This window comes from Phocoena sinus, chromosome 19, assembly GCF_008692025.1.
Source record: "Phocoena sinus isolate mPhoSin1 chromosome 19, mPhoSin1.pri, whole genome shotgun sequence".
Classification (NCBI taxonomy): domain Eukaryota; kingdom Metazoa; phylum Chordata; class Mammalia; order Artiodactyla; family Phocoenidae; genus Phocoena; species Phocoena sinus.
In genome coordinates this window covers 3762561-3904336 of record NC_045781.1, presented here as the reverse complement: position 1 = coordinate 3904336, position 141776 = coordinate 3762561, and the positions used below count along the sequence as shown (strand labels likewise).

Genomic DNA, 141776 nt, shown 5'->3' with positions numbered 1-141776 from the left:
CATTTTAGTTGCTTCCATACCTTTATTGCCACCCCTTCTTGAACCCCAAGAGTAATATGCCCTCAGTGACAACATGCATCCCAATTTTAGGAATGCAATAGTTGAAAAGAAAAAGGCCATGTACAGGAACTTCCTATGCATTTAGTTTTAGGAGAAATTCTACTCTTTAGAGTGAGTCCTTAGGACTCTTGGGAGCAGTGCTAGCACTTCCGGTAACTCTCTAATTCCCCACACATGAATGTAGTCAAGAGAGCTGATGAAAACGTGAGGGAATCTAGGCCTCAGCTTTTCCATTGCAACAGATGGAGGCTGAAGTTGCCTAGTTAATAGAACCTACAAACCAGAAAGAATTTTACATAATTGCCCAGCAGTCGATTAGCGCAAGAGAAATTTATTTGTTTTAATTTGGAGCTTCCTTGGATGGAGTAGTCCAGTTTTGAATTATTTTCCAAGGGGACCGTGAAAAGTGGCCCTGTTTTGAGTTTTAGAGAGGGACCTCTGACCTCGTCTCTGGGCGCCAGACCAGGACTGGCCCGAGACTTCAGGGGATTAGTATCACCACGAGAGGGCGCTCCAACACCACAGGAGCAGGCACAGCCAGCCTTGCAGCAGGAGGAAGGGAACCTAACCAAGGGTTGCCCCGTGTTCTTTCTTTGTTAAATGAAGTGTAGTTGCTATAAAATATGGTGATAGGTCCAGGTGTCAGCAGGGTACGTCACTTTTACATGCGTACATATGTACCTCCATATTCTTTCATTTTTATTCCTTTTCATTATAAGGTTATCGCAAGATATTGAATACAGGCCCCTGTGCTCTACAGTAAATCCTTCTTGTTTATCTTTTTTATATATGATAATAGCGTGTATCTGTGAAACCCAAAGTCTTAATTTGTCCCTCCTCCCTTTCCCCTTTGGTGACCATATGTTGTATGTTTGTAACTCTGTTTCGGTTTACTGTGTGGATTCATTTGCATTAGTTTTAGACCACACATTTCTGTGATATCATGGAATATTTGACATTCCCTGTCTGCCTTACTTCACATACTATAAAACTCTCTAGCTCCATCCATGTTGCTGCAAATGGCAATATTTTATTCCTTTTTATGACTGAGGAATATTCCATTGTATATATATATACGACACCACCTGTACCTATTCATCTATGAAGGACATTTTAGTTGCTTCCATAGCTTTATGGCCACTCCTTCTTAAACCCCAATAGTAATATGCTCTCAGTGACAACATGCATCCCAATTTTAGAAATGCAATAGTTGAAAATAAAAAGTGCATGTACAGGAACTTCCCATGCAGTTACTTTTAGGAGAAATTCTACAGTTTAGAGTGAGTACTTAGGACTCTTGGGACCAGTGCCAGCCCTCCTGATAACTCTCTAATTCCCCACATGTGAATGTAGTCAAGAGAGCTGATGAAAACACGAGAGAATCTAGGCTTCAGCTTTTCCATAGTAGCAGATGGAGGCTGAAGTTGCCTAGTTAATAGAACCTGCAAACCAGAAAGAATTTTACATAATTGCCCAGCAATAGATTAGGGCGAGAGAAATTTTTTTTAGTTTGGAGCTTCCTCGGATGGTGGTAATCCAATTTTGAATTATATTCCAAGGGGACTGTGAAAATGGTCCTATTTTGAGCTTTATAGAGGGACCTCTGACCTCTGTCTCAGAGCTCCCGGCCAGGACTGGCCCCAGCATGCAGAGGACTCGTGTCACCACGAGAGTGCGCCCCAACACCACAGGAGAGGACACAGTCAGCTTTGCACCATGAGGAAGGGAAACTACCCTAGTGTTTCCCATAATATTTGTGTTTTAATCGAAGTGTAGTTGATTTACAACCTTATGTTAGTTTCTGGTATACAGCAAAGTGATTCAACTATCTACATTCTTTTCCATTACAGGATTTTACAAGGTAGTAAACATTTCCCTGGGCTATCCAGTAAATCCTTGCTGTTTATCTATTTTATATATGAGTGGTTATCTACTAATCTCAAATTACTAATTTATCCCTCCTTCCTTCCCCTTTTGTACCATAAATTTATGTTCTATGTCTGGGAGGCTGTTTCTCTTTTGTATATACATTCATTTGTACAGTTTTTGTAGATTCCACAAGTAGGTGATATCATATATAATTTGTCTTTTGCTGTCTGTCTTTATGGAGTATGATAATGTGTTGGTCCATCCACGTTGCTGCAAATGGCAATGTTTCATTCCTTTTTATGTCTGAGGAATATTGCATTGTCCATATATACCACACCTCCTTTAACCATTCGTGCATCTATGCAGACATTCCAGTTGCTTCCCTGCCTTTCTGGCCACTCCTTCTTCCATCCCAGTACTAATATACCTTCAGTAACTAGATGCATCCCAATTGTAGAAATGCTGACATGTGAGGAAAATGTGCACGAAGAATAACTCTCCCATCCAGTTAGTTTTAGGAGAAATTCTGCTGGGCCAAGTTCATACTTACTCTTGTGGCCAGGGCTAGCTGTCCTGATAACTCTCTAATGACCCACACGTGAATGTACTCGAGAGTGTTGATGAAAACACGATGGAATCTAGGCCTCAGGTTTTCCATATGAGCAGATGGAGATCGAAGTTACCTAGTTAACAGAACCTGCAAATCAGAAAGAATTTATATTAATTGCCCAGCAGTCGAGTAGCGCAAGAGAAATTTTTTTGTTTTAATCTGGAGTTTCCTCGGATGGTCGTAATCCAGTTTTGAATTATTTACAAGGGGACCGTGAAAAGTCGCCCTATTTTGAGTTTTAGAGGGAGACCTCTGACCTCGTCTCAGGACGCCAAACCAGGACTGGCCCGAGACTGCAGGAGTTTAGTGTCACCACGAGAGGGCGCTCCAACACAAGAGGAGCAGGCACAGCCAGCCTTGCAGCAGGAGGAGGGGAACCTAACCAAGGGTTGCCCCATGTTCTTTCTTTGTTAAATGAAGTGTAGTTGCTATAAAATATGGTGATAGGTCCAGGTGTCAGCAGGGTACTTCACTTTTACATGCGTATATATACTCCTCTCTATTCTTTCATTTTTGTTTCCTTTTCATTACAAGGTTATCGCAAGATATTGAATACAGGCCCCTGTGCTCTACAGTAAACCCTTCTTGTTTATCTATTTTATATATGATAATTGCGTGTATGTGTGAAACCCAAACTCCTAATTCTTCCCTCCCTCTCTTTCCCCTTTGGTAACTATATATTGTATTGTATGTTTGTGACTCTGTTTCGGGTTTCTGTATAGATTCATTTGCATTAGTTTTAGACCACACATGTATGTGATATCATGTAGTATTTGACTTTCCCTGTCTGCCTTACTTCACATACTATAAAAATCTCCTGTTCCATCTATGTTGGTACAAATGGCAATATTATTTTTTTTGACTGAGGAATGTCCTATTGTACATGTATTCCACACTATCTGTATCTATTCGTCTATGGACAGTTTAGTTGTTTCCATACCTTTATGGCCACCCCTTCTTGAACCCCAATTATAATATGCCCTCAGTGACAACCTGAATCTCAATTTTGGAAATGCTCATGTTGAAAACAAATTGTGCACGTCGAAAATTTTTCCATCCACTTAGTTTTAGGAGAAATTCTGCTGGTCAAAGTGAGTAGTTAAGACTCTTGGGACCAGTGCCAGCCCTCCTGGTAACTCTCTAATTCCGCACACGTGAATGTAGTCAAGAGAGCTGATGAAAACGCGAGGGAATCTAGGCCTGAGCTTTTCCATAGGAGCCGATGGAGGCTGAAGTTGCCTAGTTAATAGAACCTGCAAACCAGAAAGTATTTTACATAATTGCCCAGCAATCGAGTACGGCAAGAGAAATTTTTGTTAGTTTGGAGCTTCCTGGGATGGTGGTAATCCAATTTTGAATTGTTTTCCAAGGGGACTGTAAAATGTAGCTCTATTTTGAGCTTTATAGAGGGACCGCTGACCTCCGTCTCAGAGCTCCAGGCCAGGACTGGCCCCAGCCTGCAGGGGATTTGTGTAACCACGAGAGTGCGCCCCAACACCACAGGAGAGGACACAGTCCGCTTTGCACCATGAGGAAGGGAAACTAATCAGGTGTTTCCTGTAATATTTGTTTTTTAATTGAATTGTAGTTGATTTACATTATGTTAGTTTCTGGTATACAGCAAAGTGATTCAACTATCTACATTCTTTTCCATTACAGGTTGTTATAAGATAGTAAACATTTCCCTGGGCTATACAGTAAATCCTTGCAGTTTATCTATTTTATATATGAGTGGTTATCTACTAATCCCAAATTACTAATTTGTCCCTCTCTCCTACCCCTTTTGTACCATAAATTTATGTTCTATGTCTGGGAGGCTGTTTCTCTTTTGTATATACATTCGTTTGTACTGTTTTTGTAGATTCCACAAGTATGTGATGTCATATTATTTGTCTTTTTCTGTCTGTCTTTATGGAGTATGATAATGTGTTGGTCCATCCACGTTGCTGCAAATGGCAATGTTTCATTCCTTTTTATGTCTGAGGAATATTCCATTGTACGTATATACCACACCTACTTTAACCATTCGTGCATCTATGCAGACATTTCAGTTGCTTCCCTGTCCATATGGCCACTCCTTCTTCAACCCCAGCACTAATATACCTTCAGTAACAAGATGCATCCCAATTGTAGAAATGCTGACGTGTGAGGAAAGTATGCACGTAGAATTCCTCTCCCATCCAGTTAGTTTTAGGAGAAATTCTGCTGGGCAAAGTTCTTACTTTGTCTTGGGGCCAGGGCTAGCTGTCTTGATAACTCCCTAATGACCCACAGGTGAATGTAGTCAAGAGAGTTGATGAAAACACGAGGGAATCTAGGCCTCAGCTTTTCCATGGGAGCAGATGGAAACTGAAGTTAGCTAGTTAACAGAACCTGCAAATCAGAAAGAATTTTATCTTAATTGTGCAACAGTCGATTAGCGCAAGAGAATTTTTTTTTTTATTTTGGAGCTTCCTCGGATGGTGGTAATCCAGTTTTGAATTATTTTCCAAGGGGACCGTGAAAATTGGCCCTATTTTGAGTTTTCCAGAGGGACCTCTGTCCTCCTCTCAGGGCGCCAAGGCAGGACTGGCCGGAGACTGCAGGCGATTAGTTTTACCACTAGAGGGCGCTCCAACACCACAGGAGCAGGCACAGCCAGCGCTGCTCCAGGTGGAAGGGAAGCAGTGTTGCCTGTAATGTTTTATTCATTTAGTTTTTCCTACTTGGTCAACAAGTTTATTGTTGTCTTTATCTGAAAAATCTTCACAGAAGTTGTCGTTTTGTTTATTAACTCTCAGCAGGCCTTTGCTGACATCTAAGGAAGCTTGCCTTCTTTTGAGCTACCGTATCTTTCTTCTGGGCAAGTAACATTTTTGGACGCTTCCACCTCCTTTCTTTAACTTCTTTCTCAGGCTTCCTCTCATTCACCGGATTCTCTCGTATTGCAACATGAGCTTTCTTATCAATCTCCTCCATCATGTCTGTAGTCGTGTTGTTCTTTATGTATTGAGAGAATTGTTTTCTGTAAGCGTCTTCGTCTCCTTCAATCAGTTAACACATATAATCTGCAACGTTCTGCCCCACGATGTGCTTTTGGTGTACGTCAGCACTGAATTCTTTGCTTTCTGAATCATAACCAGGGAACTCATTGGTACTGTGAGGGATAGACCAGCCTCCATTTACAGGTCCCCCAAAACTTTATCCCCAGTAGTAGTCCTGGGAAGCCCTGCATCCAAGTAACAAGTGAAGGCACCGGGTTGACCATCAATGCTTTCCACATTGTATTCATCTCCAGCCACCTGGACTTGGCCTTCATAAATTCTGTCCATACCCAACCTATTAAAGAGCCTGTGGGCCAGCAGCAGGCCAGTACAATATGGTGCCGCATAATTTGTCCGGCCAACCTTCGCGCCATACGTTGGGAGCTCGTGAGCATAAGCTGCATAGACTATCATATCTCCTTGTATACGGGCATAAGCCATCTGACAAATGATATCTCTATTGGTCACACGTACTATTGTTCTGTATTTGCGTGTGTTGTACTTATTTTTATCTTGGATTATCAATTGTTTCCAAGCAGAGTAGTCAGTTTTGCCCTCTTGCCGTCTTCTAAATGTCACTTGGTATCTCTTGAAGTGGGCCTTATTCTTGACAACTTTAACAAACTCCATCCTGTGGAACAGAGGCCCTGGCTGCCACGGAGCTGCAGAACCATCACGGCCTGGGTTGGGGGTGGGGGGGAGAGCGCCTGTAATCTTGTAAATGACTCACCCCTGAGTAAAGTTGAGTAATTGAGAGCAAGTGGAAATAATCTCAACAAACAATGGCATTCTAGCAGAGTAGAAAAGTGCGGATATCTTAGGAAAGCACTGAGAAATACAAGTTTTAAGGACTGCATTGTTCTCTTAGAGGGCAAAAAAACCCTTCTTAGTTGTTAAAACCCAGTGATTACCAGCAGAGTAAAGCAAGTTCACAAGGTCAGGTGGCAGTTTGGAAATCAAGGTGGTCACATGTTTAAGATCTTCAGCAGGGCTTCAATACCTCTTCAGCCAGCTTTTTGTGTAATTGATTCTGGTAAGTGGTTCAATGCTTTACTAAGGGAACTGATGTTTTCAATGCTACTGGATAGAATGTATATTTAAAGGCAGGGCAAGCAATTAACTTCTTAGTTTGGAAGGAGGAAGGGGGAGAAAGAAAACACCAGCTAAGGAAGTGTCCCTTCTTCCCTCCACTAGTTCATAGCTGTATCAAATAGTGCATTGTGGTACCTTGAGATTAACCCCACAGGTCTGAGTCTGGGGCAGAGAAAGGAATAGGTTTATGCTCCTCGCATGGTTTTCCTCAGAAAATCTCACTGTGTTATCGCTCGTTCCTCAAAGAATGCCTAAAAACTGTAAGTATGCAAAGAATATTTGGCCAATGAATGTGCTGAGTCGCTTAAAACTGAATTCCTTTCACCTGTTGGCTCTGTGATACCCCCCCCACCGCCCCCCGCCCCAGAACAATCTCAGGGCAGGTGAGTGAGATCTCATTAGATTTTCACACAGTGGAAAACACGTTCTCTGTGGTAAATAGCAGTGAAAATAGTGGGCATTCTTGTCCCTGATTGAAATTTAGACACTAGTGTTATTTGTATTACAGCCTCTAATATTTGCTCATTGAGATCCTGAATTTGGGGCTATCTGTCCATATTTTAAAGGACTATCACTTCATATTTAGTTGCATGTTGAAGTGAATAGTTATTCAATTTTGTCAAATGTCCTTTTAGCATACTGGGGGTGATCATGTGATGTTTTTTCTTCGCTCTGTTAAGATGATAAATTTGATTAATGATTTCCTAATTTTGGCCATCTTTGCATTGCTAGAATAAACCCCACTTGGTCAAGATCTTTTTTTTTAATATGCTGCTAACTATCATACAATTGCCAAACCACTCTCCTAGAACATCAGAAAATCTGTTGCGACCTTCGAAGTTAATGTGATCTATTGCTCAGATATGCAAGTAATTATTTTCCCCTTGAAAAAACCCCAATAAACTAGCAGTTCTCCTAGAGTGTGTCTTATGGATGACTCTTTTTGGCCAATTTCCTAGTTATATTCTTGGCCCTTCAATTTCAAATTCTTTCTTTCAGGAAAGTTTATTAGATTATGATTTTTATGACTTTGTGTGTGTGTGGTACACGGTCCTCTCACCGCTGTGGCCTCTCCCGTTGCGGAGCAGCACAGGCTCCGGACGCGCAGGCTCAGCGACCATGGCTCACGGGCCCAGCTGCTCCGCGGCATGTGGGATCTTCCCGGACCGGGGCACGAACCCGTGTCCCCTGCATCGGCAGGCGGACTCTCAACCACTGCGCCACCAGGGAAGCCCAGGATTTTTTTTTCTTCTTTCTGACATCAGTTTCACTTACTCTATTTTCTGTGCCTCTATTCATTCTCGTACTTCCTATAGTTTACGTGGCATTTTGTAAAATGTCTTTTTTAAAGTTTCTAGTCCTTTTCTGACCCTTGTCATCTCCTGTTTATGTCATTTTCCCCCCACCCATCTCCTTTCTGAGATTTCCTAATTTTACATATTTGTTTGCTCATAACTGCTATTATTTTATTTGTGATTTAGAATAAGAAATATGTATTTGGTTGAGCCCATCTGCTTGTATTCTAGGGTTCACTGGGGTTCACCTAGTTTTACCGAAAATGTTGTCTGTAGGTATTTTTACTTGCTGTGTTTGCTGGTTGTTTTTTTTTTGGGGTGGTGGTGGTGTTTTTTTTAAATTAAAAAAAAATTTTTTTATTATTATTATTTTTTTGCGGTATGCGGGCCTCTCACTGTTGTGTCCTCTCCCGTTGCGGAGCACAGGCTCCGGACGGGCAGGCTCAGCGGCCATGGCTCACCGGCCTAGCCGCTCCTCGGCATGTGGGATCTTCCGGGACCGGGGCATGAACCCGCGTACCCTGCATCGGCAGGCGGACTCCCAACCACTGCGCCACCAGGGAAGCCCCCTTTTTTTTTATTTTAATTTTTTAAAATCTTTATTGGAGTATAATTGCTTTACAATGGCGTGTTAGTTTCTGCGTTATAACAAAGTGAATCAGTTATACATATACATATGTTCCCATATCTCTTCCCTCTTGCTTCTCCCTCCCTTGGTGTTTGGTTTTTTTTTTTTTTTTTTTTTTTTTTTGTGGTACGCGGGCCTCTCACTGTTGTGGCCTCTCCCGTTGCGGAGCACAGGCTCCGGACGCGCAGGCCCAGCAGCCATGGCTCACGGGCCCAGCCGCTCCGCGGCACGTGGGATCCTCCCGGACCGGGGCACGAACCCGTGTCCCCTGCATTGGCAGGCGGACTCTCAACCACTGCGCCACCAGGGAAGCCCTGGTGTTTGGTTTTTAATGAAGGAATTAGGAAGATTCAAAAACAAGTCATCCTTATTTTTAAAATGTATTTTATTGAAGTATAGTTGATTTACAATATTGTATTAATTTATGCTGTATAGCAAAGTGATTGAGTTATACATTCTTTTTCATATTCTTTTCCATTATGGTTTCTCACAGGATATTGAATATAGTTCCCTGTGCTATCCAGTAGGATCCTGTTGTTTCTCCATCCTATATATGATAATTTGCATCTGCTAATCTCCCAGTCCATCCCTTCCCCACCCCCTCCCCCTTGGCAACCACAAGTCTGTTCTCTATGTCTGTGAGTCTGTTTCTGTTTCGTAGATAAGTTCATTTGTGTCATATTTTAGATTCCACATATACATGATATCGTGTGATATTTGTCTTTCTCTGTCTGACTTACTTAGTATGATCATCTCTAGGTCCATCCATGTTGCTGCAAATGGCATTAAAAAACAAATCATGGGCTTCCTTGATGGCGCAGTGGTTGGGAGTCCGCCTGCCGGTGCAGGGGACATGGGTTCATTCTCCGGTCTGGGAAGATTCCCACATGCCGCGGAGCGGCTGGGCCCGTGAGCCCTGGCCGCTGAGCCTGCGCATCCGGAGCCTGGGCTCCGCAGCGGGAGAGGCCACAACAGTGAGGGGCCCGCGTACCGCAAAAAAAAACAAAGAAAAACAAGTCATTCTTACCTCTCTTTAAATGTATTCATAATTCCTCGAAAATATATTCATGATTTCCATTCACTCATTCGTTTATTCATCAAATACTCATGCACCTACCGAATGCACAGTCATTCATACAGGCATATATGATTTGATCGACAAATGTGTACGGAATGCTCACAAGATCTAGGCAGGAGCTTGGAACATATAGCAGATGCCGCCTATGTGTTGCAGAGCAAAACAATTACTCATGTTTTCTCATCAAATCAGAGACCCAGGAAGAGGAATATAAACAGTTGGCATGTGGAACTCTCCCTCCATTCCGCTCTTTCTAGAGCCTTTCTCACAGTGCATTTTGAACATCTGGGTCTTGAGTCAGCCAGTTATATCAGATCATATGGCCCCCCCCCACGTCCATCCAATTTGCATTTGCCCCCGTGTTCCGTTGCAAGGTCTGGACCAAGAAAAGTCTACTGAATCAGGAAACTATTTAATTAATCAACTGTTAATTGGGGAAATAAGGCTTTGCATTTTGCTCTGAACCAAGATTTCTCAACCTCAGCACAATTTGACGTTCGGGGCTGGCTCATCCGCAGATGGGGGAGGGGGGCTGTCCTGGGCATTGTGGGATGTTGAGCAACATCCCTGGTTTCCACCCACTAGACACAAATAGCGCCCCTCGCCCGTCCTCTAAATGGTCCCAACCAAAAATGTCTCATGACATTGAACTTGTCTCCTGGTGGGGGGAGGATGTGTATTAATTCTCTCCTTTTTTCCTGTGATTTTGATGCTTTGACATGTTGGGGTCTTGCTGACCCTGGAGGGACTGCCCATGTCAGGACTAGCTAATTCCTAGAGATAGCAAACAACCTGCTTTTGTGCATGCCTTTTGTATGCAAACCATCCAATCCAGAGCCTAACCCCTCAACCGCCTCCTTTATTAGGCTATTATACCCTGGGCCACTATTTCCCTGTCCTAGTCACCCCAGGGCCAGGTACCAGACAGCTAAGGGCTGTCCCTATGCCGTAGAGTCTGCTGCAGTTATTCAAACTAAACAATTCTAAATCTATTTACCCTGACTCACCTGTTTCTTCCCATGGAAACCACAGTAAGGGCACTTGCCCTGTCTTCCCCTTGCTCCCCTCTGCCTCCTGGCGGACCCTGGGGCTGCCCCAGGGCATGGCGGGCCCCCTCCTCTTGGGATCTGTGACTATAACCCTACCTTTTTTTTAATATAAATTTGTTTATTTATTTATCTTGGTTGCATTGGGTTTTCGTTGCTGTGCACAGGCTTTCTCTAGTTGTGGCAAGATGGGCATACTCTCCCTTGCGGTGAGTGGGCTTCTCATTGTGGTGGCTTCTCTTGTTGCAGAGCATGCGCTCTAGGTGTGCGGGCTTCAGTAGTTGTGGCTCACAGGCTCAGTAGTTGTGGCACACAGGCTCAGTAGTTGTGGCACGTGGGCTCAGTAGTTGTGGTGCACGGGCTTAGTTGCTCCACGGCATGTGGGAATCTTCCTGGACCAGGGCTCGAACCCTTGTCCCCTGCATTGGTAGGCGGATTCTTAAGCACTGCGCCACCAGGGAAGTCCCCAAAAAGGCATTCTTATGACTCTGAAGAGTCCAGGGTTTTATGAGCTGTCTTGGACGAAGACCAAATATTAAAACAAATGATGCACTTTTCACCCCCATCACTCAGGACATTACAAGGGTTTTAGAAGTTATGTGTCAGGAACTGGGGACAAACATCAAATACATATTTCTTACTGTATCACCATAACAAACTATGTTTTCAATGACAGTGGTACCCTGATCTGTTGGCCTCACCGTACCTGGACAATAACAAAGCCTATATTTTTAAAACAGGGAGCAAAATTACCCCCAGTTGAGAACCATTGTTCTAAGCTTACCTGTCAGTCACTTATTTATTCTATGCACAGAATAACTTTGCAAGGAAGAATGACTTTATATTTGTTCCAAATGCTAAGATAATCTATGCAGTCTTTTATACTGGTTAAGATACTTAAAACTACATCAGCAATGTTCTAGAATGATAGCAGCCAGTGGTGCGTTATCACAAGTTTGTTTAGCAAACTTGCCTTCATTTCCCAAGCATGGTTCACAGCCTTTCATCAGCAGAATATTTCACAACAAACATCTTAACATATTTCATTACTAAAAGTCATAGTTTCAAGGTTTCAAGTTTCTAATCCTTGGGACTGTTAAAAAATCTATGAATGTTGTAAAAGTATTATCTTTTGTGATGGCAGCTATGGAAGAAATGTGTTTTGGACTCTGATTTTAAGACATTGGGTATATAAATATCTGCGAACATTTTTCTTTGCTATCTACATAAAGACGAATGACTAACCCAGTGTTCACTTGGGTCAGTGGTTTCTGTACTTAGAGGTTGTCTGCTATATGGGAAAATAATCTGAAAAAGAATGGATATATGTGTATGTATAACTAAATCACTTTTCTGTACACCTGAAACTAACACGACATTGTAAATCAACTATAATCCAATATAAAATAAAAATTAAATTAAAAAAATGTCTGAAGGTTTTCTTACTAACTGCAAGTTGAAACTTTTGGCATCTGGTTTCAATGATTATTTTGATAAATGATAGGTATGATCATCCTTTTTTTTTTTTTTTTTTACTTTATTTTTTGCTGCGTTGGGTCTTCGTTGCTGTGCATGGGATTTCTCTAGTTGCAGAGAGCAGGGGCTACTCTTAGTTGCAGTGCACAGGCTTCTCATTGCGGTGGTTTCTCTTGTTGAGGAGCATGGGCTTTAGGTGCGCGGGCTCAGTAGTTGTGGCACATGGACTCAGTAGTTGTGGCACGTGGTCTTCAGTAGTTGTGGCTCACAGGCTCTAGAGCACAGGCTCAGTAGTTGTGGCGCACGGGCTTAGTTGCTCCGTGGCATGTGGGATCTTCCCGGACCAGGGATCGAACCCGTGTCCCCTGCACTTGCAGGCGGATTCTTAACCACTTTGCCACCTGGGAAGCCCCAGACCTCATTTTTAAAATTCCTCTTGCCCTTTTTTACTTTCCTCCAACCACACTGTCCATTTCACTCTTTTTAGAACAAGCCAATCCCACTCCCACCTGCACACATCTGAACTTCCTAGTCCGTTTCCCAGGAATTCTCTTCCTCAAGGCATTCAGGGCCCAGGTCAAGCATCATGTCTAAAAAGGCCTTTTCTGATCACCTGGCCTGCAATTGCTGGTGACTTGGAATCCTAAGCCCCTCCTACTCTCCTAGGCTGCTTTATCTTTCTTCATTGCCTGTGTCACTGTCTGATGTCATGGGCTATGCCTACGTGCTTGTGTGGTTAATTATCAGCCTCCCCAGGACTTCCCTGGTGGTCCAGTGGTTAAGACTCTGCGCTCCCAATGCAAGGGGCCCAGGTTCGATCCCTGGTCAGGGAACTAGATCCCACATGCCACAACTAAGTCCCAGCACAGCTAGCTAGCTAGCTAGCTAAATGAATGAATAAAAAAAAAAATATATATCAGCCTCCCCTTGTAGAAGAGGAACCCCCAGGAGGACAGGGACTTTGTTCCCTTCATGGTTTTATCTGCAGTGCCTGTAACAGGGCACAATGGACTCTATAAATATTGGCCGAGTGAAAGAATCTTCCATTACCTCTCCGTCCCCTGCAATCACCCACTGTAGATCACCGATATCTTTCCCTTAAGACCCCAAAGACACTCCCAAGGTCTGCTCTGGCCTCTTCACCTGGCTTTCTGGCTTCACCGTCACCACTTTGCTGTCTTTTCTCCACCCAGCAAGACTCTCTCAAGCACAGAAATCAGATTATGTCATTTCCAGTTTAAAAAGCATCTAATCGCCTCCCCTTCCTCTCTGAACAAAAGCCAGAGTCTTTATCATGTTCTAAAAACTCCTTCTGTAATCTGGCTCCTGCTAACTGGGGCTGCTTCATTTCCTACATCCTGGCCCATTGTCTCTCTCCAGCGGTCCCGCTACAATAGCCTTGGGGCTGGTTTTCATCCACTTAGGTCGAATCCCTTTTATGTTGGGTCTTTATGCTAATTTTTCCCTGTGTCCAGACTCCCTTAGGATCTTTAGGGGACTGGTTCCTTCTTATCTTTCAGTTCTCAGCTCAGATTTACCTTCTCAGATGTGGCCAGTGCCTGCCAGGTCAGTCTAAAGTAGGATCCCCTCCCTCCCAGGACCCCCATACATACTTACGTTTATTGCACTTTTCACATTTGAAAGCATTTTATTCCTGTCTTTGCCTCCGTATTGCCTGTCTCCTTAGAATGTGGCCTTTGATGGACCGTGTCTATCTTTTTTTGTTTCTTGTTTTTTGGGGATTTTGTTTGTTTGTTGTTTGGGTTTTTTTTGGGGGGGTTGGGGTTTTATTGTTTGTTTGGCCATGCTGCGGGCTTGTGGGACCTTAGTTCCCTGACCAGGGATTGAACCCGTGCCCTCAGCAGTGAAAGTGTGGAATCCTAACCACTGGACCACCTGGGGATTCCCCCGTGTCTGTCTTTTTAAAAAAATTTTCTTCCAGTTTTATTGAGATATAATTACCACATGGCATAGTATAAGTTTAAGGTGTGCAGCCTCGTGATTTGGTTTACAAACATCATGAAGTGATGATTACAATAAGTTTAGTGAACATCTATCATCTCCTATAGATACAAAATTAAGGAAATAGAAAAAAATTTTTTCTTTGTGATGAAAACTCTTAGGATTTACCCAAAAATTTTCATATATAACGTACAGCAGGGTTAATTCTATTTACCATGTTGTACATGACACCCTAGTACTTATTTATCTTATAAATGGAAGTTTGTACGTTTAGACCCCCTTCATCCGGTTCCCCCCCACTCCCCCCCCCAATAACCGCAAACCTGAGCTCTTTTTCTGTGAGTCTGTTTGTTTCTGAAGTATAATTGACCCACAACACAATGTTAGTTCCTGTTACTAAACATAGTGATTCGATATTTCTATACATTTCAAAATGGTCACAAGTCTCGTCACAATATGGCACCATACAAAGATATTATATAGTTACTAACTATATTCCCCACATTTCACATTTCATACCCATGACTCTTTTATTTGCACCTGGAAGGTATTTTGTATCTTTTTTTTACGGTATTTGTCTTTCTCTGACTTATTTCACTTAGGACAGTACCCTCTAGGTCTATCCATGTTGTCACAACTGACAAGATTTCATTCTTTTTTTATGGCTGAGTAATATTCCATTGTATATAGGACTGTGTCTGTCTGATCCCCTGCCATATCCCTGTGCCTATGACCATTATGCACAGTCAACAAATAATTGCTGGAGGAAAGAATTATTACAACTTTATCGATGTCTGGGATACATGCATTTTTCCATCACAGCCCCCTAGAGGGAGATCTCAGCATACAAGAGCCCTCACGGGATGCAGATTTGCATGTAAAGCTTTGCCTTTCGGAATTTCCCTGGTGGCGCAGTGGTTGAGACTCCATGCTCCCAACGCAGGGGGCCCCGGTCAGGGGACTAGATCCCACATGCCGCAACTAAGAGTTTGCATGCCACGACTCAGGAGCCCAACAGCTACAACTAAGGAGCCCGCCTGCAGCAACTAAGACCCAGTGCAACCAAATAAATATTTAACAAACAAACAACAAGAACAAAAAACCTTCCCTTTCCTTCCTGTAAGTTTCTTTCCTGAAACAGCCTGCCCCAGACTCCTGCCCAGGAATATACAGAGAGTGACCACAGAGGTGAGAGACCCCAGGGCCAGCCCTGTCTCTCACTCTCCAGGCCTAAGTTTATCTGGGAAATGACACGTCATTCTGGAAACCTCCTAGGATCGCCATTCCAGGAGAGGAACTGGGTGTGGTGCCAGCCCTGAAGCAGCTCCCGGTCTGCTGCGGTGGACACAGTCTGGCCCGCAGAAACCGGATCCCAGTGATAGGTGCTGGGAGAGAGCCCAGATCTGGAGATGTGGACCCTTGGGTTCAAACTCTGGCCTTCCTTCCAGCTCTTCCTTTGCCACGTCAGCAATCACTTTGCTATCACTATTTCGGTCTTTGCGGTGAAGCTCGTGTTTTCTCCCCAGGGGTAAGCTCGCTAGGTCTCCTTCCAGACTCTGGGTGACAGAGAGGCATCTGCCCTCACTCCCAATCTTAAGGATCCCTGCTGGCCAGATGAAATTATGTACCCAGCTTCTGACTCGGTAATAATTTACATGGTAAAGGACAAAGGACAAAACGGTGGACAAATAAGAAAAAAGGTTACTAATTGGTACAAACTTCCAGTTATAAAATAAGTAAGTCCTGGGGGTGTAACATACAGCATGGTAACAATAGTTAATGATACTGTAGTGTATATTTGAAAGTTGCTAAGAGAGCAGATCTTAAAAGTTCTCATTACAGGAAAGAAAAGAAATTATAGGGAATTCCCTGGTGGTCCAGTGGTTAGGACTCAGCACTTTCACTGCTGTGGCCCAGGTTCAAGCCCTGGTGGGAGAAACTAAGATCCTGCATGCCGCCTGGTGCGGCCAGAAAAAGAAAAAAAAATTAAAAAATAATAAATTTAAAAACATTGTAACCATGCAGCGATGGATGTTAACTAGACATCGTAGTGATCATTTTGCTATATATACAGATATCAAATCATTATGTTGGAACCTGAAACTAACATAATGTAATAGGTCAACTATTCCTCAATAAAAGAAAAGAAAAAGAAAAAAGATTGTGACAACAGAGAGGGACCTTGCGGGTATTGTGCTAAGTGAGCTAAATCAGACAGAGAAAGACAAATACTATAGGATATCACTTATATATTGGAATCTAAAAAAGCTGGAAGTGATAAAAACAGAGTAGAATGGTGGTTACCAGGGCAGAGGGGTGGGGGAATTGGAGAGATGATGTTAAGGGTACAAACTCGGTACCAGTAGATAAATAAGCGCTGGAGATCTAATGCACAGCATAGTCAACAATACTGTACTGTAAACTCCAAAGTTGCTAAGAGACTAGATCTTAATTTTTCCCACCACGAAGAAGAAATGGTAATTATGCGACCTGGAAGAGGTGTTTGCTAACACTGCAGCATAATCATTTTGCAATAGATAAATGTATCAAATCGACACAAATGCTGGGCTTCCCTGGTGGCGCAGTGGTTGAGAGTCCGCCTGCCGATGCAGGGGACACGGGTTCATGCCCCGGTCTGGGAAGATCCCACATGCCGCGGAGCGGCTGGGCCCGTGAGCCGTGGCCGCTGAGCCTGCGCGTCCGGAGCCTGTGCTCCGCAGCGGGAGAGACCACAACAGTGAGAGGCCCGCGTACCGCAAAAACAAAAATACATATGCTATGGTGGCAATTTTATTGCAATATATCAATGTATCAATCAACACATTGTATACATTCGACTTACACAATGTTATATGCCAATTACATCTGAAAAAAAGTTTTAAGTCAAATAAGTCCACCCCCCACCATCCCAGTTTTCCAGTTTCTCAATCCCCATCCCTTTTTACCACCTTCCTCTATCTTTTTTCCAGAAATTCACTACATATACAAAAAATGGATTTAGTAGTTAACAGGTAGAAAGACGTCACAATTTTGAGGCACTGTTCTAAATGCTTTACTTGATCTGAGTCTCCTAATTAATATAGAACTGCTAAATGGGTAACACATCTAGGGGTTTAAGAAATCCCAAGAATATGAAAAGGTATACTTTTTAAAAGATCTCATCCCTGCTGCTACACCTAAATACTTGGTCTCCCTTTCTTCCTCAGATGCCATCATTTGATGGGTTTCTTATGCATTCTTCCAGTGTTTACACAAAACCCAGGAAATATATTCCTATTTTTCAACCCTTCCTCACACAAACGATGGCGCAATCCTAAGCCACTCTGCATCTCGTTGATTTTACTGGACAACAGATCCTGGATATTTTCCTACACTCTGGTCACACCTTTGTAAATAAAGTTAAAGTCTCCTCCAGTTACCCATTCAAGTCTGCTCTGTTTCCTGACTCAAAGGGTTATGGGACGTTGAGACATCTGAAAACCACACAACCTGTGTGGGATATACATAACCTGGAAGCCAGACCCATGTAGCCAAAACATATGTTCCCCCGGGAATGATAAGGCCAAGAAAATCTGTGCAGAGGATTTGGACATGAGAGGTCACTTTTTAAAAAAAATTTATTTATTTTTGGTTGCATTGGGTCTTCATTGTGCAGGCTTTCTCTAGTTGTAGTGAGCGGGTTTCTCATTGTGGTGGCTTCTCTTGTTGCGGAGCATGGGCTCTAGGTGCGCGGGCTTCAGTAGTTGTGGTGCGTGGGCTCAGTAGTTGTGGCTCACGGGCTTAGTTGCTCCGGGGCATGTGGGATCTTCGCGGACCAGGGCTGGAATCCAAGTCCCCTGCTTTGGCAGGCGGATTCTTAACGCCTGCATCACCAGGGAAACCCAAGAGGTGATTTTTAACTCACAGTTGCCACTCCCACATTCCTCTCAACAGTACCCTCAATCTCTACATTTCTCTGAAGCCTTCCAGATGCCCAGTGTCACTGTAACAGACTCTCCACATTTTCTCCTATTGGGAGAGACTCAGTTTCCTCACTGTCACAGCACCTGGGGATAAATCCCAATTCATGAGGAGGGTCCAGAGACAAAGTGGCTTCTTCTCTCCTTTTATAGCTTCTCACTTCTTCTTCAGCAGTTCCTTTGTGCCACAGTGATCTCCTGGCTCTCATCAAAAGTGACTTTTGGTGAAGAGATATCTCAGTCCATTCCGGCTGCTATAATAGAATACCACAGACCAGGTAACTTAAGACATTTATTTCTCGCAGTTCTGGAGGCTGGAAGTCCAAGATCAAAGCACCAGCAGATTTGCCGACTGGTGAGGGCCTGCTTCCTGGTTCATAGATGGTTTTTTTCCCCTGTGTCCTCACATAGTATAGGGTCTAGGGGGCGCTCTGAGGGGGGCCTTTTTTTATTTTAAATTTTTATTGGAGTATAGTTGCTTTACAATATTGTGTTAGTTTCTGCTGTACAGCAAAGTGAATCAGTTATACATATACATATATCCACTCTTTTTTAGATTCTTTTCCCTTATAGGCCATTACAGAGTATTAAGTAGAGTTCCCTGGTCCTTATCTATTTTATATATAGTAGTGTGAGGGGGTCTTTTATTTTTATTATTATTATTTTTTAATAGATTTATTTATTTATTTATTTATTTTTGGCTGCCTTGGGTCTTCGTTGCTGCCCCCGGGCTTTCTCCAGTTGCAGCAAGCGGGGGCTGCTCTTCATCTGCGGTGCGCGGGCTTCTCATTGCAGTGGCCTCTCTTGTTGCGGAGCACGGGCTCTAGGCGTGCGGGCTTCAGTAGTTGTGGCGCATGGGCTCAGTAGTTGTGGCTCGTGGGCTTAGTTGCTCCGTGGGATCTTTCCAGACCAGGGCTCGAACCCGTGTCCCCTGCATTACCAGGTGGATTCTTAACTGCGCCACCAGGGAAGCCCAGAGGGGGTCTTTTATAATGGCATCCATTCCATTCATAAGGGCTCCACCTTCATGATCTAATCACCTCCCAAAGCCCCCCACCTCTAAATACCATCACATTGGGGGTTAGGGTTTCAACATATGAATGGGTTGGGGGGGGACATAAACATTCAATCTATAGCAATAGAAGTTCTAGTTCAATTTACCGCTTTTCATTTCTACATGATGTTTCCATGTCCCGGTTAAGAAATCGTTGCCAATCTCAATATCCCAAAAATGTCTGATTCTTGAATATGTGCTGTTTTATCTTTCTCAGTTAGATCTAAAAACCATCTGGAAATTTATATGGGGATATGGTGTGGGGTAGGCGTCACTGGCTCAGCAGAACCCCCCACCAAAAAAAAAAAAAAAACAGAAAAAACAAGTTCATCCTTTCTCCACTGAAATGCTGCATGCATTTCTCCATAGATCAGGTGGCTTTCTATGTGCGTATGTGTCTCTGAAATCTGTATTGTTTCATCCGTTGGTGTATCTGTCTTTGTGACAATACCGCCTTATCTGCCTCATTTCCCACCACAGTTCTGCTGTCACTCTGGATCCATCCACATTGGCCTTCCTGCTGTTTCATAAACACACGGGTGGTGGTGGTGGGAGGGGCCCATCTCCCTCAAGGCATCTGCTCTTTCCTTTTGTCTGGAATGTTCAGCCTTCCTTGGACTCTGGTTTCTCCTCATCCTTGAGCTCTCAGCTCAAATGTCACACCCTCCGAAGGCACTTCCACTCAGCCTGAAAGAGACCCCTCCATATCCTTTTATTTCCCTACGCAAAAAAAATCAAACTAGTGTGGGTGTTTGCTTACTCACTGTCTCCTTGAATGTGTGGGCAGAGCAGCGAGCATCTTTTAGGTCTTGTCCACTTGCTCTACCACTGCCTGGAAAGGAAGACAAACGCCCCTTTTCCACTTCCAGGCTGAATGTGCTTAACCCTCACCGTCCGCTAGAGGGCGACCTAACACGGATGCGCTCCGCCCCTCAACCCAGGCAGGGCCCAGCTCTGCAGACCATCTTGAGTTGTTTATGTGTGTTTTTGGCTGGCCAACGCCTTTTAACTACAGATTTAGAAAGAGAGACCGCAAGTGGTGAAAACTTGGGTTCAGCCCTAGATGACCTGAAACGACGTATTTTTACGGAAGCCTCCTGTGTTCTGAGGTCCCACAGGGCCTGCAGAGGTTACCTGGGCCAGGTGGCCGTCCTGGAGGTGACCCCAGCCTCCTAGGGTCACAGAACTCTGTGGTTCACAGAACTCTGACACCCCACGATAGGTATGGGATAAATCCCATGCCTGAGGGTCATGGACACGGGGTTAAATCAATCTTGGCCTTCAAGCCTTCAAACTGTGGATGTCTGATCCCCACTATTTTTATCTGTGAGAGCGAACTGCTACATTTGTGGTGGGCTTCCTCCAGTCTCCTAGAAGCTCAGTAGAAAAAGGCATCTGTATTCATTTGTCATCTTAAGGCTCCTTGCCTGGCAGATTATAAATAGCTCGTTAAAATGCATTCATCGTTATGTGGTTTGACTTGGTAATATACTTACCATGGTAGAGGATTCAGAATATACACCAAAAAGGGTAGACAGTGTTCCAGTTGCCCAGTCCTCCTTTCCCTCTGGCCTGAACCCATTTCTTTTGTATCTTTCCAGAACCTCCCATGGCATGTTTTATATCATATTAATGTGTATTATATATTTATAATAATTACCATGTACTGACATGGAGCCATTGTTCTAAGTATTTTCCATGCCTCATATAATCTATATATAGATATAATTTTAAGTAAGTAATATGTTAATGTGTTTAAAATTTATACACACACAGGAAAAAGTTTCAGTTCCACACCTACACCCTACATCTCGGGTGGTTTTGTTTGTGCAAACACAATAAAATAGGAATACCTATTCTTATTTTTATATTTTCTCACACAGAAGGTTAAATCCTCATACATGGTTCTGTATCTTTGCCTTTTTTACTTAAGACTGTATCCTGGGAAATTCTCCATTTAGGTAAACTAGAGCTTCCTAATTCTTTTTTTTTTTTTTTTTTTTTTTTTAGATACGCATATTGTCACATTATCTGGAGGTACCATAGTTTATTTATCCAGTTCTTTATAGATGGAGACTTGATTTATTTCCATCTGATAAGTACATTTAGCAGGGGAGTTTTACAAATCAAATAGATTTCCTTCCTTCCTCATCCCCCCTCCCTCCCACCAAATGCAGCCTACGTCTTCAAAACAGAAGACTTCAGTCTATTTTGCTTAAGATATCACGATGAAAGTCACCATCTGTTAATCCAATCTGCATCAGGAGGAGAAAGAAAAAAATCGTCTCATGGGCGTGAAACCTCCTCTCAGGCCGCAGGGAGGGGAATTCCTGAGGGTCTCCTGCAGTGGTTCTGGTTTGCAAATGACAGGCCTTGCTTCCGGATCTAAGAAGCCAGGGAGGAATTTAACGGAAGGGCACTGAACTAAGAAAATCACAGAGTGCATGGATGGGAAGGCTGGAAATTGTAGGTTGGCAGGAAGCCAAGAATAGACAGCGGAGAGAATGTTCTTAAGTCCCACCCAGCCCACTGGTCACTCCCTCCACTCAACACTACAGCAGTGATTCCTTCGCCCCTTCAGCTGTGTTCTTAATTTCCAACGTCCTTGCCTCTTTCCTCCCAAATTCAAAGCCCCAGGAGGAAGCATTTGGTTGCCTACTCCATACCTTCCAGAGAGTGGGAAGTGCTCCCTTAGTTTTCCTAATAAATCAGACAATAGTGGGACTTCCCTGGAGGTCCAGTGGTTAAGACTCCGCTCTTCTGAGGCAGGGGGTGAGGGTTCGATCCCTGGTCTGGGAACTAAGATCCCACATGCCCCGCAGCCAAAAAAAAAAAAAAAAAAATCAGACAACAACCCCCACCAGTGTGCTTACAGTGGGGAATTAGCCCCCTGCAAATAAGCTGAGGGTTTAAATGCTGGAAAGTCCCCAAAACACCAGACCTGGACTATAGTGTTTATATATGCTGTAGTCTGCAGAGGGCACATTCTGACAAGTAGCAGCTATAAAATTTATTCCAAATATATATATATATATATATTTTTTTTTTTTTTTGCGGTATGCGGGCCTCCCACTGTCGTGGCCTCTCCCGTTGCGGATCACAGGCTCCGGACGCGCAGGCTCAGCGGCCATGGCTCACGGGCCCAGCCGCTCCGCGGCATGTGGGATCTTCCCGGACCGGGGCACAAACCCGTGTCCCCTGCATCGGCAGGCGGGCTCTCAACCACTGCGCCACCAGGGAAGCCCCCCAATTTTTTTTTTTAATTAAATTTTGTCAAATACTCTTCTGGCACATATGGGATAGTCACATGATTTTTTTTCTACTTGGCTCTGTTCATAGCATAAATCTCATTAAAGATGTCCGAATATTAGCCATCCTCCCATTCCTAAAATAAACCCCACTTAGTCACAAAGTATTATTTTTTAAAATACTGCTGGAATCTGTATGCTAGTACAGGCTGACACACTCTGAAAAACTGAGGGTTCCATTCTGAGCAAAAGGAATTAACACATTTTAATCCAATATGATGACCTCCTTGAGTGCTTGAAATGTGGCCAGTGGGACTAAGGAACTGAATTTTATTTATTTATTTTTAAAATAAATTTATTTTTATTTTTTTAACAAATTTTAAAATTTTTATTTATTTATTTTTGGCTGCGTTGGGTCTTCGTTGCTGTGCGCAGGCTTTCTTTAGTAGCGGCGAGCGGGGGCTACTGTTTGTTGTGGTGCGCGGGCTTCTCAGTGCGGTGGCTTCTCTTGTTGCGAAGCACGGCCTCTAGGTGCACGGGTTTCAGTAGTTGCGGCACGTGGGCTCAATAGTTGTGGCTCGTGGGTACTAGAGCGCAGCCTCAGTAGTTATGGCGCACGGGCTTGGCTGCTCACGGGATGTGGGATCTTCCCAGACCAGGGCTCGAACCTGTGTCCCCTGCATTGGCAGGTGGATTCTTAACCACTGCGCCACCAGGGACGTCCTGGAACTGAATTTTAAATTTTATTTAAGTTTAACTAATTTGTCTAAAAGTGAATATTCGGTTTAGTTAGTACCTTTTAAGTATGTTTGGACAACTTGGCCATGTGAATTAACCTTTTCAACTGTACATTTTATGAATTTTACGAACAGATGCCACATTTCCCTTGAAACCTTAGCATCCGAATTGGGATGTACTCTAAGTACAAAATACCAGGACTTCCCTGGTGGTCCAGTGGTTGAGATTCCGAGCTTCCACTGCAGGGGTCACAGGAAACTAAGATCCCACATGCTCGGCGTGGCCAAAAAAAAAAAAATGCGCAAAATACCCACTGAATTTTAAAGAGAGTACAGGCTACCACCATCATCATGACCAACAAGTAGGTCTCATCGAGAAATTTTTTCCAAAAAAATCATGTAACACATATCAACAATTTGGGTTAAATATAATATGTGATTAAAGTTTACTTCGCCTGTCTCTTTATATTTTTAAATGTGGCTACTAGAAATGTGGACAGCGCTGCCCTAAGGGACACAGAAATCCATTCATCCTTTTGGTGCTTGGTGGTCTAAGAACCAGAGACACCCGATCAGCGGAAGAGGGTTGCTTAGATACGGAAGATTCTAGAGATGTGCTTCTGAGGATGGGTTTTTTGAGGCACAGGGAACATAAGGAACTGAATCACTCTGAGGATTCCTTTTGTTCAGTCCAGCAAGCGTGGACCTGGCAAAAGTCCATCCCAGTGGTATTTGGATAATTCCATTAACCATTCTCAAACATTCTAAAAATAAATTTAAAAAGAGGTTCAGGGTATTAACAATCTCCTGTTTTCCTCTCCCTTTCCATTCTGTTCCAAGGCTCTATCTGTCTAGCGTTGTGCCAGTACCAAGTCATTCAATTACTTGGCTTCATAAATAAGTCTTTTTTTTTTTTTTTTTTGGCTGCATTGGGTCTTCGTTGCTGCTCGCAGGCTTTCTCTAGGTGCAGCAAGCGGGGCCTACTCTTCCTTGTGGTGCGCGAGCTTATTGCAGTGGCTTCTCTTGCTGCGGAGCATGGGCTCTAGGTACGGGGGCTTCAGTAGTTGTGGCATGGGGGCTCAGTAGTTGTGACTTGCGGGCTCTAGAGCGCGGCTCAGTAGTTGTGGCGCAGGGGTTTAGTTGCTCTGCGGCGTGTGGGATCTTCCCAGACCAGGGCTCGAACCCGTGTCCCCTGCATGGCAGACAAATTCTTAATCACTGCGCCACCAGGGAAGTCCCCATGAGTAAGTCTTGAAACCAAGTAGCATAAGTCTTTCAGCTTCCTTATTCTTCTTCGAGATTGGCCAGGCTCCTCTTTCTTTTAACTTTTGTGTTAAAAAACACATAACATAAAATTCACCATTTTAACCATTTTTGAGCATACACTTCAGTGGCATTAAGTACATTCGCACGGTGGTGCAACCATCCCCACTATACACGTCCAGAACTTTTTCATCATCACAGACTAAAACTCTGGATCTCTTAAATACTAACTCCCATTCCCCCTGCCCCCAGCCCTGTGTAAATACTATTCTACTTTCTGTCTCTATGAATTTGACTACTCTAGGTAGCTCATGTAAGTGGAATCCTACAATATTTATCCTTATGCGTCTGGCTTATTTTACTAAGCATAAGGTTTTCAAGGTTCATCCATGCTGCAGCATGTATCAGAATTTCATCCCTTTGGGGAAATGTATTACCCAGCAACATGTGACTAAAAAGAGATGTATAGAAGTTGATGAATTTGAAAGAAAATATAGGGGACTTCACCGATGGTCCAGTGGTTAAGACTCTGTGCTTGCAATGCAGGGGGCAGGGGTTCGATCCCTGGTTGGGGAACTAAGATCCCGCATGCCACGTAGCATGGCCAAAAAAAAAAAAGAGAGAGAGAGAGAATATAGGAGGTGATGGGACTTGGTGATAGACTGGATGTGGGAGGGTATGAGAAATGACAGTATCAATGGCAAGTCTTAGAATTCTGGCTTATGCAACAGGATGGCAGGTAGTGACATTTACTGGTGATACACACAGTGCACTGGAGGAAGGATCCCCTGTTAACTTTGGATGTATGAGTTTGGACCTTTGTGACATCCAAGTGGAGACTCGGTAAGCACCAGGATAAGCATGTCTGGAGGTCAGAGGAGTAATCTGAGTTGCTGTATATTCCTGTGAGTCATAGCAGAGGTTTCAGAGATTACCAGTAGTTTCCCCCAGTTTCTTCCCTCTGTAATAGAAGATTTTTCTGGGCATCTGTTTCCCGAACTGAAGACTGTATTTCCTTTTTTTTTTTAATTTTTATTTTATATTAGAGTATAGTTGATCAACAATGTTGTGTTAGTTTCAGGTGTACAACAGAGTAATTCAGTTATACATATACACGTATCTATTCTTTTTCAAATCTTTTCCCATTTAGGTTGTTACAGAACATTTACCAAAGTTCCCTGTGCTATACGGTAGGTCCTTGTTGGTTATTCATTTTAAATATAGCAGTGTTTAAAAAAAAAAAAAAGACCGTATTTCCCAGTCTCCCTTACAGCTCTGTGTGGCCATGCAACTAAGTTCTGAACAGTAAGATACACAAGGAATATGTGTAGCTTCAGGATCACACACTTAAAAGGAAAGAAGCATGCCAACCCCTTCCCCTGTCCTCTTCCTGTGGCGGCAACGACAATGTAGTGGTTTGATCTGGGTCATATGCTAGAGCCCACATGGAAGCCCTTGTCAAAGGTGACAACACAACAACAGAGAATGACTCCTTGAGACCATGGAGGTATCATATCAACCTTGGATTGCCAACTCTCGGATTGCTACAAGAAAGAAAAATATACCATTACCTTTTCTAGACCTGCATTGTCCAATATGGTAGCCATGAGCCATGTGTGGCCATTGAGCATTTGAAATGCAGCTGGTATCACACACTGAAATGATAATATTTTGATAGATTGGATTAAAATAAGGTACGTTGTTAAAACTAACTCAGTTGTGTTACTTCTTTTTAATGTGGCTACTAGAAAATTTTACATTACTCTTGTGGCTCACATTATTTTTCTATTGGTCAGCGCTGGTTTAGACCATTGATATTTTGCCTTTGTTATAGCAGCTGAATGAGCATCTTCTCTACTACATGGGTCATTTACTCATCAGGGCTCCCTGAAGCCAGGGGTGTATGGAATCCCCTAGCGAGAGTATGTCGTGAGAAGTGTAGAAGTCCGGGAAAGAGTCTTGAGGAGCTCTAGTATTTAAAGGAACATGAGCTTGGGGGCTTCCCTGGTGGTGCAGTGGTTGAGAGTCCGCCTGCCGATGCAGGGGACACGGGTTCGTGCCCACATGCCGCGGAGCGGCTGGGCCCGTGAGCCACGGCCGCTGAGCCTGCGCGTCCGGAGCCTGTGCTCCGCGGCGGGAGAGGCCACAACAGTGAGAGGCCCACGTACCTAGAGAAAAAAAAAAAAAAGGAACATGAGCTTGTAAAGGAAGCCCAAAGAAGCAAAAGTAAAGCCAGGAGGATGACATGCCATACAATCCTAGAGGACAGTTTCAAGTTAGAAGGAGGGACTAACAGCATCAGTTACTTGCAAGGTCAAAAGGTTAAGAACTAAAAAAGAGGGACTTCCCTGGTGGTCCAGTGGTTAAGAATCTTCCTTCCAATATATATTATATATATATAAGGTACACACACACACACACACACACACACACACACACACACACACACACATACACACACAATGGAATACTACTCAGCCATAAAAAAGAAGGAAAATTTGCCATTTGCAAAAACGTGGATGGACTTGGAGGGCATTATACTAAGTGAAATAGGTCAGACAGGGAAAGACAAATACTGTATGATATCACTTATATGCGGAATGTAAAAAATACAACAAGCTAGTTAATATAGCAACAACAACAAAAAAGAAACAGACTCAGATATAGAGAACAAACTAGTGGTTACCAGTGGGGAGTGCGGCGGGGGGGGGCGGTATAGGGGTAGGAGATTAAGAGGTACAAGCTGTTATGTATAAAATAAGCTACAAGAACATATTGCACAGCACAGGGAATATAGCCAATATTCTATAATAACTATAAACGGAGTATAACCTTTAAAAATTATGAATCACCATATTGTACACCTGTAACTTATAGAATATTGTACATCAACTATACTACAATTTTAAAAAAGGAAAAAAATGCAAAAAAATAAAGACAAGAAGAAGGATTAGCATAAAAACGTCACTATTGTTCAAGAGCAGCCCTGGAAATATAGTCACATTTGGGCTTCAGTATAAGGAAGTTGAGGGGCTTACCAGTCAACGGCTTCTGTTACCTCTCTAAATAAAGAAGTAGGTCATAGGCTGAGAATGGGGGCTGAGGGCAGAGGTCGAAGAACATAAAAATTGTGTGCTTGTCCCTATGGGAATGAGAATGAGTTTACCAGATGATTGCAGTGAGATTGTGGGCAGTACTGAGGACGCATTTGAGTTTGGTCACCCTGTCTCTATGCCTTGTAATATGAGTTTCTCCAGCAATGCTTAATCGCTTAAGGGCAAGCACAGGAGGAAAAACAAAAGAAAACAAAAAACCCCTGATAGATGTGCTTTTTCTTTTTTAAATTTTTTCTTTTTAAATTTATTTATTTATTTATTTATTTTTTGCGGTACGCGGGCCTCTCACTGCCGTGGCCTCTCCCATTGCGGAGCACAGGCTCCGGACGCGCAGGCTCAGCGCCCATGGCTCACGGGTCCAGCCGCTCCGCGGCATGTGGGATCTTCCCAGACCGGGGCACGAACCCGTGTCCCCCGCATCGGCAGGCGGACTCTCAACCACTGCGCCACCAGGGAAGCCCGAATTTTTTCTTTTTTTAAAATTTTTATTTTATATTGGAGTATAGTTGATTTACAATGTTGTGTTAGTTTCAGGTGTAGAGCAAAGTGATTTAGTTATACATGTACATATATCTATTCTTTTTTCAGATTCTTTCCCCATATAGGTTATTACAGAATATTGAGTAGAGCTCCCTGTGCTATACAGTAGGTTCTTGTTGATGATCTATTTTATATATAGTAGTGTGTATATGTCAATCCCAAACTCCTAATTTATCCCTACCCCCTTTCCCATATGGTAACCATACGTTTGTTTTTGAAGTCTGTCAGTCTGTTTCTGTTTTGTAAATAAGTTAATTTGTGACCATTTTTAGACTCCACATATAAGTGATATCGTGTGATATTTGTCTTTATCTGTCTGCCTTACTTCGTTAGTACGATCACCTCTAGGTCCGTCCATGTTGCTGTAAATGGCATTATTTCATTCTTTTTCATGGCTAACAGTCCATTGTATATACGTACCACATCTTCTTTACCCATTCATCTGTCGATTGGACATTTAGGTTGTTTCCACTTCTTGGCTACTGTGAATAATGCTGCAATGAACATTCCAATGCATGTATCTTTTCAAATTATGGTTTTCTCCGGATGAATGCCCAGGAGTGGGATTGCTGGATCATGTGGTAGTTTTATTTAGTTTTTTTTTTTTTTTCTTTTTTTTTCTATTTAGTTTTTTAAGGAACCTCCACACTGTTCTCCATAGTGGGTGTACAAATTTACATTCCAAACAACAGTGTAGGAAGGTTCCCTTCTCTCCACACCCGCTCCAGCATTTACTGTTTGTAGACTTTTTTTTGACGGCCATTCTGACCTGTGTGAGGTGATACCTCATCGTACTTTTGATTTGCATTTCTCTAATAATTAGCGATGTTGAGCAACTTTTCACATGCTTTTTGGCCATCTGTATGTCTTCTTTGGAGAAATGTCTATTTACATCATCTATAGATGGGCTCTTTCTTTTTTTCTTTTCAAAGACTGGGGTGATACAAAGACAGAGGGGCAGAGGAATGTTAGATATCCTAACATGAAAAGAGGGTCATTGAAATGATGGACCGTGGAATCATATCTGAAGAAAGAGGAAAGCAAAGAAAAGAGAGGGCTGATGGACTGGGGGTACCTATCAAGTTAAGAAAAGGTCGTAAGTGGCCATTGCTGAGAAAGTAAGATAGAAGGAGAAATGGTTGATGTCTGAGAGGCGTGGAGAACTGAGTGGATAGGTGACTGCTATGGTGTGGAGGGTAATGTTCACGTGGCAGGCCTTCTAAGTCAGTGCTTCCCAGCATTTTCACATCGTGGGGCAAATAAAAACATGATAATATTTTTTGTAGCTCATGGAGATGAACAGATGAGTCTGGCAACAGCCAGAGGCAACCAGGCCACTCTGAGGGCTGGGGGAAAACAATATGACCTGTTCATGGCATATCTGGTGGGATGCTCTCTATAGAATTTCAGGAAACCATGTGGAAAATGAGGGTAAGTGACCAGGAGGTCCATAGATAACAAAAAGATGTTATGGCCAGAGAACGGATTAGGGGGAGACATCCACTTCAATACAGGCAAGGAAAGAAAGAATACAGACAGTCCCCCGCTTATGATGGTTTGACGTACAATTGTTTGATCTTACAATGGTGCAAAAACGATTTGCGTACAGTAGAAACTGTACTTCAAGTTTTGAATTTTGATCTTTTCCCAGGCTAGAGATATGCTGTATGATATGGTTCCAGAATCACCAAATTCTCCTATAAAAGCAACCTGTGCTTTCAGTACCCCATAGATTCCGTTCTGGTCAATTGCACAGATGACATCATACTGATAAGACCTTGAAAGCAGGAAAGAGCAGATAGATACACTGTATGTATTAATAAAACACACACACACACATGCCAGAGCATGGGAGATAAACCCCATAAAAATTGGGAAGCCTATCACTCAGGGACATTCCTGAGAATCCAACAGTCTGAGGACAGTGGGAATATCCCCTCCAAATAAAGGAGTTATTACATGTTGAACCCTTTACCACTACCAAATGAGATAAAATCTCCATTACAGCAGATATTCCTTAGCCTGTTTTGTTCTCACATAGGAGACACTCATAAATATATTTGTTGATAAATGCATGAAATTTTCCACTGGACCCAGAGTAAGGAAAGATCTGTGTGTTACAATGACATAAGATCTGTACATTGGGGCTTCCCTGGTGGCGCAGTGGTTAAGAATCTGTCTGCCAATGCAGGGGACACGGGTTCAAGCCCAAGTCTGGGAAGATCCCACATGCTGCGGAGCAGCTAAGCCCCTGTGCCACAACTATTGAGCCTGCGCTCTAGAGCCCGTGAGCCACAACTACTGAGCCCATGTGCCACAACTACTGAAGCCTGCGCGCCCAGAGCCCGTGCTCCACAACAAGAGAAGCCACCGCAATGAGAAGCCCACGCACTGCAATGAGGAGTAGCCCCCGCTCGCCGCAACTAGAGAAAGCCTGTGCGCAGCAATGAAGACCCAATGCAGCCAAAAATAAATAAATAAAATAAATAAATTAAAAAAAAAAAAAAGATCTGTACATTTGGTTTTTGTCCTCAGTTCCCTGCACCAAGTTCCTAAAATGCTTGTAATTTCCTGAGCGATAGGGGTGGGAGGGTTGTCTTTTGTTATTCATAATAAGCCCCCTTCAACCCTACCTGAGTTTATACTAATGAGATGACTCTTGATAGGCCCCTAGTTAGCTCTGGATGGGGGTTGGTTGCACGAAGAACCAATCATGTGATTAGAGGATTGGAACTTTCAGCCCCACTCCCTGACCTGCAGAGAGGCTAGGGAGATTGAGCTTGTTCACTGATGACCAGTGATTTAATCAACCATGCTTCCATAATGGAAATTCCATAAACAGCCTGAACAACGGGATTCAGAGGGCTTCCATCTTGGTAACTGCATCGCGGTGCTGGGAGGCGGTGAGCCCGGAGAGGGCATGGGAGCTTTGCATCCCTCCCCCATACCTTGCTCTGTGTATCTCTTCTGTTTGGCTGTTCCCAAGTTGCATCCTTTATAATAAGTCAGTAGTACTAAGTAAAGGGCCTTCTTGAGTTCTGCGAGCCATTCTAGCAAATTATGGAACCCAAGGAGGGAGTCCTGGGAACCCCAGTTTTCTAGCCAGTTGAAAATGAAAATTTCGTTCATTTATCAACAAATATATTTATGAATGTCTCCTATGTGAGAACAAAACAGGCTAAGGAATATCTGCTGTAATGGAGATTTTATCTCATTTGGTAGTGGCAAAGGGTTCAACATGTAATAACTCCTTTATTTGGAGGGGATATTCCCACTGTCCTCAGAAGTATGGGAGGCCTGGGACTTGTGGCTGGAGTTTGAAGTGGGGGTGGCCTTGTGGGACTGAGCCCTTAACTTGTGGGGTCTGATGATAACTCCAAGTGGTTAGTATACCCAGATTCAGAATTGAACTGAGGACTTCCCTGGTGGCACAGTGGTTAAGAATCCGCCTGCTAATGCAGGGGACACGGGTTCGAGCCCTGGTCTGGGAAGATCCCACATGCCGCGGAGCAACTAAGCCCGTGTGCCACAACTACCCAGCGCACGCGCCTAGAGCCTGTGCTCCGTAATGAGAAGCCACCGCAATGAGTAGCCCCCCGCTCAGCAACGAACACCCAATGCAGCCAAAAATAAATAAATAAATTTATTAAAAAAAAAAAAAAAGAATTGAATCATTGGACACTCATTTCGTGTCCAGAGTTAGAGAACTGGTGGTTGATGTGAAAACAAAAACAAAAACAAAACAAAAAACCCAACACACACACACATTTGGTGTCAGAAATGTTGGGAGCAAAAACCAGTTCATAATCTGTACCCAGGTAAACTCTTCCCTCAAAACCCTCCATTACAGAGAGTGCTATTAAGACTTAAGTAGATCAGATGACTTCTGTGGCTCTCCGTCAGCTTCTTCCCCAAGTCTCCCCAGTACCTGCTTAATGGGCTTTTGAACAAAGGAGCCATGGTGGGCTATGTATGGATTTGCTTCATCAAAGCTATGGAACTTTGTCACTGATGTCGGCCCACCTTGCTGGCAGCTGCAAGCAGCGCTGGGCCCCCAGTGTGGTACGGTTTCCTAGGGAGACCAGCCAAATACCTGGTCACCCGAGGAGCACATTGGACCCTTTCCATCATGGATTGGGCAATGACTTTTTCCTGCCTGGGTTGTAATTAACTCTGGGTTGTATTTGCTTTCCTTGCCTTCCTCACTCCTGCCAACGGCAGCATCTGTGTACACGTTCAATGATCCTATTCACCGTCATGTTAACACACACAATATTGCTTCTGATCAAGGAACCCAGTTTATTAGGAAGTTAGGGGGCGGGGCCGTGTACTTGATCACCCGAAAGCAGCTACTCTCAGAGAACAGAGGCACGTCCTGTTTGAGACTGGGTTTCAGTGCCAGGTTGGAGACAGCATCTTTGGGGTTGAGTTGCTCTCCTGCAGGACGGGTAAGCACTCTGAACCAGTGGCACATACATGATGCCAGATTACACAAGACCTGGGAACCCTACGGGGTCACAACCGATGACTCACTCTTTAAATGTTTGCTTCCTGTTCCTGCTACCCTGAACTCTGCTGCTTTGAAGTTTGAATGCCTTAAAGGGGGAACACTTCCACCGGAGAGCACAACTGCAGTAAACTGTGAGTGGTGATAGCCCCTTGACTATTTGGGGTATCTCAGGAGTGACACTTCAGGGTCAAGCAAAGAGAGTGATTGATTTGGGCAAGAAGGGGGGCCTGACCCCCCGGGGGGGGGTCAAGGAGGTGTGTGAATAGAACCTGGGGTCGTCCCTGGAGAACCTCCAACGAATACCATGTCCTGACTCCTTCCACATCCTGATGCGGGGCTCAGAGACCCCCCCTCCCCTAAGCAGGGCACATAATGACAGAGCGGGTCTGTGTCTACCGCCTTTGCAGGGCACAAAAGTGGGCATACAGGCTCCACACCCCTCCCACCCCAACCATACCCCCCCCAACTTCTGCAGAGCACACAGCGTCCAGGTGCCCCCCCCAGCCCCTCCCACCTCCGTAGGGCACGCAGCCGGGTACACAGAGCTCCCGCATCCCTTCGGACCCCTCCCTTCGCGACGCGAGAGTCTTCCACCCTAGGACTCGGCCTCAAAGCCTTCTCAGTAGTCGGCCTGGAAGACACCCAGCAGTAGCAACGCGGGCAGCTGCCGGTCGCCGAGCCTCCGCGGCCGCCACGAGGCCCCGCCCAGCGGCAGCCTAGAGCAAGGCCGCGCCGGGGACGACTGCAGAGCGCGGTGAGTGAGCCCTGCCAGCAGGGAGGGACCCAGGCGTCCGGGTCCCCGCCCCACCCCAGCCCCGGGCAGTGCCTCCCCACCTTCAGCTCCCGCTTGCTTCTTGGCTCGTCAATCCGTCTCAGGGCCCCAGAGCCGCCCCTAAAAAAGGACCCCCGTACTCTGGGGCCCGGGCAGACCAGCCCCTTGGGCCCTCCCCTCTTGCAGGAACCAGGAATCTGGCACCTCCAGCCCCCAGTCTCGTCCTCATTAAGCTTCTGAGCCCCTCCCTCTTTCCAGGAGCCAGGATTGCAAGCCAAAAATATCTCTCCCTTACAGACCCAAGAGGCCTGGCTAGCAAACACATCTGCTCCGAAAACCCAGGAGCCTGAGCCGCAATTGCTCTTTTGAGCCAAGATTCTGGGCCCGCGGCCTCGGAGTCCATGCCCCCAACTCCTATGGCCTCGATCTCAGAAGTCCTGCTACCAACAACCTCCCTCCCCTGCCCCCATCGACAGGGACATACGGGAGCTAGGCGTCTGGCCCATCAGTCCCTTACACCGCGAATCCCAGTGTAAATGAGTATTAGGAGACCCATTTTGCTCTCCCTCAAATTCCTTACTTACGGGAATCCAACCACTGTTCTTTTGGGGACCCAGGAGTCGGGGACCTCAGCCCAGAAACCCCCTAAAGCCTAGGGATCGGTACACCCTCAACTCTTTCCTATTTCAGGGACCCAGGAGACACAGACCCTAGCAAACAGAGCCCATTAAATTGAGAGGCCCAGTCCCCCAACCCACCGCGACCTAGAAGTCCAAAATTTCGTCCATCCTGGAAGAGCAGGGCCAGAGCAGAGGAGGAGGGAGGGGCCAGGAAGGGAGAGGGAGAACGGATTGAGGTGAGACTGGGGTGGGGAACCTGAGCTGGGGGGCTCTGTCCTAAACAAAGTCTAAATAGACGGGTTGCCACGGCAACGGCCTTCCCCGGGCCTGCTCTGGAGACCTCCAGTGCTGTGTCGAGGAGGGCACCCCCAGGAGCATCCACTCCGCCAGCTGTTGTGTCTTCCTGTTTTGTCACCACGGAAACGGTGACCTCAGCCCTCCACCCCTACCGCTGGCGGGGCGGGAGAGCTGCTGTGTATTTATCTCTGGGGATGTGGTCTTATCTTGGCCCCGCCCTCGGGGCGGGACTGGGATAGCCCTGGCAGGGGGTGTCCCTCACTCGGCTCCAGCCCAGAGCTCCGGCCCCGCCCCCAGCCCTGCCCGCGCTCACTCCCCGGCCCTCCAACCGCACCCAGACCGCAGACCCTCCTAGTCTGCAGCTGTCGCTTCTGCACCAGCCGCAGCCGCCACAGCCCCGTAAGGTGAGGCTGAGGGATCCCCCGAGAGTGGGAGCAGCGTCCAGGATTCTTGGGTGCAGAGGGATTCCAAATGTCTTCAGTCCCTAGAAAGATGGGCTGGGTCAGGACTCGGGTTCTGGAGAGGAGAGGGCTGGGGACATGAACTCATACGGGTCATACATCTGAAAAAGGAGGGGGAGTGGGGCCTGGACCCCTGGATCTGAGGGAGGAGGGGCCGGGGGTCTGGACTCCTTGGTCTGAGTGGGGAGGGGCCGGGGGTCTGGATCCCTGGGTCTGATGGAGGAGGGGCTGGGGGCCTGGAGAAGCTTGGAATTGGGAGTCCTGGGTTTGAGAAAGGGAGTGGCTGGGGTTCAGAATTACTGACCTCCTCCCCATCCAGGGGGTAGAATCCGAACTTTAGACTCAAAAGGCCAGAGATGGAGCTTCAGCACCCGTGGTCCCAAAGTGAAGATGGAGCTGGGCCCCTTGGTGCTGAGAGCACAGGGCGCGCTTCTGAGTTTGCGGAGTGATGGGGTGTGGTGTCTGGCGAGGAGGTGGGGAGAGGACTGGGCGTGGCAGCGAAATCCTCAGCTTCTCCACGAAGCCAAAGGGTGTTTTCCTCTCCCTCCTCGGGTCTCTGGCAGTTCTTTCCTGAGCTCTGACCTCAGGCGACGGCTGGGGGCTCTGAGAGTGGAGACGGACCCCTCCTCTCCGGGTGGTCCGTGCGCTAACTTACCTTCCAGGGGAGACTTAACTGACTGTGGCCCGCCCTCTGCCTCCTGGGCCTGTCCCAACTTCCTCCTAACGGGTCGGGGGAAGCGGGAGGTGGCCCGGGAGGTCCAGCTGTAGCTGGGAGACCAGCCTTACGGGAGGTGCTGGGAGGTGTGGCCACTCTCTCTGGACTGGATTCCAACGCTGTGCACAGTTTCCCGCCGCGGGGCGGGAGGCGTCCGCAAGGCGAACCCAGGGGTCCGGGTACATAGCCACTCCTCTCTTAGAGACGCTCTTGGGGGCGAGGTCCAGGCTCCCGGCCCACCTTATGGGGACCCAGAACTCACATTTTGAAGGACCCAGAAATTCGAACGTGCAGGCTTCTCCTCCTGCGACCCGGCGCCCGGGCTCTGCCCCCCTTCCCCCGCCGGAATCCGCGAGCAGGGCGGGGGTCCCAGCACCGCCTCCCGGCCCCCGCCACATTCCAAATGGCTGGGCTGACTTGAATCCCTTATAAGGACGGAGACGCGGCGCCGCCCGGGCCGCCCGCCCCCTCAGCCACCGCCCAGGGCCCTCCGGCCGCCGGCCCCGCGGCTTTCCTGGCGGGGGCAGGGTTACGATCATACACGCCCACGCCGGCCCGCGGGGCGTGCACTTTGGCTAGGTTCCCTCCACTCCCGTCCTCGCCGTTTGCGGAAAGAGGAGGAAAGAAGGGGCGGGGCTTCCCCGGGGTCACCATCCCCGACCTCTTAGGGGCTCCGGGCCAAATCCCCGCCCTGGCTGGGAGGCGCGCCCAGGGTCTGCGGAGCCTCACCGCGCGTTCTGGGTGAGCCCCGGGCAGTAGGCCGGCTGGTCGCCTGGGTCCCGGGAGGGTGGAGCCGGGTCTGAGCGGACGCTGACGTTGTTTCTCCCTCCTGTCCTCTGACTAGCCTTTTCCAGGTGTCTGACTTAATCCGCCTCCAGAGCCGGATCTTTCTCTGGTGGGATCTTCAGCAAAGACCGCTGGTGAGTGGGCTGGGGGCTCTGACTCTTGGGTCTGAGGAGGGAGAGGTTCTGATGTCTGGACTCCTGGGTCTGAGGGAGACGGACCTGAGTCCTGAGCTGCTCTGTCAGAGGAAGGAGCGGGCTGAGGGCCCTGAACTTGGGTTCTGAGATAAGAGTTGGGGAGTGCAGTGCTCCTGGGTCTTAAGGAGGAGGGGCTGGGGACTTGGACTCCTGGATCCTGAGACCTGGGACCTTGCGTTCCAAAGAGAGGGGCCCAGACACCTGTGTATATGAGGAAGAAGTATGTTCGGCAGCTGTGGCCTCCTGTGTCCCCAGGAAGCTATTGTACAGGGACAGCTGGGCTAAAGGCTGTGACACTGCCCTCCTGACACTGGAAGGAGGATGTCGCATTGTCTCAGGGCTGAGAGAGGCCTTCTGAGATTTTTAGAGGTGGCAACCAAGAGATTAGCTATTTTAGGGCCTGAGGGAGGACCTGGACACCGGGTCAGGAATTGAGGCCAGGCCTTCATTCCCGAGGGTCTTTAGGACAAGGACATCAAAGTCAAAGGTTCTAAAGGGATAGAAGAAAGAAGTTGATTTCCCTGAGTCTGGTGTGCTCACGGCTGAGGGCCCAGAGCCCTGGGGTCTGAAGCTGTATTTCTGAATGAGGGAGAACTAGAGATTTCAGTGGCACTGGGCCAGCTGAGAGAATCTGAGGAGCTGAGTTTCCCAGAAGTTGGGGAACTAGGGGGCTGGACCTCATGTTGGGGAAGGGGGAGAGGCTTTCCTTTGGGTTGGAGTACTCCAGACCGAAATCCATTTGGCCATAGCAGGGGTGCTGCCGAGATTGGTAAGACCCAGTTCCAGAAGGGAGAGAGGGCTCTTGTCTTCCAGGAGCTGGGGCCAGCCTCCTGCTTAGTGAGAGGAGACAGGCTGGAAGGACGGAAGGGAACTGATCAGATGTGGGTCCCTGAGAAGGTTTCCATGTAGAGGCTGGACTCCTGAATGTCTGGAGGCTGGAAATGTTTAGGACCCTTAGGTGAAAGAGAGGCTGGGCTGCAGCGTCCTGGGTACCCAAAGGGAGGAAGTGCAGAGATGGAGTTTCTGAGAGGTCACAGAAGACAGGGCCTCTTCCTGTGCTGCTGCTGCTTTTTTTTTTTTTTTTTTAAATATTTATTTACTTATTTGGCTGCGCTGTGTTTTAGTTGCGGCACGCGGGATCTTTTAGTTGTGTCACGCGGGCTCTAGTTCCCTGACCAGGGATCAAACCTGGGCCCCCTGCATTGGAAGCTCTGAGTCTTAACCACTGGACTGCCAGGGAAGTCCCTAGAGCAGAATCTTGAGTGGCTGGGTTGCTGAGTCCCTGAGGGACGGAGGGCAGCTTTGTGTGTTTGGAGTGGGAAGAAAGATACGTGGTTTTTTTCTTTTTTTTTTTGGCGGTACGCAGGCCTCTCTCTGTCGTGGCCTTTCCCATTGCGGAGCACAGGCTCCGGACGCGCAGGCTCAGCGGCCATGGCTCACGGGCCTAGCCGCTCTGCGGCATGTGGGATCTTCCCGGACCGGGGCACGAACCCGTGTCCCCTGCATTGGCAGGCGGAGTGTCAACCACTGCGCCACCAGGGAAGCCCAAGATACGTGGTTTTACAGGAGTTGGCTTTTGGGGAGAGGAAAGGAGGGTCCTGGGAAGGAAAGAGATAGGGGACTACACTCCTGGGCTCTGACATGAGGCTGGAGGGAGGAGGAGGCTAGCACCGGGCGACCACCTCATCCCTGGAGGGCTGGGACTGGCCCACTATGAAAACTCACATCCTGGGTACGCCTCAGCTAGAGTCGAGATTACGCTGTCCACACGCCCCCTCACTCCAGGGAGGCAAGTGCTGGGGGCCTGGATCTTCCAGTTTGGAACCTTCTTAGGACACGTTCTTTCCCCTCCACCCAGCCATGCCGGTGACGGTGACCCGCACCACCATCACGACCACGTCGTCCTCGGGCCTGGGCTTCCCGACCACCGTGGGGTCCCCTCGGGCACTGACCCAGCCCCTGGGCCTCCTCCGCCTGCTGCAGCTGATCTCCACCTGCGTGGCCTTCTCGCTGGTGGCCAGTGTGGGCGCTTGGACGGGCGCCATGGGTAACTGGTCCATGTTTACCTGGTGCTTCTGCTTCGCCGTGACCCTGATCATCCTCATCGTTGAGTTAGGCGGGCTCCAGGCCCGCTTCCCCCTGTCCTGGCGCAACTTTCCCATCACCTACGCCTGCTACGCCGCCCTCTTCTGCCTCTCGGCCTCCATCATCTACCCTACCACGTACGTCCAGTTCATGTCTCACGGCCGCTCCCGGGACCACGCCATTGCCGCCACCACCTTCTCCTGCATCGCTTGCGTGGCTTATGCCACCGAAGTGGCCTGGACCCGGGCACGGCCCGGCGAGATCACTGGCTACATGGCCACCGTGCCAGGCCTGCTCAAGGTGCTGGAGACCTTCGTGGCCTGCGTCATCTTCGCCTTCATCAGTAACCCCTACCTGTACCAGCACCAGCCGGCCCTCGAGTGGTGCGTGGCCGTGTACTCCATCTGCTTCATCCTGGCGGCCGTGGCCATCCTGCTGAACCTGGGCGACTGCACCAACATGCTGCCCGTCCCCTTCCCCAGTTTCCTGTCCGGGCTGGCCCTGCTCTCCGTCCTCTTCTACGCCACGGCTCTGGTCATCTGGCCACTCTACCAGTTCGACGAGAAGTACCACGGCCAGCCCTGGCGGTCCATGGATGTGAGCTGCAGCAGGAGCCACGCCTACTACGTGTGCTCCTGGGACCGCCGACTGGCTGTGGCCATCTTGACAGCCATTAACCTGCTGGCTTATGTGGCCGACCTGGTGTACTCGGCCCACCTGGTTTTTGTCAGGGTCTGAGGCTCTGCCCTGGTGGGGCTACCGATTCCCTCTTCTCAGTGGAGGTTCTTTACCAAGTTCTGAGGCCCTCTGAGGTCCTCTTCCCGGCTCCCCTCTCTCCTGCGTTTCTCATACCCTTCCCAGCTCACCCTCCTCTCTTTTCTGTTTCTTTCACTCCTTCTGCTCTGTCTCCCTTCTGTTCTGTTTGGTTACAACATCCTGTTTGGCTTCCTTCTCTTTCTGCTCTCTTCTTTTCTACACGTTCTGCTTTGGGGCTCTTTTCCGGTCGTCCTGTTTGTTTTCTCAACTGCCTGTTATCTGACCACCTCTTCCCACTTTCCTTCTGATCGATCAGGAGCCCTGAGACTTCGTCCTTCTCTGCCCCACAGCCCACTCCCACCTCCAAAGGTGCTGAGCCCTACATCACACACCCCTTTTGCAGCTGTTCATACCCTGGGCCTCCAGAGGGGCCTCATTGCCAAAGCATGCCTGCCCACCCTGGCTGTGCCTTAGTTGGTGTGTACGTGTGTGTGTCTGGGGGGTGGGGGTGGGTAGCTAGGGATCGGGCTCCCTTTCTCCCAGTGGAGGCGGGGTGTACAGTCTACCTCCCCTTTAAGTGAAAAGAAAGAAAAAAACTCTGGAGGTCAATAATTTCCAGTGGGCGGGAGGCTTAAAGCATAGACCCTCGGTCCCTATATCCCCCCTGGTGCTCAGCCTCGCCTGAGATCGGCTCCAGAATTTTTGCCAGGCTTACTAAAAACCCACTGCCTAGAGGCCATCTTAAAGGAAGCAAGGGGTGTATGACTTCCATCCCAACTACTCCCTGGAGTATCAAAACACTGGCAAAAAAACTGCATTGTCTTGAAGACAACTGTCTGAAGCCTTTGTAAGGGCCAGTGATGTGGCCCTCCAGCCTCAGTGTCAAAAACTGCATCTCCTGCCTTTGCAGGGAGGAGAAGAAAATGGCCACTGCCAGCCTTAAAGGTGATGTTAGCCTGTTGTTTTTTTTTCTGGTCAGGAGAGCAACAATCACTGGGTGGCCCTTTTCTTAAAAGGGAAGTTTCTTTTGAAAACAATTTTGGGGGTGGGTGGGAATTGGTACTGTGCCATAGTCAAAGGAATTGCATTGCTTGAGTGTGTGGTGTACACACACGTGTGTTTGTGCGTGCTAGTTGCTTTCTGCTGCTGCTTCCTGCTTCTCTGGGACTCACATGCGTAACATGATCTATATAAATGTATAAATATATATTTTATTTTTTTTAAATTCCCTGGAGCTTCTGGTTCCCATCAGCCCCTGCTGTCAGTCATAGAGGGAAGCCTTGTCCCTTCTCCCACATCCATTATGTTCTTTTTTTTAAAACCCCAATATAAAGATAAAAGAATGACTTGTGCTTGCTTTATTAATGGGGAGGGCTCCAAGAGAGAGGGCAAGGCCGAGGTTGCTGGGTCTGGTAGGAGAACGGGGCTGGGGTCAAGACAGCTTTGGCCCCATCAGAAAAAAACTGAGTCTGGATCTTACACATTACTCTCTCTCAAATGAGGAGGGCTAGTTAGGATAGAAATGAACAAGACTTCTCCCTCCTTGGAGTCCCACGAGCACCTCAGAAATACCGTGTCCCATTCTGAGTGCAGCAAAATCAATGCTTTCAGGTTCCCATTTCTCACGGCGAGAACCCAGTCACCACTCCCTACCATCTGCCCTCTCAGTCATCAAACGCCGCTGTATACTTCCTCCTAAATCCTATTTATATCTCTCCCCTCCTCCAGGTTCCTTTCGTTTCACCTGAGCTACTGTCCCAGGCTCCTCCAGGAGCATCCTACCTCCAGCCCACCCTGGCCCCAAAGGGATGCTTTCCTTTTCCGACATTCAGATCTGATCCTGTCCCCCTCTGCTCAGATCCTTCCGTATCCCACTCCACATTGCCTATAGGTAATACCAAAGCCCCTCAGTCAAGGCCTTTGGGATCTGACGCTGCCTATATTCCCACTCTCAGCTCCATTTTACCCTTAGTTCTAAGCTCCCTGACACGTGGTCAATAAAACACTTCGATGAAGATCACATGAATTACTCCTGCCATGAATCTCTGTCCCATAGAAGGTCATCTTATCGGTTTCTCCAAGACAATCACAACTACATAAACACATGACTCGGAAAAATCAAGGATCGTGCAACCCACTTTCTGCGTCTACACCCGCAAAAGCAATTGGCAAGATATATTGCAAGGGAGGTAAGGGTCCCGCTGGAAGAGGGGGAAGGGCTAACTAGAGCAGGCGCACGTCTATTTTAGTGAGGAAAATCCTCCTTTCGATGTCTGCAGTGTCCATCCCAGAATTCTGACCCACACCAATCCCTACCTTGTCGAAGAGCGTCTCGCACCCCCACCCCTCCCCCATCCCACTCTTAAACGCCTTCTAGAAGGCACCAGACAGAACAGCTGTAGAACCTTGGGGTGATATGTTGGTGATGTGGGAAAGAACCCAAGCAGAACGAGAATAGAGCGCCGTGGGATTCCTAGGTCAATTTTCGGGGCCACCCCCGCCCCCTATCCTCTCTCCTGGGGTACGGCGGACGCCTGGAGGTGGCTGGAAAGCCAGTGGACCCCATGTTTTGGGGCTTAGGAGAGTACTCGGATTCTCTTATCTCCCCTTCGGCTTCCAGAAGCTGGACCCCGACCCCCAAAAGTCACAGAGAGGATGTAGCGGCCGGCCCGAGTCCCCAGGCTCCGCCTCAGCGGGCCACCCCGCTTCGCGGGGCATGCCGGGAGAGAAAGTTCTCGGTCGCGCTGCGAGAACAGCTGATCGGTAGGCCCAGACTACAAGTCCCAGAATACATTGCACCCCGCAGCCCCGGGCGGGCCGTGGTTGTCCTTGGCAACAGCGGGGGTCTACCTGTAGAGCCGGGACTAGGAAGCGCTCGGGAGCTGGGGGAGGGACGGAGCGCGACCAGAGAGAGGCAGAGACTCAGGTGGGGCGACGGAGGGGAGAGACAGGAGGAGACCTGACCGGGCCAACGTTTGGAGAGACCCTCCCAATCACCGGACAGAGATGCACAGAGTATTCCAGAGCCAGCGGGGGAAAGAGGGAGAGAGAGAACCCCAGAGACGAGAGGGATTCACAGAGCCAGAGAGATAAATAGAGTGGGTGAGGAAGGGACAAAGATAGAGTTGGGGAGGGGAGAAGGAGAGGGAGAGGGAGAGAGAGCAACTTAAACATTCCGAGAGAGACCCCCAGCGATAGAGAGATTGACAGAGCCAGAGAGTGGGTCGGAGAGAGCGACAGGCACAGAGAGATACAGAAGGAGGAAGAGGCGCGCACGAACGGAGAGCGAGATTCGTAGAGACACAGGAAGGGAGAGAGGCAGAGACAAAAGCATCTACAAAGACACGGACACGGGGAGGAGGGGAGAGAAATCGAGGGAGATAGAAGAGGACATAGAAAATGAGACAGGGAGAGAGACAGAGATTGACTCTCAGAGAGAAAGACACGGAGGGAGGGAGAGACAGAGATCCACAGAGCCAGAGAGACAAAGAGACAGGGAGAGGAAGAGATTCAGGGAGACAGAAATGCAAGAATTTATGAGATGGGGAGAGACAGAGGGAGACTGATTCACAGTGAGACAGACATGGAGTGAGAGAGACGCACACACCAGGACTCAGAGGGGGTCACAGGATGAGTGACAGACATAAATGGAGATACACAGCGAAGAAAACAGGAAAATAAAAACAGAAATTCTCAGAGATAAGGAAGGACCCCAGACCCACCCAGAGAGACAGAGAGAGCGCCAGGACTAGGGAAAGGAACAGGGAAACGGGCACTCCCAGAGGGAGACCTAGAAGTACAAATTCACAGAAGCCTAGAGAGAGAAATCAAGACTCGGGTGGCATCAGAAAAATTGAGACACCAAGCCTCCCTGCTCACCATTGGACCCCAGCGCTAATACAAAGTTTGTGCAATGAAACAGAGTGACACAATCAGACACAGAGATCGGAGAGGAGCTGCAGTGGCCTAACAGGATTCACCGAGGCACCCTAGTCGGGGAGGAAGACGGGGCCGGGCGACAGATTGGGGAGGGGGCAGGGCACGGCTCGGAGGAGGCCCCCTCCCTTCAGCCAGCCCCCGGCGTGGGTGTGCGCACGTGTGTGTGTGTGTGTTGGAGGGGAGGGCATTTGTCCCAGGTCTCAAGGAGGGGGACGCCTTTAAGCCGAAACCCCGCCTCTCGGTCGTCATGGCAACGCCTCCCCCCACCCGGGGCTCCCACATTTCAGCAGGTGCCTGAGCTGGAGCTCCCACCACCGACGCCGCCCGTGCCTCCGGCTCCTCCGCGCCCTTGCCCTCGGCTCTCCGCCCCACTCGCCCGCTCCCCCTGGCGGAGCCGGCGCGCCCCGGGGTGCCGCTCCCTGTCCTGCGCGCTCCGCTTCCGGAGGTGCCTCGCCCCTCTCCTTCCCACCTCGGAATCTCCCGCCGGCTCTTTTGCTCTTCCAAGCCTTCGGCTCCTTGCCTTTCCACCTGTTTCCCGAGAAAGGCAGGATCCTGGTCCCTGCTACGTTACTGGGGCCATGGCAGGCCTGGGCCCCGGCGGAGGCGATTCAGAGGGGGGACCCCGGCCCCTGTTTTGCAGAAAGGGGGCTCTGAGGCAGAAGGTGGTCCACGAAGTCAAGAGCCACAAGTTCACCGCTCGCTTCTTCAAGCAGCCAACCTTCTGCAGCCACTGCACTGACTTCATATGGTGAGGGAAGGGGGCTGGGGCCCTGAGGGATAAGGAGACTAGTGCTAAAGACCCCTGACGCACCAGACCCCACAGTGACGAGGAAAGCGGGGGCTGCAGCCCTGGCTCCTGGCCCTAGGGTAGGTGGGGTCTAGGGGCCTGGGCCTGGACTCCTGGGTCAGAGAGTGGAGGGGCTGGGGCCCTGGACTTCTGGGTCTGAAGGAAGGGGCTGGGGGCCTGAGCTCCTGGGTCTGAGAGAAGAGAGACTGGGGGGCCAGAATTTCCAGGTTCTGGAAAGGAGAGGCAGCTGGGGCTCAGACTCCTGGGTCCTGCAGGAGGAGGATGGGAGGACGGAGGCCTCCTATGACTGGCAGAGGTGAGAGGTCCAGGTACCCTTTTCTGCACTGACCTCAGATCCTTGACTCTTACAGGGGGATTGGAAAACAGGGCCTGCAATGTCAAGGTAAGAGCTGGGGACCTGGACTCCCAGGACCCTCAGGAGGGTGGAGGCTGGGGCCCCACAGCCTAGGCTGCTTGACACACGTGTTCTCTGGTCCCCAGAGAGGCGCGGGGGAGCCCGGGGCGGGGGGGGGGGGGGGGGGGTGTGGCAGAGACACAACCTGCAGTGGGGAGGGTGCTCTGACGGCGGGGCCAACGCGGAGGTGGTGCTGGGGGCCCCTCCCTCGGCCGGCTCCAGGTGGGGACAGATATTTGGAGAATCTGTTGCCATGGGAACAGTGAGATTTGGAAAAGGGGAGCTGAAGGGAGGGGGGGCTGGAGATGCAAAGTCAGAGCCCCCCTGCCGTTGCCATGACAACACCACCGTCCTAGGCAGGGGCCGGCCGCGTGGGGTCACCGATGGGCGGGTGGGGGCCGGGTGGGGCCGGCAGTTATGGGGGCCGGGAGAGGGGGCCGAGTCCTAAAGCACCAGCTGCTACTTGCTGAGAACTGAGTGAGTCAGGGAGGGGGGCGGGCCGGCAGCGGCGCCCCCAGACTCACTTCTGCCCAAGTTGATGCTCTCTGTTCTGTTGGAGGACCTCTCCCTGTGTTTCCTCTCTTCTAGTTGGCCTGCCTCTCTCCTGGCTTTCTTATGGCTGTCTGTGGGTCTGTGTCAATGGGATCCTGTTTTCTCTCTGTCTCCATCTCTTTCTGTCTTTCTCTGTCTTCCTCTCTCTTTGTCTCTCTCTCTGTCTCTCTATCTCTGTGTCTCTGTCTCCCTTTGGCTGTGGGTATGCATTGGGCTCTCTGTGCTTTCTCTGTTTCTGTGATTCTCTGCATCTCTCTTTCTTTGGGTCCACGTTTTGAATTTCTGTCTCCCAGTGTCTCTGTCTCTGTCTCTCTGCATGTCAAGGTCTCTTTGATTTTCTCTGTATTGAACTCTATGGGGATCCTCCTCTTCTGGTTTTCTTTCTGTCTGGGTCTCCTCTGTTTCTGATTTTCTGTCCATTGGGGTCTCTCTCTGTCTCTGTGTCTCTATGATTCTCACCTTCAGTCTGCAGCTTTGTGGTTCATCGACGATGCCACGAATTTGTGACCTTCGAGTGTCCAGGCGCTGGGAAGGGCCCCCAGACAGACGTGAGTGCCCAGACACCTGGTTCTTCCTCCTCGGGCTGTGCCCCCGCCCTCACCCCCTCGGCGTCCGTCCCAATTTCTCCTGCTATTTTTAAGGCTGGGAGGGGAGGGGGGCTGGAGAGATAGGGAGAGCTAGTCTGGCCCAGATTCCCTGCCCTTGGCCTGGAAAGGGGGAATGAGAGGGGACCAAGACAGGCTGGGGACCCAGGCGGGGGACAAAGAGGAGGCGGGGTGAGGGGACCTCAGCACGGATGTGGACTGTGATCCAGGAGTCAAGAGATTAAAAAAATAGAGAGCTGAGGGACAGAGAGAGAGACAGAGAGACAGAGAGAGAAATCGATGCAAGCACCGAGATCCTGAGATGAGACAGAGAGAGAACCCAGAGGTGCAGAAAAAAACAGAGACCCAGACAGAGAGATTGGGGCAGAGAGAGTGAGAGCAATGGAACAGAGACAGTGACACAGGAGGAAGGAAAAGGAGATCCAGAAAGACTGGGAGAGACAGAGACACAGAAACTCAGAGACACGGGGCGGTAGATACCCAGAAAGGGAAACTAGAATAGAAAATGGTAGATGAGGATAACTGCTGAGGAGGTGCCGAGAGAGGGAAGCCCAGAGAGATCCTGTCATACACATGCACATACATGTGCATTTTCAGACACCCTGCCCGTGTGCGTGCACACACACACACACACACACATATATGCATATACAGACCCCTGTGTACACACACACACACACACACACACATATGCATATTAGACCCCCATGTATGGACACACACGTGCATGTACAGATCCCCCATGTGCGCTCACACAGATACACACACTGTTCTCTCCCTCCCCCCGCCCCCGAGCATCAGGGGCTTACAAGAACTGCCCACCTTGCATGCCTACCCCTGATCCCTCCTTCACTTTCTTTCTGGCTGTGGGGCTCTTCTCTCTGAGCCTCAGTTTCCCCCTCTATATAATGAGGCTTACCGTCCAGTGTTGACCAATGGGACTTTCTGCAATGATGGAAGCGTTCTGTATCTTCGCCATCCAGCTGCCAGCCACCACAGCTAACTGCCGAGGGACAGAAATTTAAATCCCATTTAATTTGAATTGATTTCAATTTATTTATTTTTTTATTGAAGTATAGTCGATTTACAACGTTATGCCAATCTCTTGCTGTACAGCAAAGTAACTCAGTTATACACATATATACATTCTTTTTTAATATTCTTTTCCATTATGGTTTATCACAGGATATTGAGTATAGTTCCCTTTGCTATACATTAGGAACTTGTTGTTTATCCACTGATTTCCATTTAAATAGCCACCTGTGGTTAGGGCTACCATGTGGGGCAGCGTGAGTCTAGATGCCCCCAGTCTTGTTTATTTTTAATTTACTTAATCTATTTATTTTTGGCTGCGTTGGGTCTTCGTTGCTGCGCGCGGACTTTCTCTAGTTGCAGCAAGCGGGGGCTGCTCTTCATTGTGGTGTGTGGGCTTCTCATTGCGGTGGCTTCTCTTGTGGAGCACGGGCTCTAGGCCCGCGGGCTTCAGTAGTTGTGGCATGTGGGCTCAGTAGCTGTGGCTTGTGGGCTCTAGAGTGCAGGCTCAGTAGTCGTGGCACACGGCCTTAGTTGCTCTGCGGCATGTGGGATCTTCCCGGACCAGGGCTCGAACCCGTGTCCCCTGCATTGGCAGGGGGATTCTTAACCACTGCGCCACCAGGGAAGCCCGGGAAGCCCCACCACCCCCCCACCCCGCCCAGGCTTGTTTTCAGGGAAGTCAGGCAGGATAAGAGCCTGGGGTCTGACACAGGGCTGGAGATGGTTTTATGATTAGCAGATGGAGAAAGGCAGAATGAGAGAGAGAGGGAGAGCACCACGGAAGTCCATGAGGCATTTTGCCAGCTTGTCAGGTCGAGAAAATTGAAGTTTACATAGAGGATGCGACCTCTGAGAACACACATCGAGCACCACTGTCTACCAGCACCTATATATGTTATGATTTGGCTGCCTCGCCTGCCTCCACCACCAACAAACATCTGAGTCATCCAGGGCTCATTGCGTGCACGCATCAGGTATCTTGTATATAGTATAGGGCTGAATCTGCTTAACAGCTTGTAAGGTTAGGTATTGTTCCTGTCCTCATCTGACCGAGGCTCCTGGGCCAGGACACCTGGGCTTGAATCCCACCTCCACCGCGTATTGGTTCTGTGACCTTCCAAAAGTTTATTTACCTCTCTGCACCTCTGGAGTTCCTTGTCTATAAAATGGGGATGGTAGCCATGCCCTCATCTTGTAGGACCTTTTTAAGGACTAAATGAGTCAAATACTTGGGACAGCACCTGGTACATAGCCAGACACAAAGTATTAATTATTATCATTGTAAAATTATTACTATTACTGATGAGGAAACAGAGGACAAGGTCTTTCCTCTATATCACTCTGGCTTTCTTTTCCCTTGTGAAGCACTAAGCTTTTAATCTTGTTGTCAGCGACACAGATCAAGGGCTTAAGAAATGCTCAGGGCTCGACAAGCATGATTTCATTCAATCTTCACAAGAACCCTTTCAGGGAGGGCTCATGGCCCCATTTTATGGGGAGGAAACCTGAGTCTCTAAAAAGGGTGGTGTGGGGGGAGGCCACACAGCTGGGTGGTCGGGAGAGTCAAAAATCTGGACCCTAATCTTTCGAACTGGAGCCACAGTACTGTCTCCTCTTTAATAGCTACTTTCACCTTGAGGATAATCGCAACAGCTTCTGTGTCAGGAACCCTGCTGGGAATTTTCACCCACAGCATCTCATTTCATGTGGCAGGAACACTTTGAGCTAGGGTCAGATGAAGATCCTTAGCGGTCCAGCACATGCACCTGCCAACACCCTCCCTCCGTCCAAGTATAATTCAAAATAGAATCCCCACTAAACTGCAAAACAAGTGAAAGCCCAAGAATGTCCTGAATTTTCACCCTAGGGATAACTCTTGCAATGCAGTCGTAGAAAAAGGCAAATATCAGATTATTTAACACTCAGACATTGCTGAGGGCGGAAGGAGGAATGCTTTTATTGGTGTCTTAAATTCATGCTTAATTGTACTCGACATTTAGCATCTCTTCAAGATATACATTGTTTATTTCCACTGTGCAGAGGAGGGCGCTGAGCCTCAAAATTGGGCACTTGTCTGAAATCACGCAGCTGGGAAATGGCCCAGCTCTTTTTTTTTTTTTTTTGTGGTACACGGGCCTCTCACTGTTGTGGCCGCTCCCGTTGTGGAGCACAGGCTCTGGACACGCAGGCTCAGTGGCCTTGGTTCACGGGCCTTAACCGCTCCGCGGCATGTGGGATCTTCCCGGACCGGGGCATGAACCCGTGTCCCCTGCATCAGCAGACGGACTCTCAACCACTGCGCCACCAGGGAAGCCCAGGCCCAGCTCTTGATTAAACCCAAGGATATGTGGGGACTGCAATAAAATCACTAATAATAATCATGGCAGTAATGACAGCAGAAATACTACTGAGCACATTTAACATGCCAGACACTGCTCTGTTGTTTACACTTAATGTTTCATTGAGGACACCTGGGTCCCTAAAACTGAGAGGTCATATTCTCCATCCCACAGGGGGCTCAGAGTAGGCAGATCATCAGCGGGTAGACATTGACAGAGGCTGACAGTGAGTGATCTGAGGTTCATGGTGGCCCACAAGTCCTCGGGAGAACAGCTTGTGGAAGGTTGGGGATTAGGGACTATGGGAATTTGGAAGCCTACACTTCCTTCAGGTTCTTCCCAAATGCCACCTTCTTAGTGAAACCTTCCCTGATCACTCTATTTCACAATCCCCTTCCCTACTTCATTTTTGTCCAGAGCACCTATTACCATCTGTAATACTATATATTTTACATATCGTGTATATTTTCTCTCTCCCTCCATTAGAAAGTAAAGTCCACATGGACAGGAGTTTTCCTTTGTTTTGCTCGGGGCTGGGTCCCGGCACCAGGAACCGTGCTGGCACACAGGAGGTGCTCAATAAATATTGTAGAGTGAATGAGTGAGGTGGAGCCGCGGGAAGACGGGAGAGCAGGGCGGAAGGGAAAGAGTTCAGGGGGCTGTTCTTTTAGGACGCCCTGCAGACCCCTTCTGACCGGCTCCTCCCTGCCCCCAGGATCCCCGGAACAAGCACAAGTTCCGTCTGCACAGCTACAGCAGCCCCACCTTCTGCGACCACTGTGGCTCCCTCCTTTACGGGCTGGTGCACCAGGGCATGAAGTGCTCCTGTGAGTCTACGCTTGCTGCGCCCGCCAGAACTTGGCGCTTCCGGGGCCCCTGCAAAAGTGCAGTGTCTGGGTTTCCAGTAAATGCTGGGGAATGGAGTCTGGGGTTAAGGGCGGGACCTGAAGTGCTACCCTCAGTTCTGTACCCCCAGGCTGCGAGATGAACGTGCACCGGCGCTGTGTGCGCAGCGTGCCCTCTCTGTGCGGTGTGGACCACACGGAGCGCCGCGGCCGCCTGCAGCTGGAAATCCGAGCTCCCACTTCGGATGAGATCCACGTCACGGGTGAGACCCCGCCCCTCGCCTGGCCCCGCCCCTTTACCGGAGTGTGAGGAACCGATTGAATTCCCCTGAGCTGCCCACCCCGCCCCTCCCCCCGACTCAGAAAGGCCACGCCCCTCGCGAAGGTCGCACCCACACTCCTGACCCCACCGGCAAAAGCTGAACACCACTCGGCCGCGCCCCTTCTAGCTCGAGGCCCCTTCTCCAGCCGTGCCTCTGGCGCCTCTTAATGGCTGTTCTGGGCATCAAGGTCCTGGGGGTGGAGGGGTGGGGGGGTGGGGAATGAGAGAAGAGCTGGTTCCGAAGGAGGTTCGGGTTTACTAGTGGTGATATGGCCAGGGTCCCGACTCCTGGGTCCTAATGGAGCCAGGGTCTTTGGGTTTGATTTCTGGGTCACTGGCTGGGGAAAAGGCTTCATGCCCTGTCTTCTGGGCACTGGAGAAGTAAAAGATCAAAAACACCTGGGTCTTGAGAGCGGATGCTGAGAGATTGGAATGATTGATTGCTGGCTGGGGGAAGGCTCGGGGGCTTCTTCCTGGATCTCTAACCCCATCTACCCTCCTTCCCCTCCCCGCTCAGTTGGCGAGGCCCGTAACCTCATCCCAATGGACCCCAATGGTCTGTCTGATCCCTATGTGAAACTGAAGCTCATCCCAGATCCTCGGAATTTGACAAAACAGAAGACCCGGACGGTGAAAGCCACGCTAAACCCTGTGTGGAACGAGACCTTTGTGTTGTGAGCCTCGGGTGCAGGGGCGGCTGTAATTACTGATAGAGAATGATCTGAGGGTCCTGGTGGCCCAGAACACCCCAGAGAGCAGGTGTTAGCATTGGGGGAATCCCAAAAAGGGCAGAAGAAGGTGGTGGGAGAAGAAAATGAAGTGGTTGAGGGAGAGGGACAGAGATACAGAAGGCGAGAGACAGACATCTGTGTGTTTAATCTCCATCAAAGCTCACCACTTTAGAATGAGACAGGGATCCGAGAGAGAGGTAGACAGACCCTGCAACTCAGAAAGAGAGACATAAACCCAAAGAGAAACACAGAAGGGATGGCGATGGGTGGGTGGCAGGGAGGGAAAGAGAAGCCAACTGACAGAAAGACAGACGGACAGATCTGGAGGGAGGAGAGGGGCCCCGTGAAAAGGAGAGGCCTGGAGAGAAAGGCCAGGAGACAGAGATGGGGAAGAGCCAGGGAGGGAGGGAGACTGAGAGCTGTCTATGTTTACTTAGGGCCCAGACAGGGAGAGAGACGCTCTTCGGCAGGACCTGGGGTGACAAAACACTTTACAGAGCAGGAAACAGGCCCCCCAGCTCCCCGGGTTTGCCTGCTCTTCCCCAGGGCGGAAAGGTGGGCAGCCAAGAGCCGGGCCCCTCACTGTGCCACTCCCTTCCCGCAGCAACCTGAAGCCGGGGGACGTGGAGCGCCGGCTCAGCGTGGAGGTGTGGGACTGGGACCGGACTTCCCGCAACGACTTCATGGGTGCCATGTCCTTTGGCGTCTCGGAGCTGCTCAAGGTTCCCGTGGACGGCTGGTGAGGGCGGGGGCGGGGCCGGGCGGGGCTGGGGGCGGGGCCCTGCATCTGCATCAACTTCCGTGGGTGGTCCCTCTGCTCTAGGGCACTATCTTTTCTACCTCCCTGTGCTTCTTTCTCTCTTTCCCCCGCCCCTCTCTCCTTATCTCACTCTTTCTCCTTCTCTGTCTCTCTGTCTCTTCCTCCCTTCTGATGTCACTGCCTCTCCCGCGGGTACCCCCCCTCCCCGTCCGTCTCCCCTACTCCTGCCCGCCTCTGGTCTCCGTCTGTATGTCAGGTACAAGTTACTGAACCAGGAGGAGGGCGAATATTACAATGTGCCAGTGGCTGATGCTGACAACTGCAGCCTCCTCCAGAAGTTTGAGGTACCCAGACCCCGGCTTCCCCACAAGGAGCCCAGCCCAGTCACCCACAGTTCAGAGCTGGCCTTTCCCAAACTCCATCGCTCGTTGCCCACTGGCCCTGGGACTAAAATTCCCAGAAAGCCCTGGAGTTCTTTCTGGTCTTCTAGGGCACTGCTGGGAATTAGAGCTCCTATCCATCCCCCTGGCTTGGGGGTCTGGGGACCCCCATCCCCTGCTTTAGGGCAATCTCCTACCTCTCTGGGGGCTCTGACTCTGGCTTTCTTCTCCCCCAGGCCTGTAACTATCCCCTGGAACTGTACGAGGTGAGCAGAGCTGGAGGCCTGGAATGGAGACAGTTTCCTTTCCTGTGGTCTGTATCTGTCCCCCCACCTCTCTCTCCTCCAACATCTGTCTGCATTTCCACACACATGGGTTGAGCACATACTTGGTGGCAGGTCTTGTGTTTGCTGAGTAGTCCTAGCTCTCCAGAGCCGAATCTGACCTGCAGGCAACTCCTCAAGGTAGGGACACAGTCACAAATACTCAGATTCCAGGATGATGTGCTAAATTAGAGGTAGCCCAGGGAACAAAGAAGCATAGAGGAGGCACTAACCCCAGCCTGGGGCCAGGGGGTTGGGGTGGAGGTGGTCAGGGAGGACTTCCCTAAGGAGGTGACACCTGAATTGCTCCTTGAGTTTTTCTGCCTATTTATCACTGTGCCTTTCTCTCCTCCATTGGTTTTTTGACTTACTGAACACCTATCTCCTGAGGTTTTATGTAAACCAAGCCCTATTCTGGGAGTAGAATCAGGCCATTCCCTGGGGAGCTCCTCTTTCAATATAGGAGAAAGTTACAGATAGAGAAGGAGTGTGTTTGATCATGGAGATGGCTCCAGGCACTAGGGAGTCCTAAGCCTCTGGCAGGACCTGGGGGAGTCAGAGAAAAGTTCATAGACAGAGAAAAGTTCGTAGACAGGAAGTGCAGGATTCCCCAGGCAGAGGACAGGGAGACGAGATTTCCAGGTCAAGGAAGGAATAATGCGCTCGTTCTCTCTCTCTCTCCCATTTATTCTTTCAAAAAACATTTTGTTGAGCCCTCTGTGTGCATGGTTCTAATCACTGGGGATAGAGCAGAAAACAAGAGAGAGAGAGAGAGAGAGAGAGGGAAAGGGAGAGAGAGAGAGAGAGAGAGGGAAAGGGAGAGAGAGAGAGAGAGAGAGAGAGAGAGAGAGAGAGAGAGAGACAACCTCCTTCCCTCATGGGGCTTACACTTGGAAGGCATTCAACAAAATAAAGGAGTGAATGATCCTATGTCAGAAGGTGATATGTGATTGTGGAGAAAAATAAATGCTAAAGAAGATAGGGAGTGCTGTTTTTTGAGATTTTTTTTTTTTTTTTTTTGCGGTACGTGAGCCTTTCACTGTTGTGGCCTCTCCCGTTGCGGAGCACAGGCTCCGGACGCGCAGGCTCAGTGGCCATGGCTCATGGGCCCAGCTGCTCCGCGGCACGTGGGATCTTCCCGGACCGGGGCACGAACCCGTGTCCCCTGCATCGGCAGGCGGACTCCCAACCACTGCGCCACCAGGGAAGCCCTTTTGAGATTTTAGTAGCAATAAGCAGAGAAGCCTTCACTGAGAAAGTGACCTTTGGGCAAAGACATAAAGGAGATGAAATAGTGAGCTGTGAGGATAGTGGAAAGCCTTCCAGGTGGAGGGAAGATCGCGTGCAAAGGCCCTGAGGTGGGCCCAGACCAGCAGTGAGGCTGGAGCAGAGGGAGGGATGAGGGATGAGGGTGGGAAGAAGTCGGAGATGGAGTCAGAGAGAGAAGGGGTGGGGGTAGCCTCGTCATTTATTGGAAGGATTTTGGCTTTTAAACCAAGTGAGATGGGAGGGCATTGGAGGTGGCCTGAGATGATTTCTATTTGGGCGAGATAACTGCCTCTGTGTCAAGAGCAGATGGTGGAAGGGGGAAGAAGGCTATTGTGAAGGCCCAGAGGGGAGTTGCCAGTGGCTTCGCCCAGGGGACAATGATGGTAAAGGTGTTCAGATTCTGGGTGTGCTCTGAACACAGAACAACAGGAGGTGCATTCAGCACTCATGTCCTGAGACCTTCATCCACTCAACCCGCTCCTGCTGAGACCCAAGTCATGTGCTGGGTGATGGTAGAAAAACAGAAAGGAGGGAGACACAGTCTCTGACTTTAATGGACATTGATCTCTGGCTCTTGTTTTTTACCTGCTGTGTGACTTCGGGCAAGTTACTTAATGTCTCTGTGCCATCGTCTCTAAAATGGGGGGTGGGGTGGGTGACAGGGGTCTCCTGGAGGATCAATGGCATATAGTAAGCTATCTAAGTGCTAGTTGAATAATAAACCCTCCAGGCTACGGGAAATCAGAGAAAGTTCTTAAGCCAGAGAGGGGGGTGGAGACAACTTTTTTTCTCTCTCCATCTTTCCATCTCTCCCCGTCCCTTTTGTTCTTGGGTGCTGTCTCTCTGAGGGGCACCTCCTTATCCCCTTCTGGGGCCTGACTAGCTTTGGATCTCTCCCCTTTCTCACAGAGGGTGCGGATGGGTCCTTCTTCCTCTCCCATCCCCTCCCCATCTCCTAGTCCCACTGACTCCAAGCGCTGTTTCTTCGGGGCAAGCCCTGGACGTCTGCACATCTCTGATTTCAGCTTCCTCATGGTTCTAGGAAAAGGCAGTTTTGGGAAGGTTGGATTCCTGGGGCTCTGGGAGAAGGGGGAAAATGTCTGGGGGTGGGGCTCAGGTTTCTGGTTCTTAGAGATGAAGTGCAGGGGGGAGGGAACTAGGCTACTGAGTCCCCAAAGAGAGTTTGATGGGGCCTCTTGAGTTCTTGGAGAGGAGAGGCATAAAGATGTGGCTACTTTCTCTGAGGGAGTAGTTGGCAAAGTCAGGGCATCTGGTCCCCTGAGAGGGAGAGGGAGGACCTGGGACTCCCATTTGTTTGTGTCTTTGAAAGGGAGGGGTAGGGACCCGCACCTCTGGTTCCCAAGATGGACTGGGCCTTTCCCGCCTCTGCCCCTAGGTGATGCTGGCCGAGCGCAGGGGCTCCGATGAGCTCTATGCCATCAAGATCCTGAAGAAAGACGTGATTGTCCAGGATGACGACGTGGACTGCACCCTGGTGGAGAAACGCGTGTTAGCCCTGGGGGGTCGAGGCCCCGGAGGCCGGCCCCACTTTCTCACCCAGCTTCACTCCACTTTCCAGACCCCGGTAAGAAAGGAGGTGGCAGAGGCCGGCTCAGGAGCCCTGCCTCATCCCCACTGGATGTATCAAGCATTTGCTTTGAGATTCTGAGTTTTTGGCAAGGCGGAAGAACCCTGTGAACTCTGATTGGGTGTGGCGGGCTCCTCAGTGGGCGTGGCCAGAATGCAGGTGCCCTGGAGGGCGTGGCCACAAGGCTAGGATCCTGCGTGGGAGTGGCTAGAACCCCCTAGGTCTTGAGTGGGTGTTTTTTGAGTAAGGGCTTCTGGAGTAAAAGAATTCGTGGAGAATGTCTTCTAAGTGAGCATGCCTGCAAGTGGGCTCTGAGTGATGAGGTGGTCACTCTCGGATTCTGAGTTAAGGACTTGTCAGAAACAGGGTGTTTCCCGAAGGCTGTGGAATGGGACAACTGTCAGGGGTTAGAGAGAACGTGACTCTACTTCCAAGAGCTCTGAGTGGGCGTAGCCAGCTTCCTGGAGGTTTTGTTTTGTTTAAATTTTTATTCATTTATTTATTTTTGGCTGCATTGGGTCTTCATTGCTGCACATGGGCTTTCTCTAGTTGCCGCGAGCGGGGGCTACTCTTCGTTGCGGTGCGCGGGCTTCTCATCGCGGTGGCTTCTTTTGTTGTGGAGCATGGGCTCTAGGTGCGCGGGCTTCAGCAGTTGTGGCACACAGGTTTAGTTGCTCCATGGCATGTGGGATCTTCCCGGACCAGGGCTCGAACCCGTGTCCCCTGCATTGGCAGGCAGATTCTTAACCACTGCACCACCAGGGAAGTCCCCTTCCTGGAGTTTTTTAAAAATTAGTACTGTATCGGGAATTCCCTGGTAGTCCAGTGGTTAGGACTCCATGCTTCTACTGCAGGGGGCCCAGGTTCAATCCCCGGTCGGGGAGCCGAGATCCTGCAAGTGGCACGGCATGGCCAAAAAAATAAAAATAAAATAAATTAAAAATTACTATCATTTGCTAGTGAGGCCTGAACAACTTTGGTTCCTAACAGGTGGCCATGATTGCATGTGCATGTGAGTGGGTGTGGAAAGAGGTTTCAGTATCCCAGGGATTTCAAGCAAATGGTGGGCCTCAATCTTAAATTCCGAGAATGGAGGACCGGAACACCCGACAGTTTGGAGTAACAGGGGATGGGGTGGGTGGAGATTCTGCGGTGGCCGGTTGAGAATCTTCGGGGCCTCCCTGTGGGCACAGACAGTTGCTCTGGATTTCTGATTGGGTGGATCCAGAGCCTTTGTCTCAAGTGGGCAGGAATGGACGTTTCCAACCCCTGGTGGGCGTGTCCTTGCCTCTAAGTCCCGTGCACTCCTCCGCAGGATCGCCTGTATTTTGTGATGGAGTACGTCACTGGGGGCGACTTGATGTACCACATTCAGCAGCTGGGCAAGTTTAAGGAGCCCCATGCAGCGTGAGTCTTGGCCAAGAGAGGAGAGTAGAGGGAGGGTGGAAGGGAGTGGGCTCCAGTCTCTGGCCTTCTGACTCCCCACCTCCACCTCCAGGTTCTACGCAGCAGAAATCGCCATCGGCCTCTTCTTCCTTCACAATCAGGGCATCATCTATCGGTGAGCAGTCCCGGGCTTTTCAGGGGAGGGAATCAGACCCCCAGAAGAGAAGGAATTTGAACTTAAGGCTCCAGCCCGTTGAACTGTACCCTTCCCACCCCCAGGGACCTGAAACTGGACAACGTGATGCTGGATGCTGAAGGACACATCAAAATCACCGACTTTGGCATGTGTAAGGAGAACGTCTTCCCCGGGACCACAACTCGCACCTTCTGTGGGACCCCAGACTACATAGCCCCCGAGGTAATCCTGCCTCCACTGCTCTTGGTGCCCTCCCAATTCACTGAGTAGGTGTGGCTGGTCGTCCAGTATTCAGAGTATGGGGACTTGACCCTGGGGTCTTTACCTGAGTCTTGGGGGTTCCGACAGCAAGCAGCAAAGAGAGGCTCTTGTGGAGCGTTGTAAGTGGGCGGAGCGTTGTAAGTGGGCGGAGCTGAGTCTCTAAATAGGCAAAGTGGGGGGACCTGTGGGTGAATGTTCGAAAAGAGAAGGACCAGCTCTAGGGATTCTAGGAGAACAGGGCCTGTTACTGGACTGTTGTAAGAAGGTGGAGATGATTTCCGGTGTACTCTGAGTGGGTGGGCCCCATCCCCCAGAACATTAGGCATGTGGAGGGTGTCCCCTGAATATTTCAAGTGGGCAGAGTATGCTCTGATTTTGTTAGGGGGGGTGGGTGAAGCTAATGATCTGACTGTATATAAGTAGACTGAGAGCACGTCCTGACTTCTCACTTGATGGAGGAGGTGGGGTTGGTGGTGCCCTCCTTAATCTTTCCTGGTGATTCTATGATAGTGCCCAAGTAACCAGTGCCAGTGGTTTCAAAACATAGCTAGTAATCAGAATCACCTGGGGAGATTTTGAAACATACACACATCTTCCTGCCTCTGACTCTGGCCTATTGTGGCTGGGATTCTTCAGGGCTGGGGACATCTCTCTTTAAACAGTCCCCTAGGAATTCCCTGGTGACGCAGTGGTTAAGAATCCGCCTGCCAGGGCTTCCCTGGTGGCGCAGTGGGTAAGAATCGCCTGCCAATGCAGGGGGCACGGGTTCGAGCCCTGGTCTGAGAAGATCCCACATGCCACGGAGGAACTAAGCCCGTGCGCCACAACTACTGAGCCTGCGCTCTAGAGCCCGTGTGCCACAACTACTGAAGCCCACACGCCTTAGAGCCCGTGCTCTGCAACGGGAGAGGCCACCGCAATGAGAAGCCCGTGCACTGAAAGGAAGAGTAGCCTCCACTCGCCGCAACTAGAGAAAGCTCGCGCACAGCAACGAAGACCCAACACAGCCAAAAAAAAAAGAATCCGCCTGCCAATTCAGGGGACACGGGTTCGAGCCCTGGTCCGGGAAGATCCCTTGTGCCGCGGAGCAACTAAGCCCATGCACCACAACTACTGAGCCTGTGCTCTAGAGCCCGCGAGCCACAACTACTGAACCCACGTGCCACAGCTACTGAAGCCCGTGCACGTAGAGCCCGTGCTGCACAACGAGAGAAGCCACCACAATAAGGAGCCCGCGCACCGCAACGAAGACCCAACACAGCCAAAATTAATTAATTAATTAATTTTATTTTTTACAAAAACCAAAAAACAGTCCCCTAGAAGAATCTGATATGTGTCCAGATTTAAGACCCTCTGGTCTCTGAAATTCTGCCCTATGCACCTGATATTGTAAGGAGAGAGTCCAGTTACCTAGATATTCCGGATGCGTGGAACTTGCGACTTGAGTCTTTAGATAGTCTTTATATTTGGGACCAAAGGAATGTTCCAAGTAGGTAGAGTTTGTTTCCCAAATTTTCCAGAGGATGGAGCCAAAGTGTTCTGAATGGGAAAAGTTTGTGCTGAAAACATTTAAAGTGGGTAGGGTTCCCAGGTGGTGAAGCCAGAGGGGCCCTAGGTTTCTTGAATCACAAATCATAATCCCTTGCCTTCCTTCCTCCCCTGCTAGATCATTGCCTACCAGCCCTATGGGAAGTCTGTCGACTGGTGGTCCTTTGGGGTCCTGCTGTATGAGATGCTGGCGGGGCAGGTAAGGGAAGGTGGGGAGAGGCTGGTTTGACTAAAGGCAACACGAATGGGGTGCCACCTGTTATCATCTCAGGAGGAGCCGGTCAGGAAGGGATGTCCGTCTGTAGGCTAATAAGGTGTGCGAAGCTGTGGGGAAGGTCAGCCAGATAGGAGAGCGCTCTCCGTGGTCCTGAAGCATTATCTTCCCACAGGCTGGGGGTTCCTCACTTTTCTTGTGTCACGGACCCCCTTCTCAGAACAATGTTTTTAAATGCATGAAGTAAGATAATAGCATTACAAAAGAAGCCAATCATGTTGAAATATGGTTATCAAAATGTTAAAGGTTTAATTGAGTAATTTAACCAACTAAATAAATTTAAATGTGTACGGTTGTCTAAACATATTAGAATATGGACCTATATGTGATATCCTACTAATGAAGGAAATGGTAATATCTCACAGGAATAGGAAGTAAATAGGAAGGTCTACCAGTAATTTTGAAGTAGAGATGACTGATTTTTTGAGATATTTGCAACTCTTACGTGCTAAGAAAATATCTGTGATTTCCATTGGTGATGAAGTGACAGTTACCACTATTTGGGTTTGTTTCCTATAATTGCCATGAATGCTGAATCTGTTTTAGATTTTAAAGAATAAAGATGCATGTTTTTTCCCATCCAAATTCATGGCCCCCCTCAATGGTGTAAACAGACTCCCTAGACTTCACATTAAAAAGCTTTGCCTGGGTACTGCTTCTGCTAATCCCAGAAGACCGGAGGCCACTCATCCAACCGGGAGAATGCTTTTACAGCTTTTCCTGCAGTTTTTCTCTCTTCTATTTAAATGACACCTTGCCTAATTAATACCCTGCCAATTTACATAGCAGAGAAAGAGAGACAGAACCTCAAAGAGGTGCAGAGAGCTGAAGCATCTGAGATAGAAAACAACAGAGTCTGAAAGTGCGAAAGATACAGCTTTTGCGGTTTGGTCAAATTTTTCCCTAGGAATTTGGGGGCCCAGGGGTGGGCTGTGTTCATGGTGGGCACTGAGGGTGTGGAAGGTGCGGCCAGGTAGTTTGCCGAGTCTCTGACTATCCTCTCTACTTCCTTAGCCCCCATTTGATGGGGAAGACGAGGAGGAACTGTTCCAGTCCATCATGGAACAAACTGTCACCTACCCCAAGTCGCTTTCCCGGGAAGCTGTGGCCATCTGCAAGGGGGTGAGAGACCTAACTCCTAGATTCTCCAGACCCATAAGCCACACGCCCCACTGCTGCTGTCCAGGGCTGCCCACACATTGTCTACGTGCACCTTAGGAAAAGGCACCCGTTCTTCAAGTTGCTTTACTCCCGTCCGCTGAAAAAATTTATATAATACAGAGATTTTGTTTGAACAATAACATACTGCCCTGCTGCCACCTGCAGTCCAAGGATGGCCTCTATCCTGTCCTCCTGTGCTAGCTCCTCTCCCCAGCTCATGGCAGGAAGTGCTGGAAGGCCAAGGCTTGCCCCTCCTGCACTGGCTGGGTCAGGTGAACCTAACTCCTGCCACTTTTCTTCCTGCGGGATCTCGGTTGGGCAAGTCACCAAAACTCTGGGAGCCTCAGTCTCCTTCTCTGGGGTTGTGGAGTTAAGGCAGGAGGAAGAGACTAGCCTGTAGCAGCTGTTCAACAGATGTTAGGACATTTCTGCTTCTAGCTCCCGTCTCCACGTCTCTCTGACTATCTCTCTCTGGGCTTCTGTCTCATCCCTCTGCCTCCATCTACATATCATGGGGCTTTCTGTGTTGCTACCTTTTTTTCTGTGTCCTTCGGGAATCTCTGTCCCCCTTTTGCATCTTTGTTCTCCTCTCTCTGGGTCTCTGTCTCCCCTTTCTCTGAGTCTCCGCCCTCATATGGGGTCTTCATCCCTCTCTCTGGGCATTTGTCTCCTGGGTCTCCATCCTCTTCTCCTTCTGGACCTTTGTCTCCCCCACCCCTGCCCCTGCTTGTCTCTTACCTTCTCTGGGTATCTGTCCTCCCTCTGAGTCTCCTCCTCTCTCTGGATCTCTATTCCCCCCTTTCTCTGGGTCTTCAATCTCCTCTCTCTCCCCCCTTCTCCCTCTCTGACACTTTCCCTCTTTCCTTCTCTCCCTCCATCCCCCATCTGGGATTCTTTCCGTTTCCCTTCCTCTCTTTCTGGGTTTCTCTGCCCCTCATACCCTCACACCCTAATTTTGCTTCTTTCTTTGTCTCTCCCTGGGTCTCTGGATCTGGGTTTCATCTACCCCATCTCATTTATTCCCCCTCTTCCTCTTTCTCTCTCCCTTTCTTCTTTCCACTCCCTCCCCCCATCTCCCCCCGCCCCGCCCCCCCCCCCCTTCTTCTCTTTCTGGATCTCTATGCTTGTCTCTCTGTTCCTCCTTCCTTGTCTTCCTCTCTCTCTGTCGTTCTCTGGGCCTCCCTGTCCGGGACTCTGTCTGTCTGTCCGTCTCTCTCTGTGTTTCCTACAGTTCCTAACCAAGCACCCAGCAAAGCGCCTGGGCTCGGGGCCAGATGGAGAACCCACCATCCGAGCTCATGGCTTTTTCCGTTGGATCGACTGGGAACGGCTGGAACGATTAGAGATCGCGCCTCCTTTCAGACCCCGCCCGGTCAGTCACCTTCTGGGAACAAAATCTTGGCCCCTAGAGGGTGGAATATCCATGAGCTCCAGTACTTCATGTTTCCCTCCCGGTGTTTCCCACAGTGTGGCCGCAGCGGCGAGAACTTCGACAAGTTCTTCACGCGGGCGGCGCCAGCGTTGACTCCCCCAGACCGCCTAGTTCTGGCCAGCATCGACCAAACCGAATTCCAAGGCTTCACCTATGTCAACCCGGATTTCGTGCACCCGGATGCCCGCAGCCCCATCAGCCCAGCACCTGTGCCAGTCATGTAATATCACCTGCCGCCACTAGGTGTCCCCATGGCTCCCTCCGCCGCGCCAGCCTTACCCCTACCTCACGCGCCCCCCAGTTCACCACCCCCTCTCCAATTCTAGATCTTGCTCCCCAACGTTCTGGCCTCTGCCCTCCCCCTCCCTGCCCCGGGTTCCAGATGTCCCTCCCAAGCGTTCCTGGCATTCTAAACTGCATACAATCTCTGGAGTCTTACCGTGTTCTAGATTCTGCTGGGCTGAGCCCTAGATTCTGACCTGCCTCAGTGTTCTGGATTCCACTCCACCAAGTTACAGAGCCACCAACACCATCCCAACTCCAAGGAGTTCTAGACTCCATCTTGGTAGAATCTATGCCTCTTCTTCTTTCTTATTTCTGGGAAATAGCGTCACAGGGCGGGCTGTTTCAGACTGGGATTTCAGGACAACCCCCCCCCCCCGAGGCCCCACCTACCTCCACTCCATTCTGGAGTAAGTGGGAAGCTGTGCCTCTGTGCTCCAGTGCCCCTCTTCTACACTCTGGGGATTCCTGGGATGTATGGAGGATTCTCTCCCCAGCTGTTCTCAGTCAGCTTTTGTCCTAGACTCCCTATCCTAAACCCACCACTGCATGGCTTCTCCAGTCCTGCTTGGAACCCAACCCCTTCTCCAGTGCCTGCCACTCTCGGGGGTCTCTCCCCACCCCCAATCCTCTGCCTCTCCCGCCCTGCCACAGCTGCTGGAGAATAAACTTGGGTTGCTGATGCTGAAGTGTTTGGATGTTTTCTTCTAAGCTTGGAGAATGAAGGGGGTGTGCAGGTGGGACAACGACTATACATAGAAACAAACAGAGACAGAGGCTGAGGAAGGGTCTGCAGAGAGAGAGGGAGAACGCAGAGACCCATAAAGTGAGAGATGATACCCACAGCATGAGAGTAAAGAACAGACACCTGGAGAAAGGAGAGAGAGAGAGAGAGAGAGAGAGAGAGAGAGAGAGAGAGAGAGAGAGAGAGAGAGAGAGGAGAGAGAGCGCGAGCGAGCTACACACAGAGTGCCATAGAGAGGACCAAAGCGGACACGTGCAGGAAGAGGCAGCGGTGTACTCATAGACCACTGAGCGTGTCAGGTAGAGATCCCGGGCACAAAGACAAGCACGCATATATTCGCCCAGAGCAATAAAGCTCACGCACTGGCACACCGAGACCCAGCGACTGGGAAGTCCTAAGAGGGAGGATGAAAGGCAAGCCTGCTATTGAGAGACACCCCCCCCCCCCAAGACAGAGAGACCCGTGAGCTTAAGAATCAGAGACTGAGGCAGAGGGCAGGCAGATGCGCCCTCCGGGCCTCTTTCCCCTGACCCACTTGTGAGTGAGGGGCGTGGAGAGGGCAGTCCAAATAGACTACACTTCCCAGCAGATACTGCGGCGGACCCTTCCCCCAAGTGCGGCTCCCGCCGCCAGGGCTGATGGGAAGTGTAGTCCCTGGACAGGGACAGGCCAATGGAATGGTGTGCCTCCGTCTGTGTATTTGGAGGCGACTGAGCTTCAAAGCTTCGCAGGCTCCCTCGGGGAACCCCGGCGCCTCTTGGTCCCTGCAGGCTCTTGGGTTTCCGGGATTCGGCCCGGTTGGATGCTGGGGCTTCTCCTCTCTTTCCCAGCACCGCCGCGGTACCCCCATCCGGTGCCCGCGGCCCCCAGCCCCTGCTCCGACCCTCGGCGGGCGGCCTGCCCCTTTAAGAGTGGCCCCGCTGACATCACGGCGGGGGGCGGGTGGGTGCTGGCCCGGCTCCCGGCTCCGCGGCGGCTGCAGGACCCGGCTCCGCTCTGCGCCCGCCTGCTGCTCAGGGGACCCCGGCCCGGGACGCCCCCTCCAGCTTCTTCCAGCCGCCCAGACCCCAGGCTCCGCCCCACGCCTGGGCAGAGCCCCAGTCTTCATCAGGGTACCCCAGGATTGCCCCTGCTGTCTCTTCTTCTCAGGGTCTCTTCTCTCTCTCTCTCTCTCTCTCTCTCTCTCTCCCTATCTCAAGGTCTCTGGGTCTCAGCATCTCTCAGCCCAAAGGTCTTTGACGGTCCACCTGTCTCTCTCTGTCTGTGACCTCTCCACTTCCAGGACCCCAGAATCTCTGAGCCTGGAGGAAGAGGAGGGATCCTAGATCAGATCTCTGCCTCTCCATTTCTCTCTCTGTCTCTTTTAGGCCATCTCTGTGTCTTCTCCAGTCTCCAGACCTGCGAGTCTCAGAATTTCACAGCCTCGAGGTCTCGGTGTGACTCTGGATTCTCTGCTCTGTCTCTCTGCCGCTCTGTGTGCCCCTGCCCCTCTCGGGCTCTCTACCTCTGTTTCTATTCTCTCTCGCTCCCTGCCTCCCCCATTCTCGAGGCCCGTCTCCCTCCCTCCCCGCATCCTTTCCCCTCTCCTTCCCTGCCCCTCCCCTCCTCCGCAGCAGCCAATGAGCGGCCGCCGGTCCCAGCTCCCGGCGTCGTCCGCCGAGTGAGGCCGCGGGCGCGGGGGGTGGGGGGTGGGAGGCCGGGAGGGGGCCGGGACGCCGGGCTCCGGGGCGGGGGCGGGGGGCGCGGGCACCGGCGACCCCGGTGGCGGCGGCGGCGGCGGCGGCCGGGGGAAGCCGCGGGGCCGGTCATGCGGCTGCGGGGCCCGCGGCCCGGAGCGTCCGCCCAACCCTGAGCGAGGTGAGCGCGAGGGGAGGGTCCTGGAAGGAGGTGGGCGCGGGGGGTTCCTCTGGAGGTGGCTGGGAGACGGGGCTTGGGGCTAAAAGGGGCCTGAGTGGCTCCGGGGGCTGAGATTCTGGCGGTCGGACGCCCGAGTTCGGGGGCAATGGGGGATGGAGGGACATTTGGGCCTAAGGAATCTGGGAGGACGGGGTCCGAGGGTCCCAGAGTGGGGCAACTATACTCTTAATGTCCGAGTCTTGGAGACCGTGGGCACCGGGGAGGGTGCAGGCCAGGTCCTTGAGGGAGGCGGTCCTGGCTGAGCGGGGAGGGCCCGGGCCCAGTAAAGGCAGGCTGGAGTCTGAGAAGGGGTCCCCAGAAAGAGGGAGCACGTCTCCCAAGGTATTGAAGGGAGGTGGAGTTTGGACTTGGGGCTTGGAGAATGGGACCCCGGGGATCCAGAAGCCTATATCCAGGAAAGGCTGGGATAAAGAAGGATAAAAAGGAGGTTCCGGGCCTGGGGGGGAGGGGGGGTCCCAAAGGAGGAAGGGCTGGAGGCTGGAGGAGAATGAGGAGATCTGGGCGGGCCATTTCGAGTGAGGAGGAATCAAGGAAGGAGGGGACCTCCAGAGGGGAAGTGAGAAGGGTGACGTTGGCAAGGTCCCAGCTGGGAGTCTGAGAAGCCAATGGGGGGAGCTGAGGTCACCTACCTGGGACTAAGACAGTCAGGGTGACAGGGTTTTTGATGCTGGTTTCCGAGGTGAGTGGACTGGAAGAGGAGCAGACAGCTAGCAGTCAAGCCCTGGAGCCATGGGACGGGGGATGGGAGGAAAAGCTGGTCGGAGCCCTGCCAGCCTCGGATTCCTGAATCCTCCAGGAGGCTGGGGGCGTGGCGGGTGGGCTGGGGGCACTAGATGCTGCACTGTGGGGGGGCAGGCGGGATGAAGATTGTCTCAAACTCCAGGGTTCTTGTTGGGGTGGTGTCAAGTTTCAAGGCTACAAGAGTTCTGGTTCAGGAGAGTGGGGTCTCAAGTCTTGGCTGCATTGTTGGGGGGCTGTTGATTAGAGGTCTTAACCTTCATAGTTAAAACGGTGATGGAGATTGTGGTATTCATGTAGGTTGAGGTCTCTGGTTGAGATAGGATGGGGATTGCAATTTGAGCCTCCCAAATCATGAGACTGTGTGGTTTAGGGAAATGTTCTTGATAAAGGGTGAGTGTGGTGGGTAAGGGATTAAGAGCTCCCTAGTTGGAGTCTCCAGATTTCTGACTGGAATTTTGGAGGCCACAGCCTTGAACTGAGGATTTCTTTTTCGAGGGTCCAGTGTTAGGGAGATCTGGATTCCAGGTTGCATGTTGAAGAGGGTCTGTATTTGGAAATCCTAGTATGGGAAGTTGGAGTCCAGAACCTCTGTTAGGGAATCTGGGGATCTTGTAATGGGGATGGGGGAAATGGGGACCCTGGGCTTCCTGATTCGGGTTTTAGAGTTCAGAGCACTGATCCCTAGTTTGAAGGAGGGTCACTTGTTTGACTGGAGTGCTCTAATTAGGGTGCTGAGATGGGGGACTCCCAGATCATGGTTTTGACGTTCTGGAGTCTCTGGCCAAAATCCTGGCTCCACGTCTCTGGGCCCCAATATTCTGGGATCCAGTAGCATGGGGTGGAGTTCTAGCATTCCAGGTTCAGGGGCCTGCGGGGATTTGGGATGGGGGGAGGGGGGAATTAAGGTTCTGGAATCTTGGATCTGGGTCGTGGTCCATGATCTCAGACTGGGATACCAAATTGAGGTCAAGACACTGTATCAGAGTTAAAAGGTCAAGGTCTTGGTATTAGAATTGGGTGTTAAGGGTTTAAACTTAGATGGGAGGTCTGAGGTCAAGGCCAGGGTATGGGGTTAGGGTCCTTGGCTAGCGACCCACTTGGGGGATTTCTAGTTGCTATTCAGAGACAGAGTCCAAAAGAAAGGGGTCAGGGTGTTAGGTCTGGGCATGGAGTCAGGATTGGTGGCCTAGGTTAGGGTTTCTAGACAAGTTACTGGTTCAAATCCAGGGATGGAGTTGTAGGTCAGGACACAGAGGTCAGATTTGAGAGGGTTCAGTTTGGGGATTGTTGTTTCTGGCCTGGGTCCGATGTCCCACGTGGCTGCATGGGGTTTGGGGACTCTAGTGGTCCCATCAGGGCCCTCCACTGCAGCTTCCTGTCCCTCAGGCCCCGCAGGGCGCCCCCCGCCGCTGAGGATGAGTCACTGCAGTAGCCGCGCCCTGACCCTACTGAGCAGCGTGTTTGGTGCGTGTGGCCTGCTGCTTGTGGGCATTGCGGTCAGCACGGACTACTGGCTGTACATGGAAGAGGGAACGGTGTTGCCACAGAACCAGACCACGGAGGTCAAGATGGCGCTGCATGCCGGCCTATGGCGCGTCTGCTTCTTCGCAGGTACAGACCTCACCTGCCCACCAGTCAACTGTCCCTGCCTTGCTTGGGATCCGAGAGTCTTTATCCATAGTTCCATCCCATGGGTGCCAGAAATCCAGAAATCAGTCCTGTTTCTCTCCTGGAGAGTCAAATTTCTACCTGGAGATTCAATTTCTAGCCCTTTATTCCCTGGATCTAAGAACCTTAATGCTCACACAATCTCCAGGTCCCTAATCCCCATAACCTCCTGGAGCCCCTGGCCCCTTAGAAGCAGCAGTCTAAGTTCAGAACTTGTCTCCTGGACAGTTCCAGAGCTGAATGGGAAGAATAAAAAAACAAACAAACTGTGCCTCCCAGCTACCCCAGAGACCACTCCTTCCAGGAATTCTGTCCCACCTCACCCCCCAGACCTTACCTCTTTAGGGATCCAGGAGTCCTGGCCCATAGCCCCTCCTCACTTGGGACTCAGTCTTCCAGCCCTGTCCTCCATCCAAGGGACTCTAAGGCAGCTTGCAATAGGAGCTCTCGGACTCCTGCCCACCCCCTTCTGCGACCCCCTAAGAGTAGTACAGACCATGATCCTTGGATTAAACCTCACATTCCCATCCTGGGGTCTCTCTACTGTGCGTCCTGCCCCTGACTGCCTCTCCAAAGCTCAGGAGCCTCTCATCCAGCCCTGCCTTCTTATCTTCCCCTCAGGCCGGGAAAAGGGTCGCTGCGTGGCCTCAGAATATTTCCTTGAACCGGAGATCAACTTGGTGACGGAAAACACGGAGAATATTCTGAGTGAGGGGAAGCAGGGGGTGGGGAGGGTTAGGCAACAAGGGTGCAGGGTGGCAGGGCGGGTCCTGGGAGAAAGGGTAGGACCAGAGAAGGGGTGGGGTGGGAGGGAAGGAGTGGAGGCTTGAGAGCAGGCAGAGTGGTTGGGTAAGGAGGAGGGGCCAGGTTGAAGGGGTGGGGCCTGGGAAGTGGGTGGAGTCAATAGGCAAGGGGTGGGGTCAAACCAAAGGAGGTGTGGCCTGTGTGAAGGGGTGGGGCCAGCAGTGGAAGTTTCAGAAAGGGGAGGAACCACTTAAAAGAGCGGGGTCAGGGCTGGGAGGTGCGGGGTGGAAGTGGAGAGGTAGGAGAATGGGGAGGTGTCCTCCTGGAGAGTCCCCCCTCACCCCTGTCTTTCTTCTTACCCCTCCCCCAGAGACAGTGCGCACAGCCACCCCCTTCCCCATGGTCAGTCTCTTCCTCGTGTTCACCGCCTTCGTCATCAGCAACATCGGCCACATCCGCCCACAGAGGACCATTCTGGCCTTCGTTTCTGGCATCTTCTTCATCCTATCGGGTAAGCCCAAGGAAAAGACTTAAAGGCCGTGGGACTATTTTAGGTTCCAGGAACCTGGGGTTCCTCTTCCAGTAGGAAAGCCACTTCCTTGCTGTGTAATCCTGGAGGAGTTGCAGAACCTCTCTGAGCCCCACTTCCCTCCTCTGTGAAATGGAGCTAGCCGCCAAATCACAGCGAATGCCTGTTGGGTGCTAATTAGGTGCCAGGCTCTGTTCTGATACTCACAACAACCCTGTGAGGTAAATGCTATTAATAGCCCCATTTTACAGATATGGAAACAAACACTCAGAGGAATGAAGTCATTTGCTCAGGGCCATACAACCAGTGAGAGGCAGAGATGGGATTCAAACTCACGCATTTCGCCTCCAGAGGCTGTATTTTTAACCACTCCTGATATTTGAGCAATTAACAGATTACAAGGCTCTTTACGTTCTGTGCATCATTTTACTTGAACATTTTTCAACCAGAAAAGTTGAAAGAACCCTGTGCCCACCACTTACAGTCGACCATTACCACACCACAGATTTGCTCTATCCTGTATCTGTCCATCTGCCTCTCTACCCATCCATCAGTCTATCTTATTATCATTTTAAAATGCATTTCCAAGCGAGTTGCAGGCATCAGTACACTTTGCCCTAAATTCTTCACCATGTGTGTCATTAGCTAGAGTTCAACGTTTGTTTATAGTTCTTGTTTCTTTTGAGATTCAGGGTTCTTTTGCTTGAGTGATCTCATAACCTTCTCATAACATGTCTGCCCGGGAGTTATTATTAGCACTCATTTGATAAAATGGGGATACCGAGGCCTGCAATTGTGCAGGGAGTTGCCTAAGATACCAACCTAATGCTGGCTCCCCAGGGACCCAAGTGTCCTGAGCTCCAGGGTAGAGCTGTTTCTGAAGTGCTGCCCTCCTCCGAATTTCAGCTCAGTCCAGTCCAATTTGGTCCAACTCAGCTCAGGTCAGCCCAGATTGCCTCAGCTCTGACACACTTAACTCCATCAATCTGGCCCAACTAACCCCAATCTATTCTGACTCATTTCTTCAGTTCAATTCGAATTAATTCAACGTGATTTAATTAAACCCCATTCGTGCCCTTTTAATTCAGTTGATACTTTATGAACAAACCCCGCTGTCGGTCTCGTTTCCATTCTGTCCCTTTGGGCCCGCATTCGGCTGCCTCTTTTGAGTTGGCTCTGCAAATAGTTGAAGACAGATCTTCAAATATCCTCTCCCCCAGTCTCCTCCTTTTTCCTCACCCAGCTTTCTCCAGGCTAAACCTCCCCCGTGTTTCCAACCTAACCTGACGAGACCTTTTCCCAGGGAAACCAGGGTGCAACCTCTGTGCAAATTTGAATCACAGCATGTAGAGCCAGACACAGAGCTAAAATAAGACACGTAGAATATCTCCATCCCAGAGTGTCAGATGGAAAAATAGTGGCCTAGAGAGACAGAAAGTGGGGCAAGGGTAAGGAGCATGGGAACATTTATTCAACCCACCTGAAACATTAGAAGAAGGAAAATCCCGTTGTTCGTGTTTCACAGAAGTTGAAACAAAAGAGGTGACGTAGCTGGTAAATGGCAGCGCTGGCATTAGAACCGAGGATATTCTCTTCCCCAAAGCCACGCTCGTGGACCTGATTTGCATCAGGACCTGACTTCCCAAGGTCAAGCTGAGGATCAATGGTGCCATCAGGGCTGGAAGTCAGGCCTCTGATGTAATAATAGAGTAATGGGCGGGAATTGAACCCCGCTTCCTGAACTTCATTTCATAGACTATGACCTATGCACCCCACCCAAAGTATCCAGTTGTGTGCCTTACAGGTTGTAGGGGGTAGTGGCTGAAGGCACCTGCTCCTGTAACCTAGAAAGACCTGGGTTAAAATCCTACCACTTACTCGGTGTGTGAGTTACAGCCTTCCTTTCTGGAGCTGTTGAGAGGACCAGTCTTGTTCAGGGGTCAGCAAACTTTTTGCTCAGGGCAAAATGGAGTAAATATTTCAGGCTTTGTGAGCAACCAGAGGGGAAGCAATGGGCCTGGCTGTGTTCCAATCATCCTATTTATGGACCCTGAAATTTGAATTCAGTGTAATTTTCATGGGTTATGAAATATTCTTCTTCTTTTGTTTTTTTCCCCCCACCATTAAAAAAAATGTAAAAACCACACTTAGCTCGCAAACCATACAAAGACAGGCAGCAGGACAAATAGTAGTTTTCTGACCCCTGCTCTAGATCACGGACGTGAAGGGCCAACCCAGTGCCTGGTCTATAGCAGTAAGTATTCAACACGTGGTAATTTTAAATAAATACATACACATATACATTCATAAATAGCTGTAGTAGCAACAACAACCGTGATAATAAGTACTTTATCGAGTGCCATGGTTTGGGGAAGTTCTAAGTGCTTTGTGCAAATTAAGTTATTTCTTTTTCTTCCCCTCATAAGGCAGATGCTATCATTATTCCCATCTTCCACTTGAGGAAACAGAAACACTCAGAAGTTGCTCCATAGTGGAAGACGGATTCCAACCCAGACTTTCACCCTGGCACTCTGCTGCCCTACCACAGTTTAAAATCCTAAAGACAAAAAAAAAAAAAAAAGTCCTAAAGACAAAGGAGATTAAAAGAGAGGAAAGGGGGACTTCCCTGGTGGTCAGTGGTTAAGACTCTGCAGTTCCACTGCAGAGGGCACGGGTTCGATCCCTGGTCTGGGAAGCAAGATCCTGCACATGCTCCGTGATGGGGCCCAAAAAAAGGGGAAAGAATGGAAATAGTACCAACCATATCTTAGATCTTGGAGTGGAATGATCTAGTCCAACCACCTCGTGCTCCCCATGAGGAAACTGAGACTTAGAAAGAGACGAGAGTTGCCCGAGGTCGGGTAAATGGTGAAGTTGGCATTCAATTTTGGAGAAAGTGGTGAGAGGGCTGGGGCAGGAAAGGGATAGGGTCACACCGGGACGTTAAAGATCCCTCAGGGACTTGTGTTTGGAATGCACTAGAAGGAAAGAGACTGGAATTGGGCAAACAGAGGAGGAGGCTTATGCATTGGTCCGGGCAATAGCAGATAAGGTTTGAGCTGGGAGAGGGTGTGGAAGGATAAAGGTGACTGGATGGCTTTGAGAGAGAGGGATATTGACAGAAGAATCAATAGAACCAGATGACTGACTGGGTATGGTTGGTGAGAGAAGGGGAGGAGGCCGGAGTGACATTGATTTTCTTTTTCCAGGTCATAAGAGGCATGCTTCCCATGCATGGCTCGTATTAACCCCTGGTCCTCAATCATGCTCTATGCATCTGCTCATTCATTCATTCACTCATCAAACATTTGCAGAGACATCTTACATGCCACGCCCTGTGCTGGGCGCTGGTGACATACTGAATCTTTTTTTTTTAATGTGGTGAGAGTCACATAATATAAAACATACTATTTTAACCCTATTTAACTGTGCAGTTCAGTGGCACTAAGTGCATTCACATTGTTGTGTAGCTCTCACCATCATCCATCTCCCAAAATTTTCACCTTCCTAAACTGAAACTCTGTCCCCATTAAACACTAACTCTCCATTCCCCCTCCCCAACCCCTGCCTGGCCCCTGGCATCAACCAATGTACTTTCTGACTCTATGAATTTGACTATCCTGGGTACCTCGTATAAGTGGAATCAAACAGTAGTTGTCTGCACCTACTGTATATTGGAATGCATGGCAGTCTGCAGGCAGTCAGCCACAAAACAGCTCCCAGCTACATGTGCGTCAGTGCTTGTCACACAACACTTAAATCCCTTTAATGGATTTCCATTGCACTCAGAATACATCCCAACTCCTCGTGCTGGCTTACAAGGTCTTCCATGATTTGGCCACTGTTCAGACCTCTGGCCTCGTTACCTAACTCACTAACACTCTCTCCATTGCTTGTAACTTCAGCTTCACTGGCCTCAGTCTATTCCTCAAAAATGATCATCTCAACCTCACTTCCATGTTCGGAAGTCTCTTCCCCCTAATTCTCAAAGACTCCAACTTTCCCTCTTCAGAGTTTCTTTCTCTGACAGTGGTACCCCATGTTGCTTTGCCCCCGCTATACGATCCATCACATTCCCTATTTTATATTTGTTTCATAGCACTTATTGCTATTGTCATCTTCTTCATTTTCTGTCTCCTTCTACTGGGATGTAAACTCCAAAAGGCAGGGACATGCTCTTGCTTGTATCTTCAGAGCCTAGATGAGTTGCTGGCACAAAGTCCACGATGAAATATTTGTAGAAGGGATGTATGATAAAGACAGCTCAGGGCATTCTGGGAAAAGCGAAGATGCATTAAGCTGACACAATAAGGTGGTGGGAAGGGTGGGAACGACCACAGCTTCAGGAGCAGGTGACATCTAAGTTGACGATGCAGAAAGGGCGAGGGGAAGTTTTTCACGTGAAGAGAGAAAAGTGCCTTGTACAGGGATGGAATTCACAGCGTGTGTTAAGACCCTAGAGAGCAGCTAAGACAAGTAGCCAGCTGTGTAGCTCTCCGTGGTCCTGAAACTCTTTGTTCTAAAGCAGCTTGTGCCTCTTCAGCTTGGAATGTAGGTGATTCTTGCCTACTGTGCTCTAAGTATTCTGAAGCAGATGTAGCGGAGGGGGGAGGGAGAGAGTTGGATTACAGAGCAGGGAAGGGGGAAGGGAGAGAGAAAAAGGGAGAAGGAGAAAAAAGGGAAAAGAACGTTATTTTTTAGAGAACCAGAGCCACTGTAAAATGACCAGGAAGGAGAAAGAATGACAAGAATAACTTACCTTTTGACGTTATTTTTAGATAACTTTCAATTACTAAAAACAACAACGAGGGTGAAAAACAACCACAAAAAGCTCTTTCTCTGTTTCTTTTTTTTTTTTTTTTTTTCTTCTCTTTGGAAATATTTGTTTCCTTCTCATCAACCCTGCTCCTGACTCTCTGTATGGAGAATGTTTATTATTTACACCTGAAATGTGAAACATGGGACTTGAGGTGAGGCAGGAGTGGTTAGCAGGTATGGGCTTTAGAAAGAACCAGTATCTAAAACAGGGGGATACAGATTTGTAGGCAGTGGGACAGGCATAGGGAATAAGCCTTAGCTGGGTCAGAGGACTTGGGGATGCAAAAAGGGGTTTAGATTTTGAGAGATTCAGGAAGTAAAACAGACATTACTTGATGATGGACCATCCTTGGATGGGGGACTGGGAATCAAGGTATTGTTTCTTTCTTTCTTTTTTTTTTTTTTTAAAGGATCTTTAAGTATTGTTCCTTTCCTTTTTTTTAAGGATCCCGTTTAGAGTCACGCATTGCCTTTATTTTATTTTATTTTATTTATTTTTGGCCATGCCGCATGGCTTGTGGGCTCTTAATTCTCGGACTAGGGATTGAGCCTGGGTCCCTGGCAGCGAAAGCACCTTCTCCTAACCATTGGACTGCTAGGGAATTCCCTAGGTATTCTTTTCCTATAAACCTGCTCATCTTTCAAGACCTATAGCAGATGCCTTCACCATGTGACACTTCATGGGCCCCCTCTTCTTGAACATCAAAATTATGGAATACCAGAAGTTGAAAGTGCTGTGGAAGTTCAGCAAAGGCTAATTCTTAAAGGGGACAGAGGAATGGGGATTTAGAGTGGATTTAAAAGGGAAAAGCAGCTAACGAGCTAGAAGTTCCAGGTGCATGGCAAGTATATTCATCCATTCAACTAGGATTTATTATCTGCTGGATCTTGCGCCAGATGCTAGGAATGCGGTAGGAAACAAGGTAGACTAGTTTCAAGCATCCTAGAGGAAGTGGAGGAGATTCATGACTGAAAAACTACAAATAGATAGAAAATATAATGTTAGGTAGTGATAAGCGCAACAAAGATAAATAAAACAGTTAAGGGGAAGGAGATTGATGGGAACGTCATTATTTAATCTGACCTCAATCACTCCAAATTCTTAATGAAAACTCTGAAATCTGTAGGCTAGTACAGTGAACACTGGTACTTCTTCCACCTAGATCCACATAGATACTTGCATTTTGCTGAAGTTGTGCTATATTCTGTCTCTCTCTTTACACACAGTTTGGTGTTTGTTTGTTTCTGGCTTTACCGTCTGAAAGTAAGTCGCAGGCATCATGGTCGTTCATCTCTAACCATTTTAATATGCATCTCTTAAGAGTAACGACATTTTCTACATAACTACAACAAATTTTACAATAATTCCATAATATAATTCATTCCGTTTTCAAACTGTCCCAGTTGTTCTAAGAATGCCTTTTATAGCTTTTCCCCCAGAACCAGGATTCAGTCTGTTGATACGTAGCATTTAGTTAATTCTCTTTTGGTCTAGAATAGTTCCCATACTATATTTTTTTACAACACTGACTTTTAAAATATATTTCATTATAAAAATATACAAAGGATAGTATAATTTGCCATGTACCCTTCACTCAGTTTCAACAATTATCAACATATGGTGAATCTTTTTTTAGTCATACTGCCATACCTCCCTTCTGTACTTCACTACATGATTTTAAAGTTGGTCTCAAACATTAAATCATTTTATCCACAAATATTTCAGTATATCTCTGAGAAATTAGTACTTTGTTATTTAACTAGCCACAGTGCCACTGTCATGCCCAAACAATTAAGAAGAGCTGCTTAATATAAATTAATATCTAGTTAGTGTTCAACTTCCCCACTTGTCTCATAAATGCCTTTTTTTTTTACCATTAGTTTCTTGCAGATCAGGATCCAAATTCCACTTGTGCATTTAGTTGATAGACCTCTGAAGCCTCTTTTAATCTGTAACAGTCCTTCTCCTTCTGTTTTTTTCCTTGCCATTTATTTGTTGAAGAAATCTAGTCATTTGTCTCATAGAATTCGCACACTCTAGATCTTTCTAATTGTGTTTTTGTGATTTAACATGCTCATCCGTCCTGTGTTTTCCTGTAAAACTGTAGATCAGATCCAGGTTTGATTTTTTTTGAGGGGGTGGTGGTGATAAAATACTTCATAGATAGGTGGTGCTATTATGTCCTACTGTATTGCATCAGGAGACCTAATACTATCTGGTTGTGTCGCTTTTCGAGATGTTAAGATCAGACACTTGCTTAAGTATTACAACTTGGCTCATACCATTGTCATTTTGAAATCTGCAGGACAGGGTGTCTTGTAGAACACCCCACATCCCACATTTATTTGTTTCCTGTGGCATCCTTTGATTTGTTCCTCTTTCTTTGTATTTTCTGTAGCCTGGAAGTTATGTCCAGGGTAGAGACTTGATTAGATTCTGGTTAAATATGTTTGGCAAGATTTAGAGGTGGTACCATGTTCTTTAGCCCATCATTTCAGGTAGCAAATAATGTCATGTTGTTCCTACCAGTAGTGGAGCAAAGTTTGAACCCTTGGTAAAGGGGGTGATCATTAGAGCTCTCCATTGAAAAGGTACGTTTTTCTCTTTACAACGAATAAGTCATTTGCAGGGTAACATTTTGGCACCTTGGGGGAAAAATCCTGTTTGGGGATGTCCATTTTATTCAAAATGTGTTGCTTTGGAAAAATTTTAAACATACAGAAAAGTTGCAAGAGTTATATTCTTCACTGGGACCAATTTATAACATTTTCCACATTTGTATTTCTGTTTCTTTGTATCTTATGTGTATATATCTATATATGTATATATTATGTAATTTATATTATATTATATTATTATATAACCACCTGAACATAAATTGCAAACACTTCCCTCTTAAATACGTCAGCAATTATGTCCTAAGCACAAGTGCGTTTTCTTTCCTAACCACAGTACAATCATCAAATTCAGGAAGTTTAACACTTATACAGTATTACAGCTGATACGCAGTTCATATTCACATCTCACCAGTTGTCTCCACACTGCCTTTTATAGTCAGTTTTTCCCCTGATTCAGGATCCAGTTCTGTTTTTCCTTGCTGTGTCTCTTTCGCCTCCTTTCATCTTTTATATAGTTCCTGTACCTTTAAAAAAAAATCTTTCATGTTGATGTTTTTTTGAAGAATGCAGCCAGTGTTTTGTAGAACACCCCACAGTTTCCACAGGAGTGGATCCATGTTACAAATTACCAGTAGGGACACTACATAAACGAAGTAGTGTCACGATCACATCAGGAGGTCGGGGTGTCCGTTTGCCCCATTATTGGTGATGTTAGCTTTGGTTTCTTGGTTCAGATGGTATCTGTCAGGTTCCTTTATGATAAAGGAAGTTTTCAAAAATCTCTTTGTAATTAATAGATATTCCATGGGGAGATTCTGTCATACAGTGACTTAATGTCCACTGTCGACGATGCTTGCCTAAATCCTAATATTACTACAAGGGTTGCAAAATGGTGTTTTCTTTTTTTTTTTTAAATTAATTCATTTATTTATTTATTTTTTTTGGCTGTGTAGGGTCTTCGTTTCTGTGCGAGGGCTTTCTCTAGTTGCGGCGAGCGGGGGCCACTCTTCATCGCCGTGCACGGGCCTCTCACTGTCGTGGCCTCTCTTGTTGCGGAGCACAGGCTCCAGACACACAGGCTCAGTAGTTGTGGCTCACGGGCCCAGTCGCTCCGTGGCATGTGGGATCTTCCCAGACCAGGGCTCGAACCCGTGTCCCCTGCATTGGCAGGCAGATTCTCAACCACTGCGCCACCAGGGAAGCCCAAAATGGTGTTTTCTTAACTCTGTTGTTCTATCTACATGGATGTCACCGAAAAGAAGAATTTGTTTTTTTTTTTTTTTTTTTTGGCCACGTGGCTTGTGGGATTCTAGCTCCCAGACCAGGGATTGAACCTGGCCCCTCAGCAGTGAAAGTGTGGAGTCTTAACCACTGGACTGCCAAGGAATTCCCCAATTTTCTCTTTTCTTTTATTATTTATTTCCTTAAAGAATATATCAGTATGGATTCACATTTTTTAAAAATTCAGTGTATTGTATGTCATTACTTTTAGTATTCATTTTGATGTTCAGATTGTCCCCAGTTGGGCTATCAGGAACCTCCTTCAAATGAGTTCCTGTGTCCTTTTTTGACGTGTCTCCAACATTTTTTTTTTTGAGTACTTCCTTATTTTGTGGTACCAGTACACCTTTACTGCCCCTGCCTCAGGCTTCAAATGAGCTGTTTCTTCCTAGCTCCTGATGTAGTGGGGGTGATAGTAGAGACCAAAATCTGGGTGCTAGGTGTGCTCATCGCTGCTGGGGTGTCACTGCTCCTAGGATATTTCAGGATACGAGCTGGGAAATTACATATATTTGTAAAACAGGAGTTTATACTGACACCACAAGGGTCTTTCTTGACTTACCCCATTCTGATTTGTATCTTCCTTCTTTCAGAATGAGATCTCCACCTCCCCAAAACATCAGTATACGTGCACATTTGCTCAACCCTACTATTCACACAGAATAACTTAAGTACTGCTACCCCTACACCACTCCCAATAAAAATTTACTAAATACGGTTCAAGATTTCTTCACAGACCTTTTTGTCTTTAAACTGAGATATATATTCAAAGTACTTTGTCCAAAAGTTACTTGGATTACTACTTTCCCCCCTCCTGTGGTTGTATTATTCATCTGATATAAATTAGCTTCATTTATTTTTGTTTGTATTCAATTTGTTGTTTTCCCCATCCTTGTTTTTTTTTTTTTTTTAATAAATTTATTTATTTTATTCCTGGCTGCGTTGGGTCTTCGTTGCTGTGCGTAGGCTTTCTCTAGTTGCAGCAAGTGGGGGCTACTCTTCGTTGCGATGCACAGGCTTCTCATTGTGGTGGCTTCTCCTGTTGCGGAGCACGGGCTCTAGGCACGCAGGCTCAGTGTTTGTGGCGCACGGGCTTAGTTGCTCTGTGGCATGTGGGATCTTCCCGGACCAGGGCTCGAACCCATGTCCCCTGCATTGGCAGGCAGATTCTCAACCACTGCACCACCAGGGAAGCCCCAGATCCTTGTTGATTTTATCTTTTGAATATATAAAATATTAGCATAATTCCAAAGGTCAAAATTATGCAAAAATATATACTCAGAGGAGAGCCACTTCCTTCCCATCTCTTCCTTCCTATTCTCACCTACCTAAAGTAATCAACTTCATGTTTGTTTCCCCTCCTATGTCTCTTTTTGTAAAAATAAGCAGATTCATATATGTATTTTATGTACCTTTTTATGTACCTTTTATGTACCTCCTATGTCTCTTTTTGTAAAAATAAGCAGATGCATATATGTATTTTATGTACCTTTTTTGGGCTTAAAAGCTAGCGTTCTGTTTAGTCTTTTTAAATAATTAGTGATGTGGTCTGGAACTATCACTGAACTGCATATCTGTTCCTAGAGATCTTCCTCATCGTCCTTTCATAGTGGCACAGTACTCTGTTATGTGATGTTTTATAGTTTATTCCATTAATCTTCTATGTAAGGGCATCTAGGTCATTTTTAATATTTTGCAATTATGAATAATGCTGCAGTGAATTAACTTGTACATACGTGCTTTCATATTGTTGGACAGGTATCTTCAGGGTCAATTTCTAGAAGTGGGATTGCTGGGTTAAAGGATAAATATATGTGTGGTATTGTTAGACGTGGCCAAACTCCCCTCCATAGAGGTTGCACCATTCATTTTGCATCCCCACCAGCAATATATAAGAGCTTCCATTTCCCCGCCTCACAAAGAGTATGTTGTGAAGCTTTTTAACTTTTGACCATCTGATGGATGAGAAATGGTATGTCCTCATCGTTTTCACCTGCATTTCTCTAATTCTGAGTGAAGGGGCAATTTTTTAAAACAAGGAGATCACAGAAGTCCTTTCTAAAGAGGTGACAAGGAATAAGAGATCTAAATGAAGTGACAGATACCAGGGGTTAGGATGCCGTGCTTCCACTGCAGGGGGAGCAAGTTCTATCCCTAGTTGGGGAACTAAGATCCCACATGCCATGCGGCCAAAATAATAATAATAATAATAAATGAAGTGACAGAGACATGTGGAAATCTGGGGGAAGAGCATTCCAGTTCAAGGGAACAGGGAGAGCAAAGGCCCTGAGGCAGAAATGAGCTTGTGTTCAAGCAAGAGTGGGACCTAAGTAGCAGGTGCAAGGAGAAATGGCTAGAGATGAGTTTGGCAGGTGACTCTGTAGGCATTGCAGTCCAGGGGTCAGGTACACGTTTCTGTAAAATGCCGGATAACAAATATTTTCAGCTTTACTGGCCATACAGCCTCTGCCACAGCTACTCAGTTTTGTCGGTACAGCCATAGGCTAAATGTAAACAAATGGGCGTGGCTGTGTCCCAACAAAAGTTTATTTATGGACCCTGAAATTATAAATTCATATGCTTTTTAAATTGAGACATTATAATTCGCATAACATAAAGTTCATATATTCAGCAGTTTTAGTATATTCACACGGTTGTGCAACCATCTCCGTGACCTAATTTTACCACATTTTCATCACCCCAAAGAGAAACCTCACTCCCTTTAATAGCTAATCATAATCCCCCCTCCACCCCACCCCCTGGCAACCACTAACCCACTTTCTATCTCTATGGATTTGCCTGTTTTGGACATTCATATACATGGAACCATACAATATGTGGTCTTATGCATCTAGCTTCTTTCACTTAGCACGTTTTCTAGGTTCATCCATGTGGTAGTATAAATGCGTACTTCATTCCTTTCTTTGGCTGAATAATATTCCTTTATATGGCTATACCACATTTTGTTTATCCATTCAGTTGATAGACATTTGGGTTGTTTCCACTTTTTGGCTATTATGAATAATGCCGCTGCAAACATTCATGCGCAAGTTTTTGTGTGAGCATATGTTTCCAGTTCTCTTGGGTAAATACCTAGGAGTGGAATCGCTGGGTCATATGGTAATTCTATCTTTAACACTTTGAGGAACTGCCAAATGGAATTCATATACTTTTTACGTGCCACAAAATATTCTTCTTTTGATTTTTTCAACCATTTAATTATATAAAAGCCATTCTTAGCTAGTAGGCCATACAAAAACAGGAGGTGGGCTGGATTTAGCCCTGGGCGGTCATTGTGTTTGCTAACCTCTTTTGTAGGCAGTGGAAGGAATTTAGATTTATTCTGGGTGCGATGGGCACACAGATGTTTATTTGTAGGATTCTAGGGGAAGATGCTGTGAGGATTACTTGGATTAATTTGGGGGGAGGGATTTTATAGCCTCTTTAAGCCACCCTACGTATGGCTATCGCTCTGCATGGCTACTGTTTAAAAGAAAGTTCAGCTTGAAGAAGTGATAGTTGCCTCTTAAAATTTTTCAAATCAGACCTCTCCTCTCCACCTTCTCCATGTGCCTCTATTTCCTCCGCTGTAAGTGGAGATAAAAATGGTACCAGTTTGAAAGTGTTGTGAGCTTTGAATGAGTTAATGCATATATAACACTGAGAATGGTGTGTAGCTTAGAGCAAGACCTGTATAAGCAGTTGCTATTATTATTATTGTTATTGATGTTGTTGTTGTTGCTATTATGATCTATACAGCTTCAGCTCAGCTTCATCCTCCCCCCCTTGGAATATCACAATATCCAGTTTCTCCCTTCCAGTCTCTTCCCAGAACCAATCAGCCCCAAAAGGATCTCCTAACACTTCGATCTGGCCTTGTCCTTCCTCTGCTTCAGACCATCCATGGCTCCCTAGTGCCCTTGGCATTGATGCCAAGCTCCTCAGCCTGGCATTCGAGCCTCATCATGGCAATGCCCCTGCCCCCTTCTCTGGCCTCATTTCTTGTGGCTGTGGTTCATGTTTTAGCTACGTGGAGGGATCAGTTCATTGTTCCCCCTCCAACTCTTTGCCCATGCTTTTCCCTCTGCCCTGCCTGGAGTGGTATAATGGTAAACCCTAATTCTTCCCTGGGCCTCATCCTTTAGGACTTCGACAAAGTCATGCTCCAGGAAGCTTTCCTTGGCTCCCCCCACCCTTGCCCCAGGTGGGCTTGGTGCCTCTTCTGGACCCACAGAGCTCTGTGCTACTGTTTTCTTTATGACAGTACATGTCAGTACATGACAGTACATGTCACCATGGATGTGACTGTTGATCAGTGTTCATGTTTGCCTGCCCCAATTGCATTGTGAGCTCCTGGATGGCAGATTAGGGGTGGGGGTGGGAGGGAGGAGGAGGCTGTTGATTTATCTCTGGGCTCCCTGCACCCAGCCGAGGCCCAGCACACAAGGAACTTCAACGGATGGAATTTAGTCCTCCAGGGTAGAGCAGGGAGGAGAGGGGAGAGGATGGCGGTGAGATGCAGGAGGCCTGGGGCTGGGGAAAGGGGTCCACTGCTAATGGGCCAAGGGCACCCCTCTGCTCCCCACAGGCCTCTCCTTGGTGGTGGGCTTGGTTCTTTACATTTCCAGCATCAACGACGAGGTCATGAACAGGCCCAGCAGCTCTGAGCAGTATTTCCACTATCGCTACGGGTGGTCTTTTGCCTTCGCAGCTTCCTCCTTCCTACTCAAAGAGGTGATGTCTGTGGGGCCCAGACTCTAGAGTTTTGAATGGGGGGGGGATTGGGGGGGAGGGCATGATTCCTGGGTTCAGGAGGAAGAGGAGGCTGTGGGTGTAAACTCTGAATTAAAAGGAGGTGGTGGCTGAGGTCCTAACCCCTGGGTCCTGGAGGAGGAGGGTCTGGGAGCTCCAACTCCTGGGATCCTGGGGAGGAGGTGACTGGGGCTCTACTTCCTGGGTTCTGGGAAAGGAGGAAGCTGGAGGCCTGGAATCTTGGGTCCTGGGAGAGGAGGGACTGGGGGTCTTGAGTTTTGGGGTCAGAGGGAGCCCGGGGCCAGCCTCTGCGACTCTGACCCTTTCTTGCCACAGGGAGCTGGCGTGATGTCCGTGTACTTGTTCACCAAGCGCTACGCGGAGGAGGAGATGTACCGTCCGCACCCGGCCTTCTACCGCCCGCGTCTCAGCGACTGCTCCGACTACTCGGGCCAGTTTCTGCAGCCCGAGGCGTGGCGCCGCGGCCGCAGTCCCTCCGACATCTCTAGCGACGTATCCATCCAGATGACGCAGAACTACCCTCCAGCCATCAAGTACCCGGACCACCTGCACATCTCCACCTCGCCCTGCTGAGGACCCGCCCCCGGAGGGCCCCCCTTCCTCCTCTTCCTCCTCTTCCTCCTACTCCTCATGGGTCTCCCCACAACGCAGCTGCCCCTCAAGTCCTCGGGACTCCTCGTCTCACCCGTAGGACGCTGCGCACGCGTTAGCCCCGCCCTCTTCCCAGTGGCCCCGCCCCGTCACCATAACCCCTCCCTCTTTCCTGACCGCTCCACTTCATTGGTCCCTGACACCTCCTTCTAGATGACCCTTTTCCTTAGGCCACTCCCCTCCCGGCCTAGTACCGCCTCCCAGGTTCCTCTGCTCCTTGGGCAGAGCGGTCGAGCGCGCCCACCTCCGCGAGCCATCCCTCAGCCTTCCGCCTCGCTGCAGGGGCTCTGGGCAGGAGAGTAGGTTCCAGCTGCCGCCAGAAATGCCAAGCATCCTCTTCTGCTCTCTGCCCTGGCTTCTCTCTTTCCCGGCCCAGTCTCACCTCCGGACTTTCGTGGTCCTCGGGTGTAGTGCAGCCGGGGTGGGGCTGGAGGCCGCAGGTATGGTGTCCCCTCCCCCACTTCCCCACCCACGGGAGACCCCATTCTTTCTCACCTGCTGGACGCTTCTCGGCCTTTTGAAGGTTACCTGCCTTTTCGAGGGCTCTCTCTAACGGCTTTTCTTACTCTCTCAGCTGACCTTGGCTTCTTTTCCTTCCTCTGTCTCCCGGCCTCCTCTTCACCCGCTCATCCAAAGCCCGTCGGTGCATCCAGCCCCACATACCACGCGACAAGAATGGAGACCCTAGGGTGGAGGGAATTCCTCCACGCCATTTCCACGCCTGTGCCGGCCTCTTCCCCCTCGAGGCCCCGTCGGGGGAGGGAGAGGCAGTAGCGGGGGTCGATGCCCCCCAAACCTCGAAGTCTTCCATTTTCTGGCCCTCCCCCTCATTGAAGTCCCCCTTCCCATCTCAGACCCCCAACTCTGGCCTCTTTCAAGGGTCCGTCCTCCCCCTTGGACAGATGGGGGGGTCACCAGAAACTCACCCACCCCCTTATTAGGGGAGGAGGGGCGAGGTAGCACAGTGTTGTACACGGAACTAGAAAGGCCCCCTGGGTGGGGGGAGGGGGGCAGGGGAGGGACGGGGGCTTTTAGTTTGCATCTTAGGTGGGAGGGGGGAGGGGGGACCGCAGCAGTTAACCTGTCTTTACGCAGCGATTTTTAACGAGGCTGGGGGGAGGGGGACTTTGGGGGTGGGGAAGGGATGGGGTGGGGGGCCTGACTCTGTTATTTACCGTGTATCATATGTAAATACCGACAGAAACTTCAATAAACTTTATTTCAAACACGTCTCTGCCTGCCCAGGGGGAGGGCATTGGATACCGAGGGCGGGTCCAGGTCTCCACCCTGGCGGGGTGGGGGAGAGGCTGTGGCTAGAGTGCTACAGAATAAGGTTAGATGGTTGCTTGTTAAATAGCTTAATCATTGTAATTAACAGCCTCACTTTATAATTCAGGCCATGTAAAGCGTGTAAGACAGCAAATGACACAGGTCCGGATCAATAAAAATTAACTCTTGGTATCACTATGACCACTTAGAGAACGGTTACTATTACTCACCTTCCTTGCTTCATTTATTTATTTAAAAAAATTTTTGTTTTTTCTTGGCTACGCTGCGCAGGCATGCAGGATCTTAGTTCCCCAACCAGGGATCGAACCTGTGTCCCCTGAAGTGGAAGGGCGGAGTCCTAACCACCGGGCCGCCAGGGAAGTACCTGCTTCACTTAATTTTCTCCCCCAAGCCTGCATGTTGAGTTTATTGGACTCATTTTGCAGCTAGGTCCATAGAGGTGAAATGACTCACCCAGGGTCACACAGGTGGAACTTGGCAGAGCTGTGAGTTGGGACTAGGTTCAGCTGGTTCCAAACCTTGAGCTTCCTTCCTTTTGTACCGGGGAGCAGCGGCTTCTCCTAATGCCTGGTCACTCTGTGAAGAGATAACTGCTACTATTTATTGCACCTACTATGAGCCACACACTTTCCTCCCATCCATGATCTCAGGAGATGTTCCCAGCAGCCCTGTAGGTAGGAATTATCACGTACATTGAGCGAGCGCGCACACACACGTTTTACAGGTGAGGGATGGAGGCTCAAAGTGGTCTCTAAGATCTGTGATCTCACCTACCACACCGAGGGATTGAAAACGGCCTGAATGTTGGATAAACTTTTTTTTTAATTTATTTTTATTTTATTTTATTGATTTTTTATTGCGTCGGGTCTTAGTTGCGGCAGGCGGGATCTTTCTTGAGGCATGCGGTATACTTCCTTGCGGCGAGAGGGCTTCTCTCTAGTTGTGGTGGTGGGTTTTCTCTCTCTAGTTGCGGGCATGCGGGCTCCAAAGTACATGGGCTCTGTAGTTTGCGGCAGGCGGGCTTTCTAGTTGAGGTGCCCGAGCTCAGTAGTTGTGGTGCGCGCGGGCTTAGTTGCCCGGTGGCATGTGAGATTTTAGTTCCCTGACCAAGGATCGAACCCGCCTCCCCTTCATTGGAAGGCAGATCCTTTACCACTGGACCAGCAGGGAAGTCCCAGATAAGCTTATTCTTGAAATATATTAAAAAGGAAACACAGTGCTAGCTTGGATTCTACACCTCTTCTAGATTTAGTCTCTTGGGGGCAATCAGAACAACGTCTGCAACCACTACCGCATCCTGTAATGGCCACGGACACATTGATCAAGCTGTTGTGAGGTGTCAGAGACTGTGCTGAGCCCTTTTCATTTATCGGCTCATTGGGTTCTCCCAAACATCCTCTGAGCTAGGCATTCCAAAGAGCCCCATTTTGTAGATGAGGAAACTGAGACTGGGAGGTAAGGTCACCCAGCTTGAAAGATGCAAAGAATTCACACCCATTCCTTTCTAATCCCAGAGTCTCCTCTCTCCTGCTGCTATATCTGACTTCGAATTTGATGCAAACTCATTCTGTGACCTTGAGCAAGTCTTTTAATCTCTGGAGCTTCAGTTTCTTTTTCTGTAAAAAAGGAGGGGGATGGGCTAGCAGGACTCCAAATCCCTCTGGAACAGGAAGAGTGGTGGGGATAGGTTAGCAGAAGAGAACTAAGAGTCAGCAGGATCAGATTCCCTGAGGGAAATACTCTGAGTCATTTTCAATGATTTCAGGAGTTTCTGTAGGTCATGCTCAAGAACTGGGATGGCAAACGTGTTTCAGCTTCTTTGTCAAGACTAACTGATTCCTAGTGGCTTCTTGGAGCACAGTGTTAAGAAGGATTTGAACATCTGCTCAGTGGGAAAGGATGTCCCCATCGACTGGTGCTGTCTGCCATTCTGATCATTTGGTGCTGTCTGTCTTGCGTGCAGGATGAGTAGTTGTGGTGCAAGTGCTGAGGTATTTGCTGATTTTGTCTGGAACTTAACAACTTAAAATCCTAAAGTCTGTGTTCTTTAAAAAAGAAATTAAGTTAGTGTCTTTGGTGGTTGTTTTGTTTTTTACATTTTGAAAATACAATGGGATTCCATAGTTAAAGATTTATCTTTTTTTTTTTTGAAGGAACGCTGTGAAAAGTCTGTCCTACTTCTGACCTCCTGACATCCAGAAATACCCTTCGCCCTAAGGTATTATCTTTTGATGTATAATTTCAAGAATTCTATATGCATATCTAAGCATATGTGTATGTGTTTAAATCCACACACGAGTCTGTAGCACATACATATTTATTTGACACAGCATTTATCACAGTGTGCACATAGTTCTGTACCCTCCAATTTCACACGTGTTATGGAGATCATTTAGCATCAGTTATATAACTCTACCTTGTGCTTTGTTTTTTTTTTAAATTTATTTATTTATGGTTGCGTTGGGTCTTCATTGCTGCAGGCGGGCTTTCTCTAGTTAGGGCGAGAGGGGGCTACTCTTCATTGCGGTGCATGGACTTCTCATTGCAGTGGCTTCTCATTGAAGTGGCTTCTCTTGTTGCTGAGAACGGGCTCCAGGCGTGGGCTTCAGTAGTTGTGGCACACGGGCTTAGTTGCTCCGCGGCGTGTGGAATCTTCCGGGGCCAGGGCTCGAACCCGTGTCCCCTGCATTGGCAGGCAGATTCTTAACCACTGCGCCACCAGGGAAGTCCCTACCTTACGTTTTTTAAAGCTACTTAATAATAATAGTTTGCATAAACTAATTGCATAGTGTACTGTTTTCTATGTGCCAGACACTTTGCATTCAAGTCTTGAGCACTTTCCATTGACTAACCCAAGGAGGTCAGTGCTTTTATTATATTATCATCCCCATTTTACAAATGAGATCCCGAGGCACAGAGAGGTTAATTAACTTTCTCCTGGTCATACAGCTAGTAAGTGGTCAAGCTAAGATTTGAATCCTGGGGATCTCCTGAGCCTGCTGATACTTAACCCTAAGCGTATATACCTCTGTGTATATTGAAGCCACGCAATCTCATCTTTTTATCTATCATCATGTTTACAAAGTATTTTGTACTCATCTCATTTCCAGAATAGTACTATGCATCAGTGGTTCTCAAAGTGTGGCCACCACAAGGTCAAAACCATTTTTATAATAATACTTAGATATTATTTGCTTTTTTCACTCTTAGTGTCTCATGAGTACATGGAGTCCAGAGGCTTCTGGAGGCTTCACAATGGCTGAGAACACAATAGATTGAATGCAGAAGCAGATATGAGAACCTAACTTTCTTCTATTAGGCCAAACATTGAATAGATTTTCTTCTTTCTCCCCACTCCCCCACCCCGGCGCTGCGAGGCTTGCGGGGTCTTAGTTCCCTAACAGGGATCGCAGCCAGGCCCTCCGCAGTGGAAGCATGGAGTCCTAACCACTGGACTGCCAGGGAATTCCCGGAATAGATTTTCAAAAACATAAAGCATACACCTGAAACTGACACAACAATGTTAGTCAACTATACTCCAATATAACATATTAAAAAGTTAAAAAAATAAACCGATACCACTATATTTTGGGGAGAAATAGTTATTTTTCACTGAAATAAGTCTGTTTGTGCAAACATGCAATGAATTATTTTACTTAAGTAATACATATTTTAAAATCTTCTCAGCTTCAATTTTGAATATGTTAAATACTGACAGACACAACACACATAAACAAAAGCTCTTTGGGGTCTGCTACAATTTTTAAGTGTATAGAGGGGTCTTGAGGGCAATAGTTTGAATCATTGCTGCTGCATGCCATGCAGGTAATGTATCAGATGTAGAGATTTGCCTGAGTTTTTCAATGGCTGTATAGTGGTCCCTTGAATGGAGGTAATTTATTTTAACAATAAACTCATTTTTATTATAAATGTAACACAGTCATGATTTTCAAATTTAAGCAGCAGAGAAGTGTAGAAAGAAAAAAATAACTTTCTTTTCGTTTTTCTCAATCCCAGGTTTGTTCCTCGAAGGGAAAGATTGTTATCAGTTTCTTCTTCTAGATGAGCAGTTCCCTGCTCAGGGTGATTTTGCCCCAAGGGGACATCGGGCAATGTCTGGGGACATTTTTGGATGTCACAACTGGGGAGGGGATGCTATTGGCATCTAGCGGGACCAGGGATGCTGCTAAACGCCCTACAATGCACAGGGCGGCCCTCCACCACAAAGAATGATCTGGTCCAAGATGTGACTCATGCTGGGGTTGAGAAAAACCTGCTTTAGATATTACCTATGCATTTATATATTCTCCCTTGCTCTTTTTTTCTGTTTTTCTTTTTGGCCTTTATTTTTATTAACACAAATGAGATTTTGCTAAATCCATTTATAAGAAGTAACTCTTAACTTGTAGGGGATTAGGGATCCCTTTGTGAATCAGATAAAAGCTATGAACCCCCAGAAAACAATACTCATATTCACAAAATTTTGTACATAATTTCAGGGGCTTCACAGGCACCAAAAGAGCCCTGCCAGAATTCCCTGGAAGTGTAGTTTCTGAATCACAGTCCTAGAGCATCCCATCCAGAGGGAGATCACTAACTGCACCCCTCCATCCCTTTTTAGACAAGAGGATGAAGGGTCAGAGAGAACAATGCCTTGGTTCTGGGTCCTTTAGGGAGGCAAGGCAAAGCAAAGATTGGAACTCAGGCCACCTGACTCACCAGAGCTGGAATATTTCCACTTCACCCTAAATGAGGACGTTTTAGAAACGCTGATCTTCCCTTCCTGGTACAGCGGGAAAACATGCCACCCGCACTCTGTTCCTCTTGAGAAGACACAAAGGCCCCAGCTGTTGTTGATGAGAAACACTCAAGCACCTGGGAAAAAGCACATTCAGGATGTGAGGCGGGGAGAGTGGTTGGGCAGGGACTGCTGGGGGTAAGGACCCTGGAATATGTACCCGCTCATTCCCTGAGTCATTCATTCATTCCTTCACCCACCCATCCATCCATTCATTCAGCACCTGTAAACTGAAGCTTCCTGTCTACCAGGGCTGGGCTCTGGGGGACACCAAAGTGAACCAGACACATGCCCATCCTGAACAGCTCCTACTCTCCTGGGGGAGACCGACCGATGTGCTGATTGCAATACAGGGTGACTGTGCTCTAATGGGAGCCCTATAGGGCATGGTGGAAGCACAGCTGTAATCCTTGATGCAGCCTTGGGGGGTCAGGGAAGACTTCCTGGAGGAAGAAGCATGTAAGCTGACTGTTCAAGAGCAGGTAGAGTGTTTGTCATATGGCTGGGAGATGGAAGAGTCCAGAAAGGGGAGCCACACTCAGAAACCTCAAAAGCCTGAAGGAGCTGGGCATAGAAGGGAAAAATAACTCCAGTTTGCTGGAGGCTGCAGTGCAGATGGCATAAGAGGAGACTGATGACCTTGACAGAAGGACACAGGTGAGGAGCTTAGGTTTTTCTCCTGAGAGCAATAGGGAGCCATAGGAGAATCTTGAGCAGAGGAAGGAAAAGGTCAGTTCTGAATGTTACAAAGGAGCCAAGTGAAAATTGGACAGTGGTGTGGGCTGCTGGCACAGTCCAAACAAGAGCAGGACAGAGGGGAGGAAATAGATACGAAAGTGATCCAGGAGGGAGAGGGGTCCACATATGGAGCCTGGCTGGTTGTCAGGAATGGGGGAGAGGAAGGCGTTGAGGAGGCATTAACGCAGTATAGCCTGAGTGGCCCCTGTGTGAACTTCAAGGTGCTGTGTGATTTATAGGGAGTATTAGCTATCTACTGCTGCTTTAAAAATTCCCACAAACACAGGGGCTTAAAACAACACGTATTTACTATCTCACAATTTATCGTGGATCAGGAATCCAGTACAGTGTAAGGGGGTCTTACAAGTCTGAAAGCAAGATATCGGCTGGCTGGGTCCTCACCTGGAGGTTCAGTTACGGAGAGATTCACTTCCATGCTCCCTCAGGTTGAGTAGAATTCATTTCCTGTGGTTGTATGACTGAAGTTCCTGTGGGGATTGTTTGCTTTTTGTATTTTTTGGCTGTGCCATGCGGCATGCAGGATCTTAGTTCCCCAACAGGGATCGAACCCGTGCCCCCTGTAGTGGAAGCACGGAGTCTTAACCACTGGACCGCCAGGGAAGTCCCAGAAGTCCCTGTGTTTTGCTAGCAGTTCCCACCCTTAGGTCTTGACTACGTGGGCCTCTTTACAATGGGGCAATTGGCTCCTTCAGGACAGCGGGAGAATCTCTTGCTTTGAGTCTCTATGACTTCTTGACCCTCTTTTTAAAAATTGAAGTATAGGACTTCCCTGGTGGCGCAGTGGTGAAGAATCCGCCTGCCAATGCAGGGGGCACAGGTTCAAGCCCCGGTCTGGGAAGATCCCGCATGCTGCGGAGCCACTAAGCCCGTGCGCCACAACCACTGAGCCCGCGTGCCACAACTACTGAAGCCCGCATGCCTAGAGCCCGTGCTCCGCAACAAGAGAAGCCACTGCAATGAGAAGCCCGTGCACCGCAACGAAGAGTAGCCCCCACTTGCCACAACTAGAGAAAGCCTGCACGCACAGCAACGAAGACCCAACACAGCCAAAAATAAATAAATTAATTAATTAAAAAAAATTTGAACTATAGTTGATTTACAATGTTGTGTTAGTTTCTGGTGTACAGCAAAGTGATTCAGATATATATATATATATACACACACACACATATACACACACGTATATGTATTACATATATATATATACAATACATATATTTTTTCTTTTGCAGATTCTTTTCTATTATAGGTTATTACAAGACATTGAATATAGTTCCCTGTGCTACAGTAGGACCTTGTTGTTTATCTATTTCATATATAGTAGTGTGTATCTGTTAATCCCAAACTCCTAATTTATCCCTCCCCCACATCTTTCCCCTTTGTTAACCATAAGTTTGTTTTCTATGTCTGTGAGTCTGTTTCTGTTTTATGAATAAATTCATTTGTATCACTTTTTTAGGTTCCACATATAAGTAATATCATATGATATTTGTCTTTCTCTGTCCAAATTACTTCACTTGGTACGATAATCTCTAGGTCCATCCGTGTTGCTGTAAATGGCGCTATTTTCTTTTTTATGGCTGAGTAATATTCCATTGACTATATATACCACATCTTCTTTATCCATTCATCTGTCAGTGGACACTTAGGTTGCCTTGACTATTGTAAATAGTGCTGCTATGAACGTTGGGGTGGATGTATTTTTTGACTTAGCATTTTCTCCAGATATATGCCCAGGAGTGGGATTACTGGATCATACAGTAGCTTTATTTTTAGTTTTTTAAGGAACCTCCATATTGTTCTCCATAATGGTTGTACCAGTTTACATTCCCACCAACAGTGTAGGAGGGTTCCCTTTTCTCCACATCCTCTCCAGCATTTATTATTTGTAGACTTTCCATTCTGACAGGTGTGAGGTGATTCTTGACCCTATTAAAAGAGATCACCTGGGGTTTCCCTGGTGGCGCAGTGGTTGAGAGTCCGCCTGCCGATGCAGGGGACACGGGTTCGTGCCCCGGTCCAGGAAGATCCCACATGCCGTGGAGCGGCTGGGCCCGTGAGCCATGGCCACTGAGCCTGTGCGTCCGGAGCCTGTGCTCCACAACGGGAGAGGCCACATCAGTGAGAGGCCCACATACCGCAAAAAAAAAAAAAAAACAAAAACCAAAAGAAAACACATCACCTGATTAGGTCAGGCCCACCCAGGATAATCTTTCTTTTGACTGACTTCAAGTCAACTTATTAGGGACCTTAATTACACAAGCAAAATTCCTTCACCTTGCATATAATGTAACCTATGGCACCCCATCCTATTCTCAAGTCTTGCCCACATTCAAGGGGAGGGGATTGCACAAGCAGATGGGAATATCGGGGGTCATTTTGGAGTTCTGCCTACCACATGGGGTCGGGGGAAGTGAGGGTGGAGGACCTTCTCAAGGTTAGGGGCTTAGCAGACTTGTCTCTGAGTCTACAGCCTCTAGGTCTCCAGGTTAACGCCATGGGAGACCTCGGCTAATGTGAGATGAATTCATGAGCAAATTTAGAAATGAGAGCTGAAAGCGTCCATCACCTGCATCTTCTGGGACACCCCTTCTGAAGAGTCCGTCAGTGAGCTGAAGAGTTGCTCAGCGGGTCTAATATTTCTGTCTTGCAGAATGAAGTCCAGAGATGCTGCCTCATTTCTCAAAAGGATAAACATGTGATCCAGACATTCCACTCCTAGGTATACATCCGACAGATGTGAAAACATACCTTCCCACAAAAATGTGTACACAAATGTTCACGGCAGCATTACTCATAGTAGCCAAATCTGGAAATAACCCAAATATCCAATAGTTAAATGTGGTATATCCATACAATAGAATATTATCCTGCAATAAGAGGAAATGAAGTACTGATTCATGCTACAACATGAATGACCCTTGAAAACATTATGCTAAGCAAAAGAAGCCCATCACAAGTGAACATATATTGTATGATTCCATTTATATGAAATGTCTAGAATTGGCAAATCTATACAGACAGAAAGTAGATTAGTGATTACCTAGCGCTAGGTGGGGAGACTGGGGGTGTGGGGAGATTGGGGGTGACTGGCTGAGGGGTGTGTGATATCTCCTTGGACAAATGAGAATGTTCTATAATGGATCTAAGGTGGATGCTTGTACCATTTTATGATTATAGTTAAAGCCATTGAATTATACACTTTGAGTGAATTGCGTGGTATGTGGGTTCTATCTCAATAAAGCTGCTTAAAAAGGGAGAGAAAAGATATGCCCTCTGAAAGAAGAAATCATGATATAAGCCTATTAGTTAATGCCACAAAATTAACCAATAGAAGAATTAAAAATACTTATAGGGAGGAAAAATGAGGTCTCCGTGAGTTAAATCCTTATCTATCAGAGAGAAGAATCTACAATGTATATTGCTGACACATCTAGAAGATAATTATTATTTAGGGATGCAAAGGCAAGTAAGAGAAGAAACAGCTGAAAAGGTTAAAAGACTTCCAGTATGGAGCAGGATTTGAGGTGGAACAGACTGAATTCTTTTGATTATAATCCCTTGCTACTGGCATCTAGTGAGCAGAGTTCCTGGATGCTGCTGGATATCCTACAATGCACAGGACGGCGCCCTCCCCACGCCCCGCCCTGCGAACTATCCAGCCCAAATGTCAATGGTTCCGAGATTTAGAAACCTCAGCTTATTTTATCAGCTTCATGCTGTTTTCGCCCTTTCAAAGTATTTGTTTTTGTGTTTGTTTATTTATAGCTCCCCCATTTAGGATATAAACACCCCCCTCCCCCCACCAAAGGACAGAGAAGCAGTGAAAATAGCACAGGTTCTGGAATCTGAAGACTTGACTCTGATTTCCATTGTTACCGCTTCCTATGTGCAGGATGTGCTTACCTCTCTCAGCCTCGCATCTTTAAAATGGGGGCTAATAAGAGAACCTGGAAGACCTAGTCCGTGCAGGCAAATCACTTAGAGTCTGTAACATTCAGCACTCAGTTTATATCAATTACCATTATTGTCCCCAGCTGTATCCTTCTCCCTGGCCAAAGAACGGGGGGCTGAACAAATGTTTCTCAGACGAATGAATTCCAGGCCCCTTCCCTCGAGGCTGGCATTTCTTTGCTTCTAAACCAAGGGTGTCACAATCTTTCTCTAGACTCCTTTCCCCTGAAGAAATTCCAGTGGAAATCTGAGATGCTCCTTCAGGGGAGGTGATTGAATGTGTGGGGAACTCAGGTTTTTTCTGTCTTCTGTCAGCCCCCAAAAGGGAGGAGCTGACACAGGAATGGTTAAGTGGCTCTGAAGTTCACCTATTGCTGACTGTTCCTGGCAACTCCCCACAAAGAGGCTGCTTCATCTCCAGTGCTGACTTTGTATTTCCCGGGTGATTGTGGGCAAATCACTGCACATCTCCAAACCTCAGTTTGTTCACCTGTAATATGGGAATATCAGTGCCCACATTACAAGGATTCTGTCAGAATTCCGTGAGACAGTATGCAGACTCCCTAGCCCAAGTCTGTGGTTATGGCTAGCTTAATTTTTGATCATGTTCCTGTGAAGACACAGTCTTGAAATAACTGCTTGTCTAGAGCAGCATGCAAAGACCTTTTCTCACCAATGTTCCCGTTTAATTGCAGGCAGTTTTTGCACCCATTATAACTGAGTCTAGAAGAGAGGAAACGTTTTGCCCAAGGTCACACAGTGGCTACAGGCATCTCAGATTTGAACCCAAGACCAAACTTTCTGACTCTCATCTGAGATTTTCTCCCTGGAGTTGTCCCACCTTCTACCCACTGGCTAGTTCTAGAACTTGCAAATCCAGTCTTCTCAAAACTGTTGCATAGCCCTCCGACCCAACCCCAGACAGACTTCTTTAAAACTTATTTCCACTCAAGCTTTGCGCATCCTACTTTTCTCCTCACTCCCGTCCCCATCTTGGGGGAATCTGACTCTTTGAGCTAGGGGTGGGTAGCTGGTAAGAAGAAAAAAAAATTCTTGGTGAGACTCAAAAGGCTTTCTATCCTTGTAAGTTTAGTATAATTTTATTTTCAGTGGCTCTTTGCCCTTGCCACTTGGTGGGGGGGAATGGTGGGAAGACTCGGGGAGGTGGAGCTTTCCCTTGGATTTTGGGAAAGGGGAGAGCTCCTGGGGTCCATTTTAAAAGGCCCTCCCCTCATTTCCGGCCGCTGCTGCCAGCCTTGGCTGGGCGCCTGGATCCTGTTGCTATGACGACAGGAAGAGGCGGTGGCGGCGGCAAGCGATGCTGTGGAGAGATGGAGGCTAGTGGGGGTGGGGGGGTGGCTTTGAAATGGGGATGGGGGTAGGGAGCAGGGGCTGGGGATGCGGGTGGGGGAGGAGGCAGGGGTATCCTTTATCTCCGACCTCCTTCATTCATCTGAGACTGGCCCCTCTCCTATTTTTCTCTGGCTTCCTTTTGATACCTCCCCAGTTTCTACCTCTGTCTCGTTCCCTGGGTCTCTCTCTCTCCCAGTCTCAGTCTCTCCCCATCTGTCTCTCTCTTTGGGTCCCTCTCTTTCCTTCTGCATCTGCCTTTCTGTCTCCGGGCACCTTCTGCCACTCAGACCCCTCTCCCCTAAATTTTTAAAATTTTCTCTCTCTTTTCTCTCTCTCTCTCTCTCTCTCTCTCTCTCTCTCTCTCTCGCATTCTTCTCTCTGTTAAGACCTTTGCCCCATCCCCAATTTCTCTCCCCACTTTTTCTTTCTTTCTCTCCCTCTCTCTCTCTCCCATCCTCGCAGTCTCTCTCTGTCTTTCTCTCCCCATCTGTCTCTCCTCCCCCTCTCTGGATGACTCTCTCTCTGTCCCTTCTTTCCTTCTGTTACCCAGATCCTGACCCCCATCCTCTCCCTCGCCCCAATCTTTCCCCATCCCCCATTTCTTCCCCAGTCTCTGCGTTTCTCTGTTTGCATCTCTGCCTCTGTCCCCTCCTCTCTCTGGATATTTCTCTGTGTGTGTGTGTGTGTGTGTGTGTGTGTCTCCCTCTCCAACTTCCTTCTGCTACCAGCCGCTGCCTCCCCCAAATTTCTCCCTCCCCCATTTCTGTTTCCCCGACTCTGGGTCTCTCTCTTTCCGCTTCTCCTGGCTCTGTCTCCCTCCCTCTCTGGGTCTCTCTCTTTTTCCCCAGCTTCTTTCTGCCACCCAGACCCTGCCCCCCACCACTTCCCTCCCCCCAATCCATCTCCTCTCCGTGGCTCCCCCATCCTCAGCGGCTCCCCTCCCCCTCCCTCCCTCCTCCTTCCCTCTCTCGTCCTCCAGCTCCGCACTTTACCCAGCGACACGGGAACCAAATTGTCTCCTCACCTTCTTTTCCCCCATCCCGACCCCCTCTCCCTCGGGGCCCGAGCTCAGAGCTGCCCCTCAGCCTCCCCTCCCACCTCAACACCCCCATTCCCCGGACGCCTCTTCATCTCCACCCCCAAACCAGGTCGGACGCCTGGGTCCCTCGCTGCTGGGGGAGGGGGAGCAGTGAGAATTGGGAGCCACAAGGGTTTTCCTGGGGGGGTTGCCGACAGGGGGGCTCAACGTCCCCTCCCCCGTGCATCGGAGAGTTGACCTATCGTTAACAGAGGTGAGAGAGATCTTTTTATTAATCGGAGGTGGGTGGATGTAAAATGAAGGCTCTGTGACCCCCCCTAATTCTAGAGGAAGGAGCTGGTCCCCTTCAGAGGGAGAAGGGATGATGACCCCTCTCACATCCCGGAGCTTTCGAATTGGGGGTGTCCCCTGCTCCCTCCTTTGCTGCTGCTGACAGATGGACTAAAGGAAGAACCCCTAAAACCAAGCAGAGTGCCCCCCAAATCGACAAAATGAAAAGATCTTCGAATCTTTATATGATGAAGAATTTCCATCATTCGCCTCCCCTCTCCATCCCCTCCTTATCCCGGGTCCTAGGGGGCCCAGCAGGGGAATGGGTACATCCTGTGGTCACAGGCTCACCCTCCCACCCCCCTTGGAGGCAGAAATCTGCTAGGACAGTGGAGGTGGTGGTGCTGGTGGTGAGGGGGCACAGAAGCGGGGAGAAGAGGCCGAGAGATGGAGAGGAGAGGCAACTCAGCGTCTTTCTGGAGAGGAAAGACAGGAAGCGGCCAGAAGTGAGGCCAGGGAGGCCACAGGGATGTCAGTGTCCAGGGCACTGTTGAATGGGGCCAGGGCAGGGGCCATGCGTGGGCAGGCAGGAGTGGAGGTGAGGAGAGAACACACGTGTGGGGCACTAGGCCCAGTTGCCATGGAGACACCCCCCCCATAGACAACCTTTCCAACACCCCTCCTTGGAGCAGACCCAGTGAGGGCCAGCTGATGGGGGCGGAAGAGGCCAAGGTCACCCTGGTACTGGGACCCAGAATCAGGTTTGTTTGTTTGTTTGTTTCCTCCTCTAAGGCTTCCAGGCTCTTAACTAGAATAGGGGGTTTGGGGGAAGAAGTCTAGGATAGATAGAGTGAGTGGTGGAAGCTGGTAAGGGATGCATGCCTGGAAGGAGGGTTCGGGTAAGGTGGAAAAGGCAGGGCAGGGGGCGTGGTGATGGGGTGCTGTGAGGAAAATGAATGGACCCTTGGTGGCTGCAGAGTGGGAAATTATTCCCAACTGAAAGAGAGTTGTGGTCTTGTGGATCAAATTTTTCTAAGAGGCACTGTCTATGGAGGGGATCTTTTGAAATTTGGAAGAAAACTGAGTGTATGGTGTATGTTCCTGCACAGGTGAAATAGAAGGGGGAGTTCTGGGGGTGTTCCCAAGAAGGGAAGTCTGAGGGAGACATGAAGGGGATTCTCCTGAGCAGAAGCGATGCTGGGAGCTAGAGTAGGTGGAGGAGGGTGGCAAGAGTGAAGGGGATTCTTTGTGATGTAAGAGAAGTCAGGGTGTGTGGGGGGGAGGTTCTTATAAGTTCAAGAGACAGCGGGATGTCGAAGTGAGCTGGGGAGATCTGGAATTGGGGGGTTCATCCCCATAACAAGGGCTACGGAGAGGAGATTTGGAGGTCGTGGGAGATGGTGGAAGGGCAGAGGAAGGGGGTGGGGGATGCTGGGTAGAGTGGGGGGATTTCCTTGCACAACAGTGAATATGCAGGTCAGAGCTTGGGAGATTTCTGAATGGAGAGGAATTTGGGGTCTAGAGAAAGGGATTCCTGTGAGTAGAAAATGCCCTGCAACTCACGGAAGAAATTTTTCTTAATGGAGGAGAAAGTGATGGCTATGATGAGTTTGTCTAAGTTGTAGAGATACTCAGGACCAGATTTGGAAGACTCCTATAAGCAAACGAAAGAGTGGAGTATTTTCCTTGAGTCAAAGACATAGTAGGGGATGGGAGAGTGGTCCAAGGAAGACGAGTGGGGCGGTTAGAGGGAATGTGATGGAGATGGGGGGCATTCTTCTAATCCAGGGGGTCCAGCGGTGTTGGATTCTTTAAAAGAATCCCCCCGGGGAAGTTTTTTGTTTGTTTTTTTTTTTTTTTTTTTTTTTTTTTTTTTTTTTTTTTGCGGTACACGGGCCTCTCACTGCTGTGGCCTCTCCCGTTGCAGAGCACAGGCTCAGCGGCCATGGCTCACAGGCTCAGCCACTCCACGGCATGTGGGATCCTCCCGGAACGGGGCATGAACCCGCGTCCCCTGCATCAGCAGGCGGACTCCCAACCACTGCGCCACCAGGGAAGCCCCCGGGGAAGTTTTAAAAACCTAGATGCTCAGGGCCACACCGCAGACCAATGAAATCGGAATTTCTCAAGTATCAGTAACCTCTGGTGGTTTCAAGGTACCACCAAGGTTGAGAACCCTGGTCCAGAAACATAGGGTTCTGAGTGGGGTGGGGGTTCCCATGCAGAGGAGACTGTGGAGGTGGGGTGGTAGTGATGACAGCTGTGTTGTTTTCTGAGTTGTGCAAACTGTGGGGATGAGTTTGGAAGATCTGAGTTTTGTTGTGTTTGTTGTTTTTGTTTTTTTCAGCTGAGGAGAGATTGAGAGATTTATTTTTCCTAAGTAGGGGCCGTAGTCGGTGAAGTGGTGGGCCTTGCAGGGGAAGGTAGGGAGTGGGTAGAGCTTTATGAGAACATTTTATAAGAAATGAGGAACAGGACAGGGGTTCCTGGGGAGGAAGAGGCACTGGGGGCTGGAGTGAGGGACGCTTTCCCTGTGGGGAGGACGGTGAGACCAGGGGGGCGGAGCTGGAGGGGCCTGGAGGCCTGTCCTACGGCACTCAGGGATGCCGAGGGGTATGCCTCAGAGTGGGATTAGTGGGAAGAATTTCTTGGACACAGGGAGATTGTTTTTCAGAGAAGTGGCAGTGGCAAGCAGAGTGGAAGGAGTTTCTTCAACCGAGGAAAGAGTCGGGTTTCTTTGGGGGGCTGGGGTGCAGGTAAAGGGGTGTCCAGGGAGGTGAGCCCTCCTGTCTAATCCTTCATCTCGCTCCCTGCCCTCCACCAGCTGCCGACCATGGCCGCCTTCTGACCCCGTCCCCGGCCTCAGCCTCCTCCTCGCCGCCCCCTCCCCAGCCCCTGGCCCCGGGCCCCCCACTTCTGCCTGCACTGTGACCCCCCCAGCCGCCGGCACGGCCCCGCCCCCGCTGCCCCGGTGGTGGCCCACGGCCCCCCGGCTGCCCGTGGTCAAACTGGAGTCGCTGAAGCGCTGGAACGAAGAGAGGGGCCTCTGGTGCGAGAAGGGGGTGCAGGTGTTGCTCACCACGGTGGGCGCCTTCGCAGCCTTCGGCCTCATGACCATTGCCATCAGCACGGACTACTGGCTCTACACGCGCGCCTTCATCTGCAACACCACCAACCTCACGGCTGGCGACGACGGGCCCCACCACCGCGGGGGCAGTGGCTCCTCGGAGAAGAAGGACCCCGGCGGACTCACCCACTCGGGCCTCTGGAGGATCTGCTGCCTGGAAGGTAGGGTGGAGGGGGCCCCGGCCTTGCGCCCCTCCATTTGCGGCCCGGCCCCTCGTCCCGTCCGCGGCCGGCTGGGCTTCCTCCCTGGGAAATCTCCCAGTTTCCTGTGGTCCCCACTGCGGCCTCCCGTCTCCTCCTGGGGCTCCTTGCCACGCCTGCCTACACACCTTCCCCGTCCTTCTCACTCTTCTCTGCGTTCTGACCCTCTTCTGAATCCCGCCCCCCTCGCCTCGACCCTCCCCACTCACGCCTCTCCGTCACTCGACACGTCCTGCGCCACCTCCGCTCGGGACCCCCCTAATCTTATCTTTCCTTCATTCGTGGGGAAAGCCCCCTCTCCTCCCTCCCTCTCACCCCTGTGGGTGCCTGGCTTCCCTGCGTGAGGGGCTCCCTCTGCCTCAGTTCCGGCACTGGCCTGCTCTGCTTTGCGTCCCCGCTTCCCGCTCACCCTTGAGCTGGGCCCCCCTCCTCCTTTTGCCCTTTGCATCTTCTCTCCTCCACGTCCTACCTCTGCCCTCTGAGCGCCCCTACCTCTTATGGACCCAGTCACAGCGTCTTCGCCATCTCCTCCGTCCCTTTGGCCTCACTTTGGCTGTTTCTCTCCTAAAACATCCCGCCCTAACTGCCCGTAACTCACTCACGGCACTCTCCTCTTTCCTCTCTGTGGCTTGTCCTCCGGCGGATCTTGTCTGCCCGCCTCTCCCCATCAGGCCTCCCAGCCTCCCCTGCGGGTCCTTGTCCTCCTTGGTCTTTAGAAGCTTCTTCCTCATCTTCCCTCCATTCATCCTCCCTTTGACGTCCTCCTTCCAGACCCTGTTTCTTGACGCTGAGGCCACCGCCTCTTCTAATCTCCATCTTTGCTCTTTGCTTGGTCCTACTCTCCTTGCAAGCTCCCTCCCAGCTGGCTCCCTCGGCCTCCCATCTCCCCACGCCAGGCCTCTTCCTCTTAGCAACTCCTCTGTTTGTTTTGCTCTCAGCTTTGCCATTTCTTTCCACATAGCGTGGAAGTGATGGGCTGGGAAGCAGGACACCTGGGTTCCAGTCCGCCTGTGCATCTGTCCCCCTGTGTGCTCACTATCTTGTCACCTCCGCAAGCCTCAGGGCCCAGGTCTGCAACATGAAGGAGTGGGACCAGCCAATCCCCAATTTCCCCCTCCAGGGCCAAAAAGATCAAAATCCCTTCACTTCTCTTTTTATCCCTCTCTTTTCCCCATCTTTTCCTCCTCCGTTTTGCTGGGCACTCTTTTTTTTTTTTTTTAATTTTTGGCTGCGTTGGGTCTTCACTGCTGCGCGCGAGCTTTCTCTAGTTGCGGCGAGCGGGGGCTACTCTTGGTTGCAGTGTGCGGGCTTCTCATTGAGGTGGCTTCTCTTGTTGCGGAGCACTGGCTCTAGGCGCGCGGGCTTCAGTAGTTGTGGCACGAGGGCTCAGTAATTGTGGCTCACGGGCTCTAGAGCGCAGGCTCAGTAGTTGTGGCAAAGGGACTTAGTTGCTCAGCGGCATGTGGGAATCCTCCCGGACCAGGGCTCGAACCCGCATCCCCTGCATTGGCAGGTGGACCCTTAACCGCTACACCACGAGGGAAGTCCCTTGCTGGGTACTCTTGATGAGCAAGGAATGTTATTATCTCATTTAATCCTATGGGGGGGTCGGCAGGGCACCACCCTCCTGTTGAGGATGTGGAAACCGAGGCTCAGAGATGTTAAGCTACTTGCCCAAGGTAACCCAGCTGGGACTGGGGAAAAGCCAAGAGAACTCAGGTCTGATGGATGGGATTTGCAGATATGCTTTGTCTGGTGTGTGGAGTGTTTAAAACTGAAACCAAAATCTGAATCGGTTGCCAACACTTAAAAATAGGGAGATTGCACATTGAAAATCCGATTTCCAGCTTCTTTTGAACTAGTGGAAGATCTGACAACACGGGGCCAGTAGCCTGCAGTGGCCACAGTTCGCTGGATCCAAGTAGCAGCTGCTTCCTCAGATCAGGCGTGAGGGTCTCCCTTTCTCCCGTCACCTCTGCTCCCTATTGCCTCACACCTGTCCAGTTTTCTCATTATGTTATAACCTGACACCCCGTTTCTCATTATACACTGATGGACAGTGTACAGCAAATAGCAGTCATTCCATGCATCCATCCCCTCCTCAACAACCACTATTTATTGAGTTTATACTGTGTGCCAGGCACTGTTCTTGATTCTGGAGCTATAGAAGTGGAAGGAGAAAAAAACCAACAGCAAAGAAACCTGTTTTGTTTTGTTTTTAACCTTTTATTTTATAGTGGAGCGTAGCCAATTAACAATGTTGTGATAGTTTCAGGTGCATAGCAGAGCGGCTCAGCCCTACATATACATGTATCCATTCTCCCCCAGACTCCCCTCCCAGCCAGGCTGCCACAACATTGAGCAGAGTTCTCTGTGCTCTACAGTAGGTCCTTGTTGGTTACCCTTTTTTTTTTTTTTTTTTTGCGGTACGCGGGCCTCTCACTGTTGTGGCCTCTCCCGTTGCGGGGCACAGGCTCCAGACGCGCAGGCTCAGCGGCCATGGCTCACGGGCCCAGCCGCTCTGCGGCATGTGGGATCTTCCTGGACTGGGGCACGAAACTGCGTCCCCTGCATCGGCAGGCGGACTCTCAACCACTGCGCCACTAGGGAAGCCCTTGGTTACCCATTTTAAATATAGCAGTGTGTACATGAAAGACTGCTGTTTTTATATGTCTTATATTCTAGAAGGAGAGACAGATAATAAGGGAGATAAGTAAATACAACACCTAGGGTGTTAGAGCTGAGTGCAAAGGAGGAAAAAGAGCAAGGGAGGGGATGGGAAGTGTTAGGGGCAAGGGTGTGAAACTGCAGAAATTGGAGATAAAGGGGACTGAGCAGGTGACATCCGAGGGGTAGGCTAAATGAACCCAGAGACGGAGCCATGTGGCTTCTGGAGGGAAATGCTTCAGGCTGTAGAAACATTGCTCAGGCTCTGCAGTGGGAATGTGCCTTGCGTCTGACCATCATGGGAGGCCCGCGTGGCCCAGGCAGAGGTGGTGAGGAGGGACGTGGTAGGAGGTGCAGTCAAGGCGATAACACGAACTTCCAGGTCCTGGAATGTAATTTGCTTTCCACATCGGAGGGGAGGAGTGACAGGAGCTGGCTTAAAGGTTAAGGGCATCGCTCTTGCTGCTGTGTTGATTTAGGAGGAAAGGAAAAGGGAGAATGGGAGGTGGCTTATCTGGGGTGGGAGCCGTAGAGTTTGGGTCTCAACTGCGAGTACGTTCTGCCACTACAGCGGGCAGGAATTGCTGGTGGGGCAGTTGTAGGATATGAGGGAGAAGTGTCGGGGCATCTCGAAAGCGGGGTTTCCCAACCTCAGCGCTGTTGACATTTGGGGATGGATAATTCCTTGTTGCGGCTGTGGGCTGGGGTTGGGGGGTGCGTCCTGCGTGTTGTAGGATGTGTAGCAGCATCCCTGGGCTCTACCTTTTAAACACCAGCAGCATCCACCGGTGTGGACACCAAAATTGTCAACTGTCTCCAGACTAGGAATAAAATCGCCCCTAATTGAGAGTCAGTGCTCTAAGGCTGTGGCCTGAGCACCAGAGAATGTGGCGGGGTAGGGGTGGGGGAGATTCATCTGTTGGAACAGCTGGCATTTCATTGTATTTGTTTTATTTACTCTTACCCAACTTATTATAAGGAGGGCTATTATGAGCTCAGTTTTGGACATGTTAAATTGAGGTGCCTTTACCCCCCAAAATTACAAAAATAAATTGAGGGTGCCTATTTGAGATACTGTGTAGGACAGGAGTCAGTATAGGAAAGGACTCACAAAGTGCCGTACAGTCAGTTTCTTAGGCTTTGTGGGGCGTGTGATCTCTGTTGCTGCTACTCCTTAAAATAGCCAGAGATGATGCGTGAGTGGATGAGTGTGGCTGGGTTCCAATTAAACTTCCTTTACAGGCACTGACATTTGAATTTTATATCATTTTCACGTACCACGAGATAGTCTTCTCTGACAGCTTTTCAATCATTTAAAAAAAAAAAAAAGTAAAACCCATTCTTCGCTGGATTTGGCAGGCTGGGTTCAGCCTGTGGGTCATAGTTTGCTGATCCCCTGATCTAGGATGTTAGCGATATGATATATGAGGTCAGAGTTCAGGGGAGAGTCTGGGCTGGTGGGCGGGTCATGGCGTGTGGATGGATGAGCAGAGACAGAAACACACCAAAAAATTAGTTGAAGGGCTGAAGCCTGAGCTAGTCCAGTGTTCAAAGACAATCAGAAAGAGGAGAAGAGCCAGCAAAGGGAGCTGAGAAAGGAGTGACCACAGAGGTTTGGGGAAAATGAGTAACTGGGTCCTGGGAGCCAAAGGAATTGTGTTAAGCAGGGGGTAAATGAAGGTAGACTTTATTGTTATTATAGTCGTCATTCATGTGTCATTGGATGCTCACAATAATTCTGTGCGCTATGTACTACTATTACCCCCATCTCCTAGAAATGAACGCTTAAGGCTCAGAGAAGGAAAGCACCTTTCCCAAGGTCACACAGCTAATATGCAGTAGAGTCTGGATCTGAATCCAGGTCTCTTTGGTTTCCCAGGAGTCAAAGCAATATAACCACTAGCCTCCATCCTATCGGGGATCCAGGGGTGTAGAAACTGCCCCCCCACCCCGGGCCATTGCCCCCTGAAGACACTCTGTCCCCAGGAATTCTTAGGTCCCATCCTCTTGTCCCTCCGTCTTTCTGAGAAGTGCAGTAGAAAGTCGTGATTGGGACATAGACTCGAGAACAAGACTTATTGGGTTACTTCCTGTCTGCTGTGCACAGGAAGGTGACATTGAGCCATATATTCTACTTCTCTGTGCTTTATTTCCGTCATCGGTGAAATGGGGATTATAATGGCCCCTAACCCACAGGGCTGTGGAGCGAATTCAATGAGTTATTACACGTAAAGCATTCAAAAGGCCAGCAGGCACAGGGTAAAGGCTAGACTATGTCGTTTATATTCTGTTCTTCTTCTTCTTAGTATTATGAATTCAGATGACCAACCCCTGAGTTTCCCCTCCTTGATAACCCAGAAGTCCCAGCCTCCCAACCAGCACTGCCCAATAGAAACATCACACAAGCTGTCTACATAACTTAAATGTTTCTAGCAGTGGCATTAAAACAAGTGCAAAGGGGAAGGTTCAATGAATCTAATTTAATAAATACAATTTATACAATATAATACATTAATATAAACATTAGTAATACATTTTATCTAACCAAGCGTAGCCAAACCATTATTTTAACATGTTAGCAATATAACGATTATTAATGGAATAGTATGCATTTTTCTTCATACCAAATCTGAAATCTGGTGCCCATTTTACACTCACACTCCGTCTCTGTTGCCACATTTCAAGTGCCCCAGAACCATCCCCAGGGCTGGGGGATCCGTATGGGTCTAGCTCCCTTCTCAGGAATTTCAGCCTCCAGAATCTAGACCCACAGCCCAATTTATTCGAGCGGACTATATAGAGCCCCTGTTCTCAGCACTTTGCGTGCCTTATTATCTCATTGAATCCTCTCAGTTGCTCCAGGGGGAGGGTATTATTATCACCCGAGTTTATCAGAGCAGGAAGCTGAAGGCCAGAAAGGGGAAGTGAGTCAGCCACATGGCCACCCAGCGTACGAGGGGCAGAGCCGTGGTCCTCGCCGCAGTACACACCCCTACGCACCGCCCCGCATCCCGCTTCCCCACTCCCCCCCACCGCTGCCTGCCCGGCTCTGTGCTACGCGGGCCCTGGGGAGACTCAGAGACGCATCACCACCATGCCTGCACCTAAGGAGCTCCCAGCCCGGCTGGTCGGATAACACGCAGAGGCGTACCGCATAACCCCCGTGCGGTCCGCGCTTGACTCTGTCATTCGTGTGTCACTGAGTGCTCGCAAACCGTATGTGGTCATTATCACCATCCGCATTCTCCAAACGAGGAAGCCGAGGCTCAGGGGTGTCCAAATCCCCAAAGCCACTCAGCTGGGAAGTGGCAGCCCTGGCATGTGAGTCCAGAGAATGTGATTCCAAAGCCCGTGCTCGTGGCCAACATAACCACTACACTCTACTGCCATAAATATGCTCACCTCTGGGACTTCTCCGGCGGTCCAGTGGTTAGAACTTTGCGCTTCCACTGCACAGGGGTTGATCCCTGGTTGGGGAACTTAAGACCCCCGCAAGCCGCATAGCTTGGCCAGGAAAAAAAAGAAAAAGAAAAGAAAATGCTCACCTTAAAAAAAAAAAAAAGCTCACCTTTGAGGCCCAGAGTCTCCTCCCCATGATTTACCATCTATAGAACTGAGCAATTTCTTCAACTCTATGCCTCAGTTTCCTCACCTGTAAAGCAGGGATACTATCACTGCCTGGTATTTCTAAGGGTTGGTCATGCATACTGTGTTAACACCTACCTGTCAAATGCTCGGAGCCGTGCCTAGTGTGTGGTTAGCCCTCAGTACGTACTAGTTATCATTACTGCCAGCATGACTAGTCTGTGGAGAGTCTGCATGCCGTGTACTCTCCATGCTCAACCTCATCGAATTATCATTCGTGTTTTGAGAGAAGTACTATAATCCCACTCAAGAAAGGAGAGAACTTGACCCCCCCACCACCACCATACTGGATGTGCTGATGGGTAAACATCTGCACTCAAAAGGTGTATCTTCATTCATTCATTCAATGGCTTTTTTTTTAAGTAAAATGCACAGAATGTGAAATGTACCATCTTAACCATTTTTAAAAGCACAGTTCAGTAATGTTAAGTAGATTCACATTGGGTCCCCAAGCTCCAAAACTTTTCATCTCTCAAAACTGAAACTCTGTTCCTATTCTTCCCTGCTCCCAGCCCCTGGCAACCATCATTCTACTTTCTGTCTCTGTGAATTTGATGACTCGAGATATCGCACATGAGTGGAATCATACAGTATTTGTATTTTTGTGACTGACTTATTTCACTTGCATAATATCTTCAAGGTTCATCCAGGTTGTAGCATGTGTCAGAATTCCCTTACTTTTAAAGGCTGAACAACAAACATTCCATTCTACGTATATGCCATACTTTATCCGTTCATCCATTGATGGACACTTAGGTTGCTTTTGGCTGTCGTGAATAATGCTGCCACGAAAGTGGATGTACAAATATTTCTTAGAGACCTTGCTTTCAGTTCTTTTGAGTATATACCCAGAAGTGGACTTGCTGGATCATATAGTAATTTTAATTTTTTGAGGAACCTCCATACTGTTCTCCATAGCGACTGCACCATTTTATATTCCCACCAACAGTGCACATGGGTTCCAATTTCCCCACATCCTCACCAACACTTATTTTCTGTTTTGTTTTGTTTGTTTGCTTGTTTATAGTAGCCATCCTAATGGGATGGTATCTCATATCTATGAGAGGGTATTTCACTGTTGTTTTGATTTGCATTTCCCTAATGATTAGTGATATGGAGGATCTTTTCATGTGCTTGTTGCCCATTCAATCATTCATACATAAAAATATTTATTAAGCACTTACTATGTGTTAGGCATTGCTCTAGATGTTGAAGAGTGGTGAACAGCCTATAAGCTTACATTCCAGTGGGGGCAAACTGCTGTGTGTTTGAATTCTGCTTCCACCACCCATCAGCTGTGAATTGATGAACCCTTGTTATGCCTCTGCTTCCTCATCTGGACAATGGGTATACGGCGTGGTATCAGCTGAACACTTAATTGTGTTCCAGGCAAAGTGCTAAATCTCTATACCTGGATTCAACCCTCACAACAACCCAGTGAGGTAGGTCCTAGTAGCCCCTTGTTATAGGAAAAGGGATCGAAGCAAATTGGCCCAAGTAAGGCCAACAAGGTCACAGAATGAGGACATGATGGATTCAGGCTTCATTATCAAGCAGTGCGACTCCAATTCTCAATGTTTGGTCACTGCACGACACCAATAACATTATCTATTTCGTGGATCTCCTGTGAGCTGTGGATGAGTTAATCCACCTAGGAAGCACTTAACAAATGGTAGCTCTTAGTGGAATTATTCACTGCCTTATAGTCCTTCTTTCCAACCTTTTCCTTTACCCCCATTTCTTTCCGTGTCATCTTTTGCCTCGAATCTCCCCTTCTGTCATCCTTATATTCATTCATAAGTTAATTCTTTCAACACTCATTTCTTGAGGCCTCCTTTGGGCCAGGCAATGCTAGGGACACATGGAGGAATCAGACCCCATGCCCTCCCCCTGCAGGAACTCCTAGCGTGCTGAAGAAGATGATAAATCAAACCAATGCATGCTAAAAAGGTGGTAGTACAGGGAGCTGCTACACCCCAGAATGGGTGGGAGGTGTGTGTGTGAGCGAAAGCTTCCTCAAGACGGTGTCCCGTGCACTGCTCGCTTGCGAGGGTAAGTTTTTCACCAATGAAGAATGTAAGCAGGATGTTCTGCAGCATTGGGCAGTGGCCGGGAGGTTGGAAGGAGCCTGGAGAATTGAGGAAACAAAATGTATTTAAATTTATACTTATTTATACATCGGTCTGCAGCTGTGTAAGGAAGTGGGTTCTTGGGGGGAGGAAGGGGCTGAGACTGCAGGACCACTGGAGGCATACTGCACCCCTAGCGTGCCTCTGCTAGCTCCGACCTCTGCATCTCCTCCCAGAGGACCCCACGTGCAGTGCGTAGAGAGCCGGGGAATCCCTCTCCCGTATGGAGGATTGAAGAGACTACCATCCCGGTGATCCACTGGGGCTTCTCTCTCCTCACAATTGGACTCGAAGACTTCATAGGGCCTCATGGGAAGTGTAGTCCTCCTGGCCCTCTGCCGCCTCTTCGTTTTCCCACGCATTTTCAGCCGTTGAAGAGTGAAGACATGGCTGAAAGCAACGCCTTCTTTCTTACAGAGGTGGAAACAGAGGCCAGAGAGACTGTCCCCGTACAGGTTACAGGGCAAAAGTTCTTGTGGCCTTTTAGTGAGTGTTGGATGATTTCCTCCCTCCCTCCCTCCCTTTCTTTACTTGTTTTCTTTTTTTTAACTGGTAGGGAAACCGGGGCCGGGAGGTTGAAAGTTTGTCCCAGGTGCACAGACAGGCTCAGGAGCCATTACTTCCTGTCTCCCAATCAGAAAGGGTTTCAGGAGGGTCTTTTCTTACCCGGGGTTTCCGCACTCTTAAGTGCCCACGACTATCACCTCCATTCCCCTCCAGGGTTGAAAAGAGGCGTCTGCGTGAAGATCAACCATTTCCCGGAGGACACGGACTACGACCATGACAGCGCGGAGTATCTGCTCCGTACGTGGGGGTCGGGGACAGAGTGCGGGGACTGCCGGGCTTGTGCAAGTGCGAGGGGAGAGGGGGCTGTGCTTCGGCACTTAGAACCACACGCAGAGATGAACGTGTCAGCCAATCCAAGCCCAGATACTGAGATCCTCTGGTCACCGATTGGCTCAGTGGTCTCTCCCGCCCCCTCCTCTCACCTTGGGGCGGGCTGAGAAGGGATCCCGGGAGCTGATTGGCCGTCGTGATGGCCTGGATACTCGAGGCAACTCAGTGCAGTGACTCTCTGGGTTGGAATTGGCCGCTGCGCCCTGGGGCCGTGAGGCAACCTGAGGCGCGGACGGCGCGGACGGGCCGTTCTAGGGAGCTGGCTGGGGAAGCCTGTGGTGAGATTGGTTAGCTACCCCAAGAACGCGGCAAATCCAGAGTTATGATTGGCTGCGGCCTCAACCGGGCTCAGAAATCGCAGAATCTGGTTGCCTAGGGTTTGGGAGACGGTGGAAAGGACTGCAGAGCGAGGGGGAGAGAGAGAAGGGAGAAAGTAAGAGAAGAGAAACCCAGAGCTACAGATGAAGCCAGGCAGGAGGGGGTGCGGGGAGGGACAGAGAGGAGGAAGGGAAGAAGAGAGCGGGAGAGGGAGAGAGGGAGGGGGCAGGGGAAGAGAGAAGAGAAACCCAGAGAGATAGGTGAAGCCTGGCAGAAGGGGGGATGGGGTGGGAGGGAGAGAGGTATTTAGAGATTTGATTCAGAAAGATCTGGAGGAAGGAAAAAATGCGCAGGAGAGGAAGGGAAAGAGCATGCGAGAAGGAAAAAGAGAGAGGGAGAGGGTCCACAGAGAAATAGAGAAGTTCCGAGGGGGAAAAAAAGAGAGAGGGAGAGTGATTAGAGAAATAAAAGGGAAGAAAAATATGCCAAGAGAGAGAAAAATAGAGGAAGAAAGAAAAAGACACAGAAAAAGAGAGAGGCAATCAGATCGAGAAAGAGAGAAATTTTAAAGAGGAGAGAAAGTGAGACAATAACAGAAAATAACCAGGCAGAGAAGGAGAATTGGAGAACCAGCGAGAGAGAAGCGGAGACGGAGGCAGCAGGAGGCGCGGGGCGCCAGGGGGCCAGGCGGCCGTGTCTGACGCCCTGGTCCCCACTCCCCATCTCTCCCCATACTCTCCTTTCTCCAGGAGTCGTCCGGGCCTCCAGCATTTTCCCCATCCTCAGCGCCATCCTGCTGCTGCTCGGGGGCGTGTGCGTGGCGGCCTCCCGGGTCTACAAGTCCAAGAGGAACATCATTCTGGGAGCAGGGATCCTGTTCGTGGCAGCAGGTGAGAGGCAGAGGGAGGGGGCGGCCCACCTGCGAGCGCGCACTTGTGTGTGTGCGCGCGCGCTCGCCTGCAAAGCTACCCTGCTCGGGCGCTCCCTGGGGCCCGGAGCCTTCCTAGGCTCTCCCCAAGCTCCATCGCCACCCGCTGGGCGAGGTAGGTGTCGCCTTCCGGTAGTCTTCTGGGCGAGTGAACCCAGCACAGACAGGTGTCTGTCTACCGCGGAATCCGGTATGCCAGGAGTTTAGATTCCAAAGCTTGCGGTCCAGGAGACGGAAGGGGAGGAGCTTGGGAGAGGGGTTGGGCCCTTGAGGCTGAATTCGGTCTTGAAGACGGAGAAGACAGACCTGAGAGGGAGAAAGTGATTTGGATTCAGATGGGGAGGAGCCTGCTCTAGGGGGCGGAGCCTCGTGGGCTCCGGTGTACCCAAAAAGGGTCTGGTCCTGCGAAAGCATCCAGACCAACTCGGTAGTGAGGGAGGGCATTAAGGGGCAAGACGCCCTTTCTACTCGAAGTGAGTAGTATTGGGAAATTCGAGGAGTCAGCCTTTCTGAAGGGATGGAATCCAGAGGAGAAGGGGGAAGATTTAGCATAAACAGCAGGGGATGCTTTGGAGTTGGATCAAGATCTGCAGGGGGTGGGGCTTGGAGGATTTGAAAGACCGGGCTAACTACACCTGGGACGGGGGGGGAGCCTGACCGCGATCCTCAGGGGGCAGGGTTTTAGCAAGCGGGAGGCGGGGCTTAGAGTAGACGGGAGACCTGCTTTAGTAAGAGTAGTATGGGGGAGACCTAGAATAGAGGATAATCATGAAAGAGTTCAGATCAGCCAGAGTCAGGGCCTAGAGAGTCAGAGCGGGATTACCTCATTAACTAAACGAGCGGAGGGTGAGGCCTAGGGAACACCAAGATTTATAAAGTTAAGAGTGGAGTTAGACCAGTCAGGGTAAGGCCAGGAAACCCCAGCCAGGGTCATCTTATCAAGGGCAGAGTTTAGGCCAGCGAGGAAAGGGCCTGGGCCATCTGGGGAGGAGTTTAGACCATCTGGGGCAGGGCTTGGGCCATCCCGGAGGGATCTGGACCATTAAGGGTGATCCTAAACCTTCTGGGTGGGCCCTGGACCAACTGGGGCGGAGTTTAGACCGACCAGGGTGGGCTTTCGACCAACAGAGTAGGACCTGAATTAGCTGGGGATGGTGGACCATCCGAAGCAGGATTTGGGGCCCTTCGGGGCGGGGCCTGGGCCACCTGGGAAGAAATTTAGACCATCTGGGAAGGGGCTTGGACCATCTGACGGTGGAGCTTAGGCCAACATGGGGCGGGGCCTGGGCTGGCCAGTGGGCGGGGCGGTCTGGACCATCTGGGGCGGGGCCTAGACCATCAGGGGTGGAGCTCAGAGCGGGGCTGGGCCTGGGCCGGCGGGGACAGGCCGGGGCGGGGGCGGGGCCAGGGGTGCCTCGAGGCTCCCGTCTGACCGTCCCCGCCCAGGCCTGAGCAACATCATCGGCGTGATCGTGTACATCTCGGCCAACGCGGGCGAGCCGGGCCCGAAGCGGGACGAAGAGAAGAAGAACCATTACTCGTACGGCTGGTCCTTCTACTTCGGCGGGCTGTCGTTCATCCTGGCCGAGGTGATCGGCGTGCTGGCCGTCAACATCTACATCGAGCGCAGCCGCGAGGCGCACTGCCAGTCTCGCTCGGACCTGCTCAAGGCCGGCGGGGGCGCGGGCGGCAGTGGCGGGAGCGGCCCCTCGGCCATCCTCCGTCTGCCCAGTTACCGCTTCCGCTACCGCCGCCGCTCCCGCTCTAGCTCCCGCTCCAGCGAGCCGTCGCCGTCGCGGGACGCGTCTCCCGGCGGCGCCGGGGGCCCGGGCTTCGCCTCCACGGACATCTCCATGTACACGCTCAGCCGCGACCCGTCCAAGGGCAGCGTGGCCGCGGGGCTGGCTAGCGCCGGTGCCGGCGGCGGGGCGTACGGCGGCGCGGCGGGGGGCGCGGGGGGCGGTGGCGGCGGCGGCGGGGCGGGCTCAGAGCGGGACCGCGGGGGGGCGTCCGGCTTCCTCACGCTGCACAACGCCTTCCCCAAGGAGGCGGGCGGCGGCGTCACGGTCACGGTCACCGGGCCGCCCGCCGCGCCTGCGCCCGCCGCGCCCCGCGCCCGCCGCGCCAGCCCCCGGGACCCTGGCCAAGGAGGCCGCCGCCTCCAACGGCAACACGCTCAACAGGAAAACCACGCCCGTGTAGGGGCGCGACGGGGGGCGCCGAGGGGGGTGTGTCCGGGGCGCGTGCGCGGGCGCGCGTGCAACGAGGCTGCCGGGGGTCGGGGGTGCCCCCCTCCTTCCCCGTGAGCGCGCTGGAGACTGCTTAGTGCTCCCCCGCGCCCCTCCCCACCTCTCGGGCGTGGGGAGCGCCCGCCACCCTCCGAATCAGGGACCCTGAGGGAGGGGGAAGGGAAGGGAGGGGGCCGTTGGGAGGGAGCGTCGTGTTTTATTTATTTATTTTTTGTGGGGGGGGAGGGGGAGGGCTGTGGTGTTTTCTGCAGTTTTGAGATGTTTTCTTTTTAATGTTTTGCTGTGTGCATGTGGGGGCGGGGCACGGAGGAGGGACTCCCAGCCCAGCCCAACTCCTGGAGAGGGACCCATAACACACGACTATATAGTTATACCTGCAGACTATATATATGCTCTATGTAAAGAGACAGAAAGATAAAAGAGGGATGCAGAAAGGCAAAGTGACAAGGGACAGACGTGGGCATTCGTTCACTTCTTCACTCATCCTTCCACAAGGGCTTGAAAAGCACCTGCTATGTACCAGCATGGCGCTGGGGAGGGAACGTAAACAGTCCCAGAGACAGACTTGATCATTCATTACCAGCAATTTATTTGTGTACTTAAGTGCCAGGCATTGTGCCAAATGCTGAGCCTACAGAAGGAGGGAAGTCAGATAGGGACCCCAACATCCTCACAGAGTTTACATCTTGTACATGAGACAGACATTAATCCAAGAAATGTATACACCACAGTAAGTTACAGTTAGGGCAAAGGAGAAATCCAAAATGCTCCTTCAGGGAGGCTTAGCCCAGTTTAAAAGGAAGGGATACTTTAGCTAACACAAAAGGATGACAAGAAGCCAGCCAGGTGAAGCTGGAGGGAAGTGTCTTAGCCAGAGAACAGCATATGCAAAGGCCCTGGGGCAGGAAGAGCTTCCAGAGAAGGCTAACATGTACTAGTGAGCCACATGCAGACGGAACAAGATGAGGCTGGAGATGAAGGCAGGGCCAGACTGCCCAGGGACTTGTAGGTCAGATCAAGAGTTTAGATTTAATTTGAGGGCAGTGGGGAGACATGGAATGGCTTTAAACAGGATCATAACATGAATGGTACAGAAAGGGAGGAAGGAACTCAGAGATGAGAGTGAGAGGCAGAGACATGCTGAAATACAGCATCAGACACAGGCACTGGCCCTTCAAACTCTCACTCGTGGGAGGGAGCAGATAATCACACAAATACTGAAGCACAGGCATGGTGTCTGGTGTGCAGGAGAAACGCTAGGGCTTAGAGATTCATGTTTCACTCATCCATTAATTCAGCCATTCACTCCTTAACGTTTTTGAGCATCTGCTAATGTACCAGGCAGTGTATTAGTATCAGGATCCCCACTGGTGCTCTCAAGGAGGAGTCAAAAACCGAACTCCAGGCAGGGCGATCGGTGCTGTAACAGGGGACTAGGCTGGGCAGCTTGACCAGAGAAGAAGAGACAGAGTGACCAACTGACAAGAGTGGGTAGTACTTGGGGAAACTTCCTGGAGAACATTAGACCCAGGCTGGGTTTCAAAAGGATGAGTGATAAAGGGGGTGAGGAAAGCTTTCACGGGAAAAAAACAACTCGAGTCAGCTTGCGGGGGCGGATATAAGAGCATGATGTATTGGGGACAGGGCTCATCCTTTGGGGATGCAGAAGGTCAGGGTAGGGGTGGGAGATAAGACCAGAGAAGCAGCTAGAAGCCAGAGTCTAAGGATGCTAGGGTTCCCGGCTGAGGAGTTTGGACTTTATTCTAAGGGTAGCAGGAGACACGGGAGAGCTTGGAGCAGGTGAAGGGCAGGATTAGACGTGGGTGTCAGAAGGAGGCACCTGGGACGTGGAAAGGGCTAGACAGGAGGCCAGTGCTGTGGGATAGATGAGAGAGGGTGGCAGCTGAGCTGGGAAAGGGCTCTGGGGGTAGAGGGATGGGGGGAATGGATTTGAAGGTCACTGAGGACACAGAAGGGACAGTGCTCAGTGGGTTTCCCTTCATTTGCTCAGCAATGATTTCCCAAGGTCCCCCATCTGCCAGGTCTTGTGATGGACTAGAAGACTGGAGGGCAGGGGACCAGGGAGGGATTCCATAGGGGCAATGTTGGAAAGAGATGCTGGGAAACAGAGGGAAAGGAATACAACTAGCGGGACAGAGGGGAACTTAGTGTAGGGATGATAAATGGAGGGAAGGACAGGGAGAGACAAATTTGGTGGAAGACGGGGGCAGAGCTGGCTAGGGGGTAGTGGATTCTAGAGTCCAAAGGCCAAACAAAGCAAGAAAGGTGGAAGATGGGCAGAAGGGAGAGCGGTGGGAAGGAGGGAAGGTGGGGGAGGAAGGATGAGGGCAACAGAGACCAAAACTAGGTGAGTCACAGGGACAAAGGAAAAGGTCAAAGATACAGAAAGGTGATCCAGAAAGGAAAGGAAAACGGACAGGAGAGAGATTGCCACCAAGATACACAAGTCAAAACAGAGAAGTCGGGCTTCCCTGGTGGCGCAGTGGTTGAGAGTCCGCCTGCCGGTGCAGGGGACACGGGTTCGTGCCCCGGTCCGGGAAGATCCCACATGCCGCGGAGCGGCTGGGCCCGTGAGCCATGGCCGCTGAGCCTGCGCGTCCGGAGCCAATGGGAGAGGCCACAACAGTGAGAGGCCCGCGTACTGCAAAAAAACAAAACAAAACAAAACAAAACAGAGAAGTCTCAGAGATGCAAATATATATATATATATATATATATATATATATACACAGCAATGGAGGGGTAAAGCTGCAGAGAAAAATGCAGAGATGTGCCCAGAAAGAAATGTGGAGACTCAGAAGCACGCACAGGGTATAGGATCCATCTATTTCTTTTGTTTGTTTGTTTTCAGTATTCAAGAAAGTCATTGAGTCCCAACCTGTTCTAGACCAGTCTAGGTGCAAGGAATGTGGTATGGAAACAGATAGCCAAGGCTTTGCTCTCCTGGAACTCACAGGAGAGACACAATAAACAATATATATAAGAATTTCAGTTGCAGAGAAGTGTTTTTCAAATGAAGCAGGAAAGAGAGTTCCCTGGTAGCCTGGTGGTTAGGATTCCGGGCTTTCCCTGCCATGGCCAGGTTCAATCCCTGGTGGGGGGAACTGAGATCCTGCAAGCCACACAGCACAGGTGGGGATGGGGTGGGGGGAAAGCAAAGCAGGATGTGGCGACTTTAGGGGAGGAGCCTGAGGAAGAACCCACTGCAGCAGTAACAGCAGTGGGTCGTGAGAAGTAAAGGCACGCGACAAGCATTCTGGCCAAGCAGAGACAGCACAAAAGCCCTGAGGAGTCGCCGATTTTTGAGGAGGCCCCATGGCGAGCAGATGAACAAGGATGAGAAAATTGGGGTGAGGTCAGAAGCGTGCGCCGGGGGCCTGTCATGTGGGGGCTTGTAGCCCTGGGAAGAAATTGGAATTTTATTCTAGACCCCATGGGATGGGCATAGGAATGACACGCTCCTGTTTTCATTTATAAAAACAAAACAAAATAACAGAACCGCGTCGCTGTGCTGAGAATAGATTTAGGAGTGAAGGTGGAAATAAGGAATTAAGAGGCTGTCGTCCTTGGCTAGTTGAGGCTGATGGTGGCCTGGACCAATGTGGAACTGGTGAGGGTGGAGAAAAATGGAAGAACAGGAAATGGGATTTTGGAGGCAAAGCCCATGGTGGTGGCGAACTGGATGTAACAGAGGAGGGAAAGAAAAACCAAAGAGAGGGAAGAGAAAAACTCTTAACTGTGTGAAGTTGGGTGGTGCTGCTATGTGTTGCCTGGAAAGGGGTCACTGGGGGAAGGGATCAGGTGGGAGGGGTCAAGCATCCTTCTCGGGCCATGACAAGTTAAGAGAGGCCTGTGAGAAATCCAAGCTGGGATATCAGGTAGCCAGTTGGATATGTGAGACTGGAGCTTGGGGGAGAGGTCATGCTTGGAAATATAAGTTTTGGAAATGTCCGCATATAGGAGACAGCGTATTTAAAGCCTCAGGACTGGATGAGGTGACCTAGGAGATGAGTGTGGATGACAGAGAAAGAACCTGGCCAGAGACTCGGGGCCATCTGCATGGTGGGGGGGCGGGGAGGAAGATGTAGTTAAGGGGGCAAGGAGTGACCATGAAGTAGGCAGACACCAGTGCTGAGAACCAGAAAAGGATCCATGGAGCAAAGATAACATGACCCTGACTCGAGGTCATCGCCGTGCAGCAGTAGGGACTGGAGTTTTGCCTGAGTGAGTGGAAGGAAGAGATTGTGGGAGGGAAGGTGGAGGGAAAGGGAGGCCAAGCCATCCTTTTGGTATGAAAGTGACAAGAACTTTCCCACCAAAGAAAGTTCATACCCTTTCTGTGAAAGGAGAGAAAGGAAGGCTGGCAGACAGGGAGATGGAAGAAAGAAAAATAACTCCCGAAAGGAGAAAGCCATTACAGCAGGCAAGATGAGAAGGATGGGGAGGCCAGGGCCGGGAGGGGAAGATGGATTCAGGAGGCAGGGCAGAGGCACCGCAGGAAGGTGTCTGATTTCTCAGAATGGAGACGCTGGTGGATGTCACGAGCCCGACTCCCATCTCACGTTGCTGCCAGCACCAGGCACTTTCTCCGATTCCCCTCTGAGTCCTGCCAAGGCCTGGGAATACCCGGTGAGGGGAAGGAAAAGAACAGGTTTCACTCATTCATTTAAGAAATAGTCCCTGAGGCCTTCCAGGCACCAGGCCTTGCGATCTCAGAGCTGGGAACTCAGACCTGAAGACAGGCAGCGCGGCCAATCGGAATGCAGAGGGAGGTGTGCTCTGAAGGGGGCCCTTCCCCTAGCTTGGGAGGGGATGTCTGTGTGTCACCATCTCCCTTCACCCGTCCATCCATCTGCTCATTCCTGCAGATCACCTGTGCACACTTCCTAAGGCCTCCTGGTGTAGCATTTTGGGCTGGGTGGTGCTGAGGCCAATGAGATGGGGTTCTCTTGCACCCGAGCCCTGCCAGAGGCTTATGGGAGAGCCAGACACAGATGTACACAATCGCAATCACATCCCAGGGCCATGCATGCTCCAACGGAAGCAGCACAGGGCGCCCGGCGGACAGAGAAGGTTAGGAGGCACCGGGCCGGCTGGAGCCGTCAACCATGGGCAAAGGAGTTGGTGAAAGGTGGGTCCCCCCTGCGCCATCGCAGAGGGGCTGCGGGAGGGAGTGAAGGGGTAAAGATCAGGCCCTGCTGCCATTCCACCACGGCTGTCCCCGTCCCCGTCCCTGGGGGAGCTGAAACTGCATGGAAGGTCCCCCGGGGGTGCCCCGTCTAATAAACTCGATGAAGAGGACTGTGGCTCTGGTTCCCACGCCCCTGACACCAGCTTCTCCCTGAGGCCTGCCCTTTCCACCTCCTGGGGAGCTGAGGACCCCAGCCCGGGACTCTCTCTTACCATCCTTCAAGATGCAAGGGATTTGGGCCCCAGTCTTCTCCTCCTCAGACTAGGGGTCCAGGCCCCCAGCCCCTCCTCCCTCAGACCCAGGGGTCCAGGCCCCCAGCCCCTCCCCCCTCAGACCCAGGGGTCCAGGCCTCCAGCCCCCTCCCTCCCGTCTCACGAGTTAAAGTCCCAGTTTCTTCTCTTTCAGGGACCCAAGACCCCGGCCCCAGCTTTCTCCTCCCTCATACCCAGGAGTCCTACCTCCCCGCCCCTCTTCCCCTGGACCGAGCAGTTCGGGTTCCCAGCCAGGCCTGCTCCGGACCCAAACTCCTGGTTCCCCGCCCTGCCCCCTCTCCCGCCAGCTGGGAGATGGGACCCTCAGCTCCCGCCCTTGCCCCTTAAGGAAGTAAAAGTCCTTTCGGTCTCCAGCGGGTCAGGACCTGGCCCCCAGCCCCTCCTCCCAGGGCAGACGTCCTTCTCCCTGCCCCTCGTTCCCTTAAAATACCCGGGATCCCTATGGCAACAGGCGGCGGCAACAGGTGCGGGTGTTATTTACGGGTCGAGCCCGAAATAGCCGGCGATGGTGAAGCGGGTGGGCGGATGGGGGCGAGGCTGGGAGTGAGCGGAGCTGCCGGGCCGGCGGGCGGAGCGGGGCAGTGGCGTGCAGAACCGACGGCTCGGAGGCATCGCGGAGCTGGGGTCGGCGCCGCGCAGAGGCAGGAGAGCGAGAGGGGTCCCTACCCAGGAGACGGGGGTGGGAGGCCTGAGGGAGGCGCCTGGCCTGGAGCTGAGCCTGGAGCCGTCCCGACCCGGCCGGCCCTGGGAGCCCGGGGGGAGGGAGCCGAGTGATCCCAAAGGACACCGAGTCCCTTCCGGGTCGCAGTTGTCCTTTGAGCCGCGTGAGGGGACCTTGGTCCCCATTTCCTGAGCCGCATTGCGGACCACAGCACCTTCATCTGAGCCCCAGAAGGGACCCCAGGTCCCCCTCCTGAGCCTTGGGGGTGTCCCTTAGCCCCTTTCTCTCAGCCCCTAGGGCAGACCTTCTCTGGTCTTTTCTCTGAATGGCCAGGGAGAACCCCCTCCCCTCTTCCTGAATTCCAGCAGGTCCCCAGCCTCCTGTCTCTGAACCCCAGCCAGGACTCTGCTGGTCCCCCCTGTGAAAGTGGGGGGGAATCCCACTGCCTCTCTGAGGCTCCGAAGTAATTCTGACCCTCCCCTTCTGAACTCCCTGCACCCCAATTTTTCCTCTTCTGAACCCCAGGCGGACCCAACTTCTCTTTCACCAGACTCTGAGCCTCAAAGAAGCCAGGAAGCATCTCCTCTCAAACACAGAGAGGACCTCAGCTCCCCTTCCTGTGTATCCCAAACTTTGAGTCCTAGTGGGAAGCTCGGATTCCCTTCCCCCAAGGAAACACAGCTTCCCTTTGGTGATTCCCTCCAGTGGGGACCCCAGAGCAGCCCCTCAGAGCTTCAGCTGACACTCAGTTCTCCTGCTTCTGGAGCTCTCAGGCCCCCCTCCTGGGTACCCAGGTTCTAGCCGTGAGGCTGGGGGAACCTAGCTTTATCTCTAGTCTCATCTTCTTTGCTGAGCTTCTGTGGGTATCCCAGGCTCTTCTCTGAACCTCAGAGGGTTCCCAGCAGAGGATCTAGGTCCCAGAAGTGACCTCGATTTCCTCATTTGAGGTTCCAGGGAGGATTCAGATCTTCCCATTTCACAGACCAGTGGAAACTGAGCCCCTCACCTGCTTCAAGACCCCAGGCGCTTCCCTCCCCACTCCCACCCCTCAGGAGCCCGCCTCAGCTCTGCCTCTTTCGCACCTGGGCCCTATCGCCCGCGACGAGGATGATGATGTGGTCCAACTTCTTCATGCACGAGGAGGACCGCCGGCGGCGAGCTCACGGGGCGCGCAAGGCCAGGATGACCCCTGAGCACGAGGGGAAGATCAAGCTGGCACTGCTGCTGACCTCCGTGGGTGCCACGCTGGCAGTGCTGGCCGTGGGCACCGAGTTCTGGGTGGAACTCAACACCTACAGGGACAACGGCAGTGCCGTCTGTGATGCTGCCCACCTGGGGCTCTGGAAGATGTGCACCAAGCGACTGTGGCAGGCGGACGTGCCCGCCGGCAGAGACACCTGCGGCCCAGCGGAGCTGCCCGGAGGTGAGAGGCCGCCGCCCCCGCGCAGGGCTTGTATCCCGTGTCTGAGAAACCCGTGCCTGAGCCCCGAGAAGAGAGAGCTTGCACCCTCAGAATGCGCCCCTACCCACATTCAACCTGTGCTCCGGGGACAGCCTCTGCCCCAGGCACAAACTGTGCAGAGAGGGAGTCTGTACCCCCAAACTAGCCTGCACCCCCAGGCCAGTCTGTAGCTCTAGACCAGCCTCTGCCCCAGAGCAGGCTGTTCCCCCAAACCCGTCTGTGCTCCTAGACCAGCCTGTACCTCCAGACCAGCCGGTGCCCTCAAATTGTCCTATGACCTCCAGAGCTTCTATGCTCCCAGCACAGCGTGTGAGCCCAGACATTTCTGTGTCCCCAGACCAGCCTGTACCCCAGCAAGCCCATGTTCCTAGAGAAACCTTGTGCCTCTGCACACAGCCTGTGCCCCCGGACCCAGCCGATGACTCCGGACACAAGCTGGTGCCCTCAGACAGCCTTTGTCTCCCAGAAACGCTCGCGCCCCTGAGACAGCCTGCACCCTTAGAGAAAGACTCTGGGTTCCTGGTGCCAGCTTGCTCTCCCCACACTGGAGACAGCCTGCACCCCCATCCTGTGGGCCCTGGGGAGAAAGACCACCTTGATGCCCACCCCAAAGTATGCTGTTCCCTCTGCCGATTCCACCAAACAGCTCTCACCAAAGACCTCCCAACATCCCAGGGCAGGACCTTGTGCTTCCTGGAAAATCTGCTTCATTTCCTACCCATTTCACCTCAAATTCCCCAACTGGACACTCCAGCCCTTCTCATTTTCTCTTCCAGGCACCCTGACACCCCTCACTTCCCTACAGAGTGGCTGTTTCACCCGTACCCATGCCAGAGAGCTATCCCGTACCTCTCACTCTCCCAGACAGGCCACGCCATGCCCTAAACTTATACCAGAGAGACATCCTACACGCCTAGGGGACAGGAATGGGATCTCACTCCACCTCTACTGACCCAAGGAGACTATCTGACACCCCTCAGAGCCCATTTAGGATGTCGCATGCTTGGTCACCCGTATGGCATCTGCAACACTCTTTCCTCTGCAAAGGATGTCCTGTAATCTCAGTACCCCTCAAAGAAGATCTATCCCTCTGGGCTCCAGACGGGATTTCCCTCCTCCTTCACTTCTCCAGATGTGATCTGTTACATCCCTAGGGTCCAAATAAGGATGTTCCAAGCCTTTGATAACAAAGTGGGATGCCAAGCACCCTTGTTGTCTGAGGTACCACCCAGTCAGCATGCAGACTGGCTAATTCTCACCCCTCAGAGCCTCAAGCAGGAAGTTCCCAAATTTTTGACAAGTGGGATACTCTGGCAATAAAAAATATTAGATGCTAATGGAGTGCCCGGCTCTGCTCTAAGTATTTCACTTGCAGGAACTCATCAATCCTCACAGCAACCCTATGAGTAGTTATTATCCTCCCCAAAACGAGGAGCAAGAAATACAAATGTCACAGTCTGTGCACCCAGGCTAGTCATGTGGGGTTTGAACCCTGGTCATCTCTGTTCTTTCTTTTTCTTTTAAAAAATGTTAAAAAAATGTATTGGAGTATAGTTGATTTACAATGTTGTGTTAGTTTCAGGTGTACAGCAAAGTGAATCAGTTATACATATACATATATCCACTCTTTTTGTAGATTCTTTTCCCATATAGGCCATTACAGAGTATGGAGTAGAGTTCCCTGTGCTATACAGTAGGTTCTTATTATTTATTTATCTTATATATAGTAGTGTGTATATCCCAGTTTATCCCTACCCCCCTTATCTCCTGGTTACCATAAGTTTTTTTCGACATCTGTGACTCTGCTTCTGTTTTGTAAATAAGTTCATTTGTACCCTTTTTTTTAGATTCCACATATAAGCTATATCGTATGATATTTGTCTTTCTGTGTTTGACTTATTTCACTCAGTATGGCAGTCTCTAGGTCCATCCATGTTGCTGCAGATGGCATTATTTTGTTCTCTTTTATGGCTGAGTAATATTCCACTGTATATATATGTACCACATCTTCTTTATCCATTCCTCTGTTGACAGACATTTAGGTTGCTTCCATGTCCTGACGATTGTAAACAGCGCTGCAACGAACATTGGGGTGCATGTATCTTTTTGAATTATGGTTTTCTCTGGATATATGCCCAGGAGTGGGATTACTGGGTCATATGGCAGTTCTATTTTAGTTTTTTAAGGGACGCTCCATACTGTTCTTCCTAGTGGCTGCACCAATTTACATTCCCACCAACAGTGTAGGAGGGTTCCTGGTCATCTCTGTTCTTAACAGCGACACTGTATTGCATCTCGCTAGTCCATAAATATGTCCCAAAGGTCCTCACTGCACTGGGGGGGCTGTCCCGCCCCACCTGACTGCATAATATGGGGTCCCTCACATCCCTTGATGTCTCCCTAATGGTCAGAAAGAGCTTCAGTCTCCTTAAAGGACCATCACCATCATCCCACAATCCTGACCCTTCAGAGGACATCTCCCAAATTGCAAGATTTCAGAAATATCCCACACATCCCATGGCCCATCAAAGGACATCCCAAAGGGGGGTGACCCATATCCTACTCTTTTCCAAATGGGATATGCCATATCCTCTGGGTCAGAGACCAGATGCCCCTAAATCATTAGTAGCCAACAATGGGATGCCAGACACCCCATTCTCTCTCAGAAAGATGTATCACACCTTCTTATTCTCTAGTTGAGACTTCCCATTTCCCTTGTAGAGGAAGACCGCTTTCCCCCCACCGACTTGTGGCAGATAGCATCCTCGCCGTTTGTTCTGCAGCACAGAGCATCCTTTACGTTTTGCTGCTGCGGGGTCAGGACTCACATTTCCCACTGCTCCTGCCAGGACATCTCATTGCCCTTTCCTTTCCTTGACAGTACCAGGTGGAGTGTCCCACACCACCTCACCTGTCTCTGGAATTTATCTCTTGTCCCTCAGCATCCCCCTTCAATTCGGAAAGTTTCCTTTCCACTTCCCCAGACCACCTGACCTGTCTCCTATTTCTTAATACCCGTCTTATTCTCGACCTCTCCCCTCCCTTTCCCTCTGTTCTCTCCTCAGTTTCCCCATCTGTGGAATGAGAAAGTTGGAGTAGGTGAATTCTGTGGAAGTTCTGGTCTTAAAATGCAATTTAGAAAGCACCTTTTTTTTTTTTTTTTTTTTTTTTTTGTGTGGCTTTCTTGAACTTCAAGTACACAAATTTGGATGAATCATACTTTTCATTTTCTGCCACAGAATCATTACCAGCCTGTACAAGATCCTTCATGTGCTTTATTTTACATTCTTATTCTTTTTTTCCATTCTTTCCTAACTCATCTCTTTAATGCATTTGATATGCATCCATGGATATGTATTTTAACTTAGAAAAATCGTGTTTTAATATATGTATGTATTTGAATTTCCATAAATGATATCATGCTATAGATTTTTTCCTATTTTTGATTTTTTTTCCCTCAACACTGTTTCTCAAATCTTTCCGTGCTGCTCTCTGTTAGTCTAGTTTGTGGCTACTAGGTGCTGCAGAGACTTGCCCATCACATTCACTTGTCTATTCCAGTAGAGATGGGCACCTAGGTTGATTCCAACTCCCTGTTTATTATTTATTTCTTTTTTGGCTGTGCCGTGTGGCGTTCGGGATCTTAGTTCCCGGACCAGGATCGAGCCCAAGCCCACTGCAGTGGAAGCGCAGAGTCCTGACCACTGGACCCCCAGGGACGTCCCCCCACCTCCCTATTATTATAAACAGTGTAGCAACGAACATGATGCAACCCATATATGTTCCTGCATGTGGTTTTTTCTGAATGTATACCCAGAAGTGAAACTGTTGGGTTATAGGGATAAACATACTTCACTTCATAAAGTATGTCAGAGTGCTTTCCAAAAAGGCTAGTACCCATTACACCCCCAGCTGTTTCCTCTTATCCTTCCAATGCTTGATATTATCCTTTTGAATATTTGCCCATCTAACTGATCTAAAGTGCCATGTCCTGCTGATTTAAGTTGCATTTCTGTGATCCCTGCTGAGGTGGAGCATCTCTTCATGTACTTGTGAGTAATCCACGCTTTCCTCTTCTATGAATTGACTATTCATATCCTTTGCCCAGTTTTCAGTTGGGTTATCTCTCTTTTCTTGCTGATCTGGAAGAGTTCTTTGTGTAGTCTAGACATGAATCCTTTCTGAGATAAGAATCTCTTTCGAGGGCTTCCCTGGTGGCGCTAGTTGTTTGAGAGTCTGCCTGGCGAGGCAGGGGATGCGGGTTCGTGCCCCGTTCTGGGAAGATCCCACATGCCGCGGAGCGGCTGGGCCCGTGAGCATGGCCGCTGAGCCTCCGCGTCCGGAGCCCGTGCTCCGCGACGGGAGAGGCCACAGCAGTGGGAGGCCTGCGAACCAAAAAAAAAAGAATCTCTTCTGAGTCTTCTGCCTGGATCTTGGGTGCTTTGTTAAATAAAGTGATTATCCATTTCTTTCTCTTTTTTTATTTTGCGGTACACGGGCCTCTCACTGCTGTGGCCTCTCCCGTCGCGGAGCACAGGTTCCGGACGCGTAGGCTCAGCGGCCATGGCTCATGGAGCCAGCTGCTCTGCAGCATGTGGGATCCTCCCGGACCAGGGCACGAACCCGTGTCCCCTGCTTCGGCAGACAGACTCTCAACCACTGCGCCACCAGGGAAGCCCATTCATTTCTATTCTCACTGGACCCTACACAAACTCATGTGACAGAGCCAGGAAACAGACTATTAACTCACTTTATACAGGAAGAATTGGAAGCTCAGAGAGGTCAATAGCCCACTCAAGGCCGCAGATCTGGACCTCAAAGCTCTGGATTGGAATCGCAGCTCCTGTGATAGCGGGTGGTTTCACTTCTCTGAGCATGAATTCTCTCTATCAGGGATGTTAATTTCACATTTCTAGGTTATTGTGAGCTATGTTAAATGTCCAGCCCTGAGCTTACACTAGGGACCTCCATGTCATTATCTCTCTTTTTCTCTCTCCTGCTGCCACAGAAGCAAACTGCACTTATTTTAAATTCTTCACCACGGGAGAGGATGCTCACATCTTCCAGAGAACCACAAAGAAAGGTAAGAACTTTTTGCCCGGTGGAGGGGATATGCTGACCACGCTAAAGGATTCCTTTTCTTTCTTTCCCTTTTTTGTAAATTGAAGTATAGTTATTTCCAATATTGTGTTAATTTCAGGTGTACAGCAAAGTGATTCAGTTATTTTTTTTAGATTATATTCCCTTATAGTTTATTAAAAGGTATTATAATTCCCTGCGCTATACAGTAAGTCCTTGTTGCTTATCTATTTCATGTATAGTAGTTTGTATCCGTTAATCCCAGGGGGGTTCTTGATAGCATTGTACTCTTCTCTGCTTTGCCGCGGGATGGGCACAAGCTCCTAAATCCTGGCGAGGTCTCATCTTTGGAGAGAGGTGGTTCTCCAGAGCCCTGTGTCCAACATTCCCGCCTCAGCTCTGCTTTTGCCACATGCCGTGTTACTTCTGGGCAAGTCCCAGCCCCTCTCTGTGGATAGTACGTTAACATCTCACAAGTGTGCATCTCCCACGTGCTAAACACAGCGCTGGGTGTTCATTTATAAGAGTTCCAGTCCTTGCCATGACCCTGCAGGGCAGGGGCTTTATCTTAATCTTCAGATGAGAAAACACAAATCCATACATGGTTTAATTTTATTTCCCCAGGAAGTGGCAGAGGCAGAGGCAGGATTAGAACCCAAATAATTCCAAATGTAAAGTAGTGCTCTCCAATAAAATATTCCATGAGATTGTGGAATGTTCTGTATCTGCACTGACCGATATGGTAGCCACTGGCCACATGTGGCCGGTGCAACTAAGACACTGAGTTTTAAATTTTGTTCAATTTAAATCCATTTAAAATTAAAAGACCCTCCGTGGCTAGTGTCTACCATTCTGGACAATAAAACTTCTAAGGCTTTACCCTTTCTACTCTAACCACAGTCTCTCCATCACCCCAGTATGTCAGTATCCCCACCAGTAAGGAATTGCGGTCAGTATGTCAATATCCCCACTAGTAAAAGAACTGTGGTATGTCATGAACCTTATCTGGTCTTTGGAAGGATTTAATGAAATGATGCAGCTAAATATGCAGTATGGTGCCTCCACATGGTAGGTCCTCCATAAACAGTGGAGGACTCTTTATGGAGGACCTACTTACCCTCTCCACTCCTTTCTGTCTTATCTTGGTGCTAAGCGAGCTTGGGCAAGTCGCTGTGCTCCCCTAGGATAGCCAAATAATCACAGGGCACACATATGGAACAAGTGCTGTGTGCCAGGTGATGCACTGGGTACATTACATATGTGATTTCTAATCCTCACAGCAGGTCAAGTAGAGATTTTGATCTTGATTTTCCAGAGGAGGAAACTGAGGTTCAGAGAGGTTCAGTGACTCTACCAGAATCTTCCAGCCAGGAAGTAGCTGGGGAGAGTTCTGACTTGGATCATTCCGCTGTAATGTACCACCTTCTCTGTTGTCTCCCACACACCCCACTGCCACAGTTTCCTCACCGGTAAACAAATGGTGACCAGATCATAAGTAATACTGGTAGTTCCCATCTCCTTCTAATTCTGGCTCTGTCCTTTCTTTGCTCTGTGACCTTAAGCAATTAACCGACCCTTTCTGAGTCTTAGTTCTTCCTTCAACAGTATGAGTAAAACATTGAACTGGATGATCTTCTACTTGAAAATTCTTCTCTAGTCCTGGATCTTCTGGGAGTTCTCTCTACTCCCTACATCCTGTATTCTCTACTTCCCCTTCCCCTCCTCACAGAGGTAAATATGGCGGCTGCGGTGATAGCAGTGCTAGGCCTGGCAGTCATGGCCCTGGGGTGCCTCTGTATCATCATGGTGCTCAGCAAAGGTGCAGAGTTCCTGCTCCGGGTTGGAGCCATCTGCTTCGGCCTCTCAGGTGAGGGTTGAGAGCCTGCAGACTGAGGACATTGCATGCTGGGAGGTCGGGTCTCCAAACGCCATTGCATGTTGGGAGGTCAGGTCTCCAAGCACTGTTGCATGCTGGGAAGTCGGGTTTCCAAGCACTGCTGCATGCTGGGAGGTCGAGGGAGGTCTCCAAGCCCTGTTGTAGGCTGGGAGGTTGGGTCTCCAAACACTGTTGTGTGCTGGGAATTGGTGGAAGCTCAAAGGCTATAGAAGTCTCAAGGATGGGAGAGTTCTAAGTTCTGTTGTTGACTGGGAATTGGGGAGTCTCCAAAGACTTCTTTAGATTGGAATCTAGGGTCCCCAAGTACTGTTGCAAGCTGGGACGTTGAGGGAGGTCCCCATGCACTGTTGTATGCTGTCAGGTTGAGGAAGGTCCTCTAAGTACCATTGCATGCTGGGAAGCACAAGGCCTATAGTAGGCTCAAATATGAGGATGGTCCAAGCACTGTTGTTGGCTGGGAACTGAAGGTTCTCCAAACACTCTTTTAAATTTGGACCTGGAGTCTGCAAGAACTGTTGCATTTTTGGAGTTGGGGGTCCAAAAAAATTCTGCATCTTGTGAAATGTAGCCCTCATTGGATCAAATGTTTTCTAAGGTGGATAGATAAGCCATAAACTATATAAGCTCATTTGTTTATCTTTCGTGTATCTACTGAGCACCTACTATGTTCCAGGCACTGAGCTAAGGGCTGGAGATATAAGATTAATAAGACAGACACTGTGTCTGCCCCTCATAGAGCCTAGATTCTGACAGAGATAGACAGTAACCAACAATTACCCATATAATAATCCAACTATAATTGTGATGAGAGTTACGATAAAGCATATAAGGGGTACACACTGGGGTTGGGGCGCTTGTCAGAGAAACTTCCTGAGAAAGTGATATTTAGGCTGACAATCGAAGGAGGAACAGAAGTTATCCGGTCAGAATATGGAGTTGACAGTAGTGGTGGCCATGTTGGTGATGGTTGTTGTTGCGGTGGTAATGTTGGCGATGCCTTGATATGGTAATAGTGGTGACGGAATAGCATAGATGTAGTCTGTAAAAGACTTGGCAAGTTAAAAGAAGATGAATGAACAGAATGAAGATCAGAGCATAGGGCGGGGCAAAGTTTTGCGCAAATGTACATGGTAACCTTAGTTACCAAATGAAGTAGAGGCTTGGTGCAAGATGAGTCAATGGAGGTCCCTGGTGGTCCAGTGGTTAGGACTCTGCGTTCTCACTGCAGAGGGCGTGGGTTCAGTCCCTGGATGGGGAACTAAGATCCTACAAGCTCCGCGCGGACGAAACGAAAACAAAAATAAAGGAGACAGGGAGATACGAATGTTCAAGAGCACACTCGAATAGAAATTATTAGGAATCACGTTCTTATTATTGTTTTGTGCCTTAGAGAGCTTCCTAAACAAAGGGGGAAATTCAGTCATTCCCTGTCTTTCATTTATTCATTAGAAAGGTGTCTGCCCTTAAGGAGGTTATCGTCTGGTTAAGGACGGAGAAATGATACAAATCATCCCACAATTACAAACTGCGGAAGTGCTGTGAAGGAAAAGCAGAGTTCTGTGAGGATGCATAACGAGGGCACTTCATTTAAAGCAGAATTAGAGAAAGGCTCTCTGAGGAGATGACACTTAAAACATCAAAGTATGGGTAACCAAGCTAGAAAGCGTTCGGTGGATTTCGAGTCCTGAAAGAACGCCAGTGAGGCTGGAGCATGGAGAGTAAGGAGGATACTGGTTTAAAAGACAAACCAAGAAATCAACAGGGAATCAAAAGATCTGGGTTGGAGTCCCAAATTCCAGCCCAGGGAGGAGATAGAAATTAGGCAGATAAATAATGCTCATATAAATTAATATATGTTAACAATTACCAATTGTGGTAAATGCTATAAATGAAAAGTATAGAGTCTAATGAAAATGTGTAACAGGGAGACCCAGCAGAGACTTGACTGGTGGTGGTCAGGGAAGCCTTCTCAGAAGGAGTATAATTCAAGTAAGGAATTCTGTAGAGAATGAGGATGTGTAAGGTGGGCTCAGGGAGGGGTAACCAGGACAGTTATTCCAAGCAGCACAAAGGTCTCCAGGCTTGAAGAAATCTGGTGCATTTGAAGTCCCGAATGGGACTTCCCTGGCGCTCCAGTGGTTAGGCCGCCACGCTTCCACTGCAGGAGGCTCGGGTTCAATCCCTGGTCCGGGTGACTAAGATCCCGCATGCCACGCGGTACAGCCAAAAAATAAAACAAAAATAAAGTCCTGAAAGAAGTCCTACTCCATACTGCTGTAGGATGGGAAGGGCAGCTTGAGAGGAGGCTGAAGAAACAGGCAGGGGACCAGGTCACGTGGGCCCTTCTAGGTCATTCGAGGGAGGTCAGGTTTGATCAGGGAGAAGGTTAAAGTAATGCCACCTAAGAGAAGAGTCTTGGAGTAGACCTGTCCTGGGCTCAAACCCACATGGCTCTTTTCTAGGCTTCAATTTCCCCATCTGTAAAGTGGGGATAATAATAATAATACCCATTCATAAGGTCTAGTGGAAGAGGTGAGATGTGGGAGCATTTGGTTAGATTCTTGTTTGCAAAGCTAGTGTGTCAAAGCCGAGCTCCACAAGCTACAGCCCATGGTCAAATCCTACCTGCCTCTTGTTTTGGAGTTAGTGACATTTTTTTTTTTTTTTTTTTTTTTTTTTTGCAGTACACGGGCCTCTCACTGTTGTGGCCTCTCCCGTTGCGGAGCACAGACTCCGGACGCGCAGGCTCAGCGGCCATGGCTCACGGGCCCAGCCGCTCGGCGGCATGTGGGATCTTCCCGGACCGGGGCACGAACCCGTGTCCCCTGCACCGGCAGGCAGACTCTCATCCGCTGCGCCACCAGGGAAGCCCTGGAGTTAGTGACATTTTAAAACCATAAATCATATTGTGGTTCCTACCTAGATCGAAAGCCACGGATGAATTTCCACCACTAGAATAACGTGGCTCTGAGGTCTTATGTGGTCTGGCTCCTACGTGAGACTTCGCCTCTTACCATTTGTTCTCTCTGTTCTGTCCATATTAACCTCTTTGCTGTTCTCAGACCCTCCAAGTTCATCCCCTCCTCAGAGCATTCTGCAGTGCTGTCCCCTCAGCCTGGAGTGCTCTCCGCCAGCTCTTCCCATGTCTCATTTCTGCAGATCATGTTAGCCGCTGATCATATGTCACCCTCCTCAGAAAGACCACTGTTGGCCACCTTGTCTAAAGTAGACCCCTTCCCTGCTGTGTCCCTACCTTGCCTTATTTTTCTTCGTAGAATTGATCACTACCTGAAATTATGCATTTATGTATGCCTTTGTTTGCTAGGGCTGCCGTAACAAAGTACCACAGACTGGGTGCCTTACACACCAGAAATGTATTTTCTCACAGTTCTGGAGGCTGGAAGTCCAAGGTCAACATGTCAGCAGGTTCGTGTTCCTTCTGAGGCCAATCTCCTTGGCATGTAGCTGGCTGTCTTCTCCCAGTGTCCTCACATGGTCCTTCCCCATGCTTGTCTGTGTCCTAATCTCCTCTTCTTATAAGGGCACCAGACATACTGGATCAAGGCCACCCTAGTGACCTCATTTTAAGTGAATTACCTCTTTAAAGACCACAACTCCAAATATAGTCATATTCCAAGGCCCTGGGGATCAGGACCCCAATGTGTGAACTTTTGGGGGGATGCAGTTCACCCACATCAATACATTTACCTGATTTTTGTCCATCTCCCCTTTTGGGGTGAATTTCCAGGAGGACAGCCCCTTCATTAGGTTTTTTTTTTTTTTTCTGGGCCGTGCTGTGCGGCATGCAGGATCTTAGTTCCCCGATCAGGGATCGAACCCGTGCCCCCTGCATTGGGAGCACGGAGTCTTAACCACTGGACCGCCAGGGAAGTCCCTAGTTTTGTTCTTGTATTTTATATATATTTTATAATGAGAGTTCAATTAAGATCTATTGACTGAATGAGAGAATGCATGAATTAGCAGTGGAATGAAGGGGACTGGATGGTGTCGCTCCCTCGTACAGATGCTTTTCCACCTCCAGTGCTCTGATGCTGACCTGCATGAGGTCAAGAAAGGATCACAAAGGGACCACTGAGCCATGTTACGCAGACTCCAGGCTGTATTCTCCAGGCCCCCTGACTTAAAACCATGGGTGGAGGCTTCCCCGGTGGCACAGTGGTTAAGAATCCGCCTGCCAATGCAGGGGACACAGGTTCAATCCCTGGTCGGGAAGATCCTACATGCCTCAGAGCAACTAAGCCTGCAAGCCACAACTACTGAGCCTGCAAGCCACAACTACTGAAGCCCGGGTGCCACAACTACTGAAGCCTGCACGCCTAGAGCCCGTGCTCCGCAACAAGAGAAGCCACCACAACGAGAAGCCCGCGCACTGCAACGAAGATAGCCCCCGCTCACTGCAACTAGAGAAAGCCCGCACGCAACAACGAAGACCCAACACAGCCAAAATAAAAAATAAATAAAATGAAATAAATTAAGTTTTTTAAAAAAGTTAAAAACAAAACCATGGGGAAACTGGGAGTGTAGGGAGGAAGGAAGTTCAGAGATCAAGGTTGAAGTCAGACTCTGGGGTCTGAGAGGGGAGGCAGCCAGGATGCATGAGCCATGCCTGACCATTGGACGGTCCTACGTGATCTTACTCCGCCCACCTCTGTACTTCCGCTGCCCACCACCCCCCTCCCCTCCCCCATCCTCTTTGCTCCGCTGCACTGACTTTTCTTTTTTTCCCTCTAACACACTCTACTCCACCCCTACCGCAAAGCCTTTGCACCAGCCATTCCTTTCTGCCCAGAATAGCCATTGCTGTTTTGTGCATGGCTGGCTTCTTTTCGTCCATTTGGGTCTCAGCTCCAATGGCTTTTCTGATGACACCATGTAAAGCCCCAGCCCCACCCCCTGGATGTCACGGCCCTTCCCACCACTCTGTTTTTATCTCCTTCCTAGCGTGCATCACTGTCTGAAATTATCCCGTCTTCTCACATGTTTACTTTGGCAGTTACAACCTGGTCGCCCGCAGGCCAGCGACGGCCCATAAATGTCCTTTGTTTGGCGGGCAGCGTCTACAGATTTCTCTGAGCCAATATTTAAAGATTGGGTGAATTCCCGTAAAAATCATAATCGTTTAAAAAAATGCTAGCTGTTCTTGAAAACTCAGAAGACCTGGTCTACTAAGCCGCCGTTTCTGACGGGCTTGCAGTTGGCTGGAGCCGGGTTTGGGCTATGCTTTGTCACGGTCCCCACCGCGCCTGCCTGCTCACTTGTTTGAACTTTCTCATTGTCTACTGGAGACATATTGAGTTTTGCAAGCCTTGGTTTATTTGTGTACCATTTGTCTCCTCCAAGTAGAACATAGGTTCTGTCAGGTAGGGTTCTTTGGTCCTGTCTTGTTCCTTTCTTTTTCTTTAATCAAATTGCATTACATGACTGATTTTCTTTTCCGGTTTTGTAATCCACCATCACTCTCTTTTCTTTTCAACTTTATTGGGATATGATTGACAAGTATAAATTGTGTGTGTGTGTGTATATATATGCACACACATATATGTATATATATATGTATACACAATTGTATGTAAGGTATACAAACTTGCAGGATCTCAGTTCCCTGACCAGGGATTGAACCTGGGCCATGGCAGTGAAAGTGCTGAGCCCGAATCACTAGACCGCGAGGGAAGTCCCCTACAGCTTGATGTTTTCATATATTTTGATATACATCGTGAGGTGATCAACACAATCAAACAAGTTAACACATTCATCACCTCACATAGTAACTTGTTTTTTGCAGTGAGAACATTTAAGATCTACTCTCTTAGCAACTTTTATGGACACAGTATTATTAACTATAGTCACCATGCTTGTACCTTAGATCTCCAGAATTTATTCCTCTTCAGACTGGAAGTTTGTGCCCTTTGACCAGCATCTCCCCATCTTCCCCCTCCGCTCAGTCCCCGGCAGCCACCATTCTGCTCTCTGCTTCTATGGTTTCAACTTAGATTCCATCATCACTCTTTACTCAAGTCTGAATGGGGTCTTAATTTGACTTTTGTGATTCTTGATTCCTTGGTTTGCTTTGTTCTTTTCTTAAGTGGTGAAAGACACATTAACATAAAACTTACCATTTGAACCATTTTTAAGTGTCCACTTCTGTGGCGTCAAGTCCATTCACGCAGGTGTGCAGCCATCACCACCATCCATCGCCAGAACTTTTGCATCTTCACCAAGTAAAACTCCGCCCCCATGAAACACCAACTCCCCATTCCTCTTCCCCACCCCCGCACCCACCTTCTACTTTCTGTCTCTCTGAATTTGTGTCTCGTTTCTTCCTTTCTCTCCAGCGTCTAAAATTGCGCCTGCTATAGAGTAGGTGCTAATAAGCAGTTGTGAGGAGGTGCTAGTGAAACTGCAGAAATGCATCTCGGGGGTCTCCGAGGAGCTCCGGTTCTTTATGTCTCGGCACAGAAAGAATTCAGCGAGAGGCCAAGTGATAGATAAGAAAGTGATTTATTAGAATAAGATACTTGTGTGCCTTACAAGCGGGTGAGCTAGAGGGTGCCACGCAAGAACTTAGTGGGCTACAGTTTTATAATCAAAGGAGGGTGGGGAGGGGGAGAAGACCACCTCCTTCCTCATTCTTGAGTAGACGTCAAGCTTCCATCATCAGCTCCGCCTCCAAGTCAGGCGGGAGGGTTTTCTTGTCCCTACGTGGTCAAGCTGGGACTGTCATGGCCCAATGGAAATGAGCAAAAAGGCGGTAGCATATACTAGAATATGATGGATCATCTCAGCTTTCAGCATAATGTCAACTTTTCCTTATATTTTTGTTTTAATGTGCGCAGAGGAGTGTTACCTTAGGAATCAAGCCTCTCTGGGCAAGATGTGGGTCTTATTTCGCCATTGTTTCATTGTCTGGGGGCATGTCTCAGGCTTCTGTTGCATGGTTGTGTTGCTAAGCGAGCCTGCTTGGTTTGTTGGTTAAGCGAACCTGCTTTCTTGAGAGATCATTAACTTACAGGGGTCTCCCATGCTTTTTTTCCCTTACTTACAGTCCCCTAGTGGGATTAACTATGTAATCACCTACTTTGTCCCTTTACTCTGTTCCTATCACTAGGGGGTCCCCCAGGTTTCTTGTCTGAGTAAGCATGTGATGGGGTATATTGGGGGAGAGGCTCAGACCCCCGTTGGGGACCCCAGGGGCCTGAGGGCCACATCTGTTCTCCTCTCCCCACAGGCCTGCTGCTTCTGGTCAGCCTGGAGGTGTTCCGCCATTCCGTGCAAGCCTTGCTGCAGGGAGTTAGCCCTGAGCCTCCCCCATCCCCGGCCCCTGACCTATGAATACTCCTGGTCTCTGGGCTGTGGCGTGGGGGCCGGCTTGGTCCTGATCCTGGGGAGTGGCTTCTTTTTCCTGCTCACCCTGCCTCCCTGGCCCTGGGGCTCCCTCTGTCCCAAGTGGGGACACAGGGCCACCTAGGGTCACCGTTGTGCTTTCTCTAAGCAACTCCCAAACCCTTCGCCTTTCTCCATTGTGCCCCTCAGATCTTTTGCCCCATGTCCTAGAGAAACTGTGTTCTCCCTGCTCTGGGGGCCCATGCTGTTTGCACAGAACTGCCCCTCACGCCCTCATCTTTTTTCTCTGTAAATATGTTTTTCTCGGGGGCTGAATTTGGGTTGCTTAGGAGTGGGACGGGGAGAGGATTTTTGCAAATGAGGATCCCCAGGGAAGGCTGGTGGGGACCTGATGGGGTAACTAGGGAGTGGGAGGGGGGGTGAGGTCAGGGGGTCTTGGGAGGGAGTTGGATCTATTTGTTCCACAGATTTGGATGTATTTTGCTTGTGGGAGAGACTTCCTCCAGGGAAACGGGAATGGGGGAGGAGAGAATCTCTGGGTCTGACCTCACTGTGGCCTGATTTGGGATTAAAGGTTTGGAAATTTAACAACTTTGATTTGGAGTCCGTTGTTATGTGATTTGTGCACTCCAGGGTAGAGAAAAGGGGTCACTTGTGCTCTCCAGAAACCCACTACATGCTACTTGTCAGCCCCAAAGTCACATGTCAATGAACCCATAGAGAGTGACAGAAACTCAACAGTTTGGAACACAAACACTGTTATGGATTGAAGGGGTCCCTCCTGAAAGTATTTGTTGGGGTCCTAACCACCAGGACCTCATAATTGACTTCATTTGCAGATAGGGTCTTTGCAGATGTGACCAAGTGAAAATGAGGTCATTAGGGTGGGCCCCTAATCCAATAGGACTTGTGTCCTTACATGGAGAGATTAGGACACTGATACGTGCAGAGGGAAGATGAGGTGAAGAGACACAGGGAGAAGATGACCGTCTACAAGCCAAGGAGAGGTGCCTAGAACAGATTCTCCCTTGCAGCCCCCAGAAGGAACCAGCCCTGCAGACACTGTGATCTTGGACTTCCAGCCTCCAGAACCGTGAGACTGTGCATTTCTGTTGTTTAAGTCCCCAGTCTGTGGTACTCTGTTAGGGCAGCCCTAGCAAGCTGATACACCTGTTAGTCCCCTGGAAGTGGGGGTTCTGCTGCAATAAGTACCTAAAAATGTAGAAGTGGCTTTGGAATTAGGGAAATGGGTAGAAGCTGGAGGTGTTTTTGAGGTGCATGCTAGAAACAGCCATGATCGCCTTGACAAGACTGTTGGTAGGAATATGGAAGTGAAAGGAAATTCATAGGAGGGCTCAGGACTTGCTGTAGAGGAAGTGTACATCATCTTAGAGAATATACGTATCATTATGAACAGCAGTATTGGTAGAAGCTGTTCAGCCACAACTAACAGTGACCAGGCCATGCAGACCTGGTGTCAAGGGTTGAAATCCTACAGCCAAGGGCCCAGCCTCCTCTCATGAAGACCAGTGTATGTATTTCACCTCAAAAATCACAACTCGAATGAATTCTTCAATTAGATAGGAATTGCTGAAGCTGATCTCAAAGGCCAAAGTCTCTTAAACATTTAAAAATATTTAAAATATGGAATATGTGCCATTTTATGAATGCAGATATTGTGCGTGTGACTCTTAAATGCTTCTATATTTAATTATACATTATATGTGTAATTATATATATTATATATTACATAAAATATATATAATTTTAAATATTTACTATAAATTCAATCAATAAATGTAATATTGTAAAATTAATATATTTAATAAAGTAGAAGATTTATATTATAATATAAAATTCTAACAGAATATACTATATTTTAATATAAAGTTCTATGTAATATTATACCAATATTATATATAATACATGATTACATCATAATAAACAGATCATTATATTGATATATGGATATTATAATATATTAATATATTCACATAAGTGTTTCTCTATTTAATGATAAATACAACTATATGTTATATAATCATGTATAATTATAACATATATTATAATCTTTATATAAAACATATTAATATTCTGTCATATTGTATAAACAGAGCATTCATAGGATTACACTGATGTAATATAATATTTATACAATATAACATATTATATAAATAATATAATACGTATATATGTAACATGATATTTATACAATATAACCTGTTATGTAAATATAATACTTATATATATATAACGTGATATTTATACAACATATTATACTACATAAGTCTTGTAACATTTATAATGTAATTATGACTTGTCCCAGGGTTGGAAGCACCTTCCTCCACGAGGAGATCATTTGTCATCCAAGAGGTGTGGGGTAACCCTTTCTTGATTAGCTGAGGCTGCACCCCATCTCAGATTCAGTGGGGCACTCTGGCAGGACATTCTCTTTCTTTCTTTTTTTTTTTTCTTGTACTCGGGCCTCTCACTGCTGTGACCTCTTCCGTTGCGGAGCACAGGTTCCAGACGCGCAGGCTCGGCGGCCATGGCTCACGGGCCCAGCCGCTCCGCGGCATGTGGGATCCTCCCGGACCGGGGCACGAACCCGCGTCCCCTGCATCGGCAGGCGGACTCTCAACCACTGCGCCACCAGGGAGGCCCCTCTTTATTTCTTTTCTGCACGGAACTCAGCATCGTGCTAAGGATACTGAGCGGAGAGCCGGGGATGTGCATTCGCTTCTGATTCAAGGGGCAGAAGAAGTGTCCGGCTGTGGTTGAGAATGTGGGCTCTGGACCCGGACCGTTTGGTATGAAACCCTGGCCCCCCTTTTCATAGCTTGAACAACTTGCTTACCCTCTCTTGTTTCCTCATGCTCATTGCAGCACTTACCTCCTAGAGTCCCTGTGAGGAGTGAACACTGCAATAATCTCTGCAAAGCCCCCTGGAAGACTGTCCTGGCACAGGTCATAACTCCACCAGTCTTGCTGTCACTATTATTTATTGAGTGGCACTTGGGCTGGGCATACAGTAGAGTGTATAGGGACCCCTGCTGGGCTGAAAGTCTGGTGATGGAAACAGATATTAATCACATAATCACACTAATGAATGTGTAGTTATAAAGTGAGATAAGTGCTAGGAAAAGGGATCACAAACAATTTTTCTTTTCTACTCGACTTTGTGCCCAGTGGACTCAGGGAAGCCCCGAGTTGTCTGCCTTGGGGATGGGATCCTCTGGTCTTGGGGGAATGACTCTTGGTCCAGTGGGGTCTTCACTCTGCACCCTCTTTCCCACTTGGGATATTTGTGGATTTTCCCAAAAGTGGGAGAAGGAAATAGAGACCCCCTCTGAGACAAATAACTGGAATCACATTATACTATGGGATAATTTATCAATTTGCATCTGGTCACCTCATTTTTTTTTTTTTTTTTTTTTTTTTTTTGCAGTACGCGGGCCTCTCACTGTTGTGGCCTCTCCCGCTGCGGAGCACAGGCTCCGGACGCGCAGGCTCAGCGGCCATGGCTCACGGGCCCAGCCGCTCCGCGGCATGTGGGATCCTCCCGGACCGGGGCACGAAACCCGCGTCCCCTGCATCGGCAGGCGGACTCCCCAACCACTGTGCCACCAGGGAAGCCCCCACCTCATATTTTTTGAAGTGACGGGAAATAGAAGCTTCTTGAAATCTACACCTTTTCTGTCCTTGTTGTTTACATTTACTTTTTTGAACATAATCTCAGACTTACAGAGAAGTTGCAAGAACCAGAATAGCGTATAGAAGACCCACATACTCTATTCAGATTCACCTATTGCTAACATTTCACCCGACACCCAAATGTGTAGGGTCTTTTTATTTCCGCCAAACATTTATTTTTAAGTGTGAAGTGCACCATGTATGTGCTGACTTATGGATACAACTGTATGAATAGTCCGAGTTTGATTCTCTTAAATGCAGACTCAACATCCCATTGAAAGAATTAAAATTAAAAACACCCACTAATCTCAGAACCCAGGCTAAGGAAAAGAACTAGTATCTTGGAAACTGCTGCATTTCCTTACTAGTATCCCCACCTTAAGGCACAGCTCTCACAAGATAAACAGCCACACCCTGAATTTTGACTAAATCATTCCTTATCTCTTCTTCATAGTTTTACAAACTAAAATTCTGTCCTTTTTAAAAAAAGCTTGTTTCATTTTGCTTAGGTTTGAACTTCATGTAAATGGAATCCTATTGTATGTACTTTTCTGTGTAATTGTCTTTTTTTGTTTTTTTTTTTTAAAGCCCAAAGAAAAGGATTCAAACTCATGGCCAGAAGGCTGGATAAGACCTACAGGCACATTTTCTTTAGCCTTCAGAATGTTACTAAGGTATTTATTTACAACCAAGTGGGGATCTAAAATGCTTGGGGAAAAAATTCCAGAGTTCCAAAAAGCAAAACTTGAATTTGCCAAGGCAGGCGACTATTAGGGTAATATAAGTAATCTAGGGATTATTTAAAGTATAGGAGAGGATACGTGTAGGTTATGTGCAAATACTATGCCATTTAAATAAGGGACTTGAGCATCCTTGAATTTTGGTACCGGCAGCAGGTCCTGGAACGAATTTCTCTCAGATATTGAGGGACAACTGTATTTAACTGAGGTAAATTCACATAACATACAATTAACATCAACCATTTTTTTTTAAGTCATACATTAAAACAAATTTTTTTTTTTACTTTATTTTATTTTGGCTGTGTCGGGTCTTAGTTGTGGCACGTGGGATCTTTCCTTGTGGCACGTGGGCTTCTCTCTAGTTGTGGCATGCAGGTTTTCTCTCTCTAGTTGTGGCCGGCAGGCTCCAGAGAGCGTGGGCTCTGTAGTTTTGTGACAGGCGGGCACTCTAGTTGAGGCATGTGGGCCTCGGTAGTTGTGGTTATGCAGGCTTAGTTGCCCCGTGGCATGTGGGATCTTAGTTCCCCGCCCAGGGATCAAACCAACATCCCCTGCACTGGAAGGTGGATTCTTTACCACTGGACCACCAGGGAAGTCCCAACCATCAACCATTTTTTTAAGTGAACAATTCAGTGGCATTCATTACATTCCCAAAGTTGTGCAACCATCGCCTCTACCTAGTTCTAAGTCCCTGTGCCCAGATATTTGGTCAAATGTTATCTGGGTGTTTCTGTGAGGGTGTTTCTAAAAAAATTAATGTTTAAATGGATGCACTTTGGGGACTTCCCTGGTGGTCCATGGTTAAGACTCTGTGCTTCCACTGCAGGGGGTGCGGGTTTGATCCCTATTTGGGAGACTAAGATTCTGCCTGCCGAGCGGTTGTGGCAGAAAAAAAAAAAAAGGATGCACTTTGTGTTAAGCAGATTGCTTTCTTTTTTTTTTTTTTTTTGTGGTACACGGGCCTCTCACTGTTGTGGCCTCTCCCGTCGCAGAGCACAGGCTCCGGACGCGCAGGCCCAGCGGCCATGGCTCACGGGCCCAGCCGCTCCGCGGCATGTGGGATCTTCCCCGACCGGGGCACGAACCCGCCTCCTCTGCATCGGCAGGCGGACTCTCAACAACTGCGCCACCAGGGAAGCCCGCAGATTGCTTTCTATATGATGGATGGGCCTCATCTAATCAGTTGAAGGATAAAAAATAGAAGAAAAAGCCCAGCCTCCCCTGGGCAAGAGATAATTCCCCAGCAGACTGCCTTCACCCTGGAACTGCAACATCAACTCTCCCGGGTCCCTAGGCAGCTGGCACAGCCTCTAGAGATCTTGGACCTGTCAGCCTCCATAATCACGTGAGCCGATTCCTTATAATAAATCTTTTTCTGTGTATGTTACACATCTTATTGTTTCTATTTCCCTGAAGAACCCTGACTAACAGAACACCCTGTGTAGTGCCCCTCCTACACTGCACTAGGATTGGATCTGTGGGACCCATAGCATATGGCAGAAGTGATGGTATGTCACTTGCAAGATTTGGTTATACAAGACACTGTGGGTCTCATCTTGGTTGTTTTATTTTCTCTCTCTCTCTCTCTCTCTCTCTCTCTCTCTCTCTCTCTCTCTCTCTCTCCCTCTCTCGGACTCTGGGGGAAAACATGTCATGAGCAGCCCCATGGCGAGCCCACGGGGCTGGGGACCAAGGCCTCCTGCTAGCAGCTGTGGGAGTAGCTCCTCTGGCTCGCATCAGACCTTTGGACCCTGCATCCCTGACCAAGAAACAGCCTGTATGAAAACTCACGGGTGTCCCTGCACCAGTACCACTCAGCGAAACCCCATGTAAGCTTGTACAAACCAGTCTTAGCTTGTGGCTGTATGAAAACAACCTGCAGGCTGCATCTGGGTGAGGTTTTTTTTTTTTTTTTTTTTTTTTTTTTTTTTGCCGTACGCGGGCCTCTCACTGCTGTGGCCTCTCCCATCGCGGAGCACAGGCTCCGGACGCGCAGGCTCAGTGGCCATGGCTCACGGGCCCAGCCGCTCCGTGGCATGTGGGATCCTCCCGGACCGGGGCACGAACCCGTGTCCCCTGCATCGGCAGGCGGACTCTCAACCACTTCGCCACCAGGGAAGCCCCTGGCTGAGGTTTTGACCTCTCTGGTCTTGTTTAGGGAGATTGGCTCCGGGGACAATGGCTCTGAGGGGCACATTCTAGTCCCAGCCTTTCTTGGGTCATACCTGGCTCTGGCTCTGTCACCTCTGCAGTTGTCTTGGGGTTGTGCTTTTGTTTCTGTTGTGTGTACATGCTGTTTGTGTGTGCACATGTGCGAGGTGTTGTGTGTGTAAATTTCTCTGTGCACGCACATCTCTGTTTCTGTATTTTTCTGTGTGTGTGTCTGTGTGTGTTTGTGGTGTACTGTCGTGTTGAAGACTCTCATTATGTTTTTGTGTAGCTGTTTCTCTATGGGTTTCTATTTGTGTCTATGCAATTGTGTCCATCTGTGCTTTGGTGTATCTCTGTATTGGTGCCTGTCTACGGGTTTGCATCTAAATGATTTGTGTGATGTCTTTCTGCTTCTTTTTTGCATGTCAATTTATGCATGGCTTTGTGTTTCTTCACAGAGAGGGATTGGGAGAGAGGAGTTACCCTCTCTCTTGCAGAGAGACTTGGTCAGCCTTGTGGTGAGGAAACAAGAGGAACTGGTCCCAGCCTCGTGAAGGAGTCACGCTTCCTGGCTGTATGTTCTTGGGCAAGTTGCTTCACCTCACGGTGCCTCAGTTTTCTCATCTCTTAAGTAGGGATAATAACGTTACCTACTTTATAGGGTTGTTGCGAGGATTCATGAGTTAATCCGTGTAACGTTTTCGGTAGAAGACCTCTAATAGTACGTGTTCTGTAAATGTTAACTGTTGTTGATAATAATCCATAGTGCTGATGTGTTTATATAATAAGTATATAATAAGTGTTTAAGCAGTAGCTATTTTAATGTTATATAATAAGTGCTCAAGCAGTAGCTATTTTAATGTTACGATCTCTCATATAATCTCTCTTTCCTCACCTTGTCCTCCGACGGGCACCAGACTCTGACTTTAGCCACGATTGACAGAGGCCCGATGCTCCATGGAAGTTGAGTGCTGGAGATGTAGTAGAAGGTTGCCTAGCAACAGAGGTGTTAGGGTAGATAGGAGCAAATCCCCCAGTGGTTCCTGAGAGGAGGAATGTAGGCAGGATTGGACCTATTTGAGGCAAAATAGGAGGAGACTGACACGGGCCACCCTGAGAGTCAGACTGAGGAATTTCTCAGTCCTGCTCCCAGAGCTTCTGGACATATTCCATGTCTTTCTTTTCTCTCTGCTTCTCACCTTCTCTTCCTTCTTCTCTTCTTCCTCCTCCTCCTTCCTCTTCTTTTACTATTACTATTATTACTGATAATAATAACAGCTAACCTTTTTAAGTGCCTCGTCGGTGCCAGGCACTGTTCTAAGTGTTCTGTGTGAACACACGTAAGCCTCACAACCCTCGGAGTTGTTCCTGCTACTATTCCACCTAACAGATGAGGAAATAACAAGAAGCCAGCTGGGATTCTGGGGTGGATATTTTCTCCCTGAGAAGAACACAG

General features: G+C 49.2%; 5 protein-coding genes, 1 long non-coding RNA gene and 1 pseudogene across 9 annotated transcripts; 5 read left to right on the top strand and 2 right to left on the bottom strand.

Annotated features, from left to right (window-relative positions):
- Positions 1-5308: 5308 nt before the first annotated feature.
- On the bottom strand, positions 5309-6198 carry LOC116743880 (annotated as a pseudogene).
- Positions 6199-32335: 26137 nt separating this feature from the next.
- LOC116743893 lies at positions 32336-33216 on the bottom strand. The gene is made up of 2 exons (XR_004346908.1): positions 33081-33216; positions 32336-32493 (listed from the first exon to the last, which is right to left on the bottom strand). It is a non-coding gene; the product is annotated as an uncharacterized LOC116743893 (long non-coding RNA).
- Positions 32492-40598, top strand: MYADM (myeloid associated differentiation marker). 4 transcript variants are annotated; one of them, XM_032612884.1, is made up of 4 exons: positions 32492-32697; positions 33166-33320; positions 36276-36351; positions 38270-40598. In XM_032612884.1, the coding sequence occupies exon 4, from the start codon at positions 38272-38274 to the stop codon at positions 39232-39234; it is 963 nt and encodes a 320-aa protein (XP_032468775.1). In that variant the 5' UTR covers positions 32492-32697; positions 33166-33320; positions 36276-36351; positions 38270-38271; the 3' UTR covers positions 39235-40598. The 4 variants fall into 4 exon arrangements, with proteins under 4 accessions (XP_032468775.1, XP_032468773.1, XP_032468774.1 ...); XM_032612882.1 differs by lacking the exon at positions 32492-32697 and having other exon boundaries at positions 33148-33320; XM_032612883.1 differs by lacking the exons at positions 32492-32697; positions 33166-33320 and adding an exon at positions 33370-34659.
- Positions 40599-43243: 2645 nt separating this feature from the next.
- On the top strand, positions 43244-62371 carry PRKCG (protein kinase C gamma). The gene is made up of 18 exons (XM_032612706.1): positions 43244-43939; positions 44350-44381; positions 45411-45493; positions 49640-49751; positions 49901-50032; positions 50609-50765; positions 51427-51561; positions 51839-51926; positions 52199-52228; positions 54464-54616; positions 54951-55139; positions 56458-56549; positions 56641-56703; positions 56808-56946; positions 58652-58732; positions 59822-59929; positions 61200-61340; positions 61436-62371. Exons 1-18 carry the CDS (start codon positions 43770-43772, stop codon positions 61622-61624), a joined length of 2094 nt encoding a protein of 697 aa, XP_032468597.1. The 5' UTR covers positions 43244-43769; the 3' UTR covers positions 61625-62371.
- A 4129-nt stretch (positions 62372-66500) lies between these two features.
- Positions 66501-82090, top strand: CACNG7 (calcium voltage-gated channel auxiliary subunit gamma 7). The gene is made up of 5 exons (XM_032612916.1): positions 66501-66696; positions 67375-67461; positions 67868-68008; positions 81333-81478; positions 81833-82090. Exons 1-5 carry the CDS (start codon positions 66501-66503, stop codon positions 82088-82090), a joined length of 828 nt encoding a protein of 275 aa, XP_032468807.1.
- A 14851-nt stretch (positions 82091-96941) lies between these two features.
- Positions 96942-111744, top strand: CACNG8 (calcium voltage-gated channel auxiliary subunit gamma 8). Its single transcript, XM_032613332.1, is given in 6 exon segments — positions 96942-96949; positions 98456-98919; positions 108120-108203; positions 109364-109504; positions 110989-111650; positions 111652-111744. Coding segments are annotated over 6 exon segments (1452 nt in total).
- A 7302-nt stretch (positions 111745-119046) lies between these two features.
- On the top strand, positions 119047-133860 carry CACNG6 (calcium voltage-gated channel auxiliary subunit gamma 6). The gene is given in 5 exon segments (XM_032612907.1): positions 119047-119359; positions 124407-124481; positions 126207-126344; positions 133621-133712; positions 133714-133860. Coding segments are annotated over 5 exon segments (765 nt in total).
- The last annotated feature ends 7916 nt before the right edge of the window (positions 133861-141776 follow it).

Coding starts and splice junctions, on each gene's coding strand:
- MYADM (XM_032612884.1), top strand. CDS start 38,272: ATGCCGGTGACGGTGACCCGCACCACCATCACGACCACGTCGTCCTCG.
- PRKCG (XM_032612706.1), top strand. CDS start 43,770: ATGGCAGGCCTGGGCCCCGGCGGAGGCGATTCAGAGGGGGGACCCCGG. Junction 50,033..50,608: donor GGATGAGATCCACGTCACGG/GTGAGACCCCGC, acceptor CTCCCCGCTCAG/TTGGCGAGGCCCGTAACCTC. Junction 55,140..56,457: donor ACTCCACTTTCCAGACCCCG/GTAAGAAAGGAG, acceptor ACTCCTCCGCAG/GATCGCCTGTATTTTGTGAT.
- CACNG7 (XM_032612916.1), top strand. CDS start 66,501: ATGAGTCACTGCAGTAGCCGCGCCCTGACCCTACTGAGCAGCGTGTTT. Junction 66,697..67,374: donor GCGCGTCTGCTTCTTCGCAG/GTACAGACCTCA, acceptor TCTTCCCCTCAG/GCCGGGAAAAGGGTCGCTGC. Junction 81,479..81,832: donor CCTCCTTCCTACTCAAAGAG/GTGATGTCTGTG, acceptor TTCTTGCCACAG/GGAGCTGGCGTGATGTCCGT.